General features: G+C 39.6%; 2 protein-coding genes across 2 annotated transcripts; both read right to left on the reverse strand.

Annotated features, from left to right (window-relative positions):
* Positions 1–36,392: 36,392 nt before the first annotated feature.
* Positions 36,393–72,538, reverse strand: LOC148029271 (phosphatidylinositolglycan-like protein). The gene is made up of 5 exons (XM_087688038.1): positions 72,248–72,538; positions 72,076–72,160; positions 38,762–38,816; positions 36,887–37,025; positions 36,393–36,790 (listed from the first exon to the last, which is right to left on the reverse strand). The coding sequence occupies exons 1-5, from the start codon at positions 72,443–72,445 to the stop codon at positions 36,722–36,724; spliced, it is 546 nt and encodes a 181-aa protein (XP_087544164.1). The 5' UTR covers positions 72,446–72,538; the 3' UTR covers positions 36,393–36,721.
* A 26,662-nt stretch (positions 72,539–99,200) lies between these two features.
* On the reverse strand, positions 99,201–120,428 carry LOC148029272 (uncharacterized). Its single transcript, XM_087688689.1, has 5 exons — positions 120,222–120,428; positions 120,040–120,110; positions 99,840–99,920; positions 99,682–99,725; positions 99,201–99,489 (listed from the first exon to the last, which is right to left on the reverse strand). The coding sequence occupies exons 1-5, from the start codon at positions 120,295–120,297 to the stop codon at positions 99,390–99,392; spliced, it is 372 nt and encodes a 123-aa protein (XP_087544815.1). The 5' UTR covers positions 120,298–120,428; the 3' UTR covers positions 99,201–99,389.
* Between the last annotated feature and the right edge of the window lie 23,751 nt (positions 120,429–144,179).

Below are 144,179 nucleotides of genomic sequence, written 5' to 3' on the forward strand. Positions count from 1 at the left end.
AATGAAAGAAGTGGGAAGGGAAATGGCCAAAAGCGCAAGGGAAACCTCAAAAGCTAAGTCAAAGGCAAAAGTGAATTTTTAAATGCAAGGCGCCCCTAAAACTTTTTGTAAAAGAGCATCAGGCTCCCTCTTGTGCAAATTTTAAAGATAGATGGGTGGTGGGCAGGAAGCTAGGAAAATAGGAGGACAATGAGAAAGAGGGCCTAGAGGCCACAGCCAGCCATGTAAAAAAAAAAGGGATGATCACCCAAGGGATTTTAGGGCATGTATATAAACTCCAAAAAGTGAATGAGAGCTCATTCTTTGGTGTGTGGCAAAGTGGACTCTTCTTCTTCCCTCCTTCTCTTCTCTTGCTTACTTGCTTGTGAGTGCTTGAGGGAGGAAGTGTGAGTGAGTGAGTGTGTGAGGGTGAGGGATCTTGGAGGTGAAGCCCTTCACCATCTCCTCTCTTCTTCTTCTTCTTCTCTTCTCTTCTCTCGTCTCGCGCATGGCTATGGAGGATGGAGCTTGGAGAAAGAGGCTTGAGGATGCTTGAGCTTGCATCACAAATCCTGGAGCTATCGGAGTGCTTGAGAGAGGAAGCAACTTAATTAGGCATCAAGGTAAGCTCACTACACTCGTAGAGAGGGATAGTGCGTCGGCTATGTGAGAGGTAGCCATTAGTGCTCACTTGAAATGCTTGAAGCAATAAGCGGTCCGTGGGTCTTGGTAGTTGAGCGAGAGCTCCCTTTACATTTTGGTTCCATTGTTGGGACCAACAGATTCGAGCTTAAGCGTTTGTACGCTTTGAATTGAGCATCGAAGTAGGGTTCCACCCCCGAACCTGTGCTCTTTGTAGGTAGGAGATTTAGGAGTTTAATCTTCAAAACAAGTATTTTGTTTTGTTGATGATTAGGCAAGTAGAAGAAATCATTTCATTGCTTTATCTTTGATTTTGTTGCATTTAGAGTAGGTAGGACCAAGAAATCTAAGTGGGAAAGCCTTAGGGTTATTGTTGTAAAACAAGCCCAAACAGACCACCGATCAGGAGAAAAAAAAAACAGAGTGCTCGAAAGGGTTTATGTCATCAAGAGAGTGATTGGAGAGGGTGGGCGAGGAAGGTTTTATAACCCAAGAGGTCAAGGAAAAGCAATTTGCAAATGTTGCATTTTGAGAGAGTGAGAGAGAGAGAGAGAGAGAGACCTATTGCCCACATTGGATCGATCAACTCACCCAAGTGTTTTTAGTGCATTGTAGGTATGCACAACTCTTCTTCCTTGTCTATGGCTTTGATCTAGAGGTGCTTGCTATGGGGCATGATATAAATCGTGTGATTCGAACGAATTTTTGTTGCCTCGACCAAAATCGTGCCGTGTTCGGTCCGTCCGAGTGATAGCGATTCTGGACCGAGTCCCAAAATCAGCCCTCCACCTCACATGCTCATCCATTTGGCCCACTACCACTCAAAAAAGTGGACATTCAGCCCCCTCAAATCGACCATTTAGACCACCTTTGCATTTGGCCTACTTGATTCAACCCTCGGTCGTTCGGACATTCGGCCTTTGGACAACCCAATCAAAAGGTCTGAATCAAAGGTTCGATCCAATTGCACTCGGCCCATCCTCACTTGACCGTCATCCACTCAAACAAGTTGAATCTATCATTTGGACCCTACAATTTGGACCATTGGGTCGAGTCTAGATTTTTTCCAATTTTTGATTGAAAGACCTTGGTTGACCCATACCATTGTTACAAGAATCCGCAAAGGCCATACAGATGCCTAGAACACCTTTCTGACATGAGAAATATGTAGATTAGTGAAACGTGGACTTAGAAGCAACTCTAGCTAACCAGCTAGTAGCCCAAGCTGCTAAGTAGTGCCAGATTAAGGCATAGACCCCCAAACAAATCTTGACCCAATTCTTGACCGAGCGGAATGACACAGCACGGACCCTAGGACCAGTAAGATCAGCCAAAAATCGGGCTGAAAACTGGGCTTGCGACTTGTTAGGCCAAAATTGTAAACAAGAGTGCGAGAGTCATGTAGTCACTTTGGATTCACACTTGCATTGTTCTCCAACACTTGAAGTACAACTAGGAAAATCTGAAAGCCTGATTGTGCACAGTGCATGAAAAGGAGCACGCACACACACACACACACACACACAAAGTGACTGCAAATTGAGGATTGTTCATAAATAATAAGGAATTCACCCAGAAATAACATAAGAACAAACCCACTAGTAGGAGAAGATCGAGAGACATAGTCAGGTGATCGAAACCCCAAGCATAGGATCAAGCAAAAGACGCAGCAAGGAATCTAGGACGAGGATCAGACACCATTGGAGAAGTGGATCTACTCGATCTAATCAATCTCGTCGACTGTTGGTGGAGAGAGAGACCGTGGACATGGTGGAGAGAGGTACTAACCAGAGATGAGGAGCTCGACCTAGGTAGTCTCCTGACTGAAATCTAGTGGCTAGTCACCAATTGCAACCTACAAGCCCAGACAAACCACCATGGTAAGACGTCCGAGGATGTCATAGCAAACCTAGGAGAGGAGAGGAGACTAGCATCATGCAAAGCTTTACAAATCCTAGTGACCTACAATCAAGAACAATAAGCTAGGAGCTTGCGGCAGAACATGGAAGTGTGTGAAATTCAATGGGTGCTAGTGCTAGTAAGTAGAAATAGGACAGGTCCGGATGCCGAGAGAGAAAGAACACTAGAGGGAGATCTTACATTGAGTGAGCTTCTCATGAAGTGACTGTTAGACAATGCCTCCGCCAAGTGAACTGTTACTACAATGGCAATCTTGTCACTTGCAGAATTAGGTGTTACTCAGGGATCCAAGAGCCAATTGTCTAAAATCTCGATAGTCACAAAGCAACTAGAAAAGTACCAGCCTAACGAGATGACCCATATAGCTTTGTAGAGTAGTTTGAGCAAGTCTGCGAGGCCAATAGCCTAACCGATCTTACCTTGCGCTCGCAAGATTTTGGTCTATGCTTAGGAGATAAGGGTAGGACTTGGTACAAAGTCTAGACATTACTGAGCAAACTGACTTTAACAACCTCAAGAGTCTCTTCACCAAGAGATTTCCTAAGCCTAGGTACTCTGACAACCTGCTAGTGCAGCTAATGAATATCAAGCAGAGGGATAAAGAGGATATCCGGGATTACATGACCCATGTGAGGAGTCTCTTCAAGAGAATCCCTATTGGCAAGCGACCAACCGAGAGAGCAGTGTTCGCAGTATTCAATAATGAAATACAAAGTGAAGAGCTCTACAAGGCCGAGACAAGGCCTTGGTCGTCGACAACTCTAGCTTGTATTGAGAGGCCATTAGAGTGGATGACCAACTCAAGGAGAGAAATTCCAACTACTCAAATCAAGAAGAGACTACCTCTAGGAACTCTGAGAGAGCTTCAATGCAGGTCCAAGTGCTCAGGATAAAGGCAAGAGCATTGACTCGAGCCAGGAGCTCGCTAAGATGAAGATGGAGATAGCTAGATTACAAGAAATAATGAGATGACTGACAACACCCTCATGTCCAATGTGTGTATTGTGATGGAAACCACTTGCTAGCTGAGTGTCAGGACCCTAGGTCCTGACCTTGTATGAATTGTGGTAGGTTTGGCCATGATGCTATGCATTGTAGACTATCGAGGAGGAGCCGAACAATGAAGAGCCTTACGTACACCCTTATGTCTCATATAACGAAGAGAGAAATGAAGTCCTTATGGACTATCGACCAGTACCAGTGATGGTGTTAGATAGAGGGAGATGTATAGGCTTAGGAGGGTAGACCCAAGAACTAATGGACTTGCGATCACCGAGAACATATCTCTTCATGCTGCCCTGAATGGGAGCAAGAAAATTGAGACAAGGCCAATCAGAGATGCGCTGAATGTGGAATCACGCGCCTCTTTGTTGATTGCCCCAGACAAAAGCCCTCCTCTAACTCGACGAATGAGCGCTTAGTCCCATTAGGGTTGTTTGGTGTTGAGGTGCTCGATGGGGAGGCCACGCCTATCCTATTACATGTTATGACCCGGACACAAACAAAGCAGGCTGGCATATCATTGCCATGGCCTAGCAACTTAGATGCGGCCTCAATTGGAAAGAGGAGTCATAGGAGAAGGAGGAAGAAGCTGGATGAAAAGGTCACACTAAAAATAGAGAGTGCCATAATGCTACCTACAGGAAAGAAAGTGACAGATGTAGAAGCACAAACATCAATCCCAAAGATGGCCAAGAAAGAAAGTGCGAGGGTCGAGGAGTACCCCAACCCAAAGCGCCAACTCGAGGCCATAGAAAATGTGGAGTGGGTGAAAGAAGCCTAGGAACACCTAAGAGATGTCCAGCCCATATTGGAGGACTAGATCAATGATATCTCTAGCATAAGCACGTTGGTGTCACCTCCACGACCAAAATCAAGGGATGTGGTGGCACCACAAACAATGCTGCATAAGCAAAGCCTAAACGCTACGGGCCAACGAATCAACCAACAAGGCCATTGGCCAGGAAGCACAGAGACGGGAGTGCAACAAGCAACTAGTAATCTCCTCACCTCATTAGTAACCACCCCTGTGATGCTAAGCCTAGGAGATCTTCTTAGATAGTATCGGCTACTGTGGCAGGAGCTGAAACAATGGGCTCAAGGACCAGTGGGGCAAGGTGCCGCTGACTTAAATGAACACAATGTAGAAATGCAGATACTGATTCTAATGCTACACTCAGTGCCAAAAACCTTACACGTCAATGCTTTCTGGGAGTGCACTGAAACACATGTTGTCTTGTCGATCTAGGCAACACCACAAGGAAAGGGATCATAGACACGGGAGGATGAGTCATTGTGTTGAGCCATGCAGTGCTCCAGACCTGGGGTAACCCACCAATTGAGACAGCCAGTTTTAACGTCACTCTGGCTAATGGAATGAAAGTGAATCCATTCAGTGTGTTAAAGAATTGGCCAATAAAAATCGCAAGAGTCTAATTCTCAGTTGATTTTATAGTCATGAAGGGAGTGGACTATAATATCCTACTAGGCCGACCTTGGATGCACAATGCGAGAGTCATAGAAGACTAGGGAAATGGGTTAATCTTCCTAGGCAATTTAATGGAAGCCGTAAGAGTAGAGATGGACACTTGGAAGACCATGACAATCAACCTAGACGCCATCTCCTCTATGCTGAAGGGAGATGGCCAGCCAAGACATCTTACGGGCTACTAACTAAGTATATCCCTTGCTCTGAGGATGAGCAAGACTGGATGCATGTCCTTGTTGCAATCGACTTGCCATTCTCAAACAACAAGGAATACGAACAAGTTGTTAAAGTAGTTTGTAAGACCCGAGAAGAGCCCTTAGTGGCAATCTGTATGATGGCTAGAAGCACGCAGAGAGGACCCAACCCGGTCTCATTCTAAGTACCAAACAACAAACCTTAAACCCATCAACACCTGCTGACCATCAAGTTAGCTCGCAACCCATCAACAAACCTTAAACCACTCAAAGATCTCTTAAATGGACCAATGTGGCAATGGACCAAGGTGCACGACTTAAACTTGATGTATAATTGGGCCTTATTCATCGACGAGAAGGATGAAACATATCAAAACTTGGAAAAATGATGAGCAATCGAATGAAGATAGCTCTACGATGAAAATGAGGATTGTTGTTCCTTCAATGAAGAGAGTAAAGGAGAGATTGACACAATAGAGTATGACCCTGAGGGACGGGTGATAGAGCAAATATAAGCAATCTCCAAACCATGCAAGGAAAATGCCCTTAGAATCAAAAGAGGAGTCATGCGCATGGGTTGTGACCACACCTAGTTGAAGCACATAGGTGCAATAGACTTTGAGCAAGCACGCCTAGCCCAACCAAGTGCCATGCCATTGCTTAAGACGGATTCACCATCGAAGCTACGACCACCGAGAGAGACTCCCTCTTCTAGAGAAGATGCAGAGTTTGATTCTGAGTCAGAAGTAAGCTTAGATATTGATCCCAAGATACCTCGACCTTCCAAGACTAGATACACCAAGGGGGACTTACCCATCCATCTCAGGTGTCATAGATTGAAGGAGGAAAGAAGAAAGCAACCTAGGGACATGCATGTAGAGGAGCAAAGAACACCGCAATACTTACCAAGGAGATTCACCAAGTTCAAGAAAGGTGATAAGGTGGTGATCTTGCTAGGGGCCAAATGCTAAGGGCAAGCAAGTGAACCAATAGAAGGACCCGCCAAGGTCAAGGATGTCAATTTAGCCAAGGAACGGGGGACACCTCAACCTGTCTTTATAGCCGATGACTTGACCAAGGAAGAGGAAGAAAGTCTCATTGCTCTCTTGCAAGAGTATGTAGACATCTTTGCTTGGTCCTTGGAGAAACTCAAAGGGATAGATCCGAGTGTAGTGACTCACAATATACCCATGACACCCGATGCAATGCCACTCAAGCAGCGACCATACCCCATGAATCCAAAGCATGCCCACACTATCAAGGAGAAAATTGATAAGATAATGAGAGCAAGATTCATCTATGAGATTGAGCACAAAGACTAGGTCTCACCCATATTCATTGTACTAAAGAAGAATGGGAAGATCAAAGTGTATGTCAACTACTACAAGAAGGTAAATGTTGCTGCGAAGAGAGATAATTATCAGTTTCCATATACCGAGCACATGCTCGAAAGAGTCACTAGTAAAGAGGCCTACATCTTCTTGGATATCTTCTCAGTGTACAACCAGGTGCAAGTATACTCTGATGATAGGCACAAGATCGCCTTTGCTAGAGTGGGGAGTCTTCGCCTACATAGTCATCCCTTCAGGTTGACTAACGTGCCAGCTACTTTCCAGAGGCTCATGTGTGCTATATTCAAGGATATTCTTAGGAAGGAGTTAGAGGTTTTCATTGACGATCTGTGTGTTCACTCCACTTGGAAGGAGCACGTAGACAAACTTCGAGCTATTTTTGAACGGTATCGATTATATCGTCTCTCGTTGAACCCCTTAAAGTGCCAGTTCTAGGTGAAGCGTGGATGCATCCTATGGCATTGCCACCGATTTCTCAAAAGTCAAGGTTATTGTTGATCTCTTACCACCAACTCATTACAAGGGAGTTTAGTGCTTCCTAGGCCATACAACGTATTATCGGTAGTTTGTGTTGAACTATGCATTGATCGATAGACCTCTATACAAGCTGTTAATCATATTCAAATGGACCGAGGAATGCCAACGCGTGTACAAGCAATTGAAAAAGGCTCTCACCACTACACCGATCCTATGGGCCCCAGATTGAACAATCACCTTTCATGTTGACATTGACGCTGCTAAATTTGTTGTAGGAGCGATGTCGTGCCAACTTGGTGAACATGGCTTAGACTATCCAATGAGTTTCGCTAGTAGAAAACTCACATATACGGAAATGAATTATTCAACAATGGAGAGAGAGGGGCTAGCGATGGTATTTGTTGTAAAGAAGTTTCAGCACTATCTTTTGGCTACATCCTTTACCCTCTTTGTTGACCATCAAGCCTTACTGTATCTTGTTAACAAACCTTGTGCTACATGATGCATTGCTTGATGGCTACTTTTGCTTTTGGAGTTTGACTTCTCCGTGATCATACGCAAGGGGAAACATCATTACATAACTAACCACATGTATCACATTCCCACAGGGGAATCTCTTGGACAAGGCATTACGGATGAACTACCTGATGCCCATCTCTTTAACCTATCCAGCAAAAGAGACCTATTTAAAGTTGATTTGATGCCATATTGGACAGATGACATAGTCTAGGTTCTTGAGCATGAACTCCCTGAATGAATAATCGAGAAGAAGGCTCGACTTAGGTGACTCATCTTAAAAATCCAACCCTATCGGCTAATAGCAAGTCAACTTTACCTGCTAGGGCAAGATGGATTGCTGCGCCAATGTGTGTGCAAACATGAAATGCATGATGTGCTTACTGAAGCACATGGTGGAATCATAAGAGGAAACTTCAATGGAGATACAATAGCCTACAAGGTGTTATAGTTTTAGCTATGGTGGCCTACTCTCTTTTGAGATATAACAGGATTCGTAAAGCACTATGACGCGTGCCAAAGGACCAAGGCCCCAATTCACAAGGATCAAATGGAGCTGACTCCAATCATTACAAGACAACCGTTTGAGAAATGGGGAATCGACTTCATTGGATGAATAAGCCTCACGACACAGTATTCACATGCTATCTCACAAAGTGGGCGGAGGCACGAGCTATGAGAAAGAATGATGCTAGGACTACTACTAAGTTCTTATGGGAGCAGGTGATCTCACAATTTGGCTACCCCATCGAACTTGTTTGTGACCAAGGCATGCACTTCATCAATGAAGTGATAGCTCATCTCCTATCCATCTTTCTAATCATCCATCGGAAATCCTCGCCATACTATCCTCAAGTGAATGGTCAGGCTGAGTCTACAAATAAAATCCTGGTAAATGTTCTGACCAATGTAGTCTCTGCTTCGTGCAGTGATTGGGATAAAAAACTCATGGCACTCTCCTTGTGGTCCTACCATACGACTTATAAAATGCTAGTTGCTCAAACTCCCTTCAGGTTGATCTACAGAACTGAAGCAACTTTACCTGTAGAGCTCTTCGTTCCTAGCTTGAGAATCACTCTTCAAGAGAGATGGGATAGAAAGGATGCATGGATGGAGTGCCTAGTCAAGCTAGAATGCCTATCAAAGACTCGGCTTCTAGCCACCCATGCACTAATATGCAAGAAGGCAAGACACAAAAGCTGGTTTGACAAGCATGTCAAGCAGTGAGACTTTGAACATGGCAATTTAGTATTGATGTACTCAGTCAAGGGATATAAACAGAAAATGAAATTTCGGGGATTATGACATTTCAAAGTTCACATCATTAGTCAAGCAGGCAATATAGAACTCAAAACCCTAGAAGGAGAGAGCATATGCTTCTTCAATGGCAGAGGCATAAAGAGGTACTACCCTCCCTTGCACCTGCTACATGAGCCTCCGATACTAGAGTCCCCTACCAATGTACGAGTGGCCACTATCACTGAGATAGACAAGAGGATGAAGAAGCCATAGAACCCGCTTACCTAAGCATAATGGTCACTGCCACACGCAAACACACACCTTCAATGCATTGATCTATGAAGGAGACGACTTTAATGTCCTGACTCACAATCATTGGCTTCAAATCAGAAATCGCAGCTACAGCCCACTAACACCAAACTCAGCCTATATGGGGGCCAATCATATGTAATCTTGGGAAAGTGCAAGGTTTCCATCTCTATTGAGTCTGAAAACTTACCAATGATCTTCTATGTGTTGTCAAACACTAAAGACGCCGGTACGGAATCGCTGTTAGGATGTACGTTTAAAAAGAAAACTCATTGCAATGTCAACTGAGTCCCAATGAATTCACCTTGAAACAGCCAACATATGTATGGTCACAGCTTTTAGCAAGGGGGTGTAACTCCATCAAATTCCGCAAAGCCATCGATAGAGAAACCCACTCTTAAGTCTAGGGAGGGGGGTCGTGACTCATCACAACCTGCTAAGCCTCAATGCCAGCAACCCGTAAACTCAAAGCTACAACCCATGAATCCCAATTCAAATGGATACCTAAACATCAAGGACTGCCACCTAGGAACAGACATCCATGTCCTCACAAGGCTAAGGACCCACACTCAAAACCTAGGAGGCCTAAATGAAGCTACCAATATCAATGAATGGTTAAGCCGTGATGGGTCCCAAATACTTTATTGCAAGCTCAAGGCTACTATGAGAGGAACACCCGTATCTAGGTACCTAAATCCATGACGGCCAAAGGTACTCCTCAAAAGCCACCGTCAAACTTGACCACATGAAACATCCAGACAAGACATGCACTAAAGCCACAAGAGAATCAGGCTACTAAGTCCCTAGAACCTTTGAAGTTTAGGCCCGCACAATCTAAACCAATCTATAGGCCAAAACCGCAACCCACTACTAACAAACTGTCTCAACCTAGGCCTACTAGTGTCCCTCAGGCCTCAAAAGCACCATTACCAGTCGCAAACAAGCCTATTGAACAAGACACCAAGCCACAACCTCAGAAGCAACTCAAGCTACCACAATTAGCTGCTAAACTCTGTAGTTCTTAGTCAAACCCCAACCAGTTGTAGCCCTTAGACTCTCTTATGAGTGGAGATTAATTCTAACCTTGGCCATGGACTTCGCCAAAAATAGGGGGGATGACTTGTTACTTGTCTTAGACACTTAGATGCTACCTTTATGACACTTGCTAAAAGCTATAAGAGACTCAATTTAGGTCTTTTGGATGAGCCTCTAGCAATGAAAGTCTATACACTCCCATGTTCTTGTTGGGAAGAATCAGAATTTGTATTCATTAAGGCTTCCGAAGTAGTTGAGGAGCTAATTGCCAATGAAATCTCCAAAGAACACTCACGAAATTGATGCCTCATTACATCATATCACAAGAGCACTATCCTTGCCACAGACAGTGACATTGAGGAGTTAAAATAGCTTGCTCGCATCGACTCCTCCTTGTTGAGAAAATGGTATGCTCTCCAACTTCAATGGGAGCTAGAGGGATACCGAATCATGACCAGCATTGAGCAACAACATGCCATCAAAACCTCGTAGTATGACCCCACTTATGTAGCTTCAACCTCCTATATGGTGTTGACCACCATCCGCAATCGACCCCTAGAAGAGCAAATCCTGACCCATTTGTATCTCGATCAAATTCTAACCGAGGAGGAGTTACACATTGGTAGTCGAGTAAACTCCAGTGACTTTCTCACGGATGTTCTCACCTACATCACTCAGGCAAGCATCCGCCCTTTCAACATGGACCACCATGCTCACTTACAATACAATCCAAATTTCTATACTTTGCTCATGTAGAAGTAAAGGCCACAACACACACTAAATGCCCTTAACCTCTCAACCACTAATCCTAGAAAGGATTCTTCTCATTCCCAAGGGAGGAGGAGGTATGATGAAGTGAAGAGGTGAAGAGGTGAAGAGAGGTGAAATTTAAAAAAAAAAGTGTCATAAAATTTTGAAAATGAATAAAACTGCTTAGAGCATATTCTTAAAAACACTAATGATGAACTGTGGTCGTGTGACCAAAATTGAAGATGGCAGTATAACAAGATTGTGCCCACTGTCTTCCATTTACGAACAAGAAAAAAGCGCGAAGTATGGTCTCTTTCTTGAAAATTGCGCCTACAACTAGTTGAAGTTTCAAAGCATCCATAACATCACAGAGGTGGTGGCTAAGGAAGAGATTGCTAGAAGGGTCATAAAGCAATGCAACCTCGCTAAAAATGTCCAAGAAAGAAACAACACAAGTAAGACAAGAGAAGAGAATGACAAAAAAGGAGAAGGAAGAGCTAGTAAAAGCGCAAAGGAAATCCAAGAAAGCTGAAGAAGAGAGGAGAAACAAGGAGAAGAATGAATTGCAGAGAATAACATAAGAATCTGAAAGGGTAGAGGAAGAACGGCAAAAGGTGGAAGAAGAAGAAGAAGAGCTAAGAAGAAAAGAAAAACAGGATCTGGCACAAGCCGTCCACATGTCCATTGAGCAGTAGTACAGGTATGAGGAGATGGCAGCAATGAGCTCTCCAAGGCACATGACAAACTGGGAACCAATAGCCAAGCATCAAAAGACATGTCCCCAACCATTCCAGAGAGAAAAAGAAAGGCCGCACCCCACTCGATTCCACCTACCATCTTGCCGGCCACCCCAACCATTACAACAATGTCAAACACCCCAATCACAATTGACACCAGTAACCTCATGGTGTGGTGTTAACCGTTAGATGAACAATGTGGAAAATGTGGAAAATCTAAAGCAGAAGACAAAGACCAAGGTAAAAGTGAAACGGAAGATAAAGGCGCACTAGTAAAAATATGGAAGCACAAGAAGTGCAGAAAATTTCTAAATAAAGAAAAAAGGCGCACAAGAAAAAGCGCAAGTCAATACTTTTGTAAAAGAGCACAAGCACATCATGGTTTAATTTAAAGAGCAGGGGAATGCTTGAAACAATAAGCGGTCCGTAGGTCTTGGTGGTTGAGCGAAAGCTTCCACATTTTGGTTTCATTGTCGGGACCAATGGATTCAAGCCTTGAGCACTTGCGCACTTCAAATCAAGCATGGAAGTAGGGTTTTCCCCAAACCGGTGCTTGAGGTAGATAGGTAGGAAGGGAGGAAGTTTGAAGAGGTATTCGATCTCCTTAGCAAGTAGGTTTTTGGTTTTTTGGATTTGGAAAAGCATATTGGAGTAGTGTAGGTATTTGCTTTGTGATTTGGATGCATTAGGGTAGGAAAAAACAAAGAAAAAGAAGAAAAACAAGCATCAGGGTTTCTGCTGTCATAACAAGGTATGAGGGTTTGATTCGGTTGCCGATTTGCATTTTGGAGTTTATTGGCTATTCCAGGTATATACAACTCTTCCCCTCCATCCATACTTTGATCTGGAGGTGTGTGTGATAGGCTGCGACCTGAATCGTGTGATTCGAGCGATTTATCATTGCGCCAGGCAAAGTCCTGCCACATTCGACCAGTCCGAGAGTGACGACGATTCTAAGCCGAGTCCTAGAATCAACCCTTGGCCCACTCGACTCGGACACCCACCACCCGGTCCATCCGAATCGACCATTCAAACCAACTCGAAATTCGGCCCTCGGCCCTGCTGACTCGGCCCAACCCCACTCGGACAAGTTGACATTCGGCCCAGTTGAATTTACCATTCGGCCCTCAGCCCACTTGACTCGGTCCTCAGCCATCTCAGCCACTCAGCCCTCGGACAATCACACTTGGACTGGTCGAATTTGACGTTCAGACCAATTATATTTTGCCCTTTCTCATTCGGCCCTTGGCTCTCGAATGGGCTGAATCGGGCATTCGGCCCGTCCTGCAATTTGGACCTGTTGGGACGAATTTGCATTTTTTCAAATTCTAACCTATAGACCCTAAAACTGACCAAGAGACCATATAGAGCTGAAACCATATCATAGATCGATCACTGGGCTGAAATCTAGAGCAAGTAGTTCAAAATTTGGCTACGAACAATCCCTCAAATCACGCATGGCATTTACCGTAACAGCCATGTGGGCCAGGGGGACTGCCCCCCCTGGAACCCCCACAAAGGGGGCTCTGCCCCCTCCGCACCCTCCCCAAGTAGGTTGGAGAGAAAACGCGCGCTGTGATTGGTCCTCCAAATTAGACCCTAGTGTAGTGATGGCTCTACACAAGCATGAATTCTCACTTGCAAAAGAGCAACCAAAAGTCCATACCCAAACAAAGACAAACAGAGACCCTAGAACTTCAATGGGCCAATCTAGCCAACAAGGGCAAAAAGGCCACACCGCAAAAACACGTATATGTTGCATTTGGAGTGCATCTAGTCAAAGCGAAAATCAACAACATCAAGCTACAACTACGGTGATGACTAGATATGACAGTCTTGACAATAGATGCACCTTGAATGGCACTGCACAGATAATCCAAGACATCGATGGAGAATCCACATCTAGTCGTGCAGTTGGGGACTCAAGGGCATTTTTCAGAAGGCTTAAATGTACAAGCCAAGACCTAGAAGACCAAGACATAGTACCACATGCTTATCTTAGGGTCAAACTCACCGTGAAAAGAGAGCACACTATCGATGCTCTGATTGATGAAGGAGCAGATTTTAACATCTTGACCTATGAAGCATGGACCCTACTAGGTCAACTAGAGCTCACATCGACTAATGTAACTCTTAGTCCCCCACAAGCACTTATGGGGAAGTGCAAAGTCCTTGTGACCATTGAAATGGAAAGCTTGCCTATCCTATTCCATGTCCCTCCAAATAGTGCTAATTGTGGAAAGGAAACCCTCCTACGAAGACCCTTCAAAAGGGCGACCAAGTGTGAGGCCAACTATGTAGCATAGAGGATACACCTGACACTACCGGGTGTGAGGATAATCACAACCTTTGACAAGGGTGACCTCATCGAACCTTGAGGGAAAGGCAAGGAAGGTGCTGACATAACAGGCAAGCCTAGTAATGAGAGCAAGGACCTGTTGAAAGAGCTGATACAAGCACAGGTTGAACAACGAGAACCAATGAGTGAGGCTATGCTTGAAATAAGAAGGTCAGGAGGCAATGCCAAGGATGGGCTTTGGACTTACAAATATCATAGAAGACCCCAAAAGAAGCCCAAGCCTTATAGACGAAGGCATCGATGGAGAGCTAGCACAACGCCGCGATGGATACCCAAGGCATTGCTACATGCACAAGGGTATTATGTGTTGCAAACCAGAGTTGCAGCATTGGAATGTGTGCACAGAGGGAGAAAAGAGCTCAAAGTACAAGAACAAATTCTTTCTTACTAAGTTGCTTAGAGTACAACTTGGGTACACTCTCCCACACTTGATAGTGACCCATAGGCTGTTTATATAGCCTCTGCCAAGCTAGGGTTAGGGTTTCCCCTGCCCCTAGGCTATTCACACTCATCTACCCTTATACTCCCTTGCTTATAGTGGGTTCCTATGTCTGTCTTCTAACACCCCCCCTCAATGCCAGGGTGGCATTGGATTACAAGGCATGTATGATGTTCCCCCCCTTCTCGGGATGCCTTTATAAATCAGGCTTACAAGAGTGTTTTAGGTAGATGATTTAAAGAGTCAAAACAATCGATCTTTAGATGGATTGGAGGCATAGTTGGACACCAATTCTTTGGGTATATCAGGAGTGTTGGGGCATTTACTAGTGATATGCCATGTCTTCTTGCATTTGTTACATTTCATCTTCTCGGGATACTTCTTCCAGCAGTTGTTTACAAGATGTCATTTTTTCTTACAAAAAGAACATCTAGTGAGAGCTGTATGTGCCAATACTTGATCATGGGAAGTTGAAGATGCCTGACTGTTGCTGCTTTCTTTGTGGTTCCTCTTTTCTTCATCCAAACAGGATTGAATGGTACTTGCCAATGTAGGATCTGGAATGTTGGTGAGAGTGGTTACAAGAGTAGAAAACACCTATTTTACAGCTTTTAGGAGAATAACAATAGCATCTTCTTCATGTATTGGAGCTTGTGCAAAGGCAAGCTGTGCCATAAGTCCCTTCATATGAGAGATGAATTTTCCCAAATCTTCTCCTGATCGATATTCCAAGCTAAAGAATTCAATTTTAAGAAAGATTTTAGTATTTTTACTAGTGGCTCCATAGAGCTTTTCAAGCTCATCCCATTTTTATTTAGCAGTGTTTAGTTGATCAACATGATGAATCATGGATTCATCTAAGTGTAACATTATGATTGCTTGAGCACGTTGGTCATCCTCTATATCAACCAGATTTGCAGAGTTTACAGCTTTACTACCTTGAATGAGAGGCCAATACTCTCTCTCCATCATTTTGTATTTTATAAGTACTTGCCATGGGTGGAAATCTTTGCCATCAAACTTTCGAATTTGAGGACGGACATCAGCATATGTTGTGGTCATTGGGAAGGTCTTACCACTTGTTAGGACAAGGGCAGTGTCTAGTCCCTTACAAATTTTCCACTGAATGCGAAAGCAAATCAGACAATTTGAAATCAAAGTTGCAATGAAGAGAAAGGCTGAAAATCATATAAATGTAATATTTCAAAGTATGACTGTGGTGGTCCTTTCTTATGTGCAAACTTCTTCTGAGGTTTAATAGTCTTTTTAGGTTTTAAAGAAGTAAACCTAGACTGGACTTCAGGCTCCTCCTTGTGGTATGGCTTAGTGGATGAAGCTTGTGTTGGACAAGGTTGGTCTATGATCTCAATGCTTGTTGTTGCTGATGATTCCAAGGAGAGTACAATGACACTCATCCTTTTGATTTCATTGACCAATGTACTTGAAACAAAGTCACTCACGGTATGCAATACACTTCTAGTGTATGATGATCTATGTGTTTATAATTGTACACATAACCTTACAACAATATATGAAGAGGAATAAAAAACTCACTAGATTTTAGTGAATACCCAGCAAGCAAATGATTAGATGATTCATGATTAGTGTTTAGAAACACTAATGTCAAGCTTAGTGAAATGCTTGAATGAAACCCTGTTGGAAGTAGGCGGCTTCCCAATGCACTTAGTGATGTCCATTGAGCATGCCCAAGAGCTTTTGAATTTTGAATAAGCTTCAAAGAATATGCTTCAGTGATTAGAATCACTGTTAATGAAGCTCAGAGTGAAAAAAATGACAAAATGTAAAGCTTAGAGCTTGCTGGCTATGGATTCCACAGGATACACAGTTAGGGTTTGTCAGAGATCTCTCTCTATAGGGAAAATTTCCACAAAGCCTTGTAGATGAGGATAGCCCACTAGGGGGCTGTCAAAGCCCCAAGATGGTTTCCGGGATTGCGTCGCCTGCTGCGTGCACAACAGTATGGATTTCGCACTGTTAGAAAACTACGCCTGTTTTGGAAACCACGCAATGTCGGGCTTAGTCATGGACAATGTTAGGGGTACACCTAACGAGGAGTTGCGCCCTGATGTGGGGAAGAGATATCCAGAAGAAAGCATGAGCTGATATGGCCTCCTTTGTCCTCCCCAAGTCCTCCAATGGAGGTAGGTTGCAGGCAGCTATGGAGAAAGGAAGGATAAGATGAAGGAGATGATAGCTCATGTGCACTTAGTGGTAGCTGAGGGTATAGGAAGCTGAGGGGATTAGAGGAGCCTCTGATACCATGCTGCAAACTAGAGTTGCAGCATTGGAATGTGTGCACAAGAGGGAGAAGAGAGCTCAAAGTACAAGAACAAAATCTTGCTTACTAAGTTGCTTAGAGTACAACTTGGGTACACTCTCCCACACTTGATAGTGACCCATAGGCTGTTTATATAGCCTCTGCTAAGCTAGGGTTAGGGTTTTCCCTGTCCCTAGGGCTATTCACACTCATCTACCCTTATATGCCCTTGCTTATAGTGGGTTCCTATGCTTTTCTTCTAACATTACGCAGGTAACCATTGGATTTAGGTACCAAAACCCCCTGCTAAACCTCCTTTGTTAGCTGAAGGCTAGGACGTATCAAGAGCAAAGAAGTATAGGAGGAGGTCTAAATGAAAAACCAAGTCTCGAGTCAAAAACGTTGGAGTGACCAAGCCCCTCATGATCGAAACCAAGAAACCAAACGGGACTATAGATCCTCAGCCTAGCGTGCTTGATGAGCAGCTATTAGATGTAATCATTGAGAGTAAGAAAAAGCCACTAGTTTCGGAGGAGCCTTTGATTTCCCAAGAGGATAACTGGCATCATAGGCACAACATTGCTCATGGCAAGGTTAAATGCTCAACAAAGCAAATGGCAAAATCATCTAATAGCCACGAGCAAATCTTCCAGCCAGTGTCAAATCCACTTAGGAGTCCCAAGTCTCCTACATCCTCTTTCCTTACACGGACACATGAAGCACAACAATAGTCGTCAAGTGCAGCTGCTCAATCCCAACCTCTATTTCCATCTAAGCTTCCAAATGTCCAAGAGGTGGGACATGACACAACCTATAGCTCTCAACCCAAGGATATGCCTCTACAATCTATTGTGACTAGATCAATTGAGGCTCGATCTACACAAGTGAATGCTCAAAGGGCAACAAAAGACACACCCACTCCCGATCTTCCTGAGGACATGACACCGCAATCTACTAACAGTAGCCAGTCCACTGGACTAGCCGTTACTACTTCCAATCAAGAACCACAGTTAGTCACAGCCTTTGTCCGTGACGATGCCCCTTGCGGAACATGTCCTTAGCCATTCATCTGTGAAAGAGGTGTTGCAACCAACATATTTGACACCCTTGGCACTGCCAAAGCACCTGAAGCCTAGGTTCGAGGAGAGACCTCTCAAAGATGTGGCCAAGGAGATGGCGCATTTGACCAATCAACCTAGCAAGGCTGTTCAACAGGTCGCAGCTAAGTTCCATGAGAGCACACCAGAGAAAGAGAGTGCTAAGGCCCAACCAAGCACATCAACGATTGACCTAGTTCAGGGTCCTGAGTCCTTAAGGGAGACACCGCAATTGTCCAAGAAAAAGAGGAAAAAACAACGAAAACAACGACAGTTGCAAGTGGTCATAGATGCCAATAAGATCGAGACCAAGAGCATTGAAGAGCTGAGGAATAAAACATCACGCCCATCCACCAATGAGCCCATTGCCATCTCCCCTAACAACAGTGAAACCTCAGACACATCCGTGTGTTCTGATAAGTCAAAGCAACCATCATCATCAGCAGTTGCTTGCAACACTTAATCCACCGACAACAAAACTCACATTGACCGATCAAGAGTGGATACAACACTGTAACAACAGGGTGATAAGACTATACTGGTCACATCCAAGGAGAACCATGACACAATAGTAGCAAGGCCTCAGGCAAAACACGGAAACCCCAAGAGCGTAAGAAATCCTAGCATTGACCAATCTTGCTCATCTAGGCCTAAGCCCCCAACTATGCTAAAGCCTAGGGAAACTCCTAGAACCTTGCATGAAATAGCAATCGAGCAAGCCCTCGTTGAACATAGAAGTGTTGCAGAATGCTTAACTAAGTTGGATGCTAAACTCAAAGTATTCGCACGTGTACATCCTTGTGGACATGGGTGCATTCCCTAAGGAGCAGCTTGAAGATACTTGTCATTTTCCCTATCCTGGGAAGAGTAAGAACATCTGGATGAGCACTATGACAGGCTCCTACATGAATGCAGGCGACTCACCTCTGATGAGGAAGCCGACGAAATGTGCTTAACTGTGACATTCAATGATATGCTCTGCCAACCAAATCTCTTAGAGATAGAGCAACTAAAGCGACAATCAGAGGGTCGAAGTCAATTTGAAAAACATTGGTTTGAATACTGTGTTGCAATGGCCGAACTAGGAGCCAAAATTATGACAGTCTTAGAGGAGCGATTGGCCAAGTGGCGGTCTCAAAAAGACCCAACCTATGGGGCACCAACTTCCTTTCGAGTGCTGATTGCCATTCGGGGTATAGACTTAGCTAGAACTACCCAAGAGAACTCTCTGGCTGATAAGGTTCTCACTGAGGAGGAGTTACATGTTGCCAGTAGGCTCGAATAAGGTACCATGCTACTCGATGTTGCAAAACATCTATCGTTATTGAGTAAGCTACCACGAATACTGGATGCGTGTGCCACACTCCACCAGTACAATCCTGAGTTCTACAATTGGTTTTTATCCTCATGAAGTGACATGAATTCGTAAATATGTACATAAATAAACAATGAATTTTGTGACCTTGTATAGATAATATCAACACACACAACCAATGATAGTCAAGCACAGGGAGAAGAGTTGGGTTTCACAAGCTGAGCTCCTCAGGTCCTCCTCTCACCACACATTTAGAAGTCATGTAACCATTCCTACCTCCAGGTGGAGGGCATGCAACCCTCATTACCACCATAGGAAACCCTGATCAACATCTCTGATCTCTGATGGTGTAGATGGGGCACCGTCCCTTTCTATACACCTTTCCCCTTTCCGGTCTATCCTTTCGAGGATGAGCCCTGCCCCACTCCATGACAACCAATCCACGCAACTTAGTATAAGCCAAGATCTGCTAATGGCTGGAGGCAAAATGAACATCATCATGCGGGCCGTCCCTCTACAACAAACATTGCATGCCTCATCTCACCCTTCCTCGTCATATGCGCTTGATAACCCACTATGTAATCACTTCCATGCTGCGAATAGGAAGCTCTCCGCCGTCGGAGGGAGCATAAGGCACTAGCGCCCCCACCAAAATGCTACGTGCCTACCCTAAAGAGGTATGCGCCGAAAAGAGGCCCCAAACAACACCGTCCAGGATGCAGGCCAAAAACCCCCCAAGCCAAGAGGACGAGGGCTCAAGGGAGCACACGGGGCATGGCAACACCGGCTGTGTAGGCCCCCACCGGATGCTCGGGCACCAAGTGCTCAAAAGAGGAGAGGGCAGCTTAAGACAAGCAGGAATGCATTGTTTAAAAGCATTCTGGAAACAGTTGCGGCCAAGGACTACACCATTCGGGTCCCGACCGATATCTTCCCGGCCCAGCCTCACAGGAGCCCCTCACCGGCACAGCCCTAGTCGCCCGACCACCCGGACTCACCCTGTCTCGTACAAATAGAGTAGTCCCTATAAAATATAAGCTACTTAACAAACGCCATCCTACCATAACTTTTTGTCTTTAAATGGTTAAAGGGGCAGGCTCCCCATCTATATACACTTTCCTTACCTACTGCTAATATATGCCACGTCTTTAACAAGCACCAGAATATGCATCGCAGTCAACATCATAGGATTTTGATAAAGTAATATCTTGACATGATTGCATCTGTTCGTTGTACTTGATGCATGTGACTTGCATATACTCTCATGAAGTGACAAGTGGATGCCGGACAAAGCAGGTCTTTGTGCGAAAGTGTTTAATGTCCAAGTCACCACAAGGCCACCAACCTCACAAAAAGCTGCGTCAAAGTTGCGCTGTCGAAAGTGAAAATCACCCTTGCCGATCGCCCACATCGCATGGCCCAAAGCATGATCATAACCACTTTCTCTTTTTGGGTTACACTCTACACCGGACACTAACGACAATTGTTACCTCAATTGTACCAACATCGCACGTTCCAAAGAGGGTTGCAAAATCTCAAGTGTACCTCCCCATCTCGACAACTACTTCTCTAACAACGAGGCTAGGGCGCAATCATCGATGTAATATCCATTTCCTGAGCCTTTGAAGCTCGACATTTTCCAACCCATTGAAAGGCTGATAGCCTCATATTGCAATGGTTGTACTCATGCAGGTCCCAAAAAAAAAAGAGAGAACAAGAAAAAGACAAAGAAAAAGGAAAAAAAAAAGATAAGATAAGAAGCAGCTACCAGCCGAAAGTGCGGTGGCCCTGTGTTCAATTATGCTACGTTGTGCAGTCACAATGCAAAGGATGTCTCATACACCTTCACATGTACTTCTTCTCAACATGGACAACTTTGCTTCATCCACACGTTGTTACGAGAAACCAGCCCGCGGTCTTCTAACTATATAATATCTAAGTATGCATAAGCACTCACATAATATCTGCACCAAAATATATACACAGTTTGGGCCCTCAAGTGCAAGACAATACTCTCATCTTGCTAGAGTTTGACCTATCTCCCAAACTAATTGAACGACGTCTTGTGCACGATCAAGAAGACTAGTACTACCCCTAGGGAGAGACCCCATATGAGAGGTTTTCAATTACAGGTATTGAAGACTCCAACGAAAGTGTCGTTCGCTCTTCATCGACACGTAACTCTGAATTCTTATCCTTTATCATCCTGCAAGCCCACCAAGAATCGTCATTTGTAGAATCCCCAACAAACCGCTACTTGTACTAACCATCAATGCAATCCCCACAAATAACAACCCTACCACCAACTCCAACAACCCTACCACCAACCACCTAGGCCACCAATGTGCCCCCAACGACCTTCCACCACACCACCACCAACACTCCTCCATGGCAACCACAGACGTCTTTGCCACCCACGTCTTTGGTGCATGCTAACACTTGCTACCTACGACTGTGAGTGCCATGGGACCGACACTCGTCTAGGAGGGGGTAATGTTAACAGTCACACGAACAAGGTGGAAAATATGGAAAATCTAAAGCAGAAGACAAAGGCCAAGGCAAAAGTGAAACGGAAGATGAAGGTATGGCAAGAAAAATATGGAAGCACAAGAAGTGTAAAAAAGTTCTAAATAAAGAAAAAAGGTGCACAAGAAAAAGCGCCAGTCAATACTTTTGTAAAAGAGCACAAGCGCATCATGGTTTAATTTAAAGAGCACTAGGCTCTCACCCATGCAATTTGTAAAGGTAGATGGGCGGTAGGAAGGAAGCTAGGAAGATAGAAGGATAATGGGAAAAAGGGCCTAGGCCACGACCAGCCATGTAAAAAAGAGGATAAGGGGATGACCGCCCAAAAGGGATTTAGGGTTTTGTATATAAAGTTGAAAAGTGAATGAGAAGCTCATTATTGTGTGTGGCCAAAAGTGGGTCTCCTCCTCTTATTCTTCTTATTCTTCTTCTTCTTCTTGCTTGCTTGAGCTTGTGCTTGAGAGAGGGAGTGTGAGAGTGTGAGGGAGAGTGTGCGAGGGTGAGGGACCGGGGAGGAGAAGCTCTCCATCTTCTCCTCTCTTCTTCTCTTCTCTTCTATTCTCTTGTCTTGCTCGCGGAAATGGAGCTTGGAGCGTGGAGCTTGAGGATGGTGCTTGCTTGAAGCTTGCACTTGGATCGTGGAGCTACCAGAGTGTACGGGAGAGGAGGTAACTCGATCGGCATGGAGATAAGCTCAATACACCCATAGATATGGATGGCGCGTCAACTATGTGAGAGGTAGCCATTAGTGCTCGGCTTGGAACGCTTGAAACAATAAGCAGTCCGCGGGTCTTGGCAGTTGAGCGAAAGCTCCCACATGTGGGTACAATTCTTGGTCGATAAAGCACATACCCCAATGCCCGAGTCCAATGCATGGACTCCAATGGACAAGAATAAAAACAACAACAGGCACATGCCAAATCTCAACAGGGGCCCAAGAGACCAAGAATCAAGGTTACTCCTACCACAAGGCCACAACCCACTGAGCATAGGACGAGCATGTCAAGGAGTTGTATGCTCAATTGGAAAGAGCAAAAGAGGAGAAGAGAGCCGCAATGATGAAGCTGGAAATCGAAAGAGAAATGTTAGTTGCCTTCCAACTAGAAAGAACATGCCAAGTGGTCATGCAACCAAAGGAAATCCACGCACTAAAAGCGAAGGTAAGGGCCAAGGAAGTTAAGGAGGAACAATGGCAAAAAATATTGGAAGAAGAGAACCAGGAGCTGGTCGGAATGCAAAGGGAGTACAAAGTCCTAGTTTCACAGTAGACGGAGCTGAAAACACAAATGAGAAAACTCCAAGAGGACATGGAAGAGCTCACCGCACTAGAGATAGAGAGAGCACAAGAACAAGAGAAACAACAAAGAAAGAGAGAAGAAACAGAATGTAGAATGCAAAGGGAAAGAGAGGAACAAGCAAGGTTAGAAAGAGAGATCGAGCACCGGACAGAAAAAAAAGAAGAAATTGCATAGAAATGGAAAAGGTAGGAGCTGATGATAGTGGCCATGTCACAAAGGCAAACTGAGGGCTTTGACCTAAAGCTGATCTACGATGATAGGCTTCAAAGAAAGAAATATCAAATGGGGGTTGATTGGAAACTCAGGTATTACAACCTAGGCATTAGATATAAAGAAGTATGTATTAACCCCTAAACAATAAGCATTTTATGTCTGTCTAGTAATCACAAATATTTCATACAAATCAACATGGCATTAAGAGATGTTTACGCTTTTGTTAATAAACACAAAGATCAATATCGAAATGCATGTGGATATGTACATCGATAGAAAGTATAGATTCAAGTTCAAGGTATCACTTTAGTTATACCATTTACATGAAATATAATGAAAAGAATAGCACAAGAATACTCAAAGTATTTTGCCAAAAGAAATTTCATTATAATGAATAGGAGTCTAATTTGACTCAATACATTGTATGAAATGTGGATATTACAGAGTACTTGTTACAAGGATAGTAGCCACATGGCATGCAAATCTTAATAGGCACATTGGATTAACACTTGAGATATTCTATGACTCAACACCTTGTGTGTTATATGGATGATATGATATAAGAGTTTCATGGATCATTGCCAATTGGCATGGAGATCTGAATGGACACACAGGACCAATAAAGTAGAGGATTTTTGAACCATCGACTTCTAGCAAATCCATATCATCCACCACAAAGGAATCACTCACCACAACAAAATAGTCGATCAAGAATTATGTGCTTCACCTAAGCCTTGTACAATACTTGCATGTACAAAAAAATGCGTGCATGAAACTCTTTTAATAAAAATACTTGCATGAATCCCTTTTAACAAAAAAATCTAGATAATCATATGAATAGAAGCAATACAAAATAGGGCCAATTTACCTGTAAGTTGATGTATCAAAGATAAGATTGAATTGTTGCTTATCAAAACCCATTGCAAATGATGGACAAAAGAAAACATCAATCCCATCAAACATAAAGTCACTAATCAAATGACTAAATTTTGGCACCACAAAATATGGCTGATTTACTCGTAAATTGAGCTATAGAATCTTTGCTCTACCTTGTGTTAAGTGTTGCAATAACAATTGATCCTTTAGAACTGGCATCAAACCCTATTGTAAAGATAGTAGAAAAGGGAAAATGCAGAAAGGAAGAAAGTGTGTGTGTATGAGTATGCAGGAGAGAGAAAGAAATGAGCACCTATTGCCCAAATTGATCTTTGCAAAAGACAATAGCAAGAGTTAGTATTTACATGAAGGTATACTGAAAAAATAGTAGAAAAGAGGAAACATAGAGAGAGAAAGAGAGAGGGAGAGAGAGATGAGCACTTATGCAATGTCACCCAAAATGATCTCTGCAATAAAACAACAACAAGGGTTAGAACTAACATCATGTTGTATTGAAAAGATAGCAGCAAAAAAACAAACAAACAAAGAGAAAAAGAGAGAGAGAGATTAACACATTTGCCTCTTGCTCCAAATAAACTCTGCAAGAAAACAACAATTAGAATCAACATGAAATTCTATTGAAAACACAACATAAAAGAGAAACAACACATAGAGAGGGGGGGAAGAAAGGGGAGAGACAGAGAGAGAGAGAGAGAGAGAGAGAGAGATGAGCACCTGTGTCTCCTGCCCAAAACCACATTTGCAATAAAACAACAATAACAATAAGAAATAACATCAAACCCTAATGAAAAATAGAAAACAAGAGAAAATGCAAAGAGAGATAGGCACTTGTTTTTTCCCAAAATTTGGAGCTACATAGAGAAGAAAATGCAGAGGTAAGAAAAATGCTCAAAACCTTATTTACTCTCACCAGGGAGCTTCAATGGAGACGAAAATTCACCAATATAGAGAAGAGAGGGAAAGTGGTCTGCTGCTCAGCTTTTGGGTCAAACTGATTTCATGAGAGGAAAAAAAACCAAAATTAAAAATTCTCTAAAAAAAGGGGGAAAAATATGATGTGAGAGAAACTCAATATTTGTGTACTATTCATTCTCCCCTTTTTTAAATCTCCCACTATCCATTTTTTAATTTAAAAATCAAGATTTGGAGAGAGAAGATTCACCCTTCCATGGATGTTAACATCTAGCCTTCCTATTCGAAAATCCAAAAGCCCCACATCTTGAACTATATTATTTTTAAGAGCCCATTTGTGAGTTTATTTTTTTCCTAATGTATCTGAAATAAGTGGTGGACAAGTCCAAGCACTTCTCTCAAGTTCAAGAGGAGGATGTGGTATATCCTCTTCAAGAGGATGTGGCATGGGATATGCTAGTGATAATTAGTAAAACAGATTAAATCAACAGTTTGGTGAAATGTAGGTTGTAGGAGGCCGTGGCAACTTTAGAGGTAGGGGAGCTCTAGAGGAAGAGGTGGATGGCAAACTAGAGGTTTCAACAACTCTATTATTGTTTGTCATTATTGTGGTAAAACAAGTCATATTGCATCCAAGTATTATGCCAAGAAGGATGATATCCGCAATGTTAAACTATAGCAAGGATATTATGTCTTATCTTCAATGATAGAATAAAGATAAAATTGAGCGTCTATTTGTTATACAACATATGATTAATGTTGTTATAGAAAATAGGACAAATGATAATGTATGGTATGTTGATTCATGTGTACCTAATCATATGACCAACCATATTGGATGGTTTGGAGAAATGCAAGATTTACAAATTCTAAGTTATGTGTAGACAGGTGATGATTCATGCCACCCAATTTCACATATTGAAAAGGTTCCCTTGTCCTTGCATGATAGTCAGACAAAGAGTCTCTCATATTTATTACATGTTTCATCCATCACAAAGAGACTAGTTTATGTTGGTCAGATGGTAGAACAAGGACTGCAAGTTCAATTTAATATAAAAGGTTGTTTTATAGAATAATCTAATGATAACTACAAGTTAGTCACAAAAGGAAGTAAAGTTGGCCACATATTTACTTTGGATGTTGGAATTTCTACTTACGAATGCTACTATATATGCTAAAGGCAAAGAAATAGTTGCAGACATTAAAATATGAAACAAATGTATTGGACATGCAAATGTACAAAGGCTGAAATTAATGCAATCCAAAGGGTTGCCTACTTTTAGAGTTGTGGAATTTCACAAAGTGTATATATGTTTGTAAGCAGCCAAGATAACCCTTTTCACATCATAGAGATGTGAGCAAGAATATACTTGATGTTGTGCATATAGATGTTTGGAGGTCTACATAGAACATATCTCTTGGTAGTAGCAAATATTTTATTATATTTATTATAGATGAAAAAGAATTCAAGCTTCAAATAAGTTAGAACTTTCAATGTATCTAAAAAACGAAGTGCCTTAACAAATTCTTCATATCAGGATTTCATGGTATTGCTACTCATCAATAATGACACCTTGTAGCCATAAGTTAACACTTGCTTGCTTATGGCTCTCTTGTTACAAAGTAAATTTTTTATCCTTTTTCAAGCCCAATGGTTTGTAAATCCCAAATATGGGGGATTAGGGTACCAATGATTGCTTACAATGCATTTAGGTCCTGGTTGTGAATGGCTAAAAAGAAATCTATGTAGTTTTCTTGTGTTATGGTGCACAAGTAGCTCAAGAGCTCCTTTCTTGCAAGATTTTGAAGGGCCCTACATGAAGGATCTAGTTGGTAGAACACAATTGGCTAGGGTTCTAACTCCATCTCTTCATTCTATTGGGCTTTTAATTGTCTAAATATAGCATACAAATACACATTATCATTTAGATAAATAAATGTATAGGTATATATATACGTAATGGCGAATGTGTAACCCATGCATATACATGTGCTTATACGTAATCGTAGAACAATATAGTAAAACAATATTCATAGTGTTGGGGGTTAAATTCCACATGTGCCTAGCTGCCTATATTTACTTTGTACAAATTGCTTGCATACTTATACATTGCAAATGGTGGCTGCCCATCAATCTCACTCTATTCTTTATTCTTTCTATGATTATAAAATAAGGAAAGGCAAGTCACACATCATGAATGTTGGAGTTCCCACATACCATATTGCTCTCTCTTGCTTGAAACTCCATAGCTCCTACTTCCTCTTGCTTCCACTTATGCTCTCATAGTTGCTCCACCTTTCAAATGATATCATAATAGGCATTCGAGGAGCTTCATCGACATTCACTTCATCCCAGGAATAGATCTTCATTCACCGCAGCCACCCAATAAGATATGTATCAATCATGTGTCTTCATTCACAGCTTCTACACATCAACCACCCAATAAGGTATGTATCAATCGTGTTGTTTCCTAATCACTTCTATCCTTTTCAATATTAATCAATGCATTTCTCTAGATCTCTTACACCTTTCCAAGTAATCCTTGAGCTCAGCCCCATGGCCTCCAATACCCTAGGAGCAACCAGCATGAGTTACACTAGTTTACTTACCCCTCTTTATGACATTATTTATGTCATTCAACTCCTATTGAGCTCCAATATCAATGGTCACTTGCTTGGCACCCTCCTTGGCATTGAAGGCCTCAATTTCAAACATGATTTTGAGCATTTAATATTAACCATTGACTTGTTGTTTAGGACATGCATGTTGTTTTATTATTTGGGCAACAAATATTTTCTTAATTAATGCTCTCTTGATGCTTATGAGGCAAGTATATTGTGCTTGGATGATGTATTGATGATCTACAAAGGCTTTTGGATTTGTTAGATCTCAACTAGATCCATCATTAAAGGTTTTGTTTTTTGTTATACCCTATGGGCAAGAAGCATTCACTATGAAGGCTTATATATTGAATTCCTACATATGCTTTGCGGATGTTATATGGATGTATTGATGCTTGGCATTGACTATTATACATGGATACACTTATGTTTAGCTTGAAGCTTTGGATTTGACGTGAATACATATTTGAAATGGCTATTTTCTTCAATGATATCACATCAAGCTTGGAAACTTATTGCGGGGGTACATGCTCCTGGAGTATTGCTTCATGTCATTGGGCACCTACATATTATGATACACATGAATTGAGCTTTGCTTTGCTCTTGGATATTCTAGATTTTCTTACATGAGAGAAATTTTATATTTTCATTATAGATCTTGGTCTATTTGAGATAGTGGGAGTCTCTTGTCTATGTATACATGCTCAATTGGTTTTGGTATATATTGTCATTTTAGACATTGATGCTTGTGGGCTGATTTAGCTTTGGTTTGTAGATGGTATTTTCTCCTATCAGATGGGTTTGTGATCTTTGGATGCATTCTTTGTTATATACTTGAGCTTCATTATTCGTATACAATGAGTTAGTTCCAAATTATGGATCTCTATTGCTTTTGGAGATCTCTTATGCACAATTGACTTATGTACATGATACTCTTTTGCTTAGCATTGCATCTGTGTATCTAACACCTTTGGATCTCTAACAACATTTGGTAGCTTAGTGATTTATGCTCTATCTTGCACTACTAGTTGCATTGTATATCCCAATTGCTACCTGAATATCTCTAGCAATGGGATCTTTGTAGTTTGACCTTTTTCCCACAATTATATACTCATTTACTACAATTTTACAAACAACCATGTAGAAATTTTATTTTTAGTAATTTCTTTGAGATTTGACACTTGTGTTGCGCACACTAGTGCTTATTGCTTGTGGACAATAGTATATTGGATCAGTCTTCTTCTTGTTGTATGATTTTTGGCTCAATTTTAGGGTTTACTATTATTATAGTAGCCCATATTCTCTTTGATTGGAAAATATAATGGTAGGTGTTTCAAATGCTTCCAATGACAATGCCATCTTTATTAACATTGAGAATTTGAAGGGCAATAACTTCTAGTATTGGAAGACTTACATTTGGTATGTACTGGTGTAAAAGAAACAAGTCACGCTATTGAAAAACAAGGATATAGAGCTGAAAGATTGGAATAGAGATTATTAGGAATATTTTGATGAGTTATGGAAGCCCACTAGTATCGTGTGTTTGCCTAAGAAAGTTTACTTCAATGTTATTGCCTAAAGGTAGTGCTCATGATTTATGGAAAAAGATATGTGATATTTATGACAAGCAAAGTCTTGCTTCACAATTGTATTGGCTAAAGAATCGTTTAGACCTTTGTATGAAGAAGGGCGTGCCTATGTTCAATCATTTGGATGAGTTCCAGTCCATTTTCAACCAACTTATCTCACAAGGCATTCAATTTGAGGATAACATTCAGTCTCTACTCTTGCTTGTCACACTACCTGAAATATTGGATACATTCTATATTCCTATGAGTGCTAATCCTCTTGAAGATGGATTTAGATGCCTTGATGTAGAGAGCACATTGCTTATAGAAGAAGTGAATAGGAAAAACATTGATGCTGCCTATACTTCTCATGCACCTATGGTTAAAGGAAAACATGATGGTAAAGGGAATGACCACAATGGTAGAGACTCATAGCCCAACAAGGGCAAGTATGTCTCATGGACAGTCATACACTAAATCCCACGTTCCTAAGTTATCTCTTATTTGTTACTATTGTGGTGGGCACCAAGGCTGCATAGGGCCACAGTGCCATAAAATGCACAATAATAGGTGTGAAAAAGAAAACAACATCCAACCAATCATAATGCTTCTCAAACTTTCTCAATATCTCAGGAGCAGTATGTCCCTTTAAAAATTTTGCAACCCATTCCAAAAAAGTCATCTTTGTAACCTTGTCTGTATCACCAATAAAATAATCATCTATTAAGGCTCACTTGAAAGTAGCCCAAGAATGCCCATGGCTCACATGAATTTGGATTTATCTGTGTGCGAATTTCAAGAACCAAAACCTTATAAAAATATTTCTACATCTCATATGTAGGTACATTTGCCCATTCAAATTTCTTTGCATAAACCTTCAAGTACCAGGAGACATTCATGCCATCAAATTTTTGCAACTCCACAACCACACTTTGCAAAGCATTAATAATTTCGTTTTCCCTCTTATGCATACTATAAGTCTACACAAAATCTTGGATCTTCTGATGGCCTTCACATCGAGTTCACCAATGTCGAAGTGCATACTATAAGGGCCTTAATCATGAGGGTTATGACAAGAAGGGTACAGAGATTTAAGGAGGTAAAAAAGAATAAGAAAAAACAAGAACATAATCAAGTTTAGACACAAAGTATCAAGATAGAAACCCTCAAAAAATCCTTTGATTCAATCTTTTTATGACAAAGTTTGTCAGATACAATCCATGCATGCACTCAAGTACATGCACATAACCCAAGCTTTGAGACTTTGACTCAAACAACACCCTATTTAATGACATAACCCTATATTACATAGGCTTACTCAAATGATTTTGGCTCCAAAACTATGCATAAATTCTCAATTAATTTCATGTATAGCACATCCTATCAATCGAGCATACTACCAAGCTTCAACATACATTAGATAATGCTAAAACCCTATATGGAAACCAAATTAGTGCTTCAGCCCTATTACGATATTTTTATTGCAAATCTTCATAAAACCATGTACTCGTATTCTAACAATGTTCTATCATCCCCAGAGCACCAAATGCAGGAAGGAGTGCCTCTAAAGGCCCTAGAACACCCTAAGAAACCTTTGTTATAGCAAATACCCTTTTGGTTACTATTATTAGAGCAATGAAAATGAAAGCCTTTGCTCCTCCAATCTATCATAAAACCATGGATTCTTATTTTAGCAATGATCTAACAATAGTAGAGCATCATTACATAAAGGAAATTCCTTGGAAGATTTAGAATCCCCTTGTCAATGCTTTATGACAGTAGATACCCTATTGGTTATTGCTATTATAGTGGCATACGCCATCGAAGATCCAACTTCTAAGCATCAACCAACTCCCATGATGTCATTAGGTCCACTCCCATTGAGTTTCTCTCTTGTTTTAGCTTTCTCGTAAGCTATGGATGCCTCTCCAAGAGCTCCAAAACTCAGTCACATTTTTTTCTACTACTGCCCTTGTCTTTTTTTCACTTTTTTTTCTTTTTTCAACTTCATGTTTCCCTCCCTAAATTTTTGGCATGAGAAGCCTCAAAACAAGTCACTTACTTCATTAACTTAGGCCATATGCACACAAACTTCCTCTTCCCAACTTGTATGACTTGACTTGGACATTCCACCTAATCTCGACCTTGGCATGCTCACCACCTATCCTTTCATGCATTGGCAAGTAACTGCAGTGAGGAAATAATTGGAAAATCCCACCTTTAACTATCTCGCATATAAAACATGGAAGAATTTAGTATACGACTTGTTAGATGCGTTCACAGTACAAACAAAAAATCCTCTAACAACACTTCGATATCCATCATGCTAAACCTTTGCAAAGCTATTGACTATGGTTCTGGCAATGCATTTTTGAAGCCTAGGTCAATTTGATTTTGTATCGATTGGTGTTGTTATTTCTTTTAAGTTTCTAGGTTTTTCCCTTACGGATCCAATTTGATCCTAAATGTAAGAAAAGAGATACAATAGCTAAAATGGATTCATTACAATAGATTAATGATACAATAGCTAAAATGGGTTCATTACAATAGATTGATGATTTAAAAAGATGTTGGACTTGGGAGCATGGAGTGCTTGCCATCATGATTAGATATTTGACTTAGCTTTGGTATCATGCTTAGATGCCTTGCTTAATAGATGGTATAAATGTTCTCAACCATAAAATGCTTTTTAAATATAAATGTCTTGTTTTGCCTTCTTATTCACCTCCTTTTTTGTGCAATAACCTTCACATATTTTACTCATAATTTATTAATTCTTACTTCACATTTACAAGGGAGAGTGGTATATCACCCCAACATAAAAGGGGCTTGAGAAGTGTGAACTTTGTTGCCATGTGGAATGTAAATGTGATAGACCATTTGGTCCTTTCCCTATGTTGCTATAAAGGCTACCTTATTGAGCAAAGAATGGATAGTACATGGAATGGTTACTTTTTTTGACATTGTAGGCTCTACCATGTTAGAAATATGATCATTGGGGGCAGAATAATGTCTTTAGCTTTCGAAGTCATTTTCAAGGGATAAGGAAATTTTTTTATCACTTACCTTGCTAGAGCTTCATTTCTCATCCCTTCTTGAATTCTATGCTCCTACATTCTCTCTATTTGTCTTGTTAGCCAAGGGAGGGTGGACTGGGCATTCTCATGCATCCACCAAGGCTCTCTAAAATCCACCACTCTTGTCTCAACTCCTCCTCAAAAAGATCATGTGCCTTGGTCACATATGTTCTTGAATCTTTTAAGCCTCTCTTTATGTGTGGTAGGACCATATCCAATCTCTGACTCGTGTTCTTAGGACAAACTCTCTCTCTCTCTCATGCATGTGCATGCCACACACTCACATACACACACATGCGTGTGCATATCCCCCTAACATCCCTCCCTCATCGTTGCTTTTTTCTCTCTTTTAAATGCATCTCCTCTAACCTCCCCCCCCCCCCCCCCCAAAACACACACAAGCATGCACACACAAATACACCTTATGTTATTCACAGTTAATCATTTCTCACTTATGATTAACCAAAGCTAGTAGTAACATTCTATTTGGAGCTCACATGAAGAAACTTATTAGGAATAGTGGAAGAGTTAGTGTGAAGGGGATGGGAATTACTATTTACTCTACATGTGCCTAATTAACTCACTTTTAAGAATTCATAATAACCACCATGTGGCCAACATACTCATGCAATACACTACATGAGGTTTGGCTCACGAGCTCCTACACAAAGTAAACCAAGAGCAAGGCAAGGATGTAGAGATATTTGACTTGGCAAAATGTAGCATCAAGAAGAGCAAGGGTATGCTACATGAAGGAGGAGGAGGTCATTATACTATCAAAAGAAAGCAAGATGACAAAGTGGTGATTGGTGAAATGTGCATGGAGTCCACTAAATCATTGTAGCCAAAACAAATGACTTAGAGGAATGACATGGACTCTAAACAAGACCTCAATCTCAAGCTTGAGGCTAACTTGTAAAGCAATATCAAAAGATCTTATCAAAGTATATCAATTGAAGCATGGAGGAAAAGATTGATGATGGTACCCAAAATATTACTTTGGATGCTATGAATATATGTATTAATGTTCTTAGGCTCAACTCCAAAGGTGTGCTCATGTTTTTCACGAGAAAAATGCTCAAACCAATGGAAATGGCCTCCTCGTTTAACAGTGTCCTCCTCAAGGAGGACAGTGTAGTTGAGTCGATACACTATGGGGGGAGGGGTTTTTTAAAGGTTCAACTCCAAAGCTTATGGAGCTTGGCCAAGATTGCATCTGGAAAGAATGCCCGATGTGGGTCGAAATCTTCAACCTACTATTCCTCTTGCTTGAATTGATTGGCTCTTCATATTGGCCTTACTACTTGTAAGCACCTCAAATGCTCTCTTTAAAATCCCTACTTATCTTCTTATTCATCTATGAATGGGCTCTGCATGTTGTAACACTAGCAAAAAGCTTAAAGGCCCTAACTATCAAACTTGGAGTGGGTGATGAAAGCATGGTTTGTGCTAAAGCATCTCTCATATATTGTTTCATGTCCACCTTGCATCTCCAAATATCCTCTTCTCTTGCATCTTATTGGAACAAAGACAGTTATGAGGAAACCAAATTTAGATGATGGTGGTGCAAAAACATATTCAACACATTTCGATCTATCTCAAAGAAGTCCTACTAATGGTCACTCTTTATAGGATATCTCTTGAGGTGTGGCAAAAGTTCCTGGTTATATACAATGCTTTGTTGACCATAAGAGTTGTTACCTCTATGGTCAATTGCATACTAACCCATTCGAGGCAATTGATACAATCTAGTCATTCATTCTCCAAGTGATACACATACAAAAATCAATTTCACTCACTCTTCTTAAAGCCCATCTAGTGCAAAGTGTCCTCTACAAACTGCCTATTGATGTTGATGGTCCTGCTAATGCCTTATGAGCCTCAATTTTAAATTCTCCAATCAATTCCAATACATTACATTGATGCTACTTGAGCGTGAGTCTAGCTTATACTCAAATAGGTTTCGTCTTGTTTTGGTGACTCCCCTTCAAGTGTTTTGGCTACTTCAAAGAGAGGTATCGGACATGCTAGTCTCATCCATATGCAAGTGTGGTGGATCCTGAGCATGGCTTTCTACAGCACAAATGAATTCTGGCAATCCAAATCCTAGAGCTAGTTTGCCTTTCAAATTCATGATGGGAGGTGAGCTAGAAAGCAATCTTTGCTCCTGATGATGTGTTCCCACATGACACTTGAATGGTCTTGCCAAAAGCAAGGAATCCATGGTCATGATGTACTCTCCACATAGACCTAGTTCGTAATAGGCATCCCGATTTAACTATTTCTACTTATATGTGATCAAGGGTACAATCAACATCAATATCAATGTATTTTCAAAGCACCTTGGTTGTGACTTAATCACCCGCTACTTGGATATCCATGGCCATATTCGATTGTCATTTTTGTCTGTACCATGGTCTCTTTCATCTTTGTGCATTTTATTTGTACTTATCGCCTATAAGCTAAGAGAAAATGTTAGCAATGTAATTTTCATGGCTATATGAGCATCATATTACAATGTATTGCATTTCTCATTAGGAGACATATCTATGACAAACTAATGTTCATTAATGATCTCACAAAATGCTAGCTAACTTGTTTATTGTTTTACATTATTTCAACCTACATAAAGGTTGCATCTTCTCCATCTCAAATTCATACAATACATGCACACTAGATCCCATTAGCGAGAAGGGATGTTGGGAGCAATTAATGGTTGCTTATGCCATTGCCTTAGTACACACTCTAGTACTTTGGTGTACAAATTGTATTTTCTCAAAGTCCTTAATAAAAGAGTTCGTGGATTCTTGTTCTTGTTTTTCCAATTATTTGTGTTTACAACTCCATCTTTTAGCTTCCGTTGCTCCACATTATTTTGACAACCCATCCATATAAGAATGATGACATAAAAAAGTCATCTTTCTTGAAAAAAAACACTAGTAGAAAACTTTGTACATGCCTTAAAATGTAAAAGACGATCTAAAAAAGCCAAATTTTTTCAACATGGAAGTAACATTGAGCAATTGCACATGTTAGCTTATATATCAATAGACCACACAGTACCAGCAAATATAGAACAATTTTGAAGGTGTTTCTTCTCCACTTAATCCAAAACATGATGGAAGAGCAATGGCTAAGATTGAGGGCATCCCTTTGAGTATGCCTACCAAGATTCTCACATATAGTGACCCTATCCAAAAATGGCATACATGTTAGAAACATGGCACCTTAAGAGTTCGTACAAAAACATGGATCAAACATCCAAGTCGACGATGTTGACTCCACCCCCTAAATGAATATAAGTGCCTTCCGTGAGAAGAGGGATTTGAAACCCTCCTGCTAGTTGCAAAACCTATCACTGTATCAATAAACCACAAAGTTCTCACAAACAATGAAGCCATCCAAAATTGACATAAATGTGAGAGACCTAGCACCCCAAGAGTTCATTCTAAAACATGGATCAAACGTCTCTACAATATTGACCTTGCAACCTAAATGAATATAGGTGCCTTCCATGAGAAGAGGATTTTGAAGCCCTCTAACAAAACCCCCCATTGCGATGGTGACCATGGAACTAGGGTAAAGACACAACGGATACTCCTATGCATATAGAGGTCCCTCATTGAATCTATAATGGACCTAACATGTAGCGACTCTATTTAAGTATTGTGCTATCACTCTTTAATATCTACACAGTATACTTTCAACTAACTCATCACTGTGTGTGTGTTAGAGTCTCTTCCATTGAAGATTTACTCTGATTTTCATGGTATGGAGGAGCTATTTTATTACTAAAAGTATTTTCCCCAGAGTGAAGATAGGAGCTCTGCATTAGATCCAAAGTACAGGTTTATAATTCCAACACAAAAGAAAACTCGATTGTTTAAGTCAACTATACCATTTTCCTTTTCTTCCTTTTATTTTTGATTTAAGCATTTATCTGTGAGGGACCTTGAATATTCAGTCCTCAAATTTAAGAGCATGCTTGTACTCGAATTTAATCGATGGTGATAATACTCCTGAAACGTGCAAGCTAGTTTTAAGGAGGATTTAATGTTTTCTGCTCAGACTACATTGTTGTGCATGCACATGCGTGCAGCACAAAATGCACTTTATCTGCTATATTAGAATAGCTTAGGCTCATGAATCCCCATTTAAAAATTCTCTGGACCCAAATGCTTATGCCATCAACTCTGATGGACTGAACGAGTTGTTGTCATAAAGGGACTGCCTCAACAGAAAGCCTAACATTACTTCATTAAAGAGAACTGATGTAGGATCATGGACAAGATTCCTGTGATTAAAAGTTTGAACCCTAACTCATGACCTCTTTTAACTCCAAGAGGCAGGCTCAATAGCACCCCCTTCTGATTGACCATAATCTGTAGTTGGCTGGCTGGCTGTGAAATGTGGATGTGGTAAATGAAAAATGTGTAATTCCATGATATATAAGATTGAACATGACAAGAATAGCTAGTCCAGCTATTTTCCAACTGCTTCACATAGTGCTCTCCAAATTGGTACAAGCGTTCTCAGAGGTGGTCGCAGCTCCTGCAGAATTGAGGATCATGAATCGAAAGACGTGAGTTTGTGAGCACAAATTGACATGATAACAAGTTTCAGTAAACCGGATCCACAGGTTCTTACCCGAAACGCCAGCACAAGATTTGTGTCATCTTGCAACAATAGTGCAAGATAATAATAGCATGAAGTTGGTGTTACTGCCTCATTGATCACTGCAGCTACAATTCTCTTTAGAGGCACGAACCGACGTTGCACTTTCCCACTACATACACAGAACATAAGGGCACTCCAGAAGTTGATTGCCAACAATGCACTATAATGTGTACTAAGAGAGCATCTTATTCATTTCTGCAGATTGACAAAGAAAGCTACAAAAGTTGGATTCTCAAGAACGTTGCTCACTTGAATCCTATTCCACATGTCATTATTGATGACTTCTTAATAGACAATGGTAGGTTGGTGTCAGATAGGGGTGACAAGGAATGGCCTCCAAAACCTCCTGTGGAAGAAGATCAAACTATCAGACAGAGGGAAAACCTGCAGGCTGAATTCTTGTATTGCCTAGCAGGAGCTGCACGAGTGGCAGGTGCACATATGGGAGGGTCAAGCATATAAATTCAACCATATAACAAAGTATGAAAAAAGGAAGAATAATTGTATTGCCTAGCAGGAGCTGCACGAGTGGCAGGTGCACATATGGGAGGGTCAAGAATATAAATTCAACCATAACAAAGTATGAAAAAAGGAAGAATAATTGTATCGCTCCACGTTTCACATGTGAATTGATAATAGTTCAACAATGAGATGAGACCTGAAATTTCTAGCAACTAAATCAATTGAGGCATGAAGGGACTAAAGTCAAGCTTACTACTCTGACACTCAAAGAGAAGAATATGGAACTAGCCAAGCTCCAAGCTAGAAAAGTAGGAAAGAGAACAACATATAGAGAAGGTAGAGCAATCAGTGGAGAGCATAAACTAGGAAGACCAAAAAAATTTGTGAGTGTATGTCCTTGGCTGCAAGCACATTATGATATCATGTTTGCCTATATCATGGTTTACATAGTGCCTTTAGCCGTACCTAAATCAGAATGTATTAACCTTGTGCACTGTGCTATTTGTCCCATAGACATTTAAGAGGATGTTCATAAGCCATAAAAATATGCAAAGCACCCTGCATGGCGCCAAACAATACCCATGTGACTGCATGAAGATCTGTATTATCATCTCCCAGCACAAAGGACATTTTTCAGGAAACTTGTCTCAATAGTGACACTATCAAAGGCATGCTCAGATCTCTTCATCAGAATCTAGGCTGGATAATTTAGGATAGTAGGAGAGCCAACAGCTCTTTGTTTCAAAAAGAAAGCTTCTATTTTTATTACCTTATCCAAGAATATACCATGTCTCAGTTGGCCTCATCATTTACTTTTGCCATCCCTCCCTCCTCTCTTTTTTTTTTCCTGTTAGTGATTCAGTGGCTACCCTAGGGGCCTAGTGGTAAGCAAGTTAGCTATCAACCCACAAATCCACATTCAAACTTTTCCTTTTTATTCTTATTACTAAATGACTGTACGGATGTAGAAATGGAAGTCAAGACGTCCTGGTAAGTCCAATCTACCAACTGAGCTACACCAGTTTTGTCTCTCTCTCTCTCTCTCTCTCTCTCTCTCTCTCTCTCTCTCAATGTGTCTGTGTAAAACATTGCCAAAATTAAAGAATAATCAAATGGATGGCCAGCATGCAAAAGCCATATTCACCACCACTGAGAAAAACAAAACCCAAAAGAAGTCGAAAGAATGACAGCAGGAAAGAGAAAACTTGCTGAATCTGTTGGAGGATCATAATATTCTGCACTATCACAAACAAGTAATGATGAAGTCATGCGAATAATTGATTAATTAATCTCTCTCTCTCTCTCTCTCTCTCTCTCTCTCTCTCTCTCTCTCTCTCTCTCTCTATAATAGACGTGCACTAACAAAGAAAGAGGTACACTAACCTATAATAGAAAGTCTCCAGCTGAACTCCAAACGTTGGCATCACCACCACAGCCTCTGTTAAGAACCAGAAAACTTGAGAGAGGGCCAGCAAAATATTAATCAGACTAAGATATAGTTCAGAGTACATTTATAATAGTTCTGTAAAACATCCCAGGCAAAAGCTCACCGTGTCAGCTTTAGCATGGTTAAAACTTCTCGGTTGAAGAGATAGAATTAGTTAGAAGGCAAATGATCATCAAAAAAACCAAAAACCTGTGGTTAATATAATTAACATTACGCCAAATGTTGCAGCAAGAGATAAATGAGTATCCTCACTAGACAAATAAAGATCTTGCAAGAGCATCATGACTATCTCAGCTGCGTCTTCTTTAGGTTATGCAATCTTGACTGAGCTCCTTCCCTGTCCACGTTGTATGTTGCACCAACACCCAGCTGGTCACCATGCCTTCCTCCTCAGCCTGCACCTTTTTAGTGATTTTTCCCCATGTGCAAGCACACCTTACATGTGTCTATATGAATGTTAAAGGCATGAACACCTTTTACACCTCCCAGCATGAAATAAGGATCAAAAGGCTAGGTACACACCTTAGCCTATACAATCAGGCCTTAGTTGTTGTACTTTCATTATCACTTGCTATTGTCAGTTCATTCTTGCAATTTGTGTACTTGCGAGAGTTCTCTCTCTCTCTCTCTCTCTCTCTCTCTCTCTCTCTCTCTCTCCTTCATGGAGTTCCATCTGCCATAGCTTGTTGGTCACATACGCAACCTCCATACCCAACAGTGGTATCAAAGCAATCTCCAATGCTGCCACCTAAGCTGCCTTGACAGCTCAGCCTGTATGCCTTCTAACTGTTAGAGAGTCATTTCCTGGACAGCAGTGTGCAGCACAGGAGCCATGTCAGCAGCGCAGGATGCCACATCAGCAGGCAGTACGGACAGACCAGTCGGACAGGTGCCACATCAGCAGAGTCGGTCAGGGACAGCAGCAGTCGGACTGTTTTATGCAGCCGACCTGTTTTTTGGTCATTTTCATGGCATTTTTCCACTGCTATTTATAGCAATTTTAGTCCAGCACTTTGATCTTGGATCTTGAGATCTGACAGAGACAGCCTGCTGTAACTGACGGCACGCAGGCTGATGGAGATCGAGGTCCTCAAGGCAGAGACACACACAGATATTTTCTCTACACGTGTATATTTCTACACTCCTATACAGCATACTACACTGCAGATTTTCTGTGTTTCACTATCTCCTCTCTCTCTCTCCTCTCTCTGTTCACTGTCTCTGTGTCTTGGTCCTACGCTTCCGCATCGCTGCACTCTGACATGGTATCAGAGCGGTGAAATCGGACTGACTAATTGAAGAACCTATCTAAAGAGGAGATTTCAGCGCGACACAAGGCTGCCTTTTCAGCATTCGAAGGCGAGTGGGAGGGCTGCACATCAGAACAAGGCTGAAGTAAGTGTGGGTGTGCGGGAAAGGAGTCCAGCTGGTGAATTTGCTGCAGGTTATTCCTGTTCGAAGGGGAGGAAGGCTATGTTTTAGGCTTTCCATTGCAGATTTTACCTTTTCATCGCCTCCGGCGGCTGAAGAAGGTTCGAGCAGTAGAGAAAAGAGCCCTAGCAAGCTGCGTTTACACAATCAGAGGGGGCTGATTTTGCGTTTGTACAAGCATTGCAGGTAAACATGTCTACAAAGACTAATTTGGAGTTCTAGGCGCTCATGGAGAGGAAGGTGCCTGTCCTACCGGCTCTTCCATCAGATTAGAAGCTTGATGGTGACAATTACCGCATCTGGCAGGTGATGATGTTGGCCATTCTGGAGTCTTATTTGGCAGAACTTGTGATGGAGGAGATTAACAGGCCCTCGGTAAGAGATGAGTCCAAACTCTCTTCCAATGCTCGTGCAGAGTTGACCAAGACCCAGTCCCATTGGGACAAACTGAATGCCACGATTCGTTCTTTTCTTTTTTTGTCTTGTACTACAGCCGTGATAGCTCACATTGAGCACTTGATGGTGGCTCGAGAGATATGGTTGGAGCTCGATCAGATGTATAACCGGATGACCCTCATGAAGAGGGTTTCTTTGGAGGTGCAGATGCGGACCTTGTCCATAAATAAGTCTTCTTCGCTTTGGGAACACATCAACAAGCTTCAACAGCTTCACATGCAGGTTCAAAATGCAGGGAAGCCTATTTCCTCTGAAGACATGGCGATCACTTTATTGTCCCAGTTGCTACCACGATTCGATACCTTTTATTCCGCTCTTGTTGCATCAGGGCGGGAGTCGACTCTTCGATGGGAAGAGTTGATTCCTATGGTCTTGGACCAAGAGGAACAGTTGAAGGGACAGAATGCTTTCAAATCAAAGGCTTTGATTGGTCAAGCCTCTCAGAAGAAGGGGAAGGACCAAAAGAAGGAGGACAACAAATCCAAGAAGGACAAGGAGAAGGACTCGACTTGCCATATTGGTGGTAAGACCGGTCATTGGAAGAAGGATTGCCCCAACAAGGACAATAAGAACACCAAGAAGAAGGACCCGAAGGATTCTGGAGCGGTGGCTACACCCTCATCAGCTACTTTTGTACACTTAGCAGTCATTAAGGACTCTACACCGAAGACTTGTAATGCTGCGATGACAGCTCCCTAGGCTCGAGGTGGATCGTGGACAGTGGTGCCTCACGGCACATGACTCCTCCCATTGGTGTTGCCCATTTGCGACCTTTGCGAAGGCAGATTCTCATTGGAGACAGCTCTTCTGAATCTATTGCTGCGCAGGGTGAGATGCAGTTGATTCCAGATGGACGTGGTGGTACCTACACTTCCGAGATGTTCCATGTGCAAGGTTTAGGGTATCATTTGCTTTCAGTTCATAAGACACGTTCTCTTGGCCTCTTGATGGAGTTTGACATTGATGCTGTTCGAGTTCTTGCGTGGATCGAGAAAGGTTCTCTCTTCAAGGTATGAGGAGAACGGCATTTACAAATTGAAGTCTTCTACAGCTCTTACCTCTCTTCTTCTTACCTCTCACACACAGTCCAAGCTATGGCATGCTCAGTTTGGCCACCTGAACTATGAGTGCCTTCAGAAGGCATCGCGACGATTGTATGTCCGAGGTTTGTTGGAACATAGTAGTAAGTCAACAGCCATGTGTCTCCTACATTCATGGGAAAATGCATCGGGATGCGATTCCCAACAAAGCATCGCAGTGGTCTACTTCACCTATGGAGCTTGTATCTATGGATCTTTGTGGCCTAATGAGGACCGAGTCCCTGAAGGAAAGCTTGTACTTTATGTTGATCGTAGATGACTATAGCAGGATGACATAGGCATATTTCCTGACGTTGAAGTCAGAGGCTTTCTCTCACTTCAAGGATTGGCTTCTCTCTGAGAAGAACCGATTTGGCCGGCGACTGAAGACCTTGCGCTCAGACAAGGGTGGTGAATTTGTGTCTAATGAGTTTGCTCGTTTTTGTGCAGATAGGGGTATTCACCAGGAGTTTGCTAACACCAACACTCCTCAAGAGAATGGCATTTTGGAGCGGAAGAACGGAAGCGTGATCGAGATGACACGCACCATGATGGAGCATCGACAGACACATCAATTTCTGTGGGCCGAGGCAGTGGCTATCGCAGTTCACATCCTCAATCGATCACCCACTTCGGGCATTTTGGAGCGGAAGAACGGAAGCGTGATCGAGATGACACGCACCATGATGGAGCATCGACAGACACATCAATTTCTGCAGACCGAGGCAGTGGCTACCGCAGTTCACATCCTCAATCGATCTCCCACTTCGGCCGCTGACAGTATGACACCTTTTGAGGCTTACTTTGGGACTAAGCTCGATGTCTCTTATTTCAAGATCTTTGGGTGTGACGTCTATGTGCATATCCCGAAGACGTAACATGACAAGTTTGAGACACCTTCCCAACGACAGGTTTTTGTTGGCTACAACTCCCAATCCCAAGGTTATCATCTGTTTGATCCCGTCAAGCGGGATGTCTACACAAGTTTGAGACAAGTTTGAGACGTAACGTGACAAGTTTGAGACACCTTCCCAACGACAAGTTTTTGTTGGCTACAACTCCCAATCCCAAGGTTATCATCTGTTTGATCCCGTCAAGCGGGATGTCTACATGAGCCCAAATGTACGGTTCGTGGAAGTTCAGGCCGAGTGAGGAGCACCCCGTCCTTGGAGATCTAGGGGAGAGTTGGGCTCCCGAGACAGTTCCTTTGGAGCCAGAGCCTCTTGATGGAGATTCTTCTTCTGATTCAGAGTCTTCCCTTCCACCAACCACCCCCGTGGAGCTTCCACCGGTGGATGTACCCGAGTCTTCAACAGATGGAGAGCGAAGGGGAGAGATCCAGCCTCCTCCTCGTTGGGCTCGTGATACGCTTTGAGATTCAGGGATCGAGGGGGTCCTTGAGAAGTGGGAACCGCAGGATGGACCACAGAGGTCACGGAGGTCACGGAGGTCACGGAGGAACCAAGCACATTCTACGCAGCTTGTTTGCTCTAACTATTGTTTGATGACCCATGTTATGCAAGATCAAGAGCCCACTTCAGTGAAGGAGGCTTTGCAATCTCACCATTGGAGGAAAGCTATGGAAGCCGAGTTGGAGGCTATTGAGAGAAATGGCACTCGGTCTCTTGTGCCTCGTCCCTCTCACAAGAAGGTGATTGGCGTCAAGTGGGTCTTCAAGACCAAGTACCTTAGCGATGGTTCTTTGGACAAGCACAAGGCTTGCCTTGTTGCTAAAGGTTTTGCTCACCACCCAAGCATTGGCTTCCATGATACTTTTGCCCCTACTGCTCATATGGCGACTATTCGAGTTGTTCTTGCCTTGGTTGGCCATAGGAGATGCCCTGTCTATCAGTTGGATATAAAGTCAGCCTTTCTCAATGGTGACTTGCAAGAGGAGATCTATGTAGAGCAGCCTCTTGGCTTTGGATCCTCGAATGGGAAAGTTTACAGGTTGAAGAAGGCCTTATATAGCCTCAAGCAAGCTCCGCGTGCATGGAACGAGAAGATTAACTCGTTTCTTCAGTCAAAGTTGGGATATCGGCGCTCCAAGGCCAATCCGCAGCTTTATGTGCACACTTCCACGACTAGTCGTGTGTTGTTTGTGTTGTGTGTTGATGATTTTATTCTAACAAGGGATCATGTACAGAAGGTCCAAGAGACCAAGACAGCTTTACATCAAACATTCGAGATGATGGATTTGGGGCTTCTTCATTTCTTCTTGGGTCACGAGATTTATCAATCTCAGCATGGGATTTTCATCTCTCAGTAACGATACATTCAAGAGCTCTTGGTGACTGAGATGGAGACTTGTCGGACCATTTCTACTCCTATGGATCTGAACTGAAAAGCCACTTCACACTCAGATTCTCCCTTGACAGATGCTTCCTGCTACCATCAGTTGATTGGATCCTTGATTTGGCTACTCAACACTCGTGTTGATCTTTGTTTTGTTGTGGATCTTTTGGCGGGATTCATGAGTGAACACAAACAGATGCATTGGCAGGCTGCCCTGAGGATTCTTCGGTATTTGAGAGGGACCTCTGACTTAGGGATTTCTTATCCAACAGATATAGATACTTCAGATCTTATTCTTGCAAGTTGAAGCGACTCGGAATAGGCTGGCGATGTGGACCACTAGCGGTCTACTACAAGCTACTGTTTACCTTGGATACAAGTGTTATCTCTTGGAGTAGTAAGAAGCAGCCTACGATAGCCCTTTCTTCTACTGAGGCGGAGTATCGGGCCGCGTCTTCCACCACATGTGAGATTCTATGGCTTCCGAGATTGTTGGAGGAGCTTGGCTTCCCCCACACTCGTCCTACTCTTTTGCAATACGACAATGAGAGTTGCATTGCCTTGGTACGGAATCTTGTATTCCATACCCGGACAAAGCACATTGAGATCGAGTATCACTTCATTCAGGAGAAGCTTCTGGATGGGACCATTGATGTGCAGTGCTGCAAGACGGAGGATAATCTTGCAGATTTGTTCATGAAGGCGCTTCCCCAGACTCTTCTTCCGCAACATGCCAGATCCCTCAGTCTTCTGACCTGTCCAGGTTCTGAGAGGGGTTGTTAGAGAGTCATTTCCTGGACAGCAGTGTGCAACGCAAGAGCTATGTCATCAGCGCAGGATGCCACGTCAGCAAGCGTTATGGACAGACCAATCGGACAGGTGCCACGTGTCAGCATAGTCGGTCAGGGACAGCAAAATTTTGACTGTTTTCTGCGGCCCACCTATTTTTTGGTCATTTTCGTGGCATTTTTCCATTGCTATTTATAGAAGTTTTAGTTCAGCACTTTGAGCTTGGATCTTGAAATCTGACACAGACAGCCTGCTGTGACTGACGACACGCAGGCTGACGTAGATCGAGGTCCTCAAGGCAGAGACACACGTAAATATTTTCTCTGCACCCGTGTATATTTCTGCACTCCTATACAGCATACTACACTACGGGATTTTCTGTGTTTCACTGTCTCCTCCCTCTCTTCTCTCTGTGTTCACTCTCTCTCAGTCTTGGTCCTAGAGTTTAGAGTTACAAAGAGTGAACGCAGAGATAGATGTACTAGATTGTGATGGTACACGAAGAATGAAAGAATGTATTTATATGTTAGGGTACATTAAGGGTGTGTTTACACCCGTATGACTATATACACGGAGATGAAGGGACTTTACACCCAACAACCTCCTACTTAAAGGCCCGAAGTGGTACCTTTAAGCTAACCAACTCCCACTAAACGAAGGCAATGCTCATGCTGAGCCTTTGCAAGACACTTAGTGAGAACATTTGCAAGGTTATCTTGGGTTTTGACCTTAGTCAGTGTGACAAGACCATCATCCAAGACTTGTCCAATGAAGTAGTACCGAACATCTATGTGTTTGATACGTGCATGGAACATGCCATTCTTAGCCAGACATACTGCACTCTGGCTATCACAACCAAGCACTGGAGTACGTGAAGAAAGACCAAAATCCTTGACCAAACGGCCAAGCCAAATAGCTTCCTAAAAAGCTTCTATGGCTCAAATATATTCAGCTTCTGTAGTACTCAATGCCACAATTTTCTGCAATCTTGAACACCAAGAGATAGCCCCACCAACCAAAGTGAAAACATACCCACTGGTAGATTTCCCAGTGTCAAGATCTCCCGCCATGTCCGAATCACAAAATCCCTACAACTCTAGTATACCCTTTCCATAGCATATACGTTCTGTGTACCTTTCAAGTATCTGAAGATACATTTCACTGCTTCCCAATGTGGCTTGCCAAGGTTAGACATGAATCTACTAACAACTCCCACTGCATGAGCAATGTCAAGGCGAGTTGCAACCATGGCATACATCAAAGATCCACAAGCCGATGCATAAGGTATACCCTTCATGGCACTAGCAACTGCATCATCCTTAGGGCAATCAACTTTGCTAAGCTTTGTATGTGGCGGTAAAGGCACACCAAGAGGCTTAGCATCAGCCATATTAAACATGCCAAGTACTTTGCTGATGTACTTGTCCTGTGAGAGAAACAACAAACGTTGCCCTTTGTCTCTTTTAATGCGCATGCCCAAAATGTGTTCAGCTGCCCCTAAATCTTTCATGGAGAAGGCTGAACTCAGCTGCCTTTTAAAAGCATTCAAAGTACTATTATGTTGTCCTGCAATAAGCATGTCATCCATATATAAAACCAGCACAATAAGGCTTCCATCATCAACTTTTTCAGTATACAAGCAGCAATCTGCATGACTGTGTTTAAATCCATGGCTAAGCATAAAGGTATCAAATTTTTTGTACCATTGTCTAGGGGCTTGTTTCAGCCCATATAAGCTGCATTTCAGCTTACAAACCAAATGCTATTTTCCTGGAATAGCAAATCCTTCTGGCTGCTTCATGTACAGCTGCTCTTCATCCAAGTCACCATGAAGAAAAGCAGTCTTCCATCCATCTGATCCAACTGTAAATCCAAGAATGCAGTAAGAGCAAACAAAACACGGAGCGTAGTCATCTTCACCACTAGTGAAAATACCTCCTGGAAGTCTATGCCTTCCTTCTGTGTATAGCCCTTAGCAACCAGCTATACCTTGTATTTGGACTTCCCATCAATACATTTCACTTTGTAAACCCATTTATTAGGAATAGCTTTCCTATCCTTGGGCAAAGGTACAAGCTTCCACGTGTTATTTGCATATAGAGACTTCATCTCTTCTTGCATAGCAAGTTCCCACTTTTTCTTGTTCTGTATTATCAGGCAGTGGGCCTATATCCTGAGGAATGTGCACACCATCACCAAGTGGCTGATTTTCAGCATTTTCTTGCTGCTGTAATCTGTTTTCAGCATGTTCTTCTTGCTGTCCTATTTCATCCTATGCATCTACGTACTATCCATGATCTTCTGGCTATAGCACAATAGGTTGCTGCTCATTTTCAGCATCAAAAGGGACAAAACTTTCAACTAATGGCTGCTGAATGGCTGGCTGTTCATGCTAAAATTTGACCTTCTTCTTGTCAAGATCACCATATGTAGCATTTTTCAGCAACTTTGCCTCATTAAATACTACGTCTCAGCTGCGTACTATCTTCCTACCTTGAGGAAGCCAAACTCTATAACCCATCTCTCCCTCATCTCCATATCCCATGAAAATGCCCTTGATGGATTTCATGTCTAGTTTGGTTCTCTGTTCTACAGGTACATGCACAAAGGTATCACAACCAAAGACACCCAAATGGTCATATGAAGCAGGTTAGCCAGACCAAACCTCTTCACAAATGCCATTTTCCAATGCACGATTGGGAGAGCGATTGCATACATGAACTGCAGTTTTAAGAGTCTCTCCCCAAAACTGCTGTGAGAGATTAGCTGTGGACAGCATGCATTTGACTCTCTCACAAAGTGTGCCATTATATCTTTCAGCCACGCCATTTGATGCAGGATTATAAGGGGTTGTCAACTCTCTCTTAATGCCATGCATCTCACAAAACTTATTAAATTCATTTGAGACATACTCACCCCCATTATTTGTTCTTATGGCTTTCAACTTAAGCCCCTTCTGTGTGGTAACAAAAGCATGAAACTTTTTAAAAGCATCCAACATTTCCTTTTTGCTCTTAAGTACATACACCCATGACTTTCTACTCAAATCATCAATGAAAGTAACAAAGTACCGTGCACCCCCGTATGAATTAACAAGCATAGTGCACACATCAGAGTATACTAAGTCAAGAGCATTAGACTTTTTAACGACACTAGAGTAATAAGAAGACTTCACATGTTTTCCATATAAGCAATCATTACAAAATTCGAGAACATAGCCTTTTACATCAAATTTCCCTAAAGAGGAGAGAACCTGAAGGCCTTTTGGGCTCATATGACCAAGTCTTTTATGCCAAAGCTCCGTTTGTGAATGGACTTCAGCCACAGCCAAGAACTTGCTAGATAATGCTTTACAATGCAAGTAATATAAAGTCCCCCTTTTGCTGCCTTTAACAATCAGCAAAGAGCCCTTATGGACCTTCCAAGATCCACCACCAAAGGTAGTAAAATACCCTCTAGCATCAAGCTGCCCAACTGATAGTAGACTTTTCTTTATGCCAAGTACAAATCTAACATCCTGCAAAATCAGCTCTTGGCCATTTTCAAGGGCTAAGTGAATGGTGCCAACACCCTCTATCTCACATGCATAGTTAATACCCAAGTAAACCTTGCCTAGGCAACCTGCAGTGTATTCAGAAAATGACTCTAAAGAGGGGGTAACATGAAAAGAGGCACTGCTGTCCACTATCCATGATTATGATGGCCCATCATAAGCTGAAAGTAAATCATCGATTGCATCCTTTTTGGTGATGTGCATATCACCTCTGTTGATGCCATAACGTTTACATAAATGCATGAGGCTGCAACAAGTACCTCTTCAATGTCAAGGACCTCTTCAATAACCACACTAGATGCAACATTTGCCTTCGCAACTTCTTTTGAGGGAGAGTTGTCATCATCTTTCTTATCATCCTTCTTTTTCTTACCCTATTGTTTCTTTCTTTCTTGCTCTTTCTTGAAGTACCAGCAATCGGGCTTTTTATGCTCTTTACGCCCACACTGATAACATGTGACATCCTGGTGTTTGCCCTTGCTTTTGCTTCTGCTTTTGCATTTACTGGCTGCATTTCCCCTCTTTTCAAACTTGCCTCTTACATGGTAAGCTGAGCTTCTGATTTCTTCATTAAGGATTGAATCTCTAACACCATCAAAAGACAAAGCACGGTTGTTGCTTAGTGACACAACCAAAGATTCCCAGCTGTCAGGCAAAGTCATCAATAAGAAAATAGCTTTCAATTTATCATCGAAAACCGCCAAACCAGAGTCCTGCAAACTAACTCAAAACCCTTGTGAAAGTACTCAAATGCTCAGATGTTGGCTTAGTCATCCAACTCCATGTTCACAAGTTTACGCATAAGATGCACTTGATTCACAGGAGTTGTATTTTCATAAGTGTCCTTAAGCTTTTTCCATATAGCATAACCTGTATCAAGACACTTGATGTATGTAAGTACATCATCAGACACTCCCATCTTAATGTATGCAATGGCCTTCTTGTTAAGCCTAGCCCAATCCACATCTATCATAGCTGCAGGCTTAGTCTCCAAGAGAGCATCTTCACAGTCCTTGCGAAACAAAATGCCTTGCATCCTATCCTTCCACAAGTCAAAGCCAGTGCCATCAAACCTCTTGATTTCAAAGAGGGATTTAGTGTCACTGCTGCTAGAGCATTTGCAGCCATTTTTCAGCAATACACCAGAAATTTAATGCTGCAATTTATGACAGCAAAAATGAGCTGAATATTCAGCTGATTCAATCCAAATTTTCAGCAAATAATAGCAAGATTCAGTCCAAGCACATGTACAGCAGTAGAACGAATGACTTTCAGCAGTATAACTGCAATTTCAGTATACATTAAATGCATACATCACTGCCAGGTAACTCCCGCTTCAGCAATATCACCAAAAATACATCTGCAACAATCCCAGATCTGCAAATGATCACTAAGACTACTGAAACGCAGAGATAGGTGTACTAGATTGTGATGGTACACAAAGAATGAAAGAATGCATTTATATGTTAGGGTACAATAAGGGTATGTTCACATCTGTATGACTATATATACGGAGACAAAGGGGCTTTACACCCAACAAGAAGAAGTTGATGTACAATGGGATTCTCCCAATCCCTTTTGGTATTTCAACTCCCCTTGCTGTCCAAAATGACCTGCAAGTCTTCAATCTGATTTGCCCCTTGATTTGGGCAATTAATTGGCCTTTACCCGCTTTGATGGAGATGAAAAATGCCCCAAATTCATGGATTTGTTGGTCCCTCCACCTGAATTTGACTAAAAACAGCTTCAACCCTGTTGGATCCAAGTCTTGGAGCTTCCATTTTCTGGCACGCTTCCTGAGGCTACTGTTAAACCCTAATTTCTACTATAGATTAGGATTTACAACAGAGAAATCTGAAATTTCTCAACCTTTGGTGATCTCAATGTTGTAATCTTCGGAGCAAGGGTATAGAAAGGCTAGAAGATGAGAGAGAATTTTATGGAGAGAGAAAATTCACACTTCCTTCACAAAGAACTGAAGAAAATCTGTCATTTACTATTGCTACCCTGTCTCAACAGCTTGTATATGCAAAGTAACTAAAGAAAATCAATCATTTACTGTTGTTGCCCTGTCTCATCTTGTCACCTCCTGTTGATTGGTCTTCTCCTGCCCCTGGCTGCCTCAAAAGGTCCTCCAATGGCTGCAAATCAAACCAGCAACATCTCCTCCCTCTCTTTTGCAAACTGAATTACACTAAAATGCCTCTCTCCAACATCTAAAAGACGTTTTTCAATCTTGCATGGGCATTTTTGACACATGGCAACCTTTCCAAATGGTTTTTCCAACATTATCCATAATTAAATATTGATTTTTAATCTTTAAATACTGAAAATTAATCTAATAATTATTTCGGTGCCCTGAAAAATAATCTGATTGGCCAATAATTAAATTGACTAGGCAACTTCCATTTCCAAGTGTCTCTACACCATCTTTGACCATCAGATTGGCGTTATGTACCGTTGAACACCACTTCTCTAGTGTCACCAACTGACACTTATAGCCAAATGAGTGACCTGGGCCAACAACTGGCACCAAATACCACCAAGTACCTATGCGCCATAACTTATAGTAACTTTTTACCTTTGACATCCCATAATTTCATCAGGTCTTGGGCTCGTAAAAACCCCAGTTACACCTCACGTGTGCAACATTTACTTAACCATGTGATTAAAAATTAATCCACATGTTAAGCGAGGTTTCTAAAATACAGGTCCTCATTACAGCATCATCTCAGCTCCACCTAGTAGTTATAGACCTCAAGATCCATCTCCAATGGATGTCACAGTTCAACTACACCCATTGCTCTGCCTTTCAACATCTATACATTTTCTCATTCATTTACAGCATTGATTTATTCACTCCAAAGTTCTCTTTCTTCTCTATTTGTGTTTTGTGTTCTAGTTGTGCTTGTGCATTCATTGTTCTTTTAGTGCAAACCCTAACATCACTTCACAGCCCAAGCTTGCATCTCACCACCATGTATACTTGATGTGTTGCCCTATAGTTCCAACATTAGAACAAGAAGAAGAAGAAAAAGAAGAAGCTAAAGAAGAAAAAGAAAGAGAGGGAGGAGAAGGAGAAGCAAGTGTTGTGCTTGAGAGCTCATCTACCCTCACAGCTTGTCTCGTCACCTATTGTGCAGCTCATGAAGATACCTGCATGCATCACCACTGATTGCCTCACATTTGTTGTGCCAGCTGAACTATCCAACATCATTGTCGCTACCTTGATTTGCCTCTCATTAAACCTTATTAAGTAAATTTTAATTTAATCCTTGGGGGCTACTTATATGAATTTAGGGATTTTTCGACTCATAACTAAATCTCACGATTTTTCCGATAAAATTTTGAATCTTTTCACATTTTAGGCGAAAAATGACCAGCCAAGAATCCATTGCTCGGCGACACAATCACAAGAGGCTAATATTAACCCTGATTTTCTCAATATTAAAATTAAGGGGAGATTTTGATCCCATCAAACAATTTTAACTTTTTAAAAATTTTGAAAAATAATGATTTTAAGAATTAGTTTAAAAAATAAGTAATCGAAAAGGTTGTAAATCTAAAAGTGACAGTGAAGTTATACAAAAGATTGAAGCAAATGTTATGTGCAAGTAATATAGAGTACAATTTGATTTCTCTCTTGCATACTTCTATTGCCTTGGATCTCTTTGCCTCTCATCTATAATATCATCTTCTCAAGACCTCGATGGTTTAAGGCCTAACAATCTCCTCCTCCCCCAACAATGGATATCCACTAGTAGTAATTGTTTTATGCATGGTGATTCATGACAAAAGGATGTGCAATTTTATTGCTTTGCTTAGCATTCAATTAAAAGTTAATCAAATGTGCAAATGTAACTTGCACGTGTGAGGTGAAGCTTAATTATTTCACAATATAGGACCCATGACCCGAGATATCAATTGTTGTGGCCAAAGATAAAAGTTGTAATAAGTTATGCTTGATAAGTACTAGGTGGTACTTGATGTCAAAATTGGACCTAGATCAATTTATTGGCGCTTAATATCAATGGTGGCATTAGAAACTAGGCATTAATAACTGCTCAACGATACTTGGGCGACAAACTAGCCTAGCGGATTTAATTATTCGCAAGTGAAATCAATTTTATGAGCACTAGAATAATTATTAATTTATTTTTTAAAATTAATATTTTAAAATTAATTTAATAAGCTGGATAATGAGATTAGAAGGCTACCACTCGACAAAACTTGCCCATGCAACTAAGAGTCATTTTTTAAGCTAAGGTTTTGGAGAGAGAGAGAGAGAGAGAGAGAGAGAGAATCATCCCAACCTTGTGCAAGCAGGGGAGGGGGGATTGCCATTGCTGCTACAATAGTTAACATGCCATTTCAAGGCAATAACAATCTCTCCAAAACCTAGAGACATGCCCAGAAGAGTCTATAGAGATAGATTAGAACAGTTTGAGGGTTGTTTCAGCTAGGCAACATCATATTCGAGATGTTTCAGTAATGGAGATAGCTTTCATGGCTGTCTAGACAAAGCAACTAATCTCTTTTATTTTCTCACTATCGAAGTGTGAATTTCTTCTTTCTTCCACATTCTCTCTCATCCTCCAGCCTATTCTCATCCTTTCTCGAAAATTTCTAAAATAATCAACCATTGGAGATAGAGATTTTGAATGATCTTTGTTTTAAATCCTAATTTACAGTAGAAATTAGGCTTTAACGACTACCTTGGGATGTGTGCTCAAAATTGAAGACCTAAGACTTAAATTCCAACAACTAAAATTGAAGAATTTCAAGGAGATTCAAAAGGCCAACTAGCCAATTTCAATTTGGGGCTACATTTTTCTCACAAGGAGCAAGGTGAAGGCCCATTCCCTAAGCAAACCAGGAGACAAATTGAAGAATTTCAAAGAGATTCAAAAGGCCAACTAGCCAATTTCAATTTGGGGCTACATTTTTCTCACAAGGAGCAAGGTGAAGGCCCATTCCCTAAGCAAACCAGGAGATAAATTGGTTTGAAAGCTTGCTAGTCATTAATGACAATAAGTAGCACTTGAATTAGTAGAGCAAATCAGTAAATCTCAATTGTACTCTATCCATTTGCAATAAAAGATAAAGAAATACCAAAAGAGACATCAATTATGGAACCAATGAGTTGTCCATTGTCCAAGATTTAAAAGGTAATGAAGCCACCTTTCTTCTCTACGATAGGGTGGTAAGACCTAATTAAGCACTTAAATATACAACAATAAATAAACGAGCATAACTGAAACACACATTTTACCTTATTAATCTTAGATAGTAGACACCCTATTGGCCCCAAAACTGGCGCCCCTTGCAGTATCTCTTTAACTTATATCGCCAATGGATTGCATACAAGTTGAGATTTCATAAACTCCTTTGCTGATCCAAAAGGCCCTTGTTATACAAACAATTAGACAAGCAATTTGGGTCAATCTCCCCTTGATTTTCACCCAAGACTTGCACAAATGGAACCTCAACTGGCCAAATACTGCCTAAAATTCATAATGGATAAGCTCGCATTTGAACTCGCTAACAATTTCTTGAATTTCAGATGTTGATTTCAATGTATGATGCCCTTAACTGATGGCACAAGTCTCGAGGTGGTTAGTAAACCCTAATTTCTATAAAAATTTAGTATTTACAACAAAATTCTCACTACTCTTCACCAAATTTGGCTGAGTCTTTTAAGAATAGCTAAGAAATGCTGAGATTCTGAGAAAAGATGAGAGAATGCTAGAGAGAGAGAAAACTCTTATTTTCCATGTGGAAGAAATCAAAAAGTAGCTGCTCTCTGCTTGGAACAACCCTAGATGCTATCGCCTACAGCCAAGATAGCATTGAACATTATCATTAGCCCCTAGCTACTATCACTTGCACTTGGGAGGGCTAGAACTATTGTCGCCTGCTCCTAAATGGCCTTGTCTTGCTATTGGCTGCCCCAGAAGATCCTCCAATGGCTACAAATCAAACCAACTGTTGCTCCTTTCTCTCTCTCATAGATTGAATATCCTGAATGGTTCTTCACTAGCTCCAAAAACATTTTTCTCAATTGGATGGGTATTTGTGACAAATGGCAATCTTCTAAACCCATTTTTCAACATGTTCCCGCCATTAAAGCCTTCTGATCTTGCCCAAAATTCAATGTGCTCATTCATAAATAAATTGACTCAACCATTTGCAATCAATGGCATATGCAGTCCTTCAACTTCTAGGGCTGCATCTCAGGCTATTTCCAAAGCATAAGGCTTTGTTATCTTAATAGCTCGTCGTACTATTGGATGTAATCCATGGATAAACTTCCTTGTCTTCATATTGGATAAAACTTCATTAAGAGATGTAATTTAGGAGAAACAATAGCAAACCTATTGATATATATTTCAACATTGTCTCCATGGCTTTGCTTCAACTCATCCCATTTTTGTTGTATATCAGCTTCAAAGGATGAAGGCTGAAAATTCTTGTTCAACATCTCCTTAAAAAATTTCCAAGGCTTGGATTCCTTTCACTCTTAAACAACTTTGAGCCACCAATGTAAAGCAGCATCCTTCAGATGCATTTTAACCATCCTAATCTTTAACTTTTTTATATAATCTTCACCAGGAAAAGCAACACCAAATTGTCTAGTCAAAGACACAGCTTTTTAAGAATCTCTCTTACCATAGAAAATGTCAAACTTGAGACTCTTCTCTCCAAGCTTGAAGTCTCTTTTAGCATCATTTTTCTTAGCTAAAAGTATCTTTGGAGATTCAATTACCATGGAAATTGCAAGTTCTTTGACTTTCTCTTTGCTCTTCTCCATGGAGGGATTTTTAGGACAAGAGGAAGCAACTTGTGTATGATGAGAATTTGAAGTTACCGCTTGAGTGAATCCTCGAATGATAGGTGATGTGTTACCTTTCATAGACTTAGTTGCATTAATAATATCGATACCTTCCATGTTGAGATAGGCCTACACAACTATAATACCATCTATCTTAAGAGCCTTCACGGTAAGGAAATCTTCAAAGACCTTCACTTTAGCCTGTGCTTTAGTTCTTCTCTCCATCAAAGCTTGAATTTTTGGATTAGCTTCCAGCTCCTTATATCTTTATATCTTCTCATAATCAAAGAAGCATACACATACATAGTATAGGGAGCCTTCTGATTATTCACCAAAATTCTCATGTTCGCTCCTTGACATAGTGAGAAAGTCGGACCCAAAGATCTTGTCATCCCAAAAAAGTTATTGCAAAGAATAAGTCCTTGCTCTGATACCAATATGAACGCGGGGAAGAACATGAGAATGACAATTCGTTGAACTAACCAACTCGATCAATTTTCACCATGAAAATTAGGTGTGAGAGAGAGAGAGAGAGAGAGAGAGAGAGAGCATGTATATGTTTGTGTGTGTGTGGACACCACATTGAGAGGGAAACCAACCCCTCCCCCTTTACAAGAATTTATTGAAATAAACCACCAGCATTGAGTGCCTCAACCATATACATAGGATTGATTTGCTACAATTCTAAAAAATAGGGTTTTTGAAACCCTAACTTTTACAAACTCCAAGCAACAAGCTGATTTTCCTCTTTAGTGCATGATTAGATCAAGCTAAGTAGAAAGTGCTTCTTAGATGAGAGATAGATAAGAGAGTACAAAGCAGATGGCTAAAAATTTAACATGAAAGCTTATTTCAAATGAAGAGAGAGAGAGCTCCAATATATAGGTGTAGGCCTTGGATACTTAAAGCAAAAAGTAGAGGTTACAAATAACAAGTGTTTGCTGAAAATGACAAGTGTAGAAACACTTCTCTTCAAAATGACGCATATCCTATTCTAAATGCTACATGTCACTTTTCTAGATAAAGAAGCTTCTAAGCCTTCTACTCTAAAAATCTCTCAAATGGTTAAGAATTTGAGATAGCTACTAATAAAGACAAAATTGTTCCTTTCGAAATTCTAGAGCCTTTACGCGAACAAAATTTATCTTTGAGCAACTTCTAAAGCTTCATTATATAGGTTCACCGGTTCATGGTTTGTTTCTTTGATTATAAGCATCTAGTTTCACTTTCTAAAACCACTCATTACATGTGTTTCTAGTCAATCTGACTATCTGAGTGTAAAAGTCTTAGTCATTCTAAGCTTTCTGGTCAATCTAACTGCTCCACTAAACTTTTAATTTCTCTTGGGTATCTCGCCAATGACGACCCAAGTATAATTATAGGGTATTCTAGCCATTAGCCACTCTTAAATAGAAAGATGAACATTTAATCATGTTTTGAAACACTCAAATAATACAAATTTCCTTTCAAAAAGTATATGAGCATCAAATTAATTTGAATCATTGAACCAATATGTCTTAGTATCAATTTATATACAAAAGGTTGGTTAGAGGTCCACACTCTTAATACAAGGTAGAGCATCATCAAGATAGGTACAATTCAAGCAAACATTTACATTGAATTGATTGACTAATACATTTGAGGTGGACATCATGACAGCTTGGAACAAGCTTGATGCAACACAATGCAAAAACTTGAAACTGTATGATAACAAGTTTTGGAATGCCTTGCTGCCAAAATAACTTTTTATCATCTAGTTTCTCTTCATGAGCCTAAGGAAATTAGGCATTTTGGCATTAAATCCACCGTATCTACCATGTCTCAGCTCATAGAGACTGCTGCTACAACTGATCCATAACAATATGAAAAAGATTCAGACTTCCAAGAAACTAGGGAGAGGTTGAATAAGAAGTTCTCAAAAGTTGAGAAAATGAGCATTTTGAAAAGAGATCAAAACAACAAGCAAAGGGCTGGAAATTAGTTGCATAACGTAAGGAATTAAGGGTTGCAAATAAATGTTGTTTGTGAACACGAGGGTCACATGGCAAAGGACTGTCCCAATAGGTAGCAAGCTGAAAAATCAAAAAAGCACGGAAATCCCAAGGGTAAGAAGCCCAAAACATAAGTTGCTTTAATGTCTGATGTTATTAGTAATCAGCACAATGATGATGCTACTCAGTTATGCAGAGCGTGGAGCAAAAATCAAAGATCGGCATGGTTTGATTTTATTTAATAATGGAGCACGAGCCAATTTTCTCTCTATGGACATGGCAACCCGTCTAGGCATCAAAGAGGATGAGATAGGACCGACGGGAGAAGTTGGTATGGCATACATACAAAGCCTGTCACACCACTCATTGGAAAGCTTCATTTACACATTTAAGGATATGTGGACAGCGATGAGTTCTTTATCGCTCCGCTTGAGGGTAACATATCTTAGTACCATCTTGTCATGTAGTGATTGATTCGCATGCTTGGGTTATCACTATTTGGCATAAGGACAAGACTCATACTTTGAATGTAAAGTTGAAAGAAAAATCTATCCTTGTTGTACCAGCTACTACAATTTATAAAGTAATGAGAAATCACCTTTTAGCAGACTTGGTTTTCACTAAGGATAAGGTTAGTAATGAAAATTTTAGGAATGTGTTAAAAAAGGATTGCATTTCATTTCTCAAAATGTATACTAATTGCTTCTCTTCGTCACTTCCAGGTCAACTACCGCGTGAAAGGCCAGAAGATCATGATATAGATCTTATCCCTAGAAATAGCCCACCTAATAAGCCATGCGATAGGGTAAGTGCAACCTAGCAAGAGGAGATAATGAATGAAGTGAATGAGCTGTTGAAAAAAGGACTGATTCAGCCCAGCTCATCTCCCTTTGTTCTCTAGTACTCAATATAGAAAAAGGATGGCTCATAGCATATGTGCATTGATTATCGTGCTTTAAATAAAATCATAATAAAGAATCCGTTTTTTATCCCTTGGATCAATGATTTTATGGATAAATTGCAAGCAACCATTTTAAGTCAATGGCCACATTGATTTGAAAAGTGGATATCACCAAATACACATTTAACCATAGGATATAACAAAGACAACATTTTGAACATCTTTTGGATTGTATAAATTTTTTATCATGCCTTTTGGACTTATGAATGCTCCGACCACTTTTTAATCGGATGATGGATCGTATCTTTAAAGCCACATATGGGATTTGTGGACACCTTCTTTGATGATATAATTGTCTACTCAAAGAAATGAGACAAAGTATAGAAAGTGTATGAACATTGTGTTCAATGAGCTACATAACCATAGGCTAGTCATTAATGACAATAAGAGTGAATTTTTCTTGCATGAGATCCAGTTTTTGGGAACATAGTGTCAACTAACGGTATTTGTATGGACCCTACAAAGGTTGAGGCAATACATTGTCGTACTGCTACACGGACATAATGTGAAAAACTCTAGAGTGTATCGTCATTTAGCTTTCTTATTGATCTAGAGAGCCAATGACATATTAATCACTAGTGTCAGTGTTCATAGTGTGGATAGTTCAAAAATACTAAATTTTTGAACAAGTTTTAGTCTATTTTTGATATTTTGGATTTTATTTCTTGTAAATATCTAAAAGCTATAGACAACTTCTAAAATATGGATTTTATTTCTTATAAATATTCAAAAGCTATAGAAAACTTCTAGAATAAGATAACATGTAAAAAACACAAGTGGCTTTCAGCCATTCTTGGGGGATTTTATGCAAAAAGAAGGATTGGCGAAATCACGCAACGCGCGATCACAGTTTACAAGCAGCAAACAACACTCTGAACTAGGAGAAACCGGGAGAATTTTGACCAAGTGTCCTTATATTTTACCCCCCTTTCGAAGCCAACGGAAGTATCATATTGCGGACTGAGCAGCAAAGAGGAAGCTATTGTTTTATGCATTTTTTTGTCTACAAGAGATTTATCTTCTCAAGACGCAAAAATAAATTAACAAGCTTCACCTCTATGAGTATTATTCTACATCTTCTATTTCTTTAAAACCCTTCTCTTTCGTCTACTTCTCTCCCTAAATCTCCCTTCATCCTACTGTCTCTTATCCCCGTGGTAGACTTTCGACCCCAAACACTTCGACAGTGGTGAACCCGACGTGAAAATCGGCACCAGGTGTGTAAAAATAGGGGATTCTGCAAGTTCAAGTGGTGGTAACGCTTTACAACAAATGATTGCTTTGTTGCAACAATAATAACAGCAGCAATTGTTGTTACAACAGCAAATGTAAACTCGACAGAAAGCAGAAAGAATCGATTCCTTAACTGTGAATGCATTATAGGCAATGGGACAAGAATTGAAGCAGTTTAAGAATCAAAATATTTTAGCCTTCATCCGGTTGTATGAAGAAAAGATGTTTCATGGGGTATCGCAGTATGCATGGAGTCGGTATTTCTCCCATTTGGCCATACATATATTGCATGATCGAATTCATGGGTTGCATAGAAGAGATGCTAATTGGGTAGCTTTTAAGAAAGCTTTGAGAAAAGAGAGCAACTGCCCAAAGACCGTACAAAGAAGGATACAAGAGGATATGCATTTGGTGTGACAGTTTACAGTATGAAAAACGAGACTGTACATCCTACCGTGAAGCAGAAGTAAAAGGTTAATCTTTTGGAAAGATGTCAAAATACATGCAACAGAAACAGGTCTTCCAATAGAGCCAAATTTTGAAAATAGTGGCATGAAAAAGAGGTTGGAAGAGATGGCAACAAGGACAGCATTTGTTGCCATAGATACAACCACATATGGGTTGAGAATTGAAAGAACTGATGAAGCTCGTAAAGGAGACATAGCTGAAGCAAAATCTTGTGTTTGGATACAAGCATTAGATTGCATGGAAAAGGGCAAAACAGCAAAGTCTGAATTGGCTAATGCAAGTCACAGTATACGAGGGAGAATGTGATGGAGTGCACCAGTGGATTCATTTTTATCCTATGCTTATTTGGCTGAGGTTCATAATTAAGAAGCTCTTGTGGAAAAAAAGAGAAGAAGAGATGAGGACACTGCTGGTCCTTCCTCTTCAAGCCTATCTAAACACATAACACAAAGTAAAATGGAGCAGCAAAAAGAGGCTGAAAAAGCCATACCTGAGCATATTATGGAGGATGCATCTCAAAAGAAGAAACAAGAAGGGGAAAAAATGGCCAAGCAGTCTGATTACAGGTTACAATCGGATCTTGAGACTGCCACAAACTTTAAAAATGTCTTGGAAGATCGCATACTTAGAAGTAGAGTGGAATTCACACTTGACGAAGTTTTTGGAATCGCGAAGGATGAGTTTCATGATGCAATCATTGATATGTTGAAACAAAAAAGAGAGTTTGATAGGGAAGTTTTGCAAGCATTCATGCACGTTGACAAAGACATAGAGAAACGACTTTAGAGGAAATATGATGATGCATGTAATGCTGATTTGGAGTAGGCTGATGTTGAAAATGGGTTAAATGGAAGTGTAGATAGCAAGCTTGTGACTGAAATTTATTGGGTATTTCACTCACGCCTCACTTATGCCTACGCTCACATAGGAGTGTCGGTGATCAGTAGGACACTGGGGCACTTTTTACTCTCGGTAGGAGAGGTTTTTTCCCCCAGACTTATGGTATTATTTCGTGTGTGCTTATGACATACACTTATGGGCACTTACCGTGTTCGAGTGTAAACACCCCCTACAGCCCTAAGGTTTAAGGGTTGAACCTTGTATCTTCAACTTACACTCTTTCAGTCTATTGCATTGGGTGTCGTGCTTCACTCTCACACTGTCTACTGAGTTTCTGTGCTAAGCTTTGATCCTGCCTTCTTCTTACATTTAGTATCAGGGCAATATTGGCTCTGTTCAGCTGAAGCCTGGGTTCCATTCAGCTCAGCTCCGCTCAACCGATGGGAGCTCCCTGCTCAGTCCAGCTCTGTTTGGTAGAAGACGGCCAGTGCTGCCCGTCTCCTGCAGCAACTCATCAACAGTACCCATTGTCCAGCAGGTCTGCCACAGCTGCGCCAGGTTCACCAACACCAGCTCCACCTGCAACGACCCAGTCCTGTCTGCGCAACCCCTGCCTGCGCCCTTCTGCCCGGACTCTGCCGCCCTATCCCACACCCGCCAGCAGCACCACCTGCGTCTGGTGAGCGCAGCCTTACGCCCCTGTGCTTGCCGTGCCCCACCAAATGTCTCATCAGTCGCGTCCTCTGTGCCACACGCCAGTCGCTACGCCCGTCAACAGTCGCCAACTCAGCCCATCTGAAGCGCCACCTGTACCTACCTATCATCAACGACAACCTGTCTGAAGCGTCGTCTATACCCACCTGTCGTTAGTGACAGCCCGTCATCACAAAGGTATTCTTTTTATTTTTATTTTTTCCTTTTATTCTAGAATAAATTTCTGGAAGGAGGGGTTCCTATGCAACAAGCACAGAATTCAAGAAACGTATCTAGGACACATTGGATGCAAATCTTTTGAACACATTCATCAAAAATTTTGGGGCTTTTATGTTTTTTGAGGACATTGGCATATGTACTGCAGTTACAGTCATTGACAGACTGTTTTGAACAAATTTGAGGCAAGAAATTTTGGGGATTTTGATGATACAATGTTACTGAACACTGATTGCACCTTGAATTGCATGCATTAAAGACAGTTTTGACAGAGTGCACCTCTGTATACTAATTGCAGAAAGTTATTTCTTGCAATTTTTGAAAATTTTCACATTTCCAGTGTGGTCTTGCTTCGACATTGCTTTCTTGCCTCTTTTGATAATTGATTATCATGGCAAATCAGGCAGGAGATGTCTTCACCTATATATCCAAGGAGGATAGATTGTATGGAAATAACTATTCACTTTGGTGCTTCATGATGAAGAATGTACTTGTGGCCAAAAATCTTTGGGATTATGTCAGTGGCAAAGAAGCTAAACCTGGAGTTGTGGCTCCAGCTACTCCTCCTCCAGGAGGACGTGCACAAAGGGCACCTCAGCCTGCTCCACTTCAATCACTTCCCCAAAGAATAGCAGCTCAAAAAGCATGGGATACACAGGATGCTCAAGCTTTGTCATTGATTGCATTGGCAGTTCAGCAGTCAATCATCCCCCACATTCGTTCAACAGCTTCTTCACAAGAAGCTTGGCTAACTTTGGAGCAGATGTTTGCAAGCTAGAATGAGACTTAAATCTCTTTCTTAAAGAAAGAGCTAGAGACATTGAAAATGGATAAAGGTGATTCTATTCAGGATCACTTGAACAAAATTCAAGACTTGCGTGAGCAACTCATGAATGTTGATAAGTACTATTCGGATGCACAAATGATATCTACCACTTTAAACTCATTACCTCCTTTGTACTTGGCTTTTCATACGGCCTTAAACCTCACCATGAGGATTGCCGCACAGCCAATCACTTTTCTTCAGCTAGTGAGTTTGCTTAGAAGAAGCAAACAAGAAGAAATAGTAGTGTGGATGCTATAGTCTCTAAGCAGGCTTTTATGGCTAGGAAAGATAGTCATCTGGATGCACCCATGGCTGGTCGTACTAGAAGGCAAGCTCGTATGCATAATACTGCACATACCATGGAGTTTGTTATGGCAGCAAGTACCCTTGATGATGAGGAGCCTGAATGTTTTAAGGATGCACAACAGAGTGTGCATTGGATGGCAGCAATGCAAGCTGAATTGGATTCTATCACTAAGAATCAAACATGGGATTTGGTGTCTTTGCCATTTGGGAAAAAAGCCATTGGAACAAAATGGATCTACAAGCTGAAACGGAATGCAGAAGGATCCAATGACAAATACAAGGCAAGGCTTGTAGCTAAAGGCTATGCACAGAAGAAAGGCATTGACTATGAGGAGACATTTGCTCCTACTTCCCACATGACCACCATCAAGCCTATGGTTGCTTTGGCTGCTCATTATGGATGGACTGTGCATCAGTTGGATATTAAAACCGCATTTTTACATGGGGAACTTCATGAGGAAGTATATGTACAGCAGCCCATTGGTTTTGCAGTTAAGGGCTTGGAACACTTGGTTTGCAAGCTTAAAAAATCTTTATATGGTTTGAAACAAGCTCCTAGAGCTTGGTGTGCAAAGATAGATGCTTTCTTGCTTAGCCAAGGGTTCATAAACAGCTCATCTGAGTCTACCCTTTACGTATGTAAAAGGAGGGATCCATGTTGATCATTTGTCTTTATGCTGATGATCTCTTACTTACAAGGACACATGCTGATTAGATTTTAGCATTTAAACAAAATTTGCAGTAAATATTTGATATGTCAGACTTGGGGTCTTTGCATTATTACTCGAGCATTCGGTTCATACATGATGCTAGAGGTATTGGATTATCACAGTCAATATACATTGGTAAGCTTCTTGAGAAGTTTGCCTTACAAGATTGCAAGCCACTCTGTACACCAAAGAAACCTGGACTAAAGCTGTCATTATATAATGATAGTGATTTGTTTGATATACACCACATATGCTCCAGCAATTGGATGTCTTATTTACTTATGCAACACTAGGCCAGACATACAGTTTGCAGTTTCAGCCCTAAGCAGATATATGCATCAGCCACGCATGTCACATTGGCAAGTTGTTAAGCGTGTCTTCCGTTACTTGTAGGGTACTAGATCTTTTGGATTGCTTTATGCCAAGGGGGGACCACTGCAGTTACATGCTTACAATGATTCTGATTGGGCTGGTGATTATGATTCACGTCAGTCCACTAGTAGCAATTGTTTCTTTCTTGGCTCGTCTTGCATATCTTGGCTTAGCAAGAAACAGTCCACTGTTGCCACATTTTTATGTGAAGCTGAATACAAGGCAGCTTTCACTACCACAATCGCATGCGTATGGATTAGACGCTTGCTAGCTGATCTAGATGTATCTATTACGAAGCCTACTCCTTTGTTCACTGACAGTCAGAGTACCATTGCAGTGGCACAGAACCCAGTGTTTCATGCACGCACGAAACACATTGAGATACAATATCACTTTGTAAGAGAGAGGCTACATGTAGGTGATATCAGCCTTGTCTATTATCCTGCCACCAGTAATGTGGCAGACATCTTCACCAAAGCTCTTCGTCGCAAAAAATTTGAGGCATTTCGCAATGCTTTAAATTTGATCTCCTTTGGTGGTGGATGATCCTTGTACTCTCGATCACTCTTCACTCCAGGGGGGTTTGTTGGGTATTTCACTCACACCTCACTTACGCCTACGCTCACATAGGAGTGTCGGTGATCAATAGGACACTGGGACACTTTTTACTCTCGGTAGGAGAGGTTTTTTCCCCCAGACTTATGGTATTATTTCGTATGTGCTTATGACACACTTACGGGCACTTATCGTGTTCAAGTGTGAACACCCCCTACAACCCTAAAGTTTAAGGGTTGTACCTTGTACTTTCGGCTTACACTCTTTCAATCTATTGCATTGGGTGTCATGCTTCACTCTCACACTGTCTACTGAGTTTCTATGCTAAGCTTCGATCCTACCTTCTCACAAAATTGGTCTTATGGGCAGCAATAACCATAGAGAGAGGCTATGTATAATGGGATGTCCATCAACAAGTACATGAAGAAAAAGATGCTCATTTTATTTCAAGCAGTCATTATTTACAAACGCATTGGGCTCATGCTACAACAAAGACAATTGTTAAAGTGGGAGAAAGAGAGACGCCTTGCATAACTCTCTTGGATCATGGTTCCAAAATCAATGTTATGGCACGCAGCTTATATGAGAATGGAGGTTGGCCGATTGATGTAGATCCAGAATGGCGCATACAGGCAGCAAACAATTCATCAGGGGATCTTTATGTGACTTGTACGAATGTACCCGTGACTATTGGAGATGTTAGGGATGAATATCATTTTTTTGTGCAAGATTCATATAGTTATCCAGTGATTTTGGGACAGCCCTATATTTCAAAATCAAGGCTAGAAACAAAAGCCTTGGATGATGATTCTTCATATGCTCAGGTTCGGGGTAAAGACAATACAAAGGCAGTACAGTTTCTCACTATTTGTGTGAATCATCCCCGCAATCGAGATAGGCTACAGAATAATCCTATACCACTTAATGCACAAGAGTTTAAGGGTTTTTAGACAGCACTGCTGTAAGTGGAGGCTATGGCAATGCCTCTAGAAAGATAATTATGCCTCCAAGAAAAGGGAAATTTGTGTTTGTGTCTAGATTGCAGGAATGGACAGCATGTGGTCTTGGCAGTTTTAAAAATATTTCAACCATGTGCACGACTAAAAAGAAATATGTAAAATGGGCTCAAAAAGAGCTGAAGATATATGGTTTGATGGCTGCAAATGAAAGTATTTCAGGGCTGTTTTCAGGGTTGGTTGATGTTGATATAGTGGCTGAAATTTCTGCAGTAATTAATGTTGAAAACAAGGCAAAAAAAGAGGTTATTTATGTTGACATTTTAAATATGTATGAAGTTATTCAGGAGTTTGCTGAGTATGAATGTTATGGGCTACAAAACAAGGCTGAAGCAAGGGTAGATACAAAGTACAAAACAGTTGCAAAGAAGGTTAAGCCTGTGGCTTTGCCTTTACCACCTGAAAGTGATGGGTTGGCTGAAAAAGTGTCTCAACAACCTAGTTTGCGGGATCCACATGGTGTAGGACATAAATTTACGACTGAAACTTTACAAAAGCTAAAAATTGGTGATACAAGTTTTCTTTTGCCTAAAGAAAGAGCTTGTTTCTTGCAGATGTTGGCAAGGCATGGGAAAGCCTTTGCGTTTCATCCAAATGAAATTGGATGTGTTGATCCGACCATAGTTGCTACACCTATGGTGATCTTTACACTACCTCATGTGCCATGCAATTTAAAGGCTATTCCGATACCTCAGACATATTTGCCTAAGCTATTAGAGCTTTTGAACGAGATTCTTCAGCTCCATATTCAAATCGGTGATTTACTGTTCCAAAGAAGAATGGTGCTTTGAGGTTTATATAGGATTTACAACTAGTTAATAAGATCACCATAAGAAATGTTGAATCAAGCCCGATAGTGGATGAATTTGCAGAAGCATTTGCAAGCAAGGCAATTTACTCTATGGGTGATTTATATTCATGATATGATCAGTTCCAGCTTGCATTGAAAAGCTGGGATATCACTACCATGAAGGTCGCTTGGATTGGTTAGGATGTGTGCGGTTCCACGAGAAGCAACCAATTCAATGGCGTATATTATAAATACTATGCATAAAGTTTTGAGGGAGTATATTCCTTGGTTGACCTTACCCTTTCTTGATGATGATGTGCCGATCAAAGCATGTGATATCTATGAGAAGAATGAAAAGCTGAATGAGCATGGATGTAGAAGATTTATGGCTAATCATATTGCTGATTGTGATAGGATTTTGAGCCGTCTTGAAGAAGTGCATTTGACTTTGTTAGGAGAAAAGTCGGTTTTTGGAGTGGAGGAAGTATTAGTTATTGGGCACATGTGTGGACCATATGGAAAAAAGTCTTCACCAATAAAGATTAATGCCATAAGCAGGATGCGGGAGACATGTTCGAATGTATCCGAGATGAGAAGATTTTTGGGTTCATGTGCCTTTTACTTGATATGGATTGCGCATTTTGCTCATATGACTGAAAGTTTATATCAGCTCTTGAGAAAATGGAAAAAGTTTTAGTACGGTAAACAACATATGGAGGCACTTCAAAAATTAAAGAGCTTATTGATTTTAGCCCCAACACTAAAGAGAGTAAATTATGAGAATGGGCAGCCTATTGTTCTCACCATGGATACAAGCCCAATTGGCATTGGTTGGGCAATGGATCAAGATGATGCTGATGGGAATAGATATACCATTCGGTTTGGAGCAAAGGTCCTCAATGAACGGCAACGGCAGTATTCTCAAGTCAAAAGAGAGTTTTGGGGTATAGTGACAACCCTTAAGTGTGATAGGGAATATTTTATGGGAGCTCGTATAGTCGTAGAGACTCATTGTCTACCTCTATTGGGCATGATAGTAAATTACTCAACTCCTCATATTGCCATGTTACGGTGGATTGCATATATAAAGTCACTTAACCCTAATTTTCAGCATATTGCAGATAGAGAAAACCCCGTGGTTGACATGCTTTCACGAGTAAGATTTAAAGATGAAGAGGAGCTAATGAAAGATAAAGAGAACAATGTAATAGGTACTAAAAACGACTTTATGACAGCAGAGAATGAGTATGCAACTGCTGTTACTGCAGGTACAAACCTGATAACAGCAAATACAATAGATACAACTGTTGTAACACGGATTTCAGCAGTAAGAAAAGAACTTACAGCCATGGAGAAGAGATGGGCAGTAGAGAGAAAGCATCATTAGTGTTATGCTTCAGTGAGAATATAATTTTTGGAAGAGTTATATGAGGATGATTGGCTAAAACTAGGCCAATATCTCAACCTCATGACAAAGAAGGCTGAGTAGTCTGAAGGTGAATTCAAAAGGATTAAAAGAAAAGCTTATGGGTTTTTCTTGAAAGACGAATATTTATGGAAGTATGCAAAGAAAAAGAGAGGAGCTCCAGTACGTGTATTGGAAGATAGGGCTTCTCAACAACAGGCGATGCAGGAGTTTCATGAAAGCTTATGGACTAAACATAGAGGAGTTTGGGGCACATTAGCCAAGATCAAAGAGAAATATTGGTAACAAAATGTATAAAGATGTGGAGCATTATGTGGAATCATGCACTATCTGTCAGATATATTCCATGATAAAGCATAGAGATGGGTTGCAACCAACCTATCCATTGTCTATGCATTACAAATGGGTAGTTGATTTGGTTACTATGCCTACAGATTTATGGAATATGAGATATCTTGTGCTTGCACGAGAAGACTTGACCAAATCAAGTGGAAGGTCGAGCTCTTAGTACAAAGACTACTCAAGCAGTTTGCATGTTCTTATTGGAAGAAGTCTTTTGCAGGTATGGTTGTGTTGGTAAAGTGGTTGCAGATAGAGGAGAATTGGATACAGATAAGACTCGTGACTTCTTTTCACGATTGGGTAGCAAGCCAACTTAACTTCAACCTACAATCTTGAAATAAATAGCAAAAGTGAAAGAAGTCATCAATCTATCATTAAGGCATTAGCAAAGTCATGCAAGGGTAGGATGAAAGAGTGGCCAAGAATGTTACCCTTTATGGGCTGATAGGACTACTTAGTGTGCAGTTACAGGATATATGCTTGCTGAATTAATGTATGGACAATAGCCAATCATGCCTATTGAGGAGACTATTGCTACTTGGAGTATTCTACCATGGAAAGAGGGTTTGAATAGAGAAGAATTGCTAGTCCTACATATTAGACAGTTAGAAAGAAGGCCTAAAGACATTGAGACAGCCATGAAAAAGTTAAAGACTACAATGATCAAGAACAAGAAGAGGTTTGACAAGCGACACAGACTTCGACCACGAGCTATACAAGAAGGGAACAGGGTACTGATTTATGACGGCAACTTGGAAAATCAGCATAGTGCCAATCAAAAGATGGCAAAGCAGTGGTTTGGTCCATATGTGGTAGGGTTTGTTTTTTACAATGCTACCCATGCATTAAATGAGATGGATGGAATAGCTCTAAGGATTCCAGTGGCTGGAAAACGTATCAAGCTCTTTAAATGTAGGGAGTCTTCAGCATATGAGTTGAAAGAGTTGGATACTGAGTATGAATGTGAGAATATGGAAGAAGAAGAGGTAGAAGATGAAGACATTGACATGGCAGAGAATACTTCTTTTGGCACTGCACATCCATAAGACTTTGGCACATGTTGGAGAATGTGCAAGTTAAGGGGGAATGGATGTTCTACCGCTATGCGGACACAATGTAAAAACTCTAGAGTGCAGTCATTTGGCTTTCTTATTGATCTAGAGAGCCAATGCCATATTAGTCATTAGTGTCAGTGTTCGTAGTGTGGATGGTTCAAAAATACTAGATTTTTGGACAAGTTTAACCTATTTTTTATATTATTTCTTGTAAAAATCTAAAAGTTGCAGACAACTTCTAGTATAGGATGACATGTAAAAAAAGCAAGTGACTTTTAGCCCTTTTGAGGGAGTTTTATGCAAAAAGAAGGATTGGCGAAATCGCACAACGTGCAATCGTAGTTTACAGGCAACAAAACGAGGAGTGATTTGGGAAAATTCTAACTAAGTATCCATGTTTTACCCCCCCTTTCGGAGCCAACGAAAGCATTAGATTAGCGGTTTGAGCAACAAAGAGAAAGCTATTGTTTTATACACGTTTTTGGTCTACAAGAGATTTATCTTCTCAGGATACAGAAATAAATTGACAGACTTCACCTCTATGAGTATTCTTCTACATATTCTATTTCTTTAAACCCCTTCTCTTCCATCTACTCCTCTCCCTGAAACTCCCTTCACCCTACTATCTCTTACCCTCCTGATAGACTTTCGACTCCAAACACTCTGACAACGTTCATAGCCACCTTTAAGAAATACGCGTGAGATTCTCAGCTTTTTCAATCTATGTATCTATTACAATAAGTATGTACGCAATTTTGTTGAAATTACATCTCCATTGCATACTTTGTAAAATAATGGTATACATTTTAAGTGGATAATATTGAAAATTTCATCATTTGAAAAGTTAAAAGAAAATATGACTTTAGATCCTGTGCTCTTGTTACCTGATCTAAGGAAGTCATTTGTCGTTCAATGTGATGAATGTGGGAACAACATTAGGGACTATTTTAATGCAAGATGACTAAGTTGTGACATATGAGAATTATGTTCTCCATGGTATAGAAAGAAATTTGTAGGTTTATGAGAAAAATTTACTTCTTGTAATTCATACACTTTCAACATGGAGATACTATGTTTTAGGGGTTGATTTCACAGTGTAGACAGACTATTAGACATTACACTATTTTTTGACTCAAACTAAGTTATCTTAGGAGCACATGAGATGGCAACTTCTAATCTATTTTTCATTTTCAAATTCTGCACATAGATGGAAAAAAGAATGTAATGGCTCATGCATTGTCATGTAAGCCTCAAATTTCGATTGTCACTATGATATATCACACTGAGTTCAATGCCATGAAAAAATATGATTTTTTTTATGATGCATGGACGACTGTGTATTACAAAGTAGTTAAGGTCTAAAGTGATCACTAAGAGTCATGCTCCTCCATGACGAATATATGCTACAATTAAAGTAGTGGAGCATTTCTTTTATTGGCATTCTCTAAGACATGATGTTACGCAATTTTTCCAAACATGCATCATGTGTCAAAAAGTAAAGCATAATAGATAAAAGATGCTAAGTTTACTGCAACCCTTGCCTATTCTAATAGGCCTTCGCAAAGCATTGCTATAGATTTTATCTTTGAGCTTCCTAGAATATCTACAAGGAATGATGAGATATGAACCATTATTTGCAAGTTCAATAAGCAAGCCCATTTTATTCCAATGAGAAATAAGATAAAGGTAGATCATATAGCATACTTATTTTTGCAACATGTGCTTAAGCATCATGGCATGCCAAAGTCGATTATCAATGATTGAGACCCTTGGATAACCAATTTATTTTGGAAGGGGGTATTTGAAAATATGGATACCAAGCTAAAATTTTATTCGTTCTTCCATCTACAAACAAATGGTCAATTAAAAGAGACAATTTCTACAGTACTTGATCTCTTAAGATGCTATGTATTTGAGCATAAGTCACAATGAGAGTAATATTTGCCTTTGGTAGAGTTTACATACAAAGTTCCACTAGTAAAGCTCCATTTGAGATTGTGGAAGGTGACAAGAAAGTGTCACTTATTTTACACACAAAGGACAAGATCTTTGAGGTTGATCAATATATAGTAAACATGTATGCAACCTATACAAAGGTTAAGTGTCGTCTTCGAAGGTCTTAAGAGAAGCAAAAGAATGCCGCTAATCGCCAAAGACGTGCTTTGCAGTTTGCAAAGAGCAATTATGTGTTGCTACATTTTAAAAAGGCAAGGCTGAAAAAGATGAAAGGTAGAGAGAGGATGTATCCAAAGCTAAGTATGAAATACTATGGGCCCTTTCAAGTGTTAGAGAGGATCAACGATATTGCCTTTAGACTGAAATTACCTCCACATTGGTGGATACACAATGCCTTTCACGTGAGCTTGTTAAAGTTTTTTCATGGTAATGTGCCTAAGAATGTATCTGTTGAAATTCAATCAGAGATTGAGGAGCTGGGTGAGATTTTGAAAACCAATCAGATTTTGGCACATAAAGAAAGAAAGATTGAAGATCGAGTTTCCAAAAGGTATTTGGTGAAGTTTCATAACTATTTACCAATGGATGCTAAGTGGAGAAAAGAGGATTTGTTGCAATAATGTTACATGCAATGGCACTTTATCCTTGGCAGACCAATCTTAGTTGTTGCAACTTTACCTCGAGACTTTTCAATTAGAGCCAAGTTTGGATGGCTCAATCAGGTTCAACAAAGCAAGGATCCAAAGCATTGCTTGATCCTCAAGGGAAAGATAGCACTTTGACTCCTCCAATGATGGACAACTCTCAAATATAGTGGATCTCAGATGTAATCAACATGCATCCTAGTTAACTTATTGGAGATTATGCGAGAGCATTGTATAGGACCTTTGATCTCTCTCTCTCTCTCTCTCTCTCTCATATAAATCGAACAGACTGTTTTCTATGACGTCAAGTTCGAGTCAAACTTTAATCGCGGTCCTACCACATCAGCTAAGATTGCAAGAAACACCATTTAAACTGAATGAGGAGATTTCTGACCTTGCTCGACTGAGTTCCTCTGAAGAACGACACTAAGGAGTCCATACAACAAGATCACCCATTGAAGGCCGGAAGCCACCGGCAACTGAAGCAAAAAGAAACCTCTAATTTCAGCAAAAGGTCCAAACACCAAGAACAGCAGCAGAAAGGCCTTAATCGTCGGATTGCTTACCACAGAGAAAAGAATGGAATATGAGAAAGCGAGGACCAGGAAGAGCGCCCATGCGTAGTTGAGGCGAGAGCGCAGCTTCTTGCGCTTGACAGTGATGCGGTGCGTGTTTATTAAGGGGAAGCCAGGCTCTCTCTCGTGCTCGCAGACGTAAAAGTACCGCGCGTTTGTCAATGGAGACGGCGATGTTGCCACATCCATGTCCTACTAACAAGTTTGTCGATGGAGACGGTGAGGTTGCCGCATCCATGTCCTTCGAACAAATCTCTCACACGCGAAATATCGAAAATTTTCCTTGGCATACAAAGTGGTTAAGAGTGCCGGCCTAGAAGGCTGATAGGCGTGGCCAATTCTTCACTCTCTAAGGTAAAGGGGCCAATAGATTGTCATCTAACAATTCTCTATTATAATTTTTTTTTTCAAGTGAGTTGTATAAATGTTTTTTAATGGTCAAACTATTTATATTATATAGAGCTCAAAGAAAAAGTATTAAGATATTTTGATATTTTTATCAAGTAGTCTTAGTTACAAATGAAAGGTTCATAAAATAGGGACAATGAGAGGCCAATAGAGTGACACTTGAGGATACATTGCTTTAGAGTTTTACAAAATCTAAAATATATAAATTTTTACATGGCTCAATTGTCTGACTTAAGTTAAGCTCATTTGTAATTTTAAAAAATTTATATTATATTGTTAAGTGGCTAAAAAAACCACATCTCTCTTGAAAAATTTGTCACTCAATTGGGGTGGGTTGTGGGCGCTACTTTATTGGCCCCTTTACCCTATTTCACATACCGTACAAGCACCTGCCCAATATTTTCAAGCCTTAACCTTGACCATGTTCTTTCTGTTCCCGATCCTTGAAAGAGTAGCAGGTTTCTTACTTCCTATATTTCTTGCAAGACCAACACTAGAACCACGGTGATCCATAAGCTCCACATTTCACTTATTAGTTTGATTTTCCCAAAAATACATGTCTTCATGATGCGCTCCCTAGGTCCTATTAATCCAAGTTAAGGCAAGATTCTTTGCCGAGTGTGTGCAGCAATTCATCCATCCCAAAAAAGATGTTTGATTTACTCTACACTACCACAAGGACACTTCCCATTGTATATCCCTCTTTTCTCTAGCTTCTCTACACACATAAATATGCTCGTCCTCACGATTCTCTAATTGAAAAGTATGTCTTTTAGGGGCATTTTAGATGCATATCAATTGTGGAGTATCTTGCTAAACTAATTGTTACTCAACTATGTCCCCCAAATCACATTAACAATGTTGGACTCCAGCCTACTCCCCTAGGAAAACTTTCCAAATTCTTTGGTGTTTAGAACATATTGAATTTTCTTTTTGCCCCTTCTTAATTTCTAGCAACTTCTATCAAGGCTTTAAACTTTCTAGCCCTTCACCATGAGTATATGATTGACAATCACATCCCATATAAGCCTATAAGGTTTGGATAACGTGTTCTTCTTCCCAACACCTCTACTAGGGGAGGATTCAATTCCCATGCCCCCCAATAGATGTTTTCCTTTGCTCCTAATTATTGATTGCTCTCCATATCCAATTCCAGCTTTGTCAAAGTTTCCCTCCAAGACTACATTAAACTATGGGTAACACCATGACTCTATTTAGGAGAACATCTACATGATTCAAACCCCATCTATTACCTAACTTGTGATTTCTTTTAAATAAAATATCTTCCATCATTCCATTCATGGAGTGTTGCATTGCTAAGTTGCAAAGCAAGAGCTTGGCTCTAAGGGTAGTACATTCTTCTTCTATGTTCATTAGTTGTAAACTTCCATTAGATAGCCATTGTGAACTAGTTGGGACTAGATATTTGGATTTTCATGTCTTCTCCCATAAAATATTGCCAAGTAAAGAGTCCCATGCTTTGGACAATTTGACATTCTAACAAATAAGTGGAAGAGCAAATTTGAGCAGCACAAGGAAGAGAAAAAAATTTGAGTACCTCCAAGCACACATGCAAAGGCCAAGAGGTAGACTTCCAATGTGCAAACTCCCTTTTTAATTTCTCCATCATCTAATTGATTTGCATGGCTTCAATGACTCCTAAACCAATAGGAAAGCCAAGATATTGAATATGGAGCCTTTCCCTATTACTTTATCTTGCTAGCCTAGTTAATTAAGCTTCTCTTTAGTCAGACTAATTAGATTGGACATATGTAAGTTGGTCTTCAAGCCTATAGCAACTTCATAGAGACTTAACACCTACATTACTGTATCCAAATGCTTTTTATTGGATTGCAGCATCATCGTGAGACCATCTATAAAGCCTTGCCCTATGATTTGCTTTCCTTTGTATCTAAAATTAACCTTCCAGTTCTCCTGATTTCCACTTGATTTATTACCCAATTCCCTTTATCATCTTGGAGTGCTGTGAGACTTTCTTTCAACCTCTTCTTCTTAGGACTACTAATGAAGTTAGATGAGATATTTTGAAGACTTCTTTGGCCCACATGAGATCTTTTTTCTCCTAACTACAGAGTTAAATGCTTCTCTCATCCCTTAGCACCCAGATTGCACCATCCAACATATAGTCGAAAATTCTCTTATTGTAATGCAAAGCATTAAGCACTAGCCATGCTTTCCAACTTGCCTCTACAATTCAAAGGAATAAAGAGTAAGAAGTACAAGAAGGTGGTTAGAGATTATACAATTGAAATCTACCTCCTAGATTACAATCATCGATAGCTAATCGCCCACCTTTGTGCCATAGCATCAGTCAAGCCATGCCCAATAGGCTAGGTGGCTCAAAGAGTTAAATGCTAGTTGAATTTCACTTTAATCCAAATAATAGTCAAGGTCCACCAAGACATGATGTTCCACAACTTCTTGCCAAGTTGATAGCTCTTCCCCTTGAATTTTGGTAGCATTGGTTGAGGTGTCTATGCCATCTAGAACCGTATTTAAACTCCACCCATTAGGGCCTTGTCAATATGTAAATCATAAAGAGCTTCCCATGGAATTTTCCTTGACATGGGCTCAATGTAGTTGTAGATATTAAGATAAGTGTGCATTTATCCTAGTCCATTTGCGTTGCTAGGATTTTGTCTTCCTCAAAGTTAAATTTGAGCTTTGGATATTTGCTAGCCTTGACAAGCATGAGACATCTTGATTCATTACCTACTAAGTCCCCTATGAAATAGGCATAATCTTTATGTGTGTAGTTGTGTGGATGCATGGAGTTTGTGCTCTTGAATTAGAACTACATCAAAAATTGCCTTGAGTAGTCCACCTCCAGAAGATGCCCCTCTTAACATTGCCATTTAGGCCTTTCATGTTAACATTGTTTTGGTAGCATCATCTTGTGCTCTATTGATTGAACCATCTTTTTCAAAGCCTCTATCATTTGCTTTAGCCCTTTCTTTAGCTAAACATTCCATGAGTCTTTCCTTATTTGCACTATGAACCATCCAAGGTAAAATGCATCTTGCTTTCCTTTCCTATGGCGAGCCATTTGTATTTTGGGTTTGATTCCAAGATACTCTTGATCCACTTGTCCCAATGAAATTTATTGATATTGGTGAAGGCATTACATTTACCCCATCTCTTATTAGGGATTGAAGCTTTGCCCCAAACACTATGAATCTATATGGGCTTCTCTTATTGGGGATTGAGGCTTTGCCCCAAACATTCTGAACCTATATGGGCTTCTCCAAGCTGCCTTCTTGTATATCCAATTTGGATTCGAGAGACCTAGCTTTATTTTTGTTGTAGTTGTGTGTCATCCTTTGCTATCAACTTACTCATTATCTTGCCCTTTGAGCTTGCCACTTTCTTTCTTACCATTACTCTTGACTACATCAAACTAGGAAGACTCACTAGGGGCCACATCTCCTCCTTTCTAATAGAGCACTCCTTGAAATAGTGGCTCCAAAGGCCACAATTGCGGATGTTCCTACAAACTGGCTCCATGAAAGCTTAAAGGATAATCCCCCATACAAGAAACAACAATGACCAAGACCTGAAGCTTTTCTTCATCCGTACTCCAAAGCATGCAAAGCCTATTCTGAAATGGGCTCACCAAAGGAGGAATAAAGATCTTCTCAAGCCCCTTTCCTATGTGCAACAAGAGAGAATACAATGAGGTAAACAAGCTGGCAAATAGTTGTAAACTACCACCTACTGGTGAGATGAGCCATTGGGGCCAATTGCATCATGACAACAACATAATATGATGATTGTAATAGTTGAAAAAAGTGACTAGACTTGAAATAACACTTGAAAATAGAGGACAACACTAGATTTGAGACTTGGGCTATGATACAATGTTAGAATAATGTGGAGAAATGGAAGTAAAAGGATGAAGCCATTGTAAACACAAAGAAGCTGTTGTGAAAATAGAGAATTAAGCACAAGAGTGAGGAACTCAAAAAATAGGATCCATATACCAAAGGACAAGAGTGTGTACAAATGCACATGATGTGGTGCCCCAAGTTCCCTCTCTCTAGCACAATGTAATTTGCATGTATGAAATGAATTTGAGATAGAAGAGAGGCAACCTTTATATAGGTTGAAATAATGCAAAACAATAAACAAGTTGGTTAGCATTTAATGACACCATTAATGTAGGTCAACTAGCCATAAATATGGCTTTTGCTTAGTATTATGCATCTATAACCATGATATATATGTCACTAACATGGGTTTGTCTTTGAGTATTGATATTGACTCAAAAGGTCTAAAAATAGCTAGTTTAATCTGTTGATTTAAACCCTATCTCCATAGGAAAGTAAAAGGAGGCCCTACTATTATTAAAATAGCAAATCATATAGTTCTAGAACTTATTTCCTTTCCCTTACATCTTTGAAAAGCTTAAAGAATATTTCACTAAATATAATTTTTCATAGGCATACGAGGCAACCTATTTACTAGTGTATATTCTATTTTCAATTATACATAATTCATTAAGATGAATTATACTAGTCATATGTTAGAACTCATGTCATTAAGATGAAACCTAATATGCATGGATTATTTGACATGTGGAGTAGCTAAGTTGAAATTTTTGTAAAATACAAATTAAAGTATCAGAATAGTTTGGTGTAAGATGCTATTTATACTTGATTTGAGTTTTGACAACTTGTTTTTTATTTGTGATGTTAATAACTTGTGAGTGAGGCTCTCACACCTACAATACATCATTGGCATGTTAGGCTCCAATGTTATGCTTTTGTACAGATGCAGGCAACACATTTTCAGCCTTTAGATTGGAAGTACATGTGTGAAACTCTTCACAAAACTTTCAATACAAATACATCTCACTAAGTAATATCTATTGACATTCTTACTTTTTTATAGCATTCTCATGAATAAGATAAGATTTATAGTCTAGTATGGTTTTCCAAATTAGCGACTCTATCTTCTCAAATTGTTTTTATGCCTAAAATATCCTGAATATGGATTTCCAAATTAGGAACTCTATCTTCTCAAACCAATATTCCATCTATTAGTCTCAATCACATATCTTTAGACTACATTAATACTACCAAGTAAGTTCATTATTTTTCTCCAAAGTGACAATAAATATTATTCTTTAATCTTAATCATTAATGAGTAAAATATAACAATATGTTTATTATTTTCTAGTCTATCTAAGATTTATTGTGAAACACATACGCTTGTGTTGCTTGCTAACTAGTGGAATGGGATAGCCCAATCAGTAGTACTAAACCTTGCTATTAATATGCATTATTGTTTCATGTATTCATAATTGAGTCTATAAAATGGGGATATAAAAATCTATTGCATGCACTTTCAAGTTGCACATGCTAAAACCTTTTGGGTGTATGAGAATTCCCATGCTCTTATTTTAGGCCAAGTGTGTGAAGTTGCAGAATAGGATGACCTTAGAATCTTATATTTTGTGGACTATAATGATTTGGTTATCCTTCTTTCATTTGTTGGAATGGTTAAATGTGCATGCCTTGAAAATAAAAAAATAGTTTTCTTTGTTAGCCAAAAGATTTAGAGAACCTTAAATCAATTTATATGAAATAATACTTGGATTATTCGTTGATAGTGATTTCCAATTTGTTGCTCTTGTTGAACAGCCCACTAGATTTTTCACCAAGTCCTCTTTTTTTCCCCTGGCTGATACTTCCTTCTTATCTAAAGAATTAAAAAACCCCTCTTCATCTCACAACTTCTTTTTCACATGAAGATAAAAGTCCAAGTAGCAATTTTGCTCCCCTTATCCCTCTCATTTCTCCATGCCAAGTTGTTGGATTACTTTAACTATGGTCACAAACTTGGCTTCTTTAGTCCATGAGTAAGCTTGCTCTTTATTTGGAATCTTCATAACTAGTACCTAGAATTGTGTCATCAATGTTCCCTTCAAGGTATTCACTTTCTTAAGAAAAATCTTGGCCTTACACTTCAAGTCCCCCTTGAACTTGGTTGTAAGTGTGACCATAATAAGGTTTCTTTAGGGCTAAAGGACTATTAGAGGAAGAAACTCAGAGAGATGACCAATATATCAAAATTGTTATATACTCCATTCCTTTGTCAACCATTGCTATAAAAGCTATGATTCCAACAACCTTGTAAACGGCCACTACTTTTTGTTGATCATCTCATTGATTTAGTCTTCAATAATTTGGAAAAGTCTTTTTCTTTGAGGTACGGTATGTCTTCAATAATTTGGATGTCTTTTTCTTTTATGTTTGCTTTAGCACACATACCTCCTTTTTTGCTTGAATGAACTTTTCTCTAAAGAAATCAAAACTCTTTTACTGGATTACTTTTTCACATCAATTTTCCCTTCAAAGTGACAAAAACTTGTCCAATGCTTAAACTACTTGCTTAGTAATTGGATCATCACTTATCCATTTTACCATACACTCCTTCTCACTCATGAACATATCACCAACATGGGACATGTTACATGAATATACAATTGCAGCATAACTTCAAAGGCTTCTAAGAGATCTCCACATCTTCTTTTAGTTGGACAGACATATGAGACATTGAAGAGTTAAGCAATGATGCTTATATGTTGCACCAAAGTCCACCAAGGATAATAGCTACAAAAGAGTGGATAACAGAGGAATGGGGTTGAGTTAAAGCTTGTGATCTAGTGAATAAAAACCAACATACCTATCATAAAAGGGTGAATTGCCATTTAGAAGTCAATGCTAGAAACCAAAACCTAGAAGTTGATGCTTGTTGTCCTTTGCATTTCTAGCCCCTTAGAGTGGCATGCTTTGATAGGTTTGGTGCTCCAACTCTAGCTTGATTGCTATTCATAGGTCCCCTAAATGTTGCCCCCCTATCTCATGCTTGACTATAGTTGTTACCGACAGCTCTCCTCTTATTCATTGTGACTCCCTTCACATTGTCATGTATCTCATGGCCCAACTTGTATGGCTAGTCCTATCATCAAGATGTAGCCTATTAATCAAAGTACTCTACCTCTTCTTGTAATATCATAAATTTGTACCCATTAAGTTGATATTGACCTCTCCTCTCAGCTTCATGCATTTCAATTGATGTTCTAGCACATTGACAACTCTTAAAATTTGTCCAAAAAAAGCAACATTTTCAAGAAAAATTGTACTCAATTGATATATTATTGCTATATTTTTAAATTGATTCAATGTAGAGGCATCATGATTGTTATTATCAGAAGGTATATCTTGATAGTCCAAGAAAACCAAGGATGGCAGACTTGGCATAATGTTGTAGGAGCATGAGTGTAGAAAAAATGTATAGTGTCGAGATCCTAGTGTATAGAGTTTGTTTTTGGTAATTAATTAATAAGATTTTAATCAAATGATAGAAGAGTATTAATTAAAGTATGTCTAAATAGATATACACGTATTTATAATGTTATGGAAATAAACAATTATTAAACTACTTATAGGCCAAGTAATTAATCTTTAGGGATAAAATTATGGGGAGTATATTTTTTTCTTTTTTACTATAAAGTTTATACATGATTATGTTGTCGTGCCACTACACGAACATAGTGTGAAAAAACATGGAGTGCATAATCATCTTGCTTTCTTATTAATCTAGAGAGTCAATGCCATATTAGTCATTAGCCTTAGTATCCATAGTATGGATAGTTCAAAAATACATGATTTTTTGATAATTTAGCATATTTTGATATTTTTGATATTTTTTATTGTAAATATCCTAAAAATGTGTAGACTTCTAGAATAGGGTGACATGCAAAAAACTAAGTGACTTTTCACTCAATTTTGGAAAATCTCATGCAAAAAGAGGGGCTTTCAAATTCGTGCGGCGCGCAATTGTGATTTACAGGTAGCAAATAGCACTTTGAACGGGGAGAAGAAAAAGGAGAGATTTTATAGAATTTTGAACATGTGTCCTATGGTTTTACCTCCCTTTGAGAGCTAGCAGAACCATCAGATTTGCCATTTGAGCAACAGAGAAGAAGCTAGTATTTGGTGCGTGTTTTTTGTCTACTAGGGAGCTCCAGGAGATCTAATGCTCGAAGATTGCTTTTGAGTAGTCCCAGATAAGGATTTTGTTTATCTTCTTAGGTTCTATCAATACATAGTGCTTTGAATCATTGAGCTTTGTCTTTATATTGTGTAAAGCCTTTGGCAAATTTGAATCCCTTGTCTATTATTTTTCTTCTCTTCTATCTCCTATTCTCTACTTCCTTCTCTCTCTGATCGTAGTGGATACGACCTTTTGACTAAAACCCCTCCAATAGCATGTACACACACATATGCGCACACAACCATACCTATTTACATTCATCATGTTCATTATATATATGATTAAATAATAATTCTTTTAAATCATGAAACCATTACATTAGATTAATATGAAAATATGAAAGCATTTACTCATGATCTCTATAAGCTTCGTAAAAGACCCTTCTAAGTAGTTAAAAATTTTCTCCAAATTCAATGGCACCAAAACTGCCTTTTAAGTAGAGTATTATGCATCATCTATGCTTATTTTCATGGCTACAATATTGACATTTGTTTATTATATATAATTTAAAGATAGTATTAATAGAAAAGTGAATTTCTACATGTATATACATAAAGGGGAGGGGGTCTAAGGGTAAGGGCTTTGTAGGTATACCATGAGGGTACCTAAAGATGCACCTATATATGGAGTAGTAGTTACTTAAGCTTTGCTTGGATTGTGTTTCTACATGTGATTCCCTATACTCAATGGTGAATCCTCAAATGTGCAGTGTCGTGAGGATATAGTCTTGAGATGTGCCTCAATGTTGTGTATATTTCTATATCATGAATACAAAGGTTCCTTTACTGATATATCTTGTGCGCCTATCCATTGTGCCATTTTTGAGTATCCTAATAGGTTATGGCTTGAAGTCTTGTGAAGTCCACAACACTTGGTATCAGAGCAACTCTAGTGTGAAGCATACTAGCTCAAGAGGGGACCAAGCTCACAGACATAGAGAAGATCCACTATGACATGACACATGACATGACGTGATGATCCCAACACGATATGGCACAACACAATATCCCATAATGCCCCACGTTCCAAGGCCCCCCAAGCATGATACCTATTGAAAACTAAAAGAGAACATGATGTGCCAACAAAGTTGAGAGAGAGTCGTGGACTGATAGGGATACATGGTATACCATTCAAAATGACCACATGGAGAGATTTGAAGCTATGGAAGGACAAATTTTTTGAAGAGGAGGACAAGTTGTGTTAATGGCCCAAGACCACATATAAAAAAAAGAAGCTGTGGCTCAAACAGGTGAAGTAAACATGAAGAATGATCAAGGAGTTGGAGAAGACTCATAAAGTAACAGATGTGCTACGCAACTTGGAAGAGAAGGTTGAAGAGCTAGATGAAGACTTGGAGAAGGTTGACTACTGATTGCTCATTGTGAAAGAGAGAGCTAAGTTGATGGCCCGAGATCTAAATATGGAGTTGCAAAGGAGAAATGATAGTGGTGGGACTAGGAGACTACCTCTAGATTTGAAGAAGCCAAAGAAATGGTCAAACCATACTTGAAGCAAATGAAAGTTGAAGAGTACAAGAATTGAAGAATCGAATGAAGCCAAGCAAAGCAGAGTAGGAGAGCCAAGAGAAGAAACAAGTGACATACAAACATGAAGATTTGTTAAATGAAGAAGAATAATAATACTAACAACCAAGAGCCAATTGTTACTACCCTGAAGGCTACTACAAAGAAGACTACCTTGAAGATCAATACCCAGTGATTGCTACCTAGAAGAAGGTAGATACTACTACCTCAAAAAATACCCCATCGACTACCATATGAAAGGAGATTATCTCTACAATGACTACCCTCCAGAAGAAGAATAAGAAGAGTACTACCCCGAACCCAAAGGAGTTTAAGAAGAAGAAGAAAATATAGAATACTATGTGAAAGGAGAAGGATGGAGAATGGATGTGAGTTCAAAGACAGTGAATATTATGGAGGAGTTAGGCTCTAAGAAGTAGAATGAAGATAGGTAGACATGTGAGAGGGATGAGCCCTTGTACCCATAGGTTGCAACCCAACTTGAATAAGAGCCAGTATTACGGGATAGAGTTTGGGAAGGGGAAGGAGATGCCCGATACCAATCAAGAAACACCTTTTCCCGTTGAGATTGAGGGTGAGGCCAAGATGGCGCCCTTCTTGGAGACACAAGATGACGTAGATGATGATGATGACGAGGAAGTAGATGAGGAGATAGACTGGGAAGATGAAAATGGAAGGGTGAAAGCACCTTGGGCAAGGCATCCACTACATGAAACTAATACTTCAACCTTAGAAGAGGAGTTAGGCAAAGAAGAAGGAAGAATTAGAATAAAAAGAAGAAGACAAGGGAGAGGATGAGCTCAATCTTGATCTTGGAACATCTCATCCCTAACCACTCGGAGAAAAAGAAAAGGGCGAGGATGAGCTCATCGCAAATCTTGAAATACCTCGATCCTAACAACCCCAACCCCAATAACAAGACAACCCAACAAAGGTCAATGATGATAGGTTAGAAAGAGAGTTAAAGGAGAGAAACATGAGAATATGGAAAGAGATAGAAGAAGGTGATAGAAAAGAGCAAAAGACTTATTAGATGGATCCATAGAAAAGATATAAGAAAAGATGAGACAAGAAAAGAAGAAGAAAAGAGAGAAAAGCAAGTAGAGTTAGCTAGGAAGAAGATCGAAGAGAAAGAAGACATAGAGCAAGATGAGGAGAAACAACTAGAAGAAAATAAGAAGAAGAAAGTTAGGAAGAAGAATAAGCAAATAGAAAGAGGTGGAGGAGCTGACTTAGTGTTGGAAGATAGACAAATGATGTATGCTCTAGGAAGAGATGCTCTATATCCCATAAGCACAGTGAGGAGAGTGGAACAACTCAAAGGCTATATAAGCATGTACGTGGCTCTCATTTCAATGTAATGCTATTGTACTTTGTACTTCCAATCTGTGTCCTACTTAAGATTGTGTTCATGAGTCCAAGCAATTAATCTTGGAACCTAATTCACTTGAGTAATAATCATTGTGTCTTGTCTATGTCATCATGGTTCTAGTCTTTGCCTTTCGACCTCCATAACCAACCATGCTCAAAATTCGTGTTTCTCAACATGGTATTAGAGCCATGGTGAGTATGGTTTAGCTCTTCTCATTGTTTCTCCAACTCCCCATAATCTCAGTCTAGCTCAGCTCTATTAGATAACTTCATCTCTCACCTCCATCTTCACCCTATCTTCTTGTTTGCCCTGCCTCACGTGGAGCTCTTGGATCTCTCCATACAAGCCATATCTCATGAGATTTCTTCTTAGGGAATCTTCTCTAGGTCAAGAACTCCCTTCTGCCATATTAAACCTCGATGCTACTCATTGTCCAACCTGGCATTGTGTGATTTTCAGGTCATTGCTAAATATGTGCTCATCCTTTGTTGTACAGCTCATCCTAGTTTTGTAGGCTACGATTAATCCTATGAGCATAGGGCATTGATAGGGCACTATGTGAGCTTCCTTCTCATCAAGTATCTCGCCAAGTTATCACTTCAATAAGCTACACAGAACAAAAAACCAATTACCTGTAAAACCATAAAATATGGCATCCATAGCCATTGACTTTCAAGCTCATAATACACTTCATATTCTCACTCCTCTCAGCTCACTCAAGTGTTTGCCATGTTGATCTGGTGATCCACTCAATTCCCAACACTTCAAGTCAATAAGGAGGGGAGAAATCATCCAACAACATCAAGCTCAATATCAAGTTCTTCAAAGCATAACGTCTTTTGATATTCATTTTTGTGCTTCTTGGTACATGTTTCTTGACACATCCAAGAACAACTCATTTCCCATTATTTTAGCTCTTGCAGTGACAAACATGAAGATTTCTAATGTGGAATGGCCCATTGATTAAATCCCTTGTCAGCCTCAATATTATTGTAAAAGGATAGACACTACCCGAGTATACTTTTGGTAAGGTCTCCTTCAAAATGTCTGAACTTGAGCAAATAACTAAATTCAATGGTGAAGGCTTTCACGCCTGGAAAGAAAAGACAATGCACCATCCCATGAGGAAAGAACTCTAGGATCTATTTGAGGATGATGCAGGAGATGCAATGGTAAGAAGAAATATGCTGAAGATGGGTTTGTTGAAGAAGTCTAGCCCAAGACAAAAGAGTGGAAAAAGATGAACAACAAGGCTCTAGAAATCATTGCCTGGGGACTATCTAATGATGTATTGCACCATATCTCTAGCATCAGAGATGTTAAAAAGGCATGGGATGAGCTTGACAGGATCTTTGGAACTCAAGCTAAAAACTCAAAAGTAGCATTAACTCATGCACTTCTACAAGCTAGATGTAAAGGACAGTTCTTATATAACCATGCATATTAACAAGTTTAAGAGTCAACTTACAACTTTAAAAAAGAACACAGATGAGGATGAAGACAGCAGTGCTACTAGCAAGTGTAAATTAAGAACCATATGAGAACCTTGTGTCGACCCTAAGTAATGTTCCTAATCTCTCACTCAAAGACATTGAACATTCTCTACTTGATGGAGAAAGTAAACTTAAAAACAAGGATGCAAAAGAAATCATCTCAAAGGACAATCTCTTATACACTAAGGGAACTTATGAAGCAAAAGGATGTGGATGAGGATTCTACACCAACAATAAGGATCAGATTATATGTCATTACAATGGCAAGATTGGCCATACAACCAGTGAATGTTTTCAAAGAAAAGAGCACATCAAGTGTAAAATGATCATCACCACAATCAGTTAATGAATGAAGAAGATGCTTCCGCTACCAACAACAACTTTGATGTAAAAAACCCTTGCCAAAGATGAAAATTTTCAACCTTTAACTTGACTAGGCTACATATGAGCTAGTCTCCTGGGCCATGTCATCATGTAGGGGGAGCAAAAGCCAACAAGTATAGGAACTCATCATTTGAGGGGGGTTATTGGAAGATAGAAAAATGATGTATGCTCTAGGAAGAGATGCTATGTATCCAATAAGAATAGTAAGGAGAATGGAACAACTCAAAGGCTATATAAGCATGCACGTGGCTCTCATTTCAATGCAATACTATTGTACTTTGTACTTCCAATATGTGTCCTTGTCATGTCCTACTCAATATTGTGTTTATGAGTCCAAGCACTTAATCTTCAAACATAATTCACTCGAGTAACATTCATTGTCTCTTGTCTATGCCATCATGGTTCTAGTCTTTGCCTTTCGACCTCCATAACCAACCATGCTCAAGATCCGTGTTTCTCAACACTTAGGCCAAAAAGTGTAGAGATTTAGAGAGTCAAAGGAAAAAAATGAGAAGCAAGACAATAGGCTAGAACAAGAAGACCAAGAAAAGACAGATCTAGGCATGAAAGCCAAAGAAGCAAAGATAGAAGATGAGTTGTGATTACAAAAGAAGAAGAATAAGAAAGAAGAGGAACAAAAGATATACGTTGGCAAACAAGGCCAAGAAGATAGACAAAATATAAAGAACGAGGAGAAGAAGAAGTAGGCAAAACCAAATGCCAAGAAATGAAGGCAGGCCGCCACAGCAGCCTAGATGAGGATACCTCAAAAACCCCTTGCTAAACTTTGGCTAAGGATGAAGCAAGCCCAACATTCAATCTAAGGCCACATCCCATCCTAGCCAAAATCGGATCAAAGTAGGAACCAAGTGCACTTCAACAATGGAGTCATTGGCTATGCCTTTGAACTCAAAGAGACAAACCCTTATGAGCTTGGATAGAAGGAGTCAAAGGGCGAAGCCTTAAAGAAGGGAGAGCATGATGGAGTGCTCGCAATATGGTCTGACCAAGGTAACTTAGTGCCATGGAAGGGAACCTTGCTAGTTGAGCCTTAAAGAACTCTCCAACTTACTCTTAAGGTGAACATCTTTAGACTATGGAACGTGTTGGGACCATACTCAATGTTGGTAAAGATTGGGATCTTGGTCTTTAGGGTGCAAGCAGTGCAAGGATTTGTCATTTTGATCCTATGGACAAATGCCAAGAAATGAAGGCAGGCCGCCAGAGCAGCCTAGATGAGGATGCCTCAAAAACCCCTTGCTAAACTTTGGCTAAGGATGAAGCAAGCCCAACATTCAATCTAAGGCCACATCCCATCCTAGCCAAAATCGGATCAAAGTAGGAACCAAGTGCACTTCAACAATGGAGTCATTGGCTATGCCTTTGAACTCAAAGAGACAAACCCTTATGATCTTGGATAGAAGGAGTCAAAGGGCGAAGCCTTAAAGAAGGGAGAGCATGATGGAGTGCTCGCAATATGGTCTGACCAAGGTAACTTAGTGCCATGGAAGGGAACCTTACTAGTTGAGCCTTAGAGAACTCTCCAACTTACTCTTAAGGTGAACATCTTTAGACTATGGAACATGTTGGGACCATACTCAATGTTGGTAAAGATTGGGATCTTGGTCTTTAGGCTGCAAGCAGTGCAAGGATTTGTCATTTTGATCCTATGGATCCGTGACACACCAAGTACTCTAAACATGGGTATCACCCCAAGAATTTCAATGTCTCAAATTTGGCAATCCCAAAACTAGTTTGAGTGTGATGGTTTAATCCATACCCCCCAAAGCACTTCAACTCCACACAAAGCTAAGAAAAGCCAAAGAGGTGCCATACACCAAGATCACATCTCTCATATGAAAAGACAAGTTGAACTAACCAGTTTGTCTAAGTTCAAGCAAGCAAGAAGGATCCAACAAAGAGGCCAAGCAAAACATCCCAAGTATTTGACTTGGAGATGAGGACAAAGCACCTTAACAAATGAATTGAGAGACCCCATTCCCTAAGGCCTAAGGCAAAGGTAAGAAGAAAGGGAGGAACTATGTAAGGAGCAACCCAATGGATTGCCTCCCTTAAGATGTGGCACAACATGGTGACAACCGTGCCACCATGCCAAAATTGGCCTCAAAAGTATGACAACTTGGGATTGCTCCTATAAAGCTTGGCATGAAAAGCCATAAGAGCCAAGCTAAATAAAATTAGGACTATGAAGTCTCCACTCCACAAATGTAATTGAGTCGAGGGTATATTGGAATGAAAAAGAAATAAAAGAATCGAGTCTACATCACAAGGCTATGTTAAGATCCTGCTAATGAGTCAAGTACTAGAATGGTAGATACTACTAACTAGCTTGGTGGAATGAGGTGTGTTAAGATCCTAGATTAAGTCAAGAAAACCACTCTTAGATTGCTAATGACAACAATCCATTGAGTGAAGGTGAGTATAAGGGTAAGGTTTTTGTAGGTATACCATGAGGATGCCTACAAATACACCTATATAGGAAGTAGTAGTCACTCAAGCTCTATTTGGGCTATGCTTTTACATGCGATTCCCTAGACTTAGTGGTGAACCCTCACGTGTGGTATCACAAGGGTGTAATCCTGAGATATGCCTCAATGTTGTATCTTTCTATATCATGAATACAAAAATTCATTGTTGAGATATCTTGTGTGTCTTTTTACTGTGCTATTTTTGTGCCTAATGATAGGTTATGACTTGAAGTCACGTGAAGGTCCATAATAGGGCAATGGTAGGGAGGGGATGTGTTAGTTAAATTTTAAAAATAAGATTTGAAGGGGTAGAATCTTAGGGAAAGTTGTGGAAAAGAGAAGGAAAGAGGAGAGAATAAAAAGGTTATCATGCATTTTTCGACAAGTGCTATCTAAATAAGTAAGAAAATTTTCCCGAGTGGGTAGCGTCAATCCACATTGGTATGGTTCTAAGGTACCATTAACATCAAGAATCAAGAGGAAGGAGCTTGAAAGGCATTGGACAGAGAATGGCATTCAAACTTGGTGGAAATGTACTCCAACATCTTGAAAACACTTGGGGCTGTGAGAAAAGAAGAAATTAGGCAAATGAAAGTAAATTGGGTGAGGTGGTGTGATAGGCTAACATTTTCCTCTTGTTAACAAATTTACTTTTCATTTGCTCCCATGAAATGACGATGCTTAAGTGGTATATCCCTCAACATTAAAGGCGTCCACATGTGTATGAAACCTCCCTAGTAAGACCTTGCTCAAAGTCACGTGAGACATTCTACTACAATTTGAGGGTACACTCTCATAGTAGACTTTTGAGTGTGCGTAAGAGTTGTTTGGGTGTTCACACGCACCCACTCACATGGCACATACCTAGGTGACCCTGGTAAAACACTCCTTGGACCATCTTACCTCCTAGCATGTTAACTTACCAGGTTCTAATGAACACAAATTTTTACCTGTTCATGTTTTCCATGAGGTGATCATGATGTCATATTTTCCAATGTGAGGCTCATCATTCGACATCAAAAGAAGTCCATCATTAACAGCATGAACAACCTACATCGCTAGATCATCCTTGTGTTTGCCATAGCTGTTGCAGCTGCCATTACCTTCTACACGGCAAGTAACTCCTCACATTCCATTACATTAGGTGAACATCTAGCAAGCCATCGAAACAATGAAGGAAATTAAGTTATGCAATTCCTCATTTGAAAGTCCTACACATACACACAAGTTTTAGGACTCAAGAGGAGACATTGATAGCAGTGACAAACATTGTAGTATTGAAAGTGACCAAGAGAACAATAACATGCTTGGATGGATGAGTTGAGAGCATGAGAGCACAAAATGGAAGAGTCATGAGAGAGAAGTAGGTATGAGGGGCCTTCATCTATTGGGGTCGTCCATCAATGAATTTTTTATGTATTTCACTAGTTGACAAGAGAGAGTGAACAATAGACTTAGTGAGGATACAAGATGGAACATATGTAAGATATCCAAAGCTCAGGTGTATACTGTACATGTATTGGATGGTTGCTTTTATGGACTATAAAAGGATGCAGACAAGCTTTGAACTTATTGCCTACCTTGTTTGTGAGCTCTCTTTTCATGTCTTCTTCCCTCATCTTAAAACCTTGAAATACACTTGCTCTCAAGATGAATTCTCTCATCTTGAGACCTAGTGTCTACTAGATAAATTTATTGACATCTTTTTGGTAAAGGTGACATGAAACCTGGCAAACTGAGAGCTCAAAATCATGGGTGATTCTTTAGATGGAGGATTTGTATGACGAGATGATCTACAATAGATTGTGCAAACATGTGGGATGTATAAGCATGAGAAAATTGTTAGAAATATTCTTGAATCAGTTATGGTTGAATTGAAGTGGTTTGAAAGATGAGATGTATCTAGATGTTTGAGGCTCTATGTAGACAAACTAGAAAATGTTAGGGTTCATGTAAATCAAATGAGTTAGTACTTTGTTTGGATTGTAGTCCCAAAGCTCATATTACTTGTAAGCAATATTCTTGCAAATCATGACTCAAGATGTATGATTTTACAAAAGTCCTCAAGAATGAATATTTTATATGGAAGATGCCGAATGGGTGACAAAAAGAGCATTTCTTGGAGTGGGTTGCTAAGCCCAACAAGGGATTACTAGCAATAGAATTGCCACATAATGAGTGTAGATATGTGTAGTTGGATAGAATGGACAAGTGGAATCTTGAGATGGGGAAAATTGAATTATCAAACTCTTCATTACATTCAATCCTTGAGGGGATTTTGGAATATGAAAATATAGATCAAGGGATGAAAACTGATTGGAAAGATATACAAGATATAGTTTCTAAGATTGTAAAGCGATAGAGACAAGATGGCTATTGCAGGAAGATTGCCAATTTTGACTAAGATAGATCAAGTGATAAAACAATATGTTGTGACTACATCTCTAAATAATAATGACATGATGGAAGGATTTGTGAAACATTGCAAAATTTGTAACTAAACTTCACAAAGTTAGAGGAAAAAGGATGATCTTTACGATCGTTTGGACAAAGGCCTCAAAATCAACAAGGGTCTACATACAGATCATTTGGTGTGACAACATAGAGGATGCCCAAAAAAGTTGTCATACCTACAAAGATGTTTTAAGCAAATATATTATTTTCATTAAATATGGTAAGACTCATTTGCGAGAAATTGGTTGATGCCTCATACTAGTTTGGGAAAGATAATATGAGAAAGATTAAGGCATGCTTTTGTTGTTATTGAAGCTAGAACTTTGGCCTCATGTGATAAAGATTGTGTTGGATGAACTTAGAGATTTGCCAATTTCTTCTTTGGATGGTATTCAGGGTGTTGATAACATAGATGTATTATCTGATATGTTGTTTGATGCTACATATGTTTTATTTGAGGTTGCTGATAATACATGGATTCAAGGTGTATGCAAACCATTCTTCATTTTACGTAGTGAGCTCTCAATCTTCTTCTATAATTTTTCATTTGAAATTCATTTTTTTCTTTAAGAGTCTACATCATCAAAGAGAAAAGGAGGAAGGTTCCAAAACACATCTTCATTAGAAATGTTTCTAAAGACAAACATGGTTGAAGTTGACTTGAAAATATATGAAGCACTTTGACCTTTGGATGGGGGATAAAATAGAAGAAGTAGGTTTTAAAACCATTGGGAGGGATAAAAAATGGATATGTATCGGTCAAGTTTGAATGCTAATGGTGCCACTTAGTTACAAACATTAACCCCATACGCACCCTCATGTAGACTTCCTACACATTATTTCTTTGAAAAACACAAAAGATGTACTCATGTTTGAAAAGCCTCAACACATCCAATCGACTATGAGAGGTGGAAAAATGGTATATCAATATTTTGTCGAATATATATTTTTGGTCAAATGACCATAGTGATGAAGAATAGGTTGTAGCTTGTAAACTAAACAATGAATAATTGTTATTTTAGGAGCTATTGCTTTATCACATCTAACAATAACATATTTTTTGTAAAATGGGTTGAAAATATGAGGAAAAAGAGAAGAGATATGTATAGCCTTGGTGTGTTGAACTATCATCTTGAAAATTTTGATGTTGCTCATTCTTTTCCTTATTCCACCTTGTTTGTTGTTTGGGATACCTCCTGAAGTACTGCTTTTAGTAACTTGAATTTTGCATTCACTGCATGTCCTTCTCATTTTAATTTCTTATTTTATCATTATTTATCTTTTTTGTTGCTTCCTTTTTCCATCTTTTACATTTATGCCTTATCGTTTCTCTATGTTACTATAAATGGGAAATATTTCCCCTTTTAAATGAGTGTCAATCCCATGGCATTTTATTTTGATGAAAGAGTTATTGTAGCATGAACTGAAGGTGTGGAATATTGGGGCTAGGAATATTGATGGTTGTTGAGGTTAGTTGTAGTTGAGGTAAAGGGCTTTATCTTCTGACATATATAGATTGGATAGAAGGAGCTAAAGTAGAGTCATTGATGAGAGAAAAAATTGGAGAATAAGATATTGTTGCCACCATTATTAGGTAGTACACTTGTGTTGGCTGCATATGACAAGTCTCCTGGTCTACTCATTCATATCCCATCATTCTTGGATGGTTATGCTTAATTAAGCTTGAGACAAGGACATCCACAAGCATAATGGCTTATTCACCATCATTCATTCTAAATGGCAGTTTCCATGTGGGTGTAGATGAATTGTAATGTTTCATGAGCTTATTATACCACCCCCTTGGTCAAGGAAATTGTCTTTATCAAATGTCTTATTAAAGAATTTTTTGGAACTTAGCTTGATCATTCATTTACCCTCAATGGGAGGAATGTATATTGTTGGTGAAAAACATTGCATGCATGTTGGGAGCATGGAGATACAAGTCTAATTGTAGAACCCTAGATATCAATTATAGGCTATGGAGTGTTCTAATTGTGGGGATGGATGCAATGTGTCCTGTTCCCAAAGCTAGATTCAAACAATAGGCTTGTATTGGTTGCTATATACTATCTTATCGAATAGATTGAGGCTAAATCTAGGAAACAATGTAATGCCAAAGAACTTGAGGCATTCAACTATAAGAAACCATCTGTATCAAATAATAGATTGTATTGGTTGCTATAGACTATCTTGATAAATGGATTGAGACTAAATTTGTGAAATAATTTAATGCCCAAAAATCTTGAGGTGTTCACCTAAAAGAAACCATCTACATCATGTGTGTTCAAAAGGATATTAAAATATCACTTCCATAGATGTTAAAAGGAATGAAATGTTCTCTTTGTATTCAAAAACTTATGATTTCTTTCAAATTTTTATAAAAAACCCTTTTTGTAAATGTAATCTTGTAAATTTTGTCAAAAATAACCCTTTTGTTGATCATGCTTTGTGCACTTATATGATTTGAGGTGCACCTCCGAGCCAAGGAGATGGTGAAATTTGTCTATGAAGGCTTTTGCATTGGACTTGGAGTAGTAGTATTCATTCTTATCAACAAACAGCCAAATTTTAGAAATTATTTGGCCAACGAATGGCAAGTGGCACTCTTCTCCTTATTACCCCAATGCACTTGGCTGGCAAAAACTACCAACAAAGAAGTTATCATGATGTTGACAAAGTGTGTTGCAAACAATCCAAGGAGGTGGAATGAAGAGTTAAACAAATGCTTATGGGTATATAGAACTTCTTCAAAAGTGCATGCCTCTTTCACATGTATTGATTTAGTGTATTGATAAGAAGCTTAAGTACCACTACCAACAACTGAGTTGGTAAGATTACAAATGTTGAGTAGATGTCAAAATACTCAAGATCAAAGACTTCAAGTGAGGATACAATAGTGGTAGGTCTTAACTGTGGATATAGAGGCCATTAATTTACCATATTGAGCAAGCAACTAAGAGGATTGCAAAATGGAATGCTAAAGCCCAAGACAAAGGGATAAAAAAGGAAGCTTAGCTATGATCTATAATTGAAAGCTAGACACATTACATTTCAGACCAAACTACAACCTAAATGTTTGGGCCCTTTCAAGGTTGTTGTGCATACCTAAATGGCATATATTAGCTAATGGACATGACAATAAATCCTCTAAAGCATAATATCAATCATTACAAACTCAAGCTATACTTTCTCAAGGATATGATATCAAATGTGCACCCATTGCTAATTGTGAATGATAGCCCCTCTATGGAACTTAGGCCTTCATGACACTAGATAGGACAAAGAGTAAGCTAGGAGTAAGATTAAAATCTTTGGAATGAAGGTATTATGAACACTATATAATATTGTATACAGTAAATAAAATTTGGATGGCCATACAAAGCAAAGATTTACTAGCGAGGATAGAGAATGGAGAAAGAGAGGGAGAGCTAGAGACAACTAGATCCTTGCATGCAACATATCATTTTGACATAAGGAGGGGACTACACGTAAGGAGAGGGGACCTTGCATGAGTAACAACAAGAGAAAGTGGGATGAAGACATGGCAAAAATTGAAAGAGTCATTGATCTATAATTTATGCTATCATTTTGGTAGATCTTATGCAAGCTCATTTTTACAAGGGTGATGAAGTTCAAAGCCTCTTAAAGGCTAAAGAACTGTAATTATGACTTTTTTCCAAGCTTCCCAACTATGAATATCTCTAATTCATGATCATTTATTCAAGATATCTATTGTAATCCATTTATAGAAGAGCATTCTTTATTTAGTACAACCATGCAATACACGTGTAAGTGCTCAGTTTGCTTACATATATAGAGTAACTTAGTCTCATTTGAGCTCTCCTATTGATAGGACTTAAGCTATTCATGATTCTTGTGATACATGCAAAGGACATAATGGGGGAATTCATTGGCTTTCATTGTGCAATTTGAGCTGCAAGTGGTTGTCTCTAATTATGGTTGAATAATCCATCCCTTTCATTGTGTACATGATTTGTTTGTGTGTTCAGCTAAGGTCATTTGTTGCAAGGTGGTAGCTTAATATCAGTCTAAACATTTTTAAAGATACTAATTAGTATCATGCTATGAATGGGATATCTTATCTTGCATGCTTGACCATGTATAAGACAAGCTCCAAGTTGGGTCTCTTGATCAAAATGCAAACATCCAAGTTGGATCTATTAGTTAGAATCGAAACATAAGTGTTGGATTAAAGTTACAATCATTCTAATAAGATCCATAAATCCTATATATCACATGAAAATGTGGGACGGTTGTGGCAAGCAAAGATAGGAGATATGTTACAGTAAGAGATATGATTGTTGCAGGTGGTTGTGTGAAGAAAAGTTGTGCATCATAGTAACCCCTTCATTTAGTAGAGTGTCTAACACAATCAACTTGGAGGCACTATTAGTTGCATAGGAGTAGGGAGTCTAAGTAGAACTTGGAGGCATTATTAGTTGCATCGGAGTAAGGATTCTAATTAGAGCTATGAGGATTAAGCAAACTATAAAGGGAGGATTGTGGTTATCTTAAGTTGTGTGGAAGGTCCATGGTCATCTTAGTGTGTAGATTGTAGGCAGAACATACCTAAAGATTTTTGTGCATGGATTAGAAAAGTATTAGGCATCACCTTGCACTTTGTAGCACGTCATACTCTATGTCTAAAAAACAATGCACGAACTTGAGTAACGAACCCATGAAGCACATTTTTGTGGGGTACAACAAATGATAATAAATAGTACAAACTTTGAAATTTGTTTTTGTGTCAGTTTTATTTTTTCGAATGGAAGTTCCTATGTCATGTGGGAACTCTCCAATCGTATATTTGCAACTATCAATTTATAATAAATAGTACAAACTTATATTTTTCTCCTTAAAAACGCGATTGTTTAGCAAGGTGTGTCCTTTGCTAGAAATGTAGTCCATCCCTTCTCGCATATAAAGGTAACAAAATGTACCTACATAATATATATTAGAAGATATTATTAGGCACTACACAAACTAAATCTCTTTGTTGAGAAAATGGGTTTGGATGAGACAATTCTTGAAGAAAGAGCAATTGATGAGTCACAAGAGTTACCTAAGCAAGCTTTACAAACTACTAAAGATTCAAAAATGTTCCTTTTCCCAACAAAATATGTGATAATGATGGAAATTCAAGCTCTAATGGTGGAAAGTCAATCTCGTTTGAAGAAAGAGAGAGTATAAATTGGAACCATACCACTTAGGATTGGTATGATTTCACACTTTAAAATGACACATGGGATTTAGTTGGCTTGCCTCAATGCAAAAAGGCCACTAGCACTAACTAGATCTACAAGTTGCAAAGGAAAGAAGATGGTAGAATAGTGGTTTCAAGGCTCCAAAGGGTTATGTTCATTAGAAGAGGATCAATTATATGATGAGATATTCGAACCCACTTCATATAGATTTACCATTCAATCTGCTATTTCATTGTCTACATATTATTGATAAACTAAATATATCAATTGGACATTAAGATTGCTTTTTTTAGTGGTGACTTGCATGAGGAGGTATTTATTTTATAGTTTACTCTATTTTGTTGTTTAGAGGGATGAAGCAAAGGTGTACAAGTTGAGAAAGGCCTTCATAGTCTTGATTGGGCACTCCAAGAATGTTGGAGATCAATACTCCACCCCTCAAGTAACTACATAGAAAATTGCTAACTCTATTCCTCAAGTAACTACATAGAGAATTGATGGCTCTATTTTTGTGAGCCCCCCATTTTAAGGAAAATGCATTTATGAGCAAGACATTTACCTAATGGATCCCAATTTCAACATTGGATGGTGATTGAGTGTGGCCAAATAGCTAGAAACAAAACCTAGAGGGGGTTGGCACATTTTTAGCCTATCTACATGCATATATAGTCATTACTACACTAGGACTTTGTTTTGGAGGGCCAGTTGTCATGTGATTTTTTCACCAAACTTCTTAAGGGAAGGTGCAAAAGGGAATGGAGCTTCTCTCTAGAAGGGATCTTGAAGGGGTTCGCCCCCTAGAGGGATCCAAGAGGGGTTGCTACATTCCACTTTTGAGACATCAAACTTGGGTTGCTAGCAACAACATTACTCAAGCATTTAGTTCACACGACAAAAGAATGTTATCGTGATACAATAAACAAAGTATATTTAAAATTTGTTGAAAAGGTTTGGTATTGATGCATGTAACTATATGGCTATTCCTACGGCTTGCATCTCAACCTTTAAAGTCCAAGTGAACCGTCCTTATAGGCAATAGGCCATTGGGTGCCTTTTCTGTGTCTAACATACCAACCACGATGCATAATTTACAGTATCATGTGTGAGCATGTTTATGTATATTTCCGATTTAAACCATTGGAATTACTATAAAGAGGATCCATTGATATGTTGAATAGTACAAAGAAGCATGCTTTACGCTAATCACATGGTATGCATAATTTAAACATCGCTTGGGTGATGACACTAGAGTATCCACTAGTGGGTTCTATTTTCCTCTTATTACCTCACAAATTTCATGGCTAAGGAAAAGTAATGTAACATTGATGAAGTTGAACCAAGGCAACCCATATTTGTGCACTTCTTAGCATCATCACTCCCAAGGGGATCCGTCTCATATTCTACAACAATGTTGTATAAACACGCTTAGGATAACTCAAAATTTTTCCACCTGCATGAGTTTTCCCCTTAAGCTTAAGGTTCAATTTCAAATTGAAAATTTATTTCTAAATGGTACATATACACTCCCATGTTAAACCCACTTCTCAAATCCTCCCTCCATTGTTGTTTATCCTCGAACTTTACTCTCTTATCATTATTTCCAAAATGATCAAAAGAATTCACCCTTAACAATACATTATCACATTATATGCCTCTATACACTACATTGAACTTGCCTTTACAAAGAAAGTGACCACAATATTTTAAAGGCATTGGTTGGTTAGGAAAATAATTGTGTATCTAATATGTGCATTTAGTTGTTATAAGAATGTTGATTTACACCTTCATATATGAATAAGAAAGGATTGAGAAGCCCAAGTTTTCTTAGTGATGTGCTTCTAACTAGTGGCGACTATTCTCAACACCAAGACTAAAAAGCCTCCACAAGAAACACATTATGCCTCATACAAGTGGTTATATGAAAATTAAATAAGTATTTGTACATGCATTAGAAATGATTGTGCAACCAAATTTTCTTAAGATCTTGAACCTAATGACAACCACTATTTGACTTTAAGATAACTTGCTCAAACATATCATACCTCATAAAGCAACCTCTACAGTAGCATGTCAATAACAAAGCTCTAAGAATGGATAATAGGACTTGTAAGTGATTGCTACTGTGTGATGTTACTCCCAACTTTGGATGATTGAGTACGATGCATAAATATCAAAGATGGAGGATCATAAGCTTATAAGAGCTATGTATTTATTAAGTATCAAGCATCATCAAATCATCAATAACCTTTTCTATAGCATGGAAATTTGCCACTTGTGGTACCTAGACATTAGTAAACCACTACTCTTGCTCTTCACTTATTCATCACATCTCACCACCTTCCTCATCATGTTCTTCACAAGAAATCATTAGCATTTTGCCACACAATTCGATCCTACAATTGAATTTTCTTGCTACTCTCCTCTAATGCGCAAGAAAAGCCCTAATGAACTAAAATTCTAGAAGAAAGACCTATAACTTTTGAAGGTAGTGGTTTGAAACCTGAAAATTGCAAATTCTCCATATACAAAATGGCTGATACATCTAATCCAATTGAAAATTCCATTCAAATTTTGAAGTTAAGTGTCTCAGCTATAAAAGTGTCACATTCAAGTTTCAACTAACTCTCTAGCAAAAAGTTGCCAAAGTAGGGAGTATGAGAGGATGATCTACCAAGGTAATGTCTACTAAGAGAACCTCCTCAACAAGTAGCCAATAAAGAGCGCCTCAAAAATATGCATGCCCAACCCCAAGTTTCCCCCATATTCAAACAAGTAGATCTGTCTCAGCAACATTGTATGGTCGCAAGAGTTACTCAAAGGTCCTCATTGACATCAAATGGCACATATATGTCAAGAATCCGAAAACCTTCCTTTATTGAGGTAATGTGGCAAAAAAGACATGTCAAGAATCTAGAAATCTTTATTTTTTATTGCTTGGCTTGACATTTCAACATTTTACTGGATCCTACAGTCATCACTTGATGTGACATGGCAAAAAATATGAACCAAACCCGCGCGCACCCCCCCAACCACCCCCAAGTCATCACTTGATGTGACATGGCAAAAAATATGAACCAAACCCACGCGCGCCCCACACCACTCCTCCCCCCCCCCCGCGCCCACCATTTTCCTCGTGCTGTTCATGGAAAACTTTTTCCTCATCCGGTTAAAATATAGTCGAGTTCCCAAAGCAATTGGCTTTTATGTTCAAAAACTATATCAAATGCTGGCTTCACAACTAAAATACTCAAAAATCCACCCATATTTTTAAGGGCAGAACAAAATTCCAACCAGTATTTTACAATTCCAGTCAGTACAAATATACTAAATGTCGTTTCCCCCTCCCCTCCAAACCCCGAAAAAAAGAAAAAGCCTCTCATACTGATTGTTGATGTGTAAAGAATCCGCTCCACATGCTAAAACCTGCAGCTGGTGATTTATTGGAAGCTAGCATTTATTAGATACTACTGAAATCAATGTTCAAAGTGAAGTAAATGTACAGAAACCATGTCATTATTTATTGCTCCACTCTTATTTATTGGTCCAGTCCTTACAATTTTGGACTTTTCCACAATCATTGGCCTCCTTGAAGAACATAAACTACATGTTGCTGAGCCGAAGGTTCTCCACATCCCTCTTCGTGTTTATAAAAGGATACAGTAAAGATCTGTTATACAATCACTTAGAACAGCAGAGATGCCCAAGCACCAATAAAAGCAAACCCACCAATTGGAGCAAAGAATGAGTACTTCCTGTCTTCTAGGTATGCAACAGTATAACATCTGCTACCTCAGAGGGACAGAGAAAAACTCAGCGTTTTAGTATCAGTTATAACACAAGCTTACACTCTTGTTAAAACATTTTGTTTCAGCCCGTGTTAATCTAAATATATATCCAGAAAAGCCTTAAAACGGATTTTCACTCTGTAAGTGTTCTGCAGTATTTGGAAAAAAACTGTTGGGACTGATACTTACGTTCCAGAAAATGCTAGAATGCCAGCTGTTAAGAGACCTCCAAACTGCAAGTTACACAGAAACGTTGAGATATACAGATTAACAGTTCTTTAGCAAATACTTCAGAGATTAACAGTTCTTTAGTAAATAGCTTCAAATTTTAAGGGCAGCTAGCTTACAACGTGGGGATGCTTAGTCAAGGGTACAGCCAGTAGAGCAGATGTATGTACAAGATGGTACAAGCTGGCTGTTTGCCACACCTGCACATATGGTAGCATAATCAAAAGATTTGAGTGCATGAAGCAAGACTCTATAACTTGACTGCAAATGAAAATACAGCACAAGTAATAGTGGAACATTGCCAATTATAAAAATGGTTGAGATAGTCTACACAGCCAAAATCAGCCCATGACTCATTTCCACCCTAAAACATTTGTTCAGTGCATGTGAAAATGCTGAATTTATACCTACATTCGTTTATATATTTACTTGTTGGTTCATACATCCCTTTAAGAGAGGCATATCACCCCAACCCCAAATCTGGAAACTGTCTGATTTGAGAAAATTGTGGGGAGAGCCCAAATATGAAATTTTCAGATTTGTGCAATTTACCAAAATCAGAGATTTTAGACTTCTGAAAAGTAAGCTCGCCCTCTTTTTACCCAAAGAAATCAAAGCATTGGACCAAGGGTGTCATGATGGACTGCCCGACCATGATTGTAGAGACAACAGATAGCTTCTTTCAGTAGCCCAATTTAATGGGTCTTAGGTTAAAGAAAAGGCTATATTGCCCAAATCGCATCGAGCAAGTCAAAATTTGTCCCTCAATTTGGGGATTTCAATCAATTCTATAAGATTCTTCATCAAAGTGGAAAATTTTGGCTATGGTGTTTGCAAAAATTTGAAGCTTTTTACTTCTGAGCCACAATTTGACCAAATTTCATCATACAAAATTAGGGCTTTTGCAAAAATTTCCCAAATTCATCAACATTGAGGCCTGATTCATCATTTTGCACAACATTCAGGGACATTAGCATAAATTTTGCTTTGATTGAACTCCTCCATCAGCATTCAAGCCATAAAATTGTACTTTTTTAAGATTATGTATTTGGTATAGAGAGGAGGCCTGCAATCCCTAGTACATAGAATGATGCAAGCGTATCTAGCTGGTCTTTAGTGACTAGCAGATCATCAACATCTACTCCTCCCACAGTTGAGCAATTGAGATGGAATAGGTAAGATGCCTAAGCACATGCATTGATTGCACTATCGTGTAAGAGACAAGTCATTCCACATTCAATCGTACATAATGGCCAAGTATGTTTGGGATAAACTCGTCTCTTTGGTGCACAATGAGGTGCATGTTGCCTATTTGCGCAAGTAGCACAAGATAGAGCATATGACAAAACCAATTCAGAAGATGATTACATCATTAGTATGAAGGACCTTCGAGAGTAGCTTACTAACACGATAATATTATTCCAAATGCATCTCTTGTTTTATTGTATTGGCTAGTCTACCCAAATCATATTTGAGTTTTGCCACTATCATGAGGACAGCATTTTGATGCCTTGCTTAGTATTTGATTAAGTTGTTAATCAGATGTGCGAATGTGAGGTGGAAATATGATGTGAAAGTTCGTTATGCCACAATGATAGGCCAAGGATCTCGAGATATTAGTTGGCGTCAAGGGTAAAAGTTGTAATTAGTTGTGCTTGATAGGTACTAGGTGGTACCTGGTGACGAATTTTCGCCTCAATCGTTTTCTTAGCCCTTAATGTCAATGGTAACTAGGCATTAATTAATAAATTAGTGCCATTTCATAGACTAATAAATCCTCAAGAATACTTGGGTGACAAATTATCCTAGCCAATTTAATTGTTCACTAGTGAAATTACTTTTTTGAGCAAGAATTAATAATTAAATCACTTTTCAAAATAATATTTTGAAAATTGATTGTATTTGGCTCAAAACTATTGGGAAATGCAATTGATTGTACTCGGCAAACTTGCTCATGCAAGTGAAAAGGCTGGTTGGAGGCTTAGATAGAGAGGAAAGAGTCATTTAGGAGGTCTACCAACTAAGGAGGAGGTTGTTGGAGCAAGTCACCAACAAATCAAGGCCATTTACAGCCACCAAGAGCATCCCTAGGGATAGGCGACAGTAGCCCAAGGTGCCAAGACAACAGGCAATAACTGGCCAATGGACATAATGGGCAAGCAACAACCTCCTGGCTATAGGCAACAGCTCCAAGCAATGTTCCCCAAGGGCAGTAGTAGAGATCAGTCTATTTGAAACCAGCCTTCCTCCTCGAATAGGGTGGTAAATAACCTGATTGAGCACTAATTATAGCAAGCACAAAATTCATGTTAACTGAAAATTCACACTTTACCACTTTAATCTTGGACATTGGACACCCTATTGGCCCCAGAACCAGCGCTTCTTTTGGTATTTCACTACCTTATACTGCAAATGGAAGGAGTAAAATTGATATCCTTTGATCTCCTCCGCTAATCCAAGTGCCTCTTGCTATCAAAACTAACCAGCAACCCTCCAAACCAATTTGCCCTTGGTTTGCTTGGAGATTGGCCTTCACCCTACTCCTTGAAAGACAAATTCTGCCCCAAATTTGATATTGTCTGACCAGCCTCTTGAATCTCCCTAAAATTCTTCAATTTCAATTATTGAAATTCAAGTCTTAGGCTCTCAATTTTGAGCATGCATCCCAAGGCAGCTATCAAAATCCTTCTTTTTATTGTAAATTAGGATTTACAACAAAAATTGATTGAAATCTCTTCCTTTGACGGCTCAAATTGCAAAAAATGTTAAGATAACTTGAGAGATGGCTAGGGAATGAGAGAGAATGCCACGGAGAGAGAAATTTTAGAGTTCCATTGTGAGAAATACTGAAAAGCTACTATTGCCCTGCTCAAACAACCATGAAAGTTGTCACCTACAGCTGAGGACCACCAAAAAGACTAATGTCCCCTCCTGTATGCTATCATCTACACCAAAAGGATCTTGGGCTGCTATCATTTGCTCCCGAAGGGCTCCAAATTGCTATCACATGTTGTAGAACTGATCCTTGATGGTTGCAAATCACATTAGTAGCCTCTCCTTGCTCTCTAATAGCCTCCTTCTCTCTTGCAATGGCTAGAATAGACTTTTATTAATCTCTGAAAACGTTTTTTCCACTTGCATGGAAAGTTTTGCCTAGTGGCACCCTTCTAGTCTCATTTTTCAACATTATCCGGCTTATTAAGTTAATTTTTTGAAAATTAATATAATAATTATTATAGTGCTCAAAATTTTAATTTCACAACTCAATAATCAAATTGGCTAGACCAATTTGTCTTCCAAGTATCCCTGAGCAATTATTAGCCCTTAGACTGGTATTAATTAATTAATTAATACCTAGTCTCTGATGTCACCATCGATATTAGTGACTGATAAATTGGTCAATGTCCAAATCTGACACTAAGTACCACCTAGTACATCTTAGACATAACTTATTATAACTTTTGCCTTTGACACTCACTGCATCCTCGAGGTCCTTGGCCTATGACCATGAAATAATTGACATGTACATCACATGTACTAAACAACCTTGCACATCTAATCTCTACTCCATATAAGAATTTGCCTAATCTCTTACTACCGTTAATCCTCGCTTAAGAATCTCTCTAATATCATATACATCTATCTATCCATTACTACTATTATTCATTTCCACAGCCAGAGATCTGGTGTCTTCTCAACATACACGCAGGTTATCTTGACATCTATTGGGTGAATCAGTGATAGACCTCCCCCTTCAAATCCCTTCAATTGTCCTCGATTGCATTGCATTGTACCAAAGGAAAAGCATTTTGCACTAGAATTTCCATAAGGCATCACAGTCACAACATTGGCCATTGTTGTTCAACCATGCCATATGCCCCAAACCTACTGAAAATTTCCATAAACATGATATAAATCTGAAATATGATCCCGAATTGTTGCTAGAAATCCATTGGATGAATCTATAACTCATGTTTCTGAACTGTTCTAACTCCACAATCATAGTAAAGCATATTCTTAGCATAAATCATGGCTGAAACTATCAATGGCATTTAGTAACATGTGGTTGTCCATGGAACCAATTGTAAACCATTGAAAACTAACCATGAACTGATCATCTACTGATCTAACAACTGACTACTCCAAATGTGACCTCAAACTGATTGCAAAATCTGATTAGAAACTAACACACAAATTGATGCAAAACTGATCCTAAATGTGACCATAAACAATTCTCAAACTGATAAAAAAATTGAGCTGAAACTAATTAGAATTTGATCTTAAAATTGAGGCAAAAGCTCATGCCCAATTGATCGTAAACTGAAGCAAAAGTATAGTCTTAGAGCCACGGTAACGACCATACTCATTTGCATACATCTCACAGTGACTAGTACACTGAGTAGTGGCCTCATGATAGAGCTAAGTTCTACCTTCCCCTTGAGCATTAGACGCAATACTTTGGACCCCTGCTTTGCTGAACCAAAGTCGGCAATTAAAAGGCGTTGCAACAACTAAGAATGGTCTGCCAAGTCATCCTCTTTCATCCATTTTGCATCCATTGGTGAACAACTCTGAAACTTCACCAAATATCTCCTTGAAACTTTACCTCTAACCTTTCTTTATTTACGTACCAAGATTTGCTCAAGTATCAAAATCTCATCCAGTTCCTCAACCTCAGGCTAATTTTACAATGTAGATATATCATCACACTTTGAGATACTTTCTGACATAGATAAAGTTGTCAGAGAAACATATGAGATGGGCAAATTTTCTCTCTATGTTTCATTTTTAGATTGTACATATTGATGGTAAAAAGAATGTTGTGGCTGATGCACCGTCACATACGCCACAAATTTCAACCATTAACATGGTTTATCACACTGCATTTGATGCCATGAAAGAGCAATATATTGTTGATTTGGACTTTGCTAATATTTATAATCAGCTTTGCAATGGCCAGAGGCACGAGCAATTTGTGCTTAGAGATAGGTTTTTGATGATGCATGGATGAATGTGTATCACAAAGCAGTTGAGGTCTAGAGTTATCACTAAAAAACATGCTCCACCATATGTAGGACATAGAGGTATTGATGCCATAGTCAAGGCAGTGGAGCATTTCTTTTATTGGCCAGCTTTGAGGCATGATGTAGAGCAACTTGTTAAGACATGCATCGTATATTAGAAGCTAAAGCATGATAGGCAAAAGATGTTAAGCTTCTTGCAACCCTTGTCTATCCTTGATAGGCCTTGGCAGAGCATTGCGATGGATTTTATTTTTGAGCTTCCTAGGACACCTACAAGGAATGATGGGATATGGACTATCGTTTGTAGGTTTAGCAAACAGGCCATTTCATTCAGGCGAGGAAGAAAATAAAGGTTGATCATATGGTATGTTTGTTTCTATATCATATCCTTAAGTATCATGATATGGGAGAGTCGATTGTTAGTGATTGAGATTCTCGGATGACCAATTTATTTTAGAAAAGGTGGTTTAAGAACATGGGTAGCATGCTGAAATTCTCATCATCCTTTCGTCCACAAACAGATGGTCAATCTGAGAAAGCAAATTCCAAAGTGTTAGATCTTTTAAGATCCTATGTCTTAAACCACAAGACACAGTGAGAGCAGTATTTGCCCTTAGTTGAGTTTGCTTACAACAATACAATGCATAGTTCCACTAGTAAAGCTCCATTTGAGGTGGTTGAGGGTGGCAAGAAGATACCACCTATCTTGCAAACTAAGGAGAGATCTTTGAGACTGACTCTTATGTGGAAAACTTTGATGCAATCTATGCAAAGATAAAGTATGCACTTCAAAGATCATAGAAAAAGCAAAAAAAAGGCAATTGATTGCCATAGACGTGCTTTGTAGTTTGCAAAGGGCGATTATGTATAGCTACGTTTTGAAAAGGCAAGGCTGAAAAGATGAAAGAAAGAAAGAGATTGTATCTGAAGTTAAGTATGAGATACTGTGGGTCCTTTCAGGTGTTGGAAAATATCAGAGATATAGCATATCGGCTGAAATTACATCCACATTGGCGGACACACAATGCCTTTCATGTCAGTTTGTTGAGGCCTTTTCGTGGTGATGTAGCAATCAGCAAATAAATATAAATTAAAATGCACACTTTACCACTTTAATCTTGGGCATTGGACACCCAATTGGCCCTAAAACTGGTGCCCCTTGTAGTATTTCTTTATTTTATGTTGCAAATGGAAGGAGTACAACTAAGATCCTCTAATCTCCTCTGCTAATCCAAGTACCTCTTGTTGTCAAAGCTGACCAGCAAGCCTTCAAACCAATTTACCCTTTAGTTTGCTTGGAGAATGGTCTTCACCCTACTTCTTGAAGGACAAATTCAGCCCCAAATTTGATATTGGTTGACAAGTCTCATAAATCTCCCTGAAATTCCTCAATTTCAGCTGTTGAAATTCAAGTCCTAGGCTCTCAATTCTGAGCACGTATCTCAAGGTGGCTGTCAAAAATCTTGATTTTTACTGTAAATTAGGGTCTACAGCAAAGATTGACTGAAATATCTTTCTCTCACAACTCAAATTGCAAAAAATGTTGAGATAACTTGAGAGATGGTTGGGGAATAAGAGAAAATGTTGTAAAGAGATAAATTTTAGAGTTTCATTGCAAGAAATACTGAAAAAATACTACTACTCTACTTAAACAGCCGCCGTGGAAGCTCTCATTTACAGCTTAGGACCACCAGAAAGACTGTTGCCCTCCTCTTATATGTTATCATCTGTACCAAAAGAACCTTGGGCTGCTATCATCTGCTCTTGGAGAACTCCAAATTGCTGTCACATGCTATAGGATTGATCCTTAGTGATTACAAATCACATCAGCAGCTTCTTCTTGCTCTCTAACAATCTTCTTCTCTCTCACAATGGCTGGAATAGACTTCAACCCTTAAAACGTTTTTCCTACTTGCATGGGCAAGTTTTGCTAAGTGGCAGCCTTCTAATCCCATTTTTCAGCATTATCCAACTCATTAAATTAATTTAATAATCATTCTAATGCTCAAAAAATTAATTTCATGACCCAATAATTAAATTGGCTAGGCCAATTTTCTTCCAAGTATCCTTGAGCAGTTATTAGCCCTCAGACCGGTATTAATTAATTAATTAATGCCTAGTCTATAAGGCCACCATTGACATTAGAAGCCAATAAATTGGTCTAGGGCCAACTCTAATACCAAGTACCACCTAGTACCTGTTAGGCATAACTTATTACAACCTTTGCCTTTGACACCCACTGCATCCTTGGGGTCCTTGGTCTATTACCACAAAGTAACTGCCATGTGCTGTAAAAAAATACTCTGACATAGAAACACAAATAACAATTGTACAACAAAGCATAGACTGATAAAAGAACACAGTTAGGGTTAGGGTAACTCGGAGAGAATGAATACAGAAAGTAACTGAAGTGATATAACTGCTGAATATACAATGCTCATGCAACAAACACACTATGCAGTGAATGAATATTGAACCTCGAACTCTTGTATCTCAAGGATCAGGGCAGGGGTAATGAGCTGGAGAGTGTTTCGTACTCTGAACGGATCTCGAATCGCAGCAAGGCAGCCTCCGGATGTCGAACACACACACTCTCTCTCTCTCTCTCTCTCTCTCTCTCTCTCTCTCTCTCTCTCTCTCTCTCTCTCTCTCTCTCTCTCTCTCTCAGATAGACGATGATTGAGCCAAAAATGTTATGACCACTGTGTGGTAGTTTCCTCTCGCATCTCATTAGCATCCGCTGTCTACGTCAAGTCTGGAACCAAGTTGCCCGTCGTGTGGTACTGAGTACATTATACATCCCTGTCTCTCTCTCTCGAATTGGTGTCTGTTTGTGCCAATGGTTACTATCCATATTCCATCCTAGACTCTCTGATCTCTTGCAGCAACTATCCCATACTTCTTCTCATTTGTAGAAATGTGGCATATAGACAACAACATCCAATAGACACACATAGAAAGAACACACCATGCATGTCCCTCTTTCTGTCAATCTATCTCTCTCTGTAGCTAATCATGAGGATGATGATCATGACGAGCTAGGAAACACAACAGTGAGAAGCTGGATCTGATGTAAACAACAGTGAGGAGAGAGAAAGACTAAAAACACAGGCAAAACAACCTACACGAGAGAAATACTAAAAACGCAAGCAAGATAGTGACAAGTCTGTGCAGGAACAGCAGTTGTCTAGCTGGGATCTGCTCCAAACTACAAGAAGAGGGCTGAAAATCAAGCGCCAATTGATGTAGACAGCAATGGACAGCTTCGGCTGAGATGTCCTCCACGAACGAGGTGTGGGCAGTAAGCTGAAACACCTGAAATTTGCAAAAAACGAGATTAAGGGCTGAATGGAGAGCAGCATACGTATTTATAGAAAGTTTGGGCCCTCCCAAGTGGATTTGTGCTTATGGGACACAAAAACTCTCTAGGATTGCATTTCTTTTAAATAAACAAGGTTTCTTCATTAATTAAGCAAGTTTTGGGGCTATTTAAGTAAAGCTAATGCATTTTTAGCTCAACATGTGCATCACATCTACTAAACAGCCTTGCAAAACCAAGAAATGCACATCTACATTGACTGAGAAAAGACATGCATGCTCTGAATAGAGTCTCCTCCTCTCTCAAAGCACATGATAGAGCTCCTAATGTCCCCGTCCAACTCAAACTAAGGCTCATATGCAAGAGATGACAGCACATGACAAACATGACTACTAACAAAAACAAGCTCCAAAGGCTCCTTTGCCCATCTTGAAGCCTTGCTAAGAATCGCATCATATACTGTTTACCTTGAATGCAAGATACGCTTATGACCGATGGTTCACTGTAACATCTGGCAGTCCACCAACTAGCTGGTGACAAGTTGCCTTCTAAAGGTACTCATAGTTGAGGTGGTTGAATTGAGCACGCCACAGCTCAGTCTGAGTCTCTAAAGAGAGAAGTAAGGAAGGGCCATGAAACTCCCCAACTTATAGACTCCATTTTCTTCATTCCCTTGGCACAACCATCAAGAATCCTAAAGAAATCTACATCAAGCTCAACCATAAGACTAAGTCCATAAATACAATTTTCAAAGGTGGCCTTTGGAAGAGAGATGGAAGGGAGAGATATCACACAATCTCCTCGACACCCTCATCGAACTCAGTGTCTCTGGAGCCATACAAGGGACGGGGAATAGGTAGCTCCTTTGGAGCCATGGTTGGGTAACAACCTCAATCTCTCAATGGAGCAGATTGCACAGCCAAAGGCGGTGGCAAACAGCCCAGTATCTTATAATGGAGCGGGTTGCAAAGCTGAGAGAGTGAAACAGCCTCTAAAGAAAAGGCAATATCCAAGAACCTCTATTACTTATTTGACCGAACTCTAGAGCGAAGGGTCGTCGTAACCATGTAACTCAAAAATAGGTGAAAGGAACCTCCACATTGCATTGTGGAGGTCCCCAAGAAATGCAGGATAATCTCTATCATCCAAAATAGAGAGGTGACATAAGGAGTACCAAGAGGTAGATGTTCAGAATAAAGGCCCTCGTGCCTTTTAACGTGCTCGGGTGTGAACACACCCTTAGCACTTGTACTTACACATATATATCTATCTAAAAAACCTAAAGTGGTACACTCCTCATTGTACCCACAAATCATGCACACTCTCTACTCTGCTCTCTCTCACTCTCTGTCTCGCTGTTGCTAACAAACATTGACTATCTCGATCTTTGTGCCTCCCAGTCACTACAAACTGGTATCAAAGCACAGAGTGCACGCTTCCCGAGGTCAAAGGCAGCTCGCATACAATTGCTGAGTGTATGAATCAGCAAACAGGAGATGAGTAGCAGTCAGGCAGAACCAGGCGACAATTCCAGGGCTGCACGCAAGTCAAAACGTCAGGTGACAACTACTGCAGGTTAATGGGGGTCGCGAAGGAATTGCACGCGACCAGGACCCGGCAGCGGGCAGCAGACGAGACAGGCTGCAACGTGCTCGACAGGCTTCAGCGGGCGCCAGCGAATGTGCAGTCAGAGTCGGGCAGCAGCGGGCATGACTGTAGGAAGGTACGGGCACTTTGCGCCCAGTAGCGACTCGTCAGCCCCAAGCACAACGCGACCAGCACTGGCGGCAATTTGGCAGGCGCCACGCCGCCTAACAAGTCATGGACCTAAACGGCCATTGACTCGCCGTTTTTTTCAGAAATATTTGAGATTATTTTTGCCTCCTCTCCTCCGGGTGTTCGCATGCGCAAGCATTGCGCAGATTTGTGCAGATTTAGGCCCACAAACTTGGGGCTTTTCCCAGATTTGGGGACCTTAACGTAGAACTGGATAATCTGACTTAGAAATTGCAAAATCGGTGCATATTTGCCAGGGAATTTTGGGGCTTTTCACATTTTAGTGAGATTTTTTCAATTTCATTGAAATTTGTGCACACCGGACCTGAAAATTTTGGGGATTTGTCCAGATTTGGTACGAGCAAGACACAACAGTGATATCTGTCTCAGAAATTGCAGGAATTTGTGACATTTTGCCTCCGACATTTGGGGCTTTTCATGTACATGCAAGAATTGGGCTGAAATTTACCCAATTTCTCGACCTTGATGCACATTGGACCCCGTGCAATTTGGGGCTTTTGCTGTTTGGGCAAAATTTTGCACCATTTGGTCATTTTATGTACATGGAGGCTTAATTCCATGCAATTTGGACACCTAGCACTTGGAAATTTTGGGGTTTTTTGCTGAAATTGCTCTATTTTGGCAAAATTGGCATGTTCTATGCATGTTAGAGACAATGCAGATGTATGGTTAATGCTTTGAGCACAAAACTTTGGGGCTTTTGATCGTGCATGTCAAATTTTATTTCCGTGGGTACATGTACAACAGAAATTCCAGCTAAAATTTGGGATTTCTCATATAATGTGATGCATTTGCCCTTGGAACAGCTGTAATCAATTGTGGAATGCTGTAGCACAGGGTTTGGTGCTTCTGAAAATTTAATTACAGATCTGAAATCTCTGCTTCTACATGGTCATTTATTGCTGGTTGGTACTTGTTTGTACCTTGGTCACTTGTATGATAGTTTGGGCCTGTATTTGCTGAATTTTCTGGTCACATTTGGGCTGAAAATCATGGCTGGCAGTAGTGACAGCAGTAATCTCATGCACATAAAGAAGCTTGAAGGAGCACATAACTTTGCAGTTTGGCAAAAACAGTGCTACAATATCCTGTTGCAAAAGAAGCACGCAAAGCCAATTAAGACAAAAGGGGCAAAACCCGCAGATATGGGACAGCACGATTGGGATGAGTTAAACGAGCTCGCATGCTCAGCCATCATGAAAGCCATAAAGCCTCCTTGCATGCCTCAATGGTAGCCACATACTCTGCCTCTATAGTAGACAATGCAACACACTTTTGTAGCCTAGAGATCCAAGAGACTGCTCCTCCTGTGAAGGTAAACACATACCCAAAAGTGGACTTTCTGCAGTCCGCATGACCAACATAGTTTGCATCCGTAAAGCCAACGACAGATGCCTTCTGCTTTCCAAAGCAGATACACAAATCCTTTGTGCCTTTGAGTTATCTCATAATACCTTTCACTGCTTCTCCCAATGCTTTTTACCAGGGTTTGCCATGTATCTGCTAACCACTCCCACTGCAAAGGCAATGTCAGGACGTGTAGCAACAATAGCATACATCAAATTGCCAATAGCTGCAATGTCACATGCATAGTTGTCCCAAGATAGACAACACCATGTCGACCCCATGTATAGTCGGAAAACCACTCACAATTAGGGGTGACATGAAAGGAAGCACCTGAATCTAGAATCCAAGTGTGCATGTCATCATCCGTATCTGCAAGTAAAGCATGTGTACTAAAGTGTGAAGAGACAAAGAGTACGTCAAACCCACTGTCATGGGTGACTACATTCACCTCTTCAATTTTGACACTCCTCTTCTTAGGCTGACCCTCTTTCTTCTCCTCCTTGCTATCATCTATCCTTTTTCCCTTTCCTTTCTCTTTCTTCAATTTGTAGCAGCCACGTTTAAAGTGACCCTTCTTGCCACAATGATGGTATTCAACATCCTTACCACGTGATTTACTACGTCCCTTGCTATCAGATTTGCCTTTCTGCTGTGATTTTCCCCTAGTATGCAAAGCATTGGAAGACTTACTGGATGCATTGTTCTGCCGATTCATTTCTTCCATGAGTAGAGCACTCTCTACATCAAATATAAAAGCATCGCACTAGAATTGCTCATAGCAGTCCTGAATGTATCCCAACTCTCTGGCAGAGTGCAAAGCAAGAACGTAGCCTTAAATTCTTCATCAATCATGAACTTCAAGGCAACCAGCTGGCTGAAAATGGAGTTAAACTTACTCAAGTGAGTAGACATTGTTGTACCCTCTTTCTGTTAGAGAGGCCACGTCAGTAGTACGGACAGCACAGGCACCACGTCAGCAGCCACATCAGCAGCCACGTCAGCAGTCTGCATAGGTGCCACGTGGCAACCTACAGTCGGACAGTTTTTTATCATTATTTTATACAGTCAACCGCATTTACTGCAGCCGACCTGGTGCTAGGCACTATTTCTTTCCTGGCTATTTATAGTCGGGGTGTGGCACGTTCTCAAATATTCTGATCTTGAGATATGATAGAGAGACTACAGAGACGGATAGCACCCAGGCTGACGGAGATCGAGGTCCTCAAGGTGGAGACACACGCAGATATTCTCTCTGCACCCATGTATATTTCTGCACTCCTATATAGCATACTACACTGCAGATTTTCTGCATTTCATTGTCTCCTTTTCTCTCTCTCTCCTCTCTCTGTGTTCACTCTCTCTCAATCTTTGTCCTACGCTTCCGCATCGTTGCACTCTAACACTTCCATACGCAAATCCATAAGCTTTTTCAGCCAGTTTGCGGCACTCTCTGGGCATACAGTTCTTCCAGTCGAGTCAAATAGCATAGGCAGAATCCAAACCTTCAATGTTAAACAGCAAGGCATCAGAAATCGATAGCTCGATGGTTGAGCGTGCAAGCTCGTTTAACTCATCCCAGTCTTCTTGTTCCATATCTGCAAGCTTTGCCCCTTTGGTCTTAATCGGCTTTGCCTGCTTCTTCTACAACAGGATATTATAGCACTGTTTTTGCCATACTGCAAAGTTATGTGCTCCTTCAAGCTTCTTAATATGCATGAGATTACTGCTGTCACTGCTATAAACCATGATTTTCAGCCCAAATGTGACCAAAAAATTCAGCAAATGCAGGCCCAAACTGTCGCACAAGTGACCAAGGTATAAACAAATACCAACCAGCAATAAATGAGCACAATGCAGAAACTTCAGATCTGCAAATAAATTTTCAGAAGCACTAAACCTTGTGCTACAGCACTCCACAACTTATTACAGCTGTTCCAAGGACAAATACATCACATTACATGAGAAGTCCCAAATTTTAGCTACAATTTCTGTTGTACATGCGCCCACGAGCACAAAATTTGACACGCACGGTCAAAAGCCCCAAAATTTTTGTGCTCAAAGCATCAACCATACACCTGCATTGTCTCTGATATGCATAGAATAGGCCAATTTTGCCAAAATAGAGCAATTTCAGCAAAACCCCCAAATTTTTCCAAGTGCTAGATGTCCAAATTGCATGGAATTAAACCCGGATGTACATAAAATGACCAAATGGCACACAAATTTTGCCCAAACAGCAAAAGCCCCAAATTGCACGAGGTCCAATATGCATCAATGTCGAGAAATTGGGTAAATTTCAGCCCAATTCTTACATGTACATGAAAAGCCCCAAATGTCGGAGGCAAAATGTCACAAGTTCGTACAATTTCTGAGACAAATATCACTATTATGTCTTGCTCGCATCAAATCTGGACAAATCTTTAAATTTCTCAGGTCTGGTGTGCACAAATTCCAGTGAAATTGAAAAAATTTCACTAAAATGTGAAAAGTCCCAAAATTCCCGAGCAAATGTGCACCAATTTTGCAATTTCTGAGTTAGATTGTCCATTTTTGCATTAAAGTCCCCAAATCCGGGAAAAGCCCCAAATTTCAGGGCATAAATATGCACAAATTTGAACTCTGTGCTTACACGCGCAAACCCTTGTCAAGCCAAGGGGAAATTCCAAGAGAATTTTGAAGAGAAAAAAAATTTGTGGCCTTTTTAAAAAAAATGACGTGACGAGGTCCGTTGACCTGCCAGTCACGTCATGTCCTTCGGCCCATTAGCCAAGTTGTGCCCGTAGGTTGGCCCGTCAAGATTGTGTGACTTGGAACCCCCCGTCTAACTCGCGTGATGTAAGAACCACCCGTCGATCTGTTGCGATAGCTAATTTCGCTGGCGTCTGGTTGTCACATGTAGCGACTGGTGCCCACGTGCATTGTAAGTCGTAGTCACTGGTCTACAACGTCGTGCTGGATACGAGGTTCAGTGCTGCTGCCCACTAGTCCATTCTGCCCGACTACTACTCTCGTCTCCTGTCTACTGACGGTCACACTCACCACTGGCCACACCTGGTTCACAGAGGATATCGCGGTTAGAGCTTCTCATTGTTGTATACTATCATCTGGTGTGGCTGATTCTGGTCTCCAACTCCATCTGTGAGCTGTCGCATGCATCTAAGAGTTGTTGCCTAGTACTCTAGAGTTGTTGGCTGCAGTCAAAACCCTGCATTTGCTGCTGATGTCATCATCTCAAGTTGTCGCCACCATCAATCAAACATTGTCGCTATCATCTAGAATCCTACATTTGCTAAGTTTCTCTCTCCTCCAACAATCGTCTACATTTCTTGCACAGTCGTCTACTATCTCCAATTATCACCTAGTTTTCCTCTCTCCTCAAGTATCTATGTTTTTCGTCTTTCTCTCTCTTCATTGGCTGTTTGCATCTGATTCAACCTCTCTAGCTACATTTGCTCTTGTTCGACACATGGAATCGCCTTGCTGCATTTCGAGATCCATTCGGAGTGCGACACTCTCTCGAGCTCATAACCTCTGCCTTGATTCCAAAGATACGAGAGTTCAAGGTATAGTATTCACTACAATGTGTTTACTGCATGAACGTTGTATATTCAATAGTCATTAACTTCATTATTCATTGTGTTTACTATCTTTAAGTTACCCTGACCCTAACTATCTTCTATGTTATTAGTTTGTGCTTTGTCGTACAATTGGTTTTGTGTTTTCTGTGTTTAAAGCATTTCTTTAATCTCTACTCTAATACCATGTTGAGAAATGGTAGGGTTTTAAGGGGTTTGGGAAAGGAAACTCCCCAAACCAAAGAGTATACAGCCAAAAAATAAATAAACTCAAAAAAAGAGTACGGCAAAAAAATAGAAAATGAAAATGAAGAATGATGATCATTGAATCAATGATGATACAATGGAGCTGAGTTTGGAGATGATTGCACTGTCCTAGTGCAGCAACACCTATGAATGAAGATGCTCTGTGGAGGGAGTAAAACACAATCCTGAGGATAGTGGGTGTCAGACTACAACGAATGCAGAAGCATACGAGCAAGACTGAAAGACAATGGACAAGAGAGAAGAGGGAGAGAGAAAAGAGAGTAGAATGCAAAAATCTGCAGTAAATGAATGCTGAAATGAAGAAGGCAGATGTATAAACAAGTTGTTAAAGTATCTCCTCGAGCTCATCTCTCACACCACCTAAACACTGATGCGCTTGGGCTTCCCAGGTGTTATGTGCTTGCTGTATTGAGCTTTGTTGTGCTCTTGGGTATTCTAGATTCACTTCCAGTGGCAGCCATTTATATTTATATTGTAGAGCTTAGTTCTTTGAGTTAGTAGGAGACTCTTTATGCTCTTTTGGTTTATGCTACACTATTCATTGCAGAGATTCATGATTATGGGCTAATATACTTTTGAGCTTGGATACCTTATACCCATCATTGTTAGTTGAATGGTAACAACTTCCAATATTATAAGATGCAAATATGGTAGGTATTGGTGTAGAAGAAGTAGGTTAGGACATTGAAAGCCAAGGGTATAAAGCCAGAAAATTGGTAAAGTGTAGACAAATTGGGGCTGGACATAAATAGCAAAAATAATGCCCAAAAATGACCAGGTCAGCCAACTAAGACTGGCCGTCTGGGTGCTAAATATGGCTGACGCTGAATCAAATAATCAGTAAAATGCGATCTGCCCAAATATGCCACGTGGCATTGCCACTTGCCCACAAATTGTTTGACCTACCCAAAATAATGTGCCCACTCCTAGTAACTGCTGAAAATGCCCAAACTGACTAGAAATGCATAATTGTGCTCGAGAGAACTAACTATACCACTGATGCCTGACAATGCCAATCGAGGGGATGACTAAATCTATAACACCCCTCTCAAATCCTAGACAAGGCATAAGGCTCAAGGATTGGGAGTGATATCAAAGAACAACCGGAGGAAACACCTTCATAAAAAATCTGCCAAATTGTCCTCTATCTTGCAATATACCGCATCAATGGTCTCATCTAAGATCTTCTCCCAAATTAAATGGTACTAGATCTCAATGTGCTTCAACTTGACATGAAACATAGGGTTCCATGCCAAAGCAATCAACTCTCTGCAGCCAGCCTTCCTCCTCAGATAGGGTGGTACTAACCTGATCTAACACTAAGTACAACCATGAGCAACTAGTTTAAACTGGCACCACTTGCAACATTTCTTTAAATTTTATTGCAAATGGCTCAAGAACCAACTGCATATCAACTTTGCCTTCAATTAGGACCAAAGAGGTGTCACCTAGGAGAATTTTCCCATGCATCAAACACATACAAGCAATACCGTCTGAAGAAGGAGTCATGTGGCGGGAAGCACCACTATCCACAATCCACTCATGAGATTGTGGGGCCAACATCGCTGCATTAGTGACCACTGGAGGAGCATCCTCAATCACCTCCAAATGGAGGAAGGTAGCCGATAAAGAAGCAACTACCGCTCCTAATTCCTTTATAGTCACTTCTTGGTGTCATTCTTATCCTTTTTTACTCTTGTCCTTCACTCCTAAAATTTTATACAGTCACCAATTAGATCATCAACTCTTACTAGAAAATTGATTGCTATAGTGATCACACGGATGCATTATATAAAGGAGACTAGGAGGAGAGAGAGTTTGTAGAAGAGAAAGAAATTCTAAACGAGGAGAGGGAAAGACTGAAAATAGAGAAAGAAAGAAAGAAAATTGAGAGAGAAAGGAAAGGAAGACATAGATGCTGAGCAAGAAGGTTGGAGATGAAGAGGATTTGCATTAATGAATGAATAATGAAAAAATAATCCTTTTACATCTTATACGAGTGCGGCTACAGCATTATTCTCTCACTAAAATTAAAAGTCATCCTTCTTCTTAATCTTCCCCTTTTGTTGGGAAGATTAACCAGTCAACACCTCCGACTTGGAAGCGTTCTGACCTTTGAGTTATTCCGCTTAGTCCAAGACCATCGAAACCAACTCCTCCCACTAAAGGGTCTGTGTCTGCCCTAAACCAATCAAGGTGGAATAGAATGCACTAAATTGGAGTGGTAACTATGAAAGAAGAGTTATCGCCATGTCCTTCAAGGTAATTACCTTCCCTACGCTCTGAACCCACATCTGCAATTGCTGAAGCTTATTGACATGCTCTTGCATAGAAGAAGACTTATTAGGACTCATAAAGTTCACATCTAAAGCTTCAAAGACACCCACTTCATAATGGTCATCCGATTGTACATTTGATCCAACTCCAACCATATCTCCTAAGCCATAGTTAAGTGCTTGATATGAGCAATAACAACTAGAGTGCAAGAGAGAAAGAGGAAAGAGCGGATGGGGACATTCAGTTTATCCCAATGTACCTTGAGCAACTCAACTTTATCATCTATAAACAACTTGGAGGCATCACCGGCTAAAGGATGGTCTATAGCCTTAGTCACAAGCTCCGCCAAATCATAGGACCCCAAGATGGCAAGCACCATTACCCACCAAATGCAGTTATTCTCCCCATCAAGCTTTTGATTTGAAGGAAAAGCCGGTAACACAGGGACCTTATGGCCCATAATAGCTTGAAACTCTTTGTCAATCTCAAAAGACATTATCACTTGAATAACTTGCACAAAAACAACAGTAGCCCCCTCTGACTCTGCACATGGTGCCTGCTAGGGCTTCCTCCACTTGTCCCTAACAAGTTTCAACCACCAAAGGCGATGAAAACTCAAAAACTGCCCCAAAAGGCTGCAAATGCAGCCTTTTTTCCTTCACCAACAGCAAAAACCTGCAAAAAACAAAAACTTTGCTCCTTTCCAATGCTTCATCAATTCACCTCAACCTCCGAATGCTGAAAATGCAAACTTTTGTCACGAAGAAATCTCCCATTCAAGCCTACCCACAATCAATCAGCCCTTTTATGTTGCTCTGATACCATGTCAAAGCGCAGCAAACGCAAAAGCATATGGACAAGACTAAAGGACAACGAACATAAGAGAAGAGGGAGAGAGTAAAGAGACAATAGAACACAAAAACCTGCAGTAAATGAATGCTGAAATGAAAAAGGCAAGTGTACAAACAAGCTGCCGAAGTATCTCCCTGAGCTAATTTCTCTCACCACCTAAAAACACAAGTGAAGTGTGGAACTGGGGCTGGACATAAATAGCAAAAAAAAATGCCCAAAAATGACTAGGTCAGCCAGCAATTGTTGCATATGGCCAACTGGCTGAATAAAATAATCTGCCCAGATATGCAACATGGCACTCCCACCTCCCACAAACTATTTGACCTGCCCGAAATAATGTGCCCGCTCCTAATGACCCCTAAAAATGCCCAAATTGAAAAGAAACACATAATTGTGCCGGAGAGAACTAATTGTACCACTATAGCTTGACAATCCCAATCTAGGGGATGACTAAATCTCTAGCAGTGGGATGGCAAAGTAGACAATGGAAAATGAAGAACAGCAATAGAGGGAGCAAAATGCAATCCTTGGAAGTTGTCAAAGAGCAAGAAAATGATGAAATCTCTAAAAGATGCTATCAAGACAATTGTTGGGCAGCCAACTTGAGATGAAAATGCAAGAATGTCGGTAAAGATCTCTCTGTGTAAGTGGCTACAAACCCAAGAAGAGAAAATGCACAAGCGCAAGTACCTAATGTAGGCCTGATAAAGAGGTTATAGCTTGCTATAGAGAGGCTGATGGACAGTAGTGGTAGAAGATTGATGCTCATAGTGTGATCAAATGAATGAATGCAAGAATAATAAAGAATGAATCTGAGAGTGCTACAAGTGTGTGGACAATAATGTCAATGCCCTATTTATAGGCACGTGAGTCACTTAATGGTCTGGGGTGGCTCTCAAGTTGTCTTGGGTGGCACTCAGACACTAATAAACAATACAAATAACACCTTTTTGGAGCTGTAAATGGAGACCAAAATAAGAATTAATGTGGCATAATGCACTTAATGATTTTGGGATACCAACAAGAAGGCCCTCAACTTATTCATGCCTTGATAACTCATATAGAGAATCGTGGCCAAGTTTGCCTAGCCTATAGTGCCAAAGGCCCTCATTATTAGAAGGCGATTTGGCCAAAACCAAACCATGTATTTGAAGGAACATGGAACCCTCAACATGGTCAATTGTGAGAGAAACTGTGAGATCAGATAAAGGCCATTTGTCTGTATTTCGTAACTCGCCTTGAGCTATCAATAGATTGGTCTTATTATTGAATTTAGGGTTGTGGAAATACACACACATGACTTTGACATAAGTGTATTTAGAAGTATGAATATAGAAGATTGAATTTGCCCTAGAGCGAACAGGAATATATACAAAGCCAGAAAACAACCTCTTAGTGTGGTCCTAAGAGTGTTCAAATTAAATCATCCAAGGAGCTGCAATCTGCAAATATTTTCTTAAAGTAGAAAGAGGCCCCTAGAACTTCCTTCTCACATGTATAGAAGTAGCAGTCCATTTAACTTACCACTAGGCCATCCCTTTTGGACAAAGCGTTGCACTTTTAGCTATAAAAATTAGCAACATGTCAATATTCAAAGAAAAAGATTTAAAACATTATGTATTTTACAACAGTTTTTGGCTTAAAAATGGTAAACACATGAGATTTGATCAAAATTCAATCCAACATTTTATGTTAGAAGATTTTTGTATCAGCTTGCTACCAAAATGTGAAGACTTGAGGACAACTTCCAGAGCAATTGCAGAGAAATAACTGTTAAAATGTCAATTTTCCTCGTAGCTACAGAAAATAGCATCCAGTGCTTAAAAAGAACAGAACCGTGGTACACTGGAATGAAGCATACGTCTTTGTAAGCTGGATTCTGAGGTTTGAAAATGTGCGCTCCATAAGTTCCCAGCCCTAAAGCAGCCATTCCTGCAAAGGCATCAAATCATGAAATCTCGGTAAGATAGATAGAGTGCATGCTGAATGATGCTCCTGTCTTTCCACTTATTAGTGCAGACAGATTCGTGAGTCCTCTTGCACCTGACAAGCCCGCGACCTTAAGCCAGACGCTCGGATCCATCTGCACTTCTCTTCTCAGCAGAGGAAACCTGCTCATCGCATTTGGTCGTCGGGATATATCTATGCTACGTTGCTGTTTGTACGCTGTATGATTTTTTTATACTGTCAAAATGTTTCTTGATTTTGTCAGAAATGTATCTACGAGCCAAGGCCGAGCCCAGGCCAAATAACAATGTGGTCAAGTTAATGGGGGTGTGGCTCAGCTCCTTGGGACTTGGTGCTCCGGAATTCAGCAAGTGCAAGAAGTATCACCAAAAATAACATAGTTGTGATAGTTAAATCCCTTCCATGTTTAGAGGAGGAGTTTGACATCTTCAACAAGCATCCTAGCATTGCAAAGGAACTAATAGCTTTGCAACTAACAAGAGAACAAGCTCTCAAAGGGCACTTAATTACCTCATTCAAACCTAACTTCATTGACACTATGTAAGAAGAGCTAGATGATTTAGATCATATAACCAAATTCGAATTTCCATTCTTGCAAAAGTGGTTCATACCATGTGCCAAGAAGGAACGGGTCAACTATCAAATTATGACTAATGTTGAATAGTGGCACACAATAAAGACCAATTCGTATGATCCTACCTAGTTGGCCCTAATGCCATTTTGATTGCTTGCTTCAACTCAAAATAGATCAATAGGTTTCTATGTCTTCAAAGCTGATTTTTGGGGTAAATATCACATTTTCCTAGCTTTTGGAGAATTTGGATACTCAAGTCACCATATATATATGTGTGTGTGTGTGTGTGTGTGTGTGTGTGTGTGTATGTATATGTAGAGAGAGAGAGAGAGAGAGAGAGAGAGAAAGCAAAATGACAAGGACCTCCATGCACAAAAGTATTATGAATGTTTTGATCTTCTTCTACATAATTGTGTTGTCATTTGAGCTATATGAAATCAAATGTTAATTTGATGTCCATATAGTAGCACTTGTTTCATTATTCTTAGAGTCTCAATGCCATCAAAGTATATGTGTGCTTTTTAATCACATTGTTTTATAATTCACACACACGCATGCACACACTCACTCACTCACTCACTCTCTGTGTGTGTGTGTGTGTGTGTGTGTGTGTGTGTGTGTGTGTGTGTGTGTGTGTGTGTGTGTGTGTGTGTGTGTGTGTGTGTGTGTGTGTGTGTGTGTGTGTGTGTGTGTGTGTGTGTGTGTGTGTGTGTGTGTGTGTGTGTGTGTGTGTTAAAATGAGGGGAATTAGACTTCGCGTGTACAAGAGTGTGCACACCATCCATGGAGTCAGCATAAGCACACACATCCAACCCTCCTTTCTTTGCTCATCTTCTTGGTATTAAGCTCTCCACTCCCTTTGTTTCCCTTTGGCTAGTAACAACCTACTCCACTTGCCTCCATAACAATGGCCTCTCCATCATCTCCTCCCTTCTCATACTTCCCCATCCATTAAGATATTCTTTGTTCCTTTAACCACTTATTCCTCCATGTCATTCCCTAATGGCATCTCTCCACCCCTTCTACCTAGTTGAAACACCACATATCCCCACATGCCTCTCTTCCATCCCCTCCTTTTGAAACTACCTACCCCCTCAAATCCTTGCTTCTCCCCTCTTTATTTGCCACCAACCTCAATATCCTCTTTCCCTCAATCTCCAACTGTCCCTTCATGTATTCCCTACCTACTTTGATCAACCCCTTTCTACCCCTCCCCCTTCACTACCCACTCCTATAGGTACAAAATCAAAGCTAAGGTATTTAGTGACCTCAAGCCTATTTCATCAAGAGAAATTTTTGAGCTTCTTATTTTATATTTGGCATGTATTGTTCAATGCATGCATATTGTTGAGAACATGAAAATGTGAAGTTATGAGGTGTTTTACAAAGCTGGAAGAGCTATAAGGTTATGATGCTTGTGTTCCCTTGCACGTGTAATAATTGCATAGAATTCTAGAAGGACACTCCATCGGTAGACCTAGAAAGCATCATCGAGGATGCAAACCTTACCATACATACTAGAGATACTTAGGTTTGACTCATCTATTTTCTAGATTGTTATTTACTCAAGTTGAAAGTATTACTTTAGTTGAATTTTTTATTGATTGGAAAGGATTATATTCATTGTCTACCATGCCTACTTTAAAGTTTTTCTTATGAATTAATAAGAAAATTTAAGAGGATATGTGGCTATTAGATTTGCTAGACCTACGTTGGTATCGATAGTTGGATTTGCTCAAAGGTCCAATGACTTTGATATGAGAATGAAAATAGGAAAGGGGTATATGTCTTGAAAGCACCTTCCATAATTTTCTTGGGTTAGATATAGAATTTGTAATTAGTGACACTAGTGATATGTGTATCCATAGGGCATACATATGTTCATTCAATCATTTGTATATTTATATATACATATATTTATGAATGTAAATATTACATATTCATTCACAAAAATTCATAAATGTTTACTCAATAGGAAACACATGTAAAAGACTTGTGTAGGTTTGCATATATATTCTATTTCCATGAGTATAGATGTGTATCAAAATGCATGGTTATGCATAGAAAGGAGAAACATGTGCATATATCTTGTGTGCATTTTTTCTATCAATGAGTATCTATGTAGAAATATATGTGATGTTCATCCGCATGCAACTATGTAATTATGTGCCTATGTCTACACATGCATATATGCATCCATGCATAATTTCACAAGCATACATATCTAATGTCTCACATGGTCTTCACTCCAACCTTCTTTCCTCAATAATTCAAGTTTGAGGGTTGAACCTCTAGATTTCAAAAACACATGGATTCATGATGGAATGAGAAAGGTGCAACATGATAGTTTGACCTCTGACAATGTCATTATAGTTGTCATGGCCTACCATAGCTCTAACTTAGCCTAATACCATAAGAAAGACTCAATAGCTCATTCTTCATAACGACTCCAACAAGACTAAAATATTCTTCTAGTGTTGAGTGACTATTTAGCAACTTACCCTTCTTCAAACTCTAGTCAATTACTCTAAAACTCTTCCTTTTTGGCAATTAGTTATCCAACAAACTATCCATAAAAAGTTGAAGAGGAGGCCTTGTCATAAATGGAGATAAAGGATATGTCTCATAAATCCATAAAAGCCTATTCTACCATCTTCCCCAGTGGCTATGAAACAAAGATGATGCCATTAATTGTTTGCAACTCACATAGAATCTACCCCAAGTCCTTGTCACTACAACTAATTCATACATGAGTAATATATGCTTCTAATATAATGTGCTACTTTTTATAATTTTGTGTAAAAGTATAGTACTTATTAGTTAATATCAACTCAAACTATATTTATCACATCTCCAAGACATTCTTGGAGAGAATTACTAGTTTTATTTTTAGGCTATAGGAGTATAGTAGCATCAAGAGAGCTAGTTGCAAGTCTTTGTCTCTAACACAGTAATGGCAATGTATTGCTTGTCTAAGTAAAGATAAGACTACAAGTCACCACCAATGGTGTAATTTCCTCTGACATAACTACAATACTTAACTTATTAAGATATGATAACTAACTCTATCACATTATTAATCTAAATGGAAAACTCCTATGTTTAATGAGATTGATAGTTGCCCTTCATATGGAGGATTGTACTACTGCTTTAATCTTAGCTACACAATCTACCTCTATCATTTTAATTGAAAAAGTATGTCTAGTTATCATAGCTTTCACAAGGCACGCATACTAGCCTTGACAAAATGCCTATTTTTTCAAGCATTTTGACCAACATGACTATGGCTACCTCTCACATAACCATTGCAAACTCTCCAACAAATGTAGTGAACTCACCAATTTACCTTCTCATTACAATCTATCCACAAAAGGGTCGTCGGTGGCTCTATGATCCTTGCAACATGCCTCAAGTGAGCTCCACCTCCTTTGCCTCAATTGCTACACTACAAAGAAGGAGAACAAGAAGAAGAGGAAGCAAGAGCTTCTCCATACTGGTCCCTCACTCTATCTCACTCCGTCCCTCCCTCTCTCTCAAAAGCAAGAAGCATGTAAAAAGCAAGAAGAGAGCCCACAAGTTTGAAGACCACAAGAATGAGCTTATCCATTCACTTTTTAGTTTTTATACATGGTCTTAAAAATCTTGGGCACTCTCCCATTGCATTAGCTTAGACCAGCTTTCTCACATCTTTCATGCACTATTTTACATTTTACCAATTTTTTTCAACTTGCTAGGCCAAAACCCTTTGAGCTCGTGTCTTATTTGGATTTCATAATTCACATGGGAGTGAGCTCGACTCTCTTTTACAAAAATAATTCCAAATAACTTTCTTGTTCAAAATTTACATGCATTGAACAGTGGCTCTATTTCCACTTCTCTTGTTCGTCAATATATATATGTAAAGATCATTTATTTGCATGCTTTCTTTGTGTGACTTCCTAGAAGGGGTTAACATTACCCCTCTCCTAGAGTTGTGCTAGTCCCATATCACTCTATAGTTTGGTGGGGTCTATGCGTAGTTGGAGTGGTTGGAGGTGTAGAGGGTAACCACTAGTAGCATTGTGATTTTAAGCCATTATTGGTGGGAATGAGATTAGCTCATGTTCAATCTTCAAGGGTCAACTTGTTGTTGAGGTTTAAAAAAAGAGAGAGAATGGAATGACGTGGGCAAACAATGTTGTTGGTTTAGTCAGACTAATCTTCAAGCCAAGTTCTCACAATAGAAGAATGTGTATAGTTTCTAAGGGAGTGCCTATCTTATTGTGATGTGGCTACTATGCATGTGAGAGTGCAACTAGGAGATGAGTTGAACCCCAAGCAAGCTTGGAGTGTCATCCCACACTTGAGGTCCTAGTTGGTGCTATGGGAGATGTAGTGCAAAGCTTTGGGAGATGTAGTACCAAGAGTCTATGATGTGGGGAACAACTAGGGGTTAGGGCCCCCTAGGTGTTGTGATTGTGTTTGAGGCTTTCTTTTCTTTTCTTTTCTTTTGAAGCAAAATAAGGTACAAATAAATGATCAGAACTTCATTACGACTCTCTTTGATTTCTTGATGTTGGTCGAATGAGTGGCTGCAACAATCTTTCCAAGCACGATTAGCTCATCATGTAGGTTTTCAATGTAGATCTTGTAGCCTAAGGTGTTGATGGGAGAAGGGTAGTTGCAATTGCTCAATTGACTGACGATCATATCCTCTGGCAATTCAAGTAGTACACTGGTAGCAGCATAGCACAAAGGAGTAACCTTACCATGGCATTCCTATCTATCATTGCATTCAGATAAAAGAAGAGTGGGTGTAGAAATTCTTCTTTTGCAACCTTCTTCTGGTTGAGTAATTGGATAAGAACCTTAAACAGTTGCATATGGTGATGAAAGGGGGCTCTAGGTAGACTAAGAAATCCTCCATGAACCATTTGAAAGAAGGAATCAAGTCATTCTCATGGAACCTAAGGTATTAACCACGACCTGTAGGAACCAAGTTGCTTAATCTAAGGAAGTCCTTACCAAACTCCTTTTCCTTTCATCTCAAGAGAGATTGTCTACATTGATAAGAGATATATTAAAGGGAAATCATATTTGCCATATTTTGTGGAGTCGTAATAAACTTCGTGCCTCCTAGGATAAGGCTAGTAGGCTAAGAAATCCTCCACAAACTATTTGTGGAGTTGTAATCAACTTTCTGACTACGTAAGCTAATAAATCCTCCACAAACCATTTGAAAGAAGGAATCAAGTCCTTCTCCTAGAACCTAAGGTTGTCTTCTAGCTTATCTGCATTGATATTGAATATTAAAGGGAAATCATACCTACCATGTTTAGTAGGGTCATAATAAACTCTGTGCCTCCTAGGATAAGGCGTATAGGTGGGATTCCCTCATTCAAAAGGTAGTGAGGTATAGAAGGCTATGCATGCTTCCATGTTGTTATCCAAGATGTTCCTTCTCCAAGCTAGTTGAGATTCATAGCCCTTTACAGTCTTCAATATCTCAATATTTTTTCCTACCAATATTTCATTGTTTCTCATTGCCATAGTCTAGGGTTTTGACTCTTTTGTTCTAGCCATTTCTTCCCTAGTCTATAACGATATCAGACTTACTTTTTGCATCACTTTTAGTGGTATCACCTTTTTGAGTCCATGAGAGAAGTCGAAGGCAAACTGCATGGGAAATTCTTGAGCTTCCAATGCTCCCAAGTGTTGAGTTCCCTACCCTAACTAATTCAAATGTATTCTCCTCTCTATGGGAATGGCACATCTGACATTGGTTGAGATATGGTAGTGAGTTTTCTTCTACTTTTCTCTATCCCCTCCTTCCTTCTTTGCATGGCTTCTATGATTCCTTCTCGAGGAGTGGGTGTCCTTTCCAAATCTATGGCAATTTCTAGCTATGGGGACAATGGCCACTCATGTTCTTCCTATTTCCAATCTATCTTAGGTGCAAGGGGTGATGATGGTGGTTCTTTTGTGGTTTGGTTAGGTTCTTCAGTGATGACCATACACATCATCTTCAGGTCATCTATTGAGAATCTAGTTTCCCTAAGCATAGCATCTATCTATTCTTCCCTTGTCATACTGTACTCCTGTTGGGGGGTTGTTATCTCCAGACTGTGCTCGAGTGCTTGTCTAATAATTTACAACTTCTTCTTGAGATTGTCCATTGTGTCATCCTCACATGGCTTCCACACTTCAAGTAGCATGTTAGTGAAGCTTTGTTGTTGAGCCTGTATTACTATCTCTATTACTCTAGCTCTTTTGATTGCCAAGCTTTTTTTGCACTCAGCTTGCACTAAGTAGGTTGCCATATTTCATAGTGCATACAATCTTCCTTTGACACTCTAGCCCTTGGTTTTTCCACTTCGCGAGATGTTCCAATTTGCTTTGTTGTTCTTGCCAAGTTTGAATTAGGAAGTTTCTTTGTTGCACTTCATACTCTAGTTGCTTTTAGAGTTGGGTGTAGTGATGTGTGGATTTTTCAATCTCATTGTCCAACTCCACAAGCTATTCGATTTTCTATTGGGCCTTCTCTTTTGCTCACTTTACTTCTTCCATTTCCTTTACTTGTTGCCCGTGGAATTGCTTCATCTCTTTCAATTCTCTTCTATCTTGGCTTTATCTTTCATGGCTTGGGCATACTGGCTTTTGAGTTGTACATGATTTTCCCTTTCCACCTTACACTATTCCTATAATGCTTTATAGCCCTTTCCTTTTTCATTACTTTCCTTTAGCATGCCCAATTCTCTATTTAGATTGAAGATTTCCCTTGTTTTTAGTTTGTTGGTATGCCACATGAACTTTCTTTTCCTTTTCTAGTGTTGCTAAGGCTACTTCATCTCTTCATTCAATTGGTCTCTTTTCCCTTGTAGTTCTTTTAACATCTTTTCAAAACCTTCTATCAGACTTAGTGTAGTCATAGGTAGAGAAGTTGATGATCCTTCCACCCTCAATATCTTAGGTGATTTCTGACTAGACTCTGCATCTGCTACATTTTCTATTCTTTTAGTACTAGTGGTTGTAGCTTCTTCTGATCTCACCAGTGAGAGTGCAGTGACTTGTGTGCCAAGCTAGTAAACTATACTTTCTAGCCTACTTTTACCTAGGTCTTCTGATTTGGGGACTAGGATGGGCAACATGGTTCCTACTAGTCAAGGAAGTGGTATTTCTATTTGAGTCTTACCCTTGCCCATGACTAGTGGCCTTGTCATTGGTCCTACTATACTCATGCTTGCTTTTGAAGAACTTCTCGAGTTAAGGATAATCAATGCTAGCTCTTTTGCTCTTGAGGGCTGCTCCATTAATCTTCTAATGGCTAGGACTACATCTTTCCTCCTCTTATTTCCAAAGGCACTTTTCCTCTTGTTGCTTCAGCCTTCATTCCTCTTCTTTCTTCTTGAATGCTTCTTTGGCTCTTTCTAATTCTCCTTTCTTTAGCCATGCCCTTTCCACATTTGGTAGATGCTTTAATGATAAAATTTTTCTCTTCTTCCCTTCTAAATGTGGTTGATTATGTCACTTGTTATTATTATTGGGTGGGGCCCCTTGTACCTCCCCTTCTTGGGAGGTCACCCATTTCAGTATTGTTCACGCCAGTGAGCGTTTAACTAGAAGTCTCCATTAATTGGAATAGCCATCTAGCCCTGAAAACCTTAAGGTGATGGATGACCTCCGATCTATTCAATCATGGAAATCTTCCTCCATTTGTCCTAGGATTCAAATCTAGTCTCAACACATTGCTGTTGCATTGATAGTGAGCTAGTTTTCTCTAGCAAGTGTGGATTGCATTTCTAACACCCCCCCTCAAGAAGCCACACCTTGGTTGAGGTCCTAGTACCACCCAAGATCAACAACCTAAGCTCTGATACCAAGTTAGAAACTGGATACCTCCCCTTCCTGAGAGGTCACTCATTCCAATATTGTTCACGCCAATGTGCGCTTAACTAGAAGTTTCCCATAATTGGACTAGCCATCTAGCCCCCAAAACCTTAAGGTGATGGATAACCCTTTAGCCTATCCAATTATGGAAATATTTCTCCATTTGGCCTAAGATTCAAACCTAGTCTCAACACATCACTGCTGCATCGATGGTGCGCTATTTTTCTCTAGTAAGTGTGGATTGCATTTCCAACATTTCTAGCCTCCTATATTGTGGATCTTGGAATCCCTTTCTCCTCAACTTGGATGGCCACTTTGTTATCATGGCTTGAGATTGGATATAAGCTATTGTAGGCTCTAATTGAGTTGCTTCCTATTCTCCAATTGAGCTTGTCACGGGAACTTTGGTTCAAGTTTTCCTACCAGGCGCTTGTTTAGTCTAGAGCTTTTGTCTTGTGGTTGTAAGTCTTTTGGTAGTTTCCTCTACCTCCAACTATGCAATTTTTGAGTTCTATTTCTTCTTGCTCGATTGAGGGTTTGTGCTCCAGTGTTCCTGTGTGCATAGATGGCATCTCTTGCATTGCTATGTTTAGGGATTCTTGAGCTACTTGTTTTGCTCCTGTTTTTGATCCCTTGATCACTTCCTATATCATTGTTGTTAGCACACCCCCCAACCCTACTAAAGTGCCTTTTGTTTTGCCACCTTCTTCCTTGTTACCTCTCTGCTTGCTACATGGGTCTTGATTTTTTAGACTCTTTTACTCCAGATTCAAGTACCTTTGCTACGCCGTGGATGGTTTTTATGACAAAAGCATTGGATTTTTTATTGTCCACCACACATGTAGCCATGCTCTCTAGCATTGTTACTTGGATCCTAATCATAATGGAATTATACTTATTGCTAGAGAATAGAGCATGTACCAATTTAGCTTGAATTTTCATTGTGGGAACTAGGATGTCCTCTAGGCTGATGCCATCATTAGTGAACACTTTATGTTTATCCATCCCAAGCATTGCATACATGTCTCTTTTTTGCTATTTTTTCTTCTTATCCAATAAACTAGGGTTTGTGCACCACATTTGGACTAAGAGGGATCTCCATATGTTTCTATCCATTGTCATCACTCATTGGGATTGACCCGCTATGCCCGTAATGATTGTAGGTCATGAGAAATTCTATGTATTTTGCAAAATTTACTTCTCCCTTGATTTTTTCAATGTACTTTTCACCCCACACTGGTCCACTATCTTTGTGGCATCTAGGTTTTTTATTGCCACTTCTTTTGGTTTATGTATTTGTCTGTATTGCGAGTGGTAATACCCCTTGATCTCCATGCTTAGCTTATAGTCCACATGTTCTTTCTTAGAAAATGGTGTAAGTGATGGTTCCCTTTCTCATATGTAGCTTTTTCTCCTTGTCTTGTCATATTCAAAATCTAATAATACCTTTTGATGAGATTTTGAGAAAAATTCATTAAGACAATTATATGAATGGAAAAACATATTAACACCTTATCAAGAAAACTTAACCTAATATACTCATGATTTCGCATTTAAAAAAAGGAAAATTTTGTACCCAAGAAAACGATCAATTTATAGATTTTGTTTGCAAGACCCTCCCCCTCCCAATGGATTGCAATACTTCCATGATTAAGTAAAGGAGTTATGGAAAATGTAGATCAAATTTGCGTTGATTATGACCTTAAGATGCTTGCACACTTGTTTATATACACAGAGCCCAACTACTTTTGTAACAATCAATTGTAGAAGTTAGGATTATATTTCATGGTAGCATAATGGTCCATATTGTGTGGCCAAATGTCAACATGGGTGATATAGGTCAAGACATCGGTGTGAGGAGGTCTCCTGAACCTATTGGGCTAGCAATGCGAAGCTCTTTCTCGCTGAGGATTCAGCCCATGTATGGATGCAACATCACATGATCTTTTGACGGGCAGTCACAAAGCAAGTACTCAAAACAAAGTGGGTGAATCATAAGTAGGGTCATACTCAAATGACTTAATAGCATGACATTGTTCAACATTGGTCATGATTTGACATCCACTCTTTCCCACTATGCTTGCAATGTAAGCCAATGCTGTAAAAACAAGGACTTGGATTGTGCAAGATGAACAACGTTGGCAAGATCCTCAAGTGTGGTCTCAAAACAACTATATTCGAAGGAGATGATCAATCATCCTTTCAAGGCTTGCTCATGTCAAATACATGTGGGTTTGTCATCACTAATATTCATGGCCAGCTAGCAGCTAGTTCCAAGTGGGATTGCCTCTCATACAAAGGTTGTATGCCCAAGGATAGTTTGATTAAGAGATATGGTTGTTTGATCCTGGCTTATTATAGGTATCAAGATGAGGGCATCATTAGGGTCAGATGGGTTTCTTATGCTTATAGGTTGGTCTTGGGTTTTGAGGATGATAATGGGGCACAACGAAAGCAATCTCACTAGCTTTGCCTCACAGCCAAGGACAACTAACATATGTGGATGTGACGGTTTAGTGGTCTTCAGCTTATTGCAAGTTTTTTGACAATGTCCAAAACTTGGGCCCTTCATAGGATTTACCAATAGCAACTATGGTTCTTTCTATTTGTATACCTGTTGAGGCATAGCACTTGGTATTGTCCTTTTGTGGTGTTTGGCTTTTTGGCTATGGAAGTTGGTTGCTCATGATTTGAGGCAGTTGGGGTACTGTTGGAACATTATGTGCAAGTTTCGGCAACTAGATCCAATTGTTCCCAATGTAGTGCCCCTAAGCCTTGAGCAGAGTCTTAGGAACCCATCTAGTTGGGTTGGGGTTGTGATGTTGGCATCGTTGCCATGCTTGGTGGGGGTTGATTTTTGCAAGCAACAAGCATGTGAGTGAACATGTCCCTTTTTATGTGATAGTTTCGGAATTTGTTCTTGGTGGTTCATATTGGATGTAGGCGTACAATAGACTACTCTACTATGGTCTCCTTAAGCTTTGAGTTGATCAGTGACTATGAGAGTATTGTTTCTCTAATTGAGGGGTAAATTGGGAGATGTTGAAGGCATTGGTAGTGTTACTTTGTCATTTGAAGCGTTGGTGCCCTTGTTGAAAGTTGTGATGATTTTGATATCGCTTAACTCCAAGTGGATGTGGTGCATTTCAAGGTTGACTATACACTTAGCTAGTCATTTAAAAGGGCAACCCAACAATAATTAATTACCATTGTCCTTCAGTGGTTACAACATGTAGAAGATGTGGATAGACTTTTAATCTTGAGGGTTAACGCGATTTGACAATATATGCCTAAGGGATACTTTATCATGATCTTGACAGATTTTCTAGGTTCAAAACTTTGAATATTCATTTATTGAGTTTTATTAACTTAATGACAATCTTGGGTGGATAAAAACACATGTAAGGAGTTATTCTAAGTGTTGTTGGGTGTCCAGGACTAAAAATACAAAAAAAGCAATGCATTTTATGAAAAGTGGCATTTTTGGCTAGGAAAAAACAATTGTTTGCAATTTTACTTGTGTTAACTTGTAGATCAGGTCTATTCCAATCGACTTGCATACCGGAACATCCATAATTTGAGTTTTGGGGAAAAAGAGTGAAAACAAGTTATAGCAAGTTTAGGATTGGATTCTTGACCTCAAGGTTTTGATCATGGTTTCTTCCTTAAAGCTTCTACTTGCCCACTATTATTGGATGCTTTGGGCCATCAAAGGGTCAATGTATGTGTAATCCGAGTGCATTTGCAATGTTCAACGTGATTTGCTAAGTAATTTATAGGTTTCTTTTGGTACTCTTGATTCTATTGCATGTCTTGTTTCTTTCCTTGAACCTCTGTAATTTGTGGCTTGATACATACCCCCCCTCAACATTTGAACCTAATGTGAAGAGCCACATCTAATATATAATAAGATAAAAAATTTGATAGTACCTTTAGGATCTACATGACCTAGAAGATTGGGAGATGCTTTCGACTGTGTAAAATAAATGTTACAAGCTTCCAATATGTATATACAACAACAACGACGACGACGACGACGATGACGATAATGACGACGATGAGGATGACGAGGACGACCACGACCACGACCACGACCACGACCACGACCACGACCACAACAACAACAACAACAACAACAACAACAACAACAGCAGCAGCAGCAGCAGCAGCAGCAGCAGCAGCAGCAGCAGCAGCAGCAGCAGCAGCAGCAGCAGCAGCAGCAGCAGCAGCAGCAGCAGCAGCAGCAACAACAACAACAACAACAACAACAACAACAACAACAACAACAACAACAACAACATCAGCAAACAACTACAACATTAGTAATTATAGCATCAACAACAACTATGACGAGAAATTCAATTACAATCTTATGCACAAAATAAAGTTGAAGTGACCAAAGCAATGGAGGTTGTAGAGAACTAGATGAAGCTACTTGATGAGGCTAGAATATTTCCAGTTGTCTAAAGTTGTATGAAACAAAGATGGAAATTTTCATGGTCCCTACTTGCAAGATGAGTAGTACTTTGTATGACTTGTGACTCCATTGAAGTTACGTATCATGTGCAATATTTTGGGTGATCAGAGTTCAAGAAAGCTTTAAAGGAAGAGTACTTCCTTGAAGACTTAGCAGGTGATCACCCATTGGTCTTTTTGAGAGTGGGTTCATAAGCCCAACAAAGGGATGGCTACATCTGAGCTTCTATGGGAGTTTAAGCTTAGATACAATCAATTAGATGCTATGGAGCAAATAGCTTTGGAGCTTGAGAAGATTGTGCTATTTCTAAATGGAGCAAACCCTTTGTAGCAAATGGAATTAGCAAAGTTACTTGAATATGGAACCAAAGTGATGTGTCTAAAGATAGATTGGTAGGATGCCAAGGATGTTATTTCTATGCTAAATAAGAGATAGATGTGGCACACTAGATTGTAGATTGTCTCCCTCACTTTAGTCTCTTCTTCTAAACCTTTGTCTCTATATACTCTTGTATCTTCTCCAACAACTATTCCTATGTCTTTACCTATTTCTATGGTTAAACCACCCATTTCTTTGGCTCCTCCTGCCAAGAATGAGGGCATGGATAAGATAATCAAAAGTACGAGGGAGCTAAAGCTGAAGATGTCAAGGGTGGAAGAACAATTGAAGATTGTAGGTCTGTTTACAACACCTAAGAGTTTGGGAAGAGAAGCCTTTGTGCACAAATGAATATGAGGTGATAGCATTGAACATGATTGCAAGGATTAAGAGGCCTTTAAAGAGACTCATAGGTAGAAATCAAATTTCTAGTAGGATGGGAAGATTTTTTCTACTAAAATGAGACAAGTTATAGCCAAGAAATTCAAAAAAGAAGGCATGAAGAAGATCCTTGAGGATATGGCTATGCAAACTATCTATATTGCCATAGATACAACATTCTATGGCTTGCAAATTGAAAAAAAGCTTGAAGGAAAAAAGATAGAGCTATAGACCTATGCCTTCGAGATTGTAGAAAAGGGCAAGGTGCCTCAAATAGATTTGTCTAGTGTAGGTAAGAATATTAGAGCATAGACTAGATTAGATGCCCCTATTGATACCTGCCCAATTGATGCCTACATGGCTAAAACTAAAAATATAGAAGCGATGGTTGGTGAGTACAGATGATTTGATAGAGGAGAGCATAGATACTTTGATAGAGGATAGTAGAGATGCAGTACCAGAGGCTACTGATGATGTAGAGATCTTGACTAGGGATGCTTCTATGTTGTCTAATGTACATGTTTGTGCTAATGATACAGATGCAAGGATTGTGATTATAGACACAATATTAGAGGATGATGCTAGGAGGCATATTCCACGGTGGATTCCGTGAGGGTTTGTGGTGGATTCCATTAAACTATATTTATTTTCCAGGGCTCGTACACAAGGTGGATTTCTTGTGCGAGAAGTTGACTTGGACACCTATCTTTTTCGGGCATCATGTTAATTTAATGTGCACATGGGTGATTCCACAGTGGGCGATTTCGCAAAATACATATTTAAATTAATGGACGTTTATGAGTTTAGAGTGCACTCATATTAAATTAAGGTTAGGACAGAGTTCCAACCTATTTATTTATTTTGTAGCTGAAGATTGCTAGGTATTCACTTTTGTCGGTTTAATTTTATTATTTTCTAACAATTATGAATGCTTCAATTGATGTGTAGAGTAGGCAGCAGTGGCGTTGGGAAGCACGGGTGATAGCGTGTATTCAAAATACCTAGAAAAAATTATTATTTTTGATGGGTGCGCGCCTTATCATTAAAGACGTGGTGCTAATATTTATTTAGGTGCACTTATTTATTGAAGCACTTGATAAATATTTATTATTTTGTATGCGCATAGGTTTCATTATTGGACTTTGTATTTGGACATAGCTCGACTTTTGGGGCGCCCAACCACTTTATTCTTTATTTTGACAAAAGCAAACACAAAAGCCAAAGCATTCTAATTGTAAAATTGGGCTATTTTTGAGCTTTGAGATGAATAAATTTATAAATATATGCCTTGTGAAATGCTCACAGAAGGCATGGGGGGAGATTATACCCAATTTGTCTCTTTTCTTTATGTCATGCAAATCTTCCTTCTTGTTTTATGAGCTTTAGTAGAGTTCTTTTGTTATTGGGGACCTTTCGGCACTCGCTACGTACGCATCCAGCATCCGATTTGCAACCAGTGGTATTACAGCAAAGCTGAGATCGAGGGCTTCCAATCGCTTACCATCTTGCACAAAGACAGAGCTCCTAGAACGAACTGGCTCTACAGTCCGGATCGTTAATACCAGTGTGTTCCTGGCGGTGAAGAACCCCCTGCTGTGCTGTTGGATCGTGAAGGACCACTCTCTGTCGACAGAGGACCACTCGGGAAGCTCCTTCATAAAGATATTTTTTTTCTCAGAAACAGATAAGCAACTTTCAATTAGTTTGATTACAAAGCTTAATAAGCTTTATTAAAAAGCTTAAGCCCAAAATTTCATCGTGAGCGGCAGCAGTATGAATTGAACGGCGTTGACGTCAGCCAGAACGTGCCACCATCCTATCATGTTAAACTTCAAAAAGTTAAGCTTTTTCAAAGCTTAAAGGTTTTAAGCTTTCTAAAGCTTCACAAATTTCCAACTTAAACTTTTCCATAGCAGCTGTTCACACTGAACCGAACCCGCTCTGCAACTTCAACAAGCCTCTTTTCGTACTTGCACCCTAACAGAGACAGTTTCCAGCGAGCAAACTAACACGCACAGTCTATTTTCCATTTGGAAGAGGATCGATATCAATTACCGTGAGGTTGTTTGAGAATTTGTAGGATGTCCGATCAAACCATAGAAGAATTATGGACAAATGTGATTTACCGGAACCAATGATGGAGCAAAAATTGGACCTAATTATGATGCAACTTCAAGAGAAATGAAGAGCACGTCAAACTTTGCAAGCTCAACTGGCTACTCTTTAATGATCTAATGTCGATCAAGATGGGATTGCAATCCGAAGATGTGATATGACGTACGATCGATGCGACACTCGAAGCACCATCTATCAGAAAAGAAGCCAAAATAAGTAAAAGAAATTTCAAATTCTGTACTTTTAATGGGCTGCGTGACAGAAAGACTATTCTCACTTTTATCAATCAGTTTGATGATTTCTTCCATGAAGAACAGTATGCCGAAAAAGATAAACTCAAATGTGTCACTAGCCATTTAGTGGACAGAGCATCGTTATGGTGGACTGTTGTCCGCAAGAGTATTGATTGTCCTACTACTTGGGAGGCCTTTCAAAATAAAATTTTGGAGAATTTTCTTCCACCTCAATTCCATGAAAAAGTAATCAAACAGTAGGATCTTCTGCAACAAAGAGATCGTGAGCCTATTCCGTAATACACTGAGTGTTTCTAGAATGCCTTATTGCAACTTTGAATGCTTGAAGATATATCTGAGGCGATCCACAAGCGCAAGTATATGTCTGGTTTGCTTGGTCACTTCTATGCAGAGGTGAACATGTTCAAGCCAATGACTCTAGAGGATGCGATTTCTCTAGCCCATGTTGCTGAAGACAAAATTCATGGATGAGAGAAGCGACCACAACAATTTCCAACTAACGGTAACTTCGGTACAAAGCAATTCAATTCTAACTTTCAAAGATTCAATCAAAATTGCTTTGTTTCTTCTTCTTTTCATAAACCCTAGACACGATCCTCTGCTTTACCATGAAACACAAATTCAAATTCTAAGCCATCTTTCTAGCCAAATCCCAATATACCTACACTCCCAGCCATTATCAATAATGTTTCCAAAGCCAAGCCTATAGTTTGCTACAAGTGCCACCAACCTGGACACCTAGCGGTGAGCTATCAATCCAAGAAGCTAATTGTTCACATCAACTACTTGGGAGCGACTGAAGACAAAGACCATGGAGAAATGCCAGATTTCATGGAAGATGATGATGATATCAGTACTACTTCAGATACTTTACCACAGGTATGCCAAATCCTTAATCATTATTAACAATGAAATGTCTTGTGCATGGTAAAGAAAAGATTATTTTGCATGATGATGGGAGCACACATGATTTTATTTCTACAAAATTGGTCAAAGAATTGAATTTACATACTGTTCCAACTCATTATCACATAAAAGTTACATTCCTAGGCACTAGATACAATGGCACACAAGAAGTTCATGATTTAGAAATTAAAATTGGTGATCATGTTGAGCGCATAAATTTCTTGGTTGTGCCTTTACAAGCTAGTGACATTATTTTAGGAATGCCTTGGTGTCACAAATATAATCGTGATATAGATTATTCCACACATTCAATGAAAATTCATTATAATGGAAAACAAATTACATTACATGATACATACACCTTAGATAATTTTCCATTGCTTAGTCACACACAGACTAAACATGCATTAAGAAAAGGTAGCAAATCATACTTAGTATGGGTGAATGAAATTGAAGCTAAGGAAAATCAGATGCATCCTAGACACACACAATTTCTTTCACAATTTAAAGATTGTTTTGCTGCTGATTTACCCCCTGGTTTACCACCTACATGTCTTGAAGATTATAAAATAGATTTAATCCCAGGTTCTCAACCACCATGTAAAGCACCTTATAGACACAATCAAATTGAATAGAAAGAATTTCAAGCCCAAGTTGAAGAATTGTTAACTCAAGGACTCATTAGGCCCAGTAGTTCTCCTTTTGGTGCACCTGTCCTATTAGTTAAAAAGAAAAATAATACCTATAGGATGTGCATTGACTATCGTGCCCTAAACAAAATCACTGTCAAGAATAGATATCAAATCCCTAAGGTAGATGACCTCATGGATAAACTACAAGGGGCCACAATATTTAGCAAGATAGCTCTCAAATCTGGATATCCTCAAGTACGATTGGATACACCTGACATTTTCAAAACTGCATTTAGAACTCAATTTGGTCATTATGAATTCCTTGTTATGCCTTTTGGTTTGACTAATGCACCAGCCACATTCAGTCGAATGATGAATCGAATATTTTTGAAGTATCAACATTGGGTAATTGTTTTCTTCGATGAAATATTGGTTTTTAGTAAGAATGAGAACGAGCATTATGAACATTTATCTTTGGTTTTCAAATTGTTGAAAGAAAATCAATTATATACTAACCTTGAAAAGAGTGAAATTTTCCAAACCCAAATTGAATACTTAGGTCATATGGTTTCTTTTGATGGTATTCAAGATGATCCTATAAATATAGAAGTAATTTTGAATTGGCCAATCCCTAAAATTGTGCATGAATTACGTTCTTTCTTAGGTCTTGCTAGCTTTTACAGAAAATTTGTGAGAAAATTTTCATTGCTTGCATTACCTTTAATAAACTTATTAAAGAAAGATGTTATATATCATTGGTCTGATAATCAGCAAAAGTCTTTTGATTTATTGAAACATGCTTTAATACTACCTATTTTGCAATTACTTGATTTTAATCGACCATTCTTACTGATGCAAGCAGATCAGGAATAGGAGCTGTCCTTATGCAAGATTCACATCCCATAGCCTATTCTAGTTGCAAACTTAAACCCTCTGAACTCAAGTATTCTACCTGAGATAAGGAATTGTTAGTTGTAATACAAGCCTTACGTCAATGGAAACACTATTTAATGGGATCTGAATTCATGATCAAAATTGACAAATTAAGTATCAAACATCTCCTTAGTTAGCCACAAATATCTGACGACCAACATATTAAATGGGCTACTTTTATTCAAAGTTTTCATCCACTTATCCAATATCAACCCGAAAAAGAGAATGTTATTACCGATGCCTTAACTAGAAGACCAAGTATCCATAATATCTCTATTATATCTTTTGATTCCCTTATTCCTATGAAAGATATCTATGACCAAGACCCTAGTTTTCAAGCTAATTGGAATAAATTACTTGCCAATAAATGGATTCCAATTGATTCATTGTCTTATTCTAATGGATTTATGTTTTATGAGAAAAGTTTGTGTGTAACTATTCCATTTAGATCATTTGTGTTGCATGAAATTCATTGTCCCCCATATCAAGGCCATAGAGGTATTATTTCTACTTTACGTACATTGGTTGAAGATTTTTATTGGCCACACATGGAATATGATGTTTCTAACTTTGTATCTGAGTGTCTAATTTGTCAAAGAGTCAAGTGACACCATGGTAAGCAATATGGTTTGTTAATGCCTTTACCAATTCCTAAATGACCATGGGAACATAATTCAATGGATTTTATAACTGGTTTGTCTAACACACAAGCTAATCATGATATGATTTGAACTTTTCATGTCAATTAGCTAATACCTTTTAGAGGCCAATTAGCTGTCCATCATGTCTATGAAAACCCTCCTGAACAGAAGCTCTTGATGTTGAATGCTATAAAGAAAAACAAAGGAAAAGAGCCCCTTTTCCCACAATTTCTAAAATATGTGAAGCCACACACTTTCCACTAGTAATAGTACCCTTAGCTCGGCTTCAAAACTTCTTATCATCTAATTTAAAATAGAAGCTAGGAGGTGGATTCTCCATTAATATTGTGATTTTATGGCACATTATACTCAAGGGACAATCATTCTCCATTTGTAACACTTAGGGCTCACAACCCTCATAAATAATAATAACATCCATAGTGATACTTTCATGAATGTCTTGATCAAGGCACAACCATTCACCCTTGAGCATTCTCCATCAATGTATGATACTTGAACACTAGGCATAAAGTCTATCATGTAGCAAAATACTTGCAATTGGTAAGGGAAGTTGGTTGATTCATCCCAAAGTAAGAAAATAGTCAAACAAGAGAGTAAAATTCTATCTAAAAGCCATGTCCCTTGTTGTGACTTGGCACTTTATTGTGTTAGGATTGTGAGTGATTTTTAACGTCCAAGTTTTTGCTTAGAATCCTTGTTACATAATCCTTTGATGCACTTTTTATGATGTATGTGCTTTTGGTACGTCTCAAACCCTCACTTTCCTTGAACATATATGCAAAAATTACAATTGGTATGAACTAACTTAGCTATACATTCTTTGAGTCAGTGTTGCTTGGCCTCATAGAGTTTAATATGTCTATTGAAGTTTTTATGCTACACATGTGCAAAATGTTTCTACTATACAATAGCCATTCTATGCTATTGAGATTTGATATGTGCATAGACTCAACAATTTCATAATCTTGATCCCTCCTTTTATAATATGTACTTGAAGTAGTTAAAAAACACAAGGTCCTCTATGAGTTGCTTGGCTATAAGCCCCTCAAAGAGCAGTCTACCAATTTTGAGGTTGTAATAGTTAAAAGAATATCTAAAACTCTCAAAACTTTGCCATTCATAATAATCTAAAGGGTACATTTCTATAAATACAAGACAATTAGTCACATAGATATTATGAAATTTCTCATTCTCAATGTGCTACAAAGACTTATTGTTTGCAATGTTTCATTGAATGGTTATAATGGGTGCAATATGTATTTGCTTTTGTATCAATACATGTTGTACCAACACCTCTGTTACAAGAGGAGAATCAAGCTTCCTTTGTGTGAGAGCTAAAATTTTACCCTTCAAATGCTTTGATATATTTGCAATTGCATATGCTTTCACCATGAGAGCTCCCTTCATATTTGGATGCATATATACCCAAAATGATCAATGATATGCATCAATGATCCAATTTCCTTCTTCATCTTTCCTGTTACGTAGCACTTTTATCAAGAGAATGCTTATTATTCTCTCAAGCATTATAACCTAAGCAATAGATGTAAATAAGTATCTATTAAACCCTAAACAATAAGCATCTTAGATCTAACCAATAATCACCCATATGTCATATAAATCAAAATGGCATTAATAGATATTTGCACTTTTTTATGCATATACATGTGTACATTAACACAAACTAGAGATTCAAGTTCAAGGCATCACTTTGATTTGACCTTTTACATTTTACATGAAATAGAATGGAAAGAGCAATACAACAATACTCAGAGAATTTTCACAAAACTAAATTACATTATAATGAATAAGAGTTTGATCTAACTCAATATGTTGTATGAAAATGTGGGTATTACAAAGTAGTTACAAGGATGGCAGTCACATGGCATGCAAATCTAAATAGGCACATTGGATTGACACTTGAAATATTCTATGACACTCAGCATATTGTGCCTTATATGGATGATATGATACAAGAGTTTCATGGATTATAGCCAATTGGCATGGAGATCCAAATGGACACGTAGGTCCAAAAAATAGAGGAGTTTTGAACCTTGACTTCTAGCAGATCCATATTATCCCAACATAAAGGAATCACTCACCATAGTAAAATAGTCAATCAAGAGTTTTGTACTTCACCTAAAACTTGCCCAATACGTAAATGTCACAAAAACATAGCACTTCAATAACAACCAAAAAAACTAATTATTGATGAGTTCCTACAATATAAAAGAGAGAATTTACTTATAAGATAGAATATCCACACTACTTTATTGATTGCAGTAATAATAATTGATTCAATACTTATGATCATGAAAACCTATTGAAATCATAGTCATGAGAAAATAATGACTAATTCAGTTGATGAATCCATTTTAACAAAAAATATTTAGATAATTGCATGAAAAAAAGTAACATAAAATAGGGTGAATTTACATGTAACTTGATCTAATGAAGATAAGATTGAATTGTTGTTGATCAAAACCTATTGCAAACCTAGAGCTACAAAATCTCTACTCTACCTTATGTTAAGTGTTACAACAATAATCGATCCTAAAGTTAGAAGAGTGTGTATGAGTGAGTACGAGAGAGGAAGAAATGAGCACCTATCCAATCTTGGCCAAATTGATCTCTACAAAAAGACAATAGCAATATTTAGTATTTACATGAAGATATATTGAAAAAATAGTAGAAAAGAGAAAACACAGAGAAGGAAAAAGAGAGAGGGAGAGAGAGATAAGCACTTATCCAAACTCACCCTAAATGATCTCTGAAATAAAACAACAAGAAGGGCACTACAAGATATAGACCTTATAGCGACGTTTAAAGCGACGAAAATACAAACAACAAAATTTGCCCCCGTCGTCGCAAAAAGCGTCGTTATTGACGACGCCATGGAATCGTCGCTATATGCGTCGCTATTTGCGTCGCTATATGCGTCGCTATATGCGTCGCTATATGCGTCGCATTTGCGACGCATATAGCGACGCAAATAGCGACGCATATAGCGACGGTTAGAGAGAATTTGCGACGCTGATAGCGACGACAATAGCGACGCCTGCAGTAAATTTGCGACGCAAATAGCGACGGTAACAGAGGAAAAAAAATTTTTGTGGCAGGGCAGCAAGCTGCCCTGCCACATATAGCACTGTGTGCTGTATGAGAGCCATACAAAATAGTTTCTGCACTGCTGCATACAAAGCGTTTGCAAACAAAAAGAATCTATACTGAAATCATAAAACTGATAGATGAAATAAATACATGATATCGCATAAAATGCGATTGGTACAATCATAAAACAATATCACTAATACATAGAAAATGTCTACATAGATCGGGCGACTAAAAACTAAAGGTATGTGAGCGCTAAGGATCCGAGGGCGAGCTACAAATCGTCGTCCCCCGAAAGCTCGTCCCTCTGCAAAGGAGCATCAAACGGATTCTGCAGAAAAAGAAACAACATATCAATCCACCATACAATAATGCATTCAAATATCTCATGGTAACTATGGACATGAAAGATGAGAGACTTACTGGGCCGCCGCGTCTGTACAATCGGTCGATCAATGATCTGAGATCGTGCCTCTCTGCATATTGAGTCTCAAGGCCTTGCGGATCACGATTTGTAATGGAGTGCTGCAAAGAAAACAAAATGCTAACTGTTAGAAATATGATTGTCAGTACAAATAATATCTCAAAAAAACAAATAAGCAAAACAAAAGAGAAACTTACAAAGTCCTCCAAATATGTCCTGTGGCCGCCACTCCCAAGATGATGTACCGATCCGGCCTCGATTCGTGCCCTCGCCGCCTCCCGCTGCTGACTCCAACGTCCTGGCGAATTTGTAGCCTCCTCCCTCAGTCGGCGCCAGTCCTCTGCATCTAACCACTCGGGCTTTGGAGCCCCACTCTTGATTGCCTTGCGTGCGTCGGATCGTCTATGTGACATGTATGCACGCATGCAATCCATCATCCAGCCCGTAGAGAATCTATCCACTGCGGCTGGCACCGGGAACTCCTCATGCAAGGATGCTACTATGTACTCCTTGCTCCCCTCCGGTATGTTCCTCCAATGATCCAGGACGTTGTGTCGAAAAACTTGTTGGCACAACTCCCTCATGCGAGCTATCACCCTCCTCCCCTCATCATTCATGATGATAGCTCCTGACCTGCCATCCACTAGGTATTCATAATCCCTAGGAGTGTGCCTCGTATGGGCCCTCTCCCATCTCCGTCCATGCTCCTGGGCATATCCAGGAGACCCCTGAACATCCGGTGTACCGACGGGGGTACCCTCTCCCGGAGTGCCACTGAAAGGGGTGCCACCAGAGGGGGTGCCACCAAAAGGAGTGCCACCAGAGGGGGTCCCACCAAAAGGAGTGCCACCAAAAGGCGTGACATCTGCCGACGGCTGCGCAAAAGCCGGAGTAACTGGAGTGGACGTCCCCACAGGTGTGACAAATCCTGGAGGTGACCGAGCTCTAGCTGAACGACGAGACGGAGACACCGCGTCCGTGTCTCCACAGCAGCACCCCCCTGATCCTCCTGCAGTCGCAGTCCCTCCCTCTGGCCCAAGTCGCGAGCGTCGAGATCGTCTGCTCGAAGCTGAAGCATCTGATCGCACTGAAGCTGATCTAGCAGAGCGCCCTGACGAAGAACGAGACAGCTCCTGATCTGCTATCTCTCTGAATCTCGCGAGCTGATCTGGAGACATACGTGCCATCATCTCCTGAAACTCCTCATCGCTCATCCCTCGACTCATCCTGAAAATAAAGATACCTGCAGAGATAAAAAATAATGTTAGAATAATCAATTGAAACAATACAAAGCACATTAATATAAATCATTTTTGAAAA

Source organism: Lygodium microphyllum, chromosome 11 (assembly GCF_053477565.2).
Source record: "Lygodium microphyllum isolate KBCC chromosome 11, Lygodium_microphyllum_v1.1.10, whole genome shotgun sequence".
NCBI lineage: Eukaryota > Viridiplantae > Streptophyta > Polypodiopsida > Schizaeales > Lygodiaceae > Lygodium > Lygodium microphyllum.

Bases quoted from the DNA above. Each gene is read 5' to 3' on its own strand.
- LOC148029271 (XM_087688038.1), bottom strand. From the start codon at position 72,445: ATGGATGTGGCAACATCGCCGTCTCCATTGACAAACGCGCGGTACTTT. The intron at 38,817-72,075 runs GTCAGAAATCTC...GGTTCTTAACAG, and splicing joins GAGGAACTCAGTCGAGCAAG to AGGCTGTGGTGGTGATGCCA. The intron at 36,791-36,886 runs GTAAGAACCTGT...TCAATTCTGCAG, and splicing joins ATCTTGTGCTGGCGTTTCGG to GAGCTGCGACCACCTCTGAG.
- LOC148029272 (XM_087688689.1), bottom strand. From the start codon at position 120,297: ATGAGCAGGTTTCCTCTGCTGAGAAGAGAAGTGCAGATGGATCCGAGC. The intron at 120,111-120,221 runs GTGCAAGAGGAC...ATGCCTTTGCAG, and splicing joins TAAGGTCGCGGGCTTGTCAG to GAATGGCTGCTTTAGGGCTG. The intron at 99,490-99,681 runs GTAAGTATCAGT...CTGAGGTAGCAG, and splicing joins ATTCTAGCATTTTCTGGAAC to ATGTTATACTGTTGCATACC.